At 52.5% G+C, this 142,601-nt stretch overlaps 2 protein-coding genes across 2 annotated transcripts; both read right to left on the minus strand.

The window, feature by feature from the left end:
- Window positions 1-10,939: 10,939 nt before the first annotated feature.
- TRAIP (TRAF interacting protein) lies at window positions 10,940-72,002 on the minus strand. Its single transcript, XM_065408133.1, has 16 exons — window positions 71,976-72,002; window positions 70,356-70,516; window positions 68,256-68,313; window positions 62,758-62,841; window positions 50,623-50,662; window positions 46,838-46,965; window positions 43,733-43,827; window positions 42,602-42,715; window positions 35,711-35,798; window positions 33,574-33,663; window positions 33,218-33,306; window positions 14,798-14,953; window positions 14,496-14,544; window positions 12,974-13,099; window positions 12,259-12,309; window positions 10,940-11,543 (listed from the first exon to the last, which is right to left on the minus strand). The coding sequence occupies exons 2-16, from the start codon at window positions 70,451-70,453 to the stop codon at window positions 11,412-11,414; spliced, it is 1,398 nt and encodes a 465-aa protein (XP_065264205.1). The 5' UTR covers window positions 70,454-70,516; window positions 71,976-72,002; the 3' UTR covers window positions 10,940-11,411.
- Window positions 72,003-79,793: 7,791 nt separating this feature from the next.
- On the minus strand, window positions 79,794-115,038 carry CAMKV (CaM kinase like vesicle associated). The gene is made up of 10 exons (XM_065408177.1): window positions 114,944-115,038; window positions 91,279-91,410; window positions 89,828-89,902; window positions 88,628-88,766; window positions 88,050-88,170; window positions 86,222-86,297; window positions 85,503-85,639; window positions 82,813-82,891; window positions 82,453-82,540; window positions 79,794-80,048 (listed from the first exon to the last, which is right to left on the minus strand). The coding sequence occupies exons 1-10, from the start codon at window positions 115,036-115,038 to the stop codon at window positions 79,794-79,796; spliced, it is 1,197 nt and encodes a 398-aa protein (XP_065264249.1).
- Between the last annotated feature and the right edge of the window lie 27,563 nt (window positions 115,039-142,601).

Raw genomic sequence — 142,601 nt, forward strand, 5'->3', positions numbered from 1 at the left:
CTACAGCCAGTTTTCCACCCCACTGACAAACCTAACCAGGAAAAAACAGCCAAATACAGTTCAGTGGACTGAGAAGTGTCAGAAAGCCTTTAATCAGCTTAAGGCGGCCCTTACTTCTGACCCTGTACTAAAGGCCCCGGATTTCGACCAACCTTTCGTCGTAACCACAGATGTGTCCGAGCGTGGTGTAGGAGCAGTTTTAATGCAGGAAGGACCAGATCAACAATTCCATCCAACATTACTCAAACTGTGGGTCCAGTTCCCTCTAATTTTTCCCACCCATGTGTGGAATGAATTTTTATATGTACACCAATATGGAGGTGATGTGGGTCAAGGGGTTTGGAGTGTGGGAGGGGGCTCAGGGCTGGGGCAGAGGGTTGGGGTGCAGGTGGGTGCAGGCTCTGGCTGGGGGGTGCAGGATCTGGGGTGGGGTCAGGGATGAGGAGATTGGGGTGTGGGAGGGGGCTCAGGCAGAGGGTTGGGGTGCGCTCTGTGGTGGGGCCCGGGATGAGGGGTTTGGGCTACAGCGGGGAGAGAGGACTCCCCCCAGCTCTCTCTCCCTGCAGCAGCACCTGGGCTGGGGGTGGGAGGGGCGCCTCTCCCTGCTGCGGCAGCTCTGGCGGGGCTGGGCTGGGCCGGGCCAGGCCGGAGGAAGGGCCCCTCTCCCTGGCCAACGGCTTCTAGCCCCAGCCATGGCACCTCTGGCGGGCCTGGCCCAGGCAAGGGGGCTCCTCTCCCCGGCAGCTCTGCAGGAGGCTGGGCCGTGCCATGCTGGGGGACCTGCGTGACCCTAAATAGCCTGCTGCGCAGCCGCACAGCTTACAGGAAACCTAGGTTCCAACCCAAAGGGGGGGGGCAAGCTTATTGTAAGTGGGCATGGTATATGGTACTGCCACCCTTACTTCTGGAGCTGCCTTCAGAGCTGGGCACCCAGCCAGCAACCATCACTCATTGGCTGCCCAGCTCTGAAGGCAGTACTGCTGCCAGCAGCAGCCCAGAAGTATGGGTGGCATGGTATGGGGTGCATGTCACTTTTTTGGGGTGAGGGTCATCAAAGCCTGAAATATTTTCATAGGGGGTCCCAGCAAAAACGAGAACTCCTCCACTAGGCCATATAGTTGTTAGTGGCTGCTGCTTTCTTTATCTCATTTCCAAGGTCCTTCCCACAAGAGAACTTAGAGCCAAAAATTCACACAATACAGCTGTCCCAGCACCTCCCTGTTCTTTGTAAGCTACCATCCCCACTGCCACCATGCTCAGTGCTTTTTCATGGAAAAGTAGATGAGAATCTGTCGTAGGGGGTACTGTGGAAAGAAAAGCAGCTGTCCAGCTCCACTGTGTTACCCACACAATTTAGTGCTCTCCCCCTCCCCCCCCCCGTCTTTTGGGTACTCAGGACGTAAGGGACCCAACTTTACCCCTCTGTGGGCTCCGGACTAAGACCCATTCCCAGTGGGCTCTGGGCTTTATGGGTCTGCAGGGCCTTTTACCAGTGAAAGAGCCTTACACAGTAATATCCTTAACCTCTACTTATTAACAGTTACCAAAACAGAATGCACACACTAAGCATACAATGTTCACCACTCCCAATAAGGCAGATGAACTTTTCCTGGTGGCCAATCAGGATCAGGTAGGTTTTGCATTATATGGCTGGCAGTGTGTTGAGGTCTGGCAGCTCTGATCTTGAGCTGTGTCCTGGAGTTAGGTTCCCAAGAACTTCCTTTTAGATCCCAGTTTAAATAGTTAAAATTTGGGTCCTACTTAGCTATACCTTAACTAATCATTTTAAACTAAAGTACTACAAAACAGTATTTTTCATCCATTAAGAAACAATTCTTTAACCAATTATACCACGCCACCTTAGTTGATTTAAATCTTGCAAAATTAGTTCTGCAACAGACAGAAACAATTAAAGAACCAGACAGAAACCATACAGATAAAAATTAGAGAAGTAGGGACCACAAAGGCAGAACAATAGCAACTGTTGATAAGTGGTTTCTTGCCAGACAGAATACTATCAAATAAAGTTTTCTTTAAACATCTTAAGATCTGTTTCTTTATCTGGTGATGGTGGATACTCTTAGGACAGGAGCGCCTTCTTAACAGCCCAATATTACATCGTTTTTGGTGCAATAGACAGAATGTAAGGATGTGAGTCTCTGCAACTTAGCTCATGGCTGCTGCTTTTACTGCAGAAAGAGGCCTCAGACCTTACAACTGGAGCATCAACAGCAGTTGGGGTTTGTTTGCGCATCTCTTCTTTTAACCATGTGTAAATGAAAACTGTCTTGGTTTAGGAATTTTGGTGGTGAAGTTTTGCCAGGAATGGCAGCAAGCAGGGATCACCTTGTGGTTGGCACAAACTTGCATCACAGGGAGAAGGCAGGCAGCGTCTGATCGCCCACAGTAGATCTGATAATGTGGACATGGCTGAAGCATGGAGGGTCTTGGAGGAGCCAACACTCTCTGACTCTTGGAATGGACCATTGTCAGCACAGAGGCCAAAGCCCTTCAAACACACGTGACCTGTAGCGGGAGGTCTGCAGCCCCCTTCATCCCCACCTCTCCTGGCAGGAAGATGGCAGACACAGCATGACAGCTAGCGCTATTGACCCATGAAGATTTGAGCATACTGAGAGCATCATTTCCATTCTGCCAGTGCTCAAGGCCGTAACTGAAAAACAGGGCTCCAGGCTGTGTGCGCACAGAGAAGATGCCAGCTCCTGCCCCACAGCATGTAGGCATGACTCTGGGACGTAGGACTGGGAGGGACCTCCTGGGTCCTTGAGTCCAGTCCTTGTTAGCACAGGCAGCTATGTCTCCTCAGCCTGTTCAGAACAAGGCAAGACTGTTAGCCCATTCTATGGCAGGGGGAGAAGCACAGAGAGGTTCAGCGACTTGTCCCAGATCACACAGGGAGGCTGTGGCAGGACTTGAACCCAGATTACTTGGGTCCCAGGCCAATGCCCTAGACACAAGTCCATCTACCCCTTCATAGGAGCAAGTGTTGCCTTGCCCTAGGTCACATAAGGAGGCTGCAACAGAGCCAGCAACTCCACCCAGTCCTCCAGAACCTAGTTCAGCTCCGTGCCCACCTGCCAGCCTCCCTTGTCCATGTCCTCCTGTACCTCCAGCCAGGTACCAATGATAGAATGGCAAGAATATCTCCAGGCTTATTCCCTGGTCTCTTTCCAAGAGGAATACAAAACTCCCAGGCATGAAACCAGCAGCAACAGAAGTGATGCCCAGATTGATGGCCTGCATGCCTCTCACATTCAGGTCACCACACACAGGACTAGCTGCATTGCCAGCAGGTCTGCACTGAGGAGAACTTGGAGGAGGATGGGCAGACAACTAGGGCTTGTGCCTAGCTGCTCCTACAAGCAGAGCAGGCTCTTCCTGGAAGAGGCGCTTGAAGGCCTGGAAGAGTAGCTGGGAATGAGGAGCTGCTGGAGAGGGAATAGGAGGTACTCCCTGGCATTGGAGCTGCCAGCCCCAGCTTGTGCAAAGAAGGATTTTCTTTTATCCCTTTGCATTGGCTGCCTTTCCATTCTTAACAGTGAATTTTCTTTCCCCTCTTCACGTGGCTCACTTACTCATCTGCATTTCCCATAGTGCCAGCTCCAGCAACTTAAAAACTCACAAGCCAGCCCCAAGACCACATGAGATTTTTAAAGTAACACATTTGGGTTCTTTTCATTTGCCTTCTGGTTTTTAAGGGTTCACGTTTTCAAGCATCTCGCAGTAATGATGAGCACTAAGTAATGCTCTTTTTAAAAAACCCTAAAACTGAGATTCTCATGCATTTACGTGACTCCGGAAGCTGGAGACTCATGCTCAAATCACGGTGCACTTCGCTCAGCTTGGATGATGAAAATGGAGCCATCAACTTCACTTCTTGGGTCTCATGAACTCAGCACAAGGGTTCAGTGATCTGGCTGCAAACACAGCAGGGGAATGTTTATTCATTTACTATTGTTATTTTCAAAGCCAGCTCTGTTGGAGCCTTTTAAAAGTGATCTTGGCCCTTGGGCTTTGTACAAGTTGGTTATTACAATCTTTAAACTCTGGGTCAAATCAGTGTTGACAGTTTCCTTTTAAGGAGCATGAATGAAGACTGAGAAAAACAACCAAAGCGGGAATTAAAGAGAACAGAATTTTATTGGAAGTGAAAACTGGGCCTGATCTTGTCTCTATAATTTCACCCAAATAGTAACGGCCCCTGCTATTTCATTAGGGAAAGTCTCAGGAAGAGCCTGCTTCTTTTGGCTTTTCATTGTATTTATGCCACGACATCTTCCTTTGGCCAATTGCAGGAGCACATAGAGCAGACACTGACCAGTGGGTTGCACAAAGGAGGGGGCAAAATGCACACAGATTTTGTCCAAAGGTGTCATTATTAATCATTGATTTGGACTGCAGTAGCACCAAGAGCCCCGCTTACGGAGCAGGACTCCACTGTGCTAGGCACTGTCCAAACATAGAACAAAGGAGATGGGCTCTGCTCTAAGGAGCTTTAAGCACAAAGAATCAGGTTGTTCTAAGCCTGTTCCAAAGCCCTCTAAAGTCAGCCCCCACTGACCTCCCTGGGTGTAAGAGCAGGCCCTTAGTGCACAGGGTGTTAAAGGCTTTCCCTTCACCCCTCTCCTGGTTCTTGTTACGCAGACAGAAAGCAGAAGACCAGAAGTCTGAAGTGCAGGCAATGCGATGTTTATTGGGGTTTATTCAAGCAAGCATATCCATAGCTCTGACGCTGGCAGAGCCTTTTCCCAGTGTTCGTTTCCCCTTCCTTAGCAGGCATGATTAAACCTGTAGTGCACACCCTTGGTCCCACCCCTTAAAATGTATGGTCATGTTCCATTTTGGAGGGTCTTGGGTCAGGGGGCTTTGGTACCACCTCTTTTGTATCCTATGGGGGGGTAAGGAGTGAGGTTGTGCTTTGGCCAGGGACAGGCATTTCTTTGACTTTTAGTATTTCTTATACCTTCCCCCCCCCCCCCAACTCCTCCCTCGCCCCTCACGACTGGTTGCTTGACCTTATCTCAGGAGAGGAGTTTGAAGCAGGACTGTCCTTCAAGTGTATGCTTGTATATTAAACTCCCACCTAGCCCAGCAACACTTTTGCTCTCTTATCTCCCCCCCGCCCACCATCTGCTTGTGGCAGATGTAACACACAGTGTTCACACATCCATACAGTGGATGTTCACACATCCACACAGTGTTCACACATATTAGTAAGAATATAAAAATATCAAAAAGTCAAATGGGCAAACAAGACCCAAAATTCTATCACAGGCAAAGATACAGGCCTGAATACTACATTGTCATCACTAATACTCCTAACACAGCGAATGAGAGTTTTCATCCTTAGCAGAGGCTGTGGCCCCTGCCTCAGATTCCAAGGCCAGAAAGGACCATTGTGATCATCTTGTCTGACCCCCTGGATGACACAAGCCCGAGACCTGCCACACAGTAATCCCCAGAGCAGAGCTTTGAATGTTTTCTTAAATCTTCATGTAAAAGTTGTCACTGATGGAGAATCCACCACAGCCCTCGGTAAATTGTTCTGATGGTTAATTCCCCTCACTGTTAAAAATCTACACCTTATTTGCAGTCTGAATTTGTCTAGGTTCAACTTCCAGCCATAGGATCATGTTAGACTTTTCTCTGCTAGACTGAAGAGCCCCTTATTAAGTATATGTTCCCTGTGTAGGGGCTCATAGACTAATAAAATCACGCTGACCTTCTCTTTGTTAAGCTAAATAGATTGAGCTCCTTGAGTCTATTGCTAAGAGGCAGTTTTTCCAATCCTTTAATGCTTCTCATGGCTCTTTGCTGACCCTTCTCCAATTTATCAACATCCTTCTTGAATTGTACACACCAAAACTGGACACAAGATTCCAGCAGCGGTTGCACCAGTGCCAAAATACAGCAGTAAAATAACCTCTCCTACTTGAGATTCATCTGTGTACACATCCCAGGATCATATTCTCTCTTTTGGCCAGAGCATCACACAGGGAGTTCACATTCAGCTGATTATCCATCCCCCCCCCCCCCGATCCTTTTCAGAGTCACTGCTTCCCAGGATAGAGTCCCCCACCTGTAAATATGACTTACGTTCTTTGTTTCTAGATATTTACACAGCCAGGGCTTAAATTCAGCCAGAGCCGAGCTCTGGTAAGTATTTTCAAACCACCAGCGCTGAAGCTGTGAGCCTCAGCACACCCCACAGAGCAGAAGCCCCGACGCACCCCACAGAGCAGAAGCCCCGAGCCCTGATGCACCCCACAGAGCAGAAGCCCCGAGCCCTGATGCACCCCACAGAGCAGAAGCTCTGAGCCCTGGTGCACCCCACGGGGCTGAAGTAGTCTCCTTGTGCAGATAGGAAGCTGAGACACAAAAAGACTAAAGTCACTTGCACACGGCCACACAGAAAGTCTGGGGTAGAGCTGGGAATTACTCCAGATCTACCCAATAGCAGGCTAGCATCCTAACCAGTTTAGCCAGAGGCCTGGTGGATTCTCCAGTCCAAGTCAGGACTGCATGTCTTGCCAAGAGAACTGCTCTAGCATAAACAGCGGTCATGGGTTTGATGGAGAAGTCTCTGGGTGCGGTTCTTGGGCCTGTGCTCTGCCAGTCAGAGTAGGTCACAATGGTCCCTTTTGGCTTTAAAAGCTATTAATGAAACCACTAGATCATCTGTCCTCTACAACACCTAACCAAAGTGGCCCTCCTTGGTCATCCAGGAGCCAATACCCACGTGCCTGTCCCAGACATTAGGCCAGGAACTGGCAGCCAGAGCAGCACTGTGCTGAAAAGGTTGGCGCAGAAGAACCTGACCTCCCCTTCCCATGCAAAGGCCTGGTCTAGGCTAGTTAGGTCAATGTAAGGCAGCTTACCTTGACCTAGCTCTGTCAGCGTCTATGCTACAGTGTGCCTCCTGCTGTGCTACACCAACCTAAAACTCCACTTCTGTGAGAGGCATAGCGATTAGGTCGGCGTAATTAGGTTGACTTAGTGTCCGTGTAGATGCTGTGTTGACCGTTCTGGCTGTCAGCCCCTAGCGGCTGAGAGCCCGAGCCCTGCCACTCCAGGGCTGACAGCACAAGCCCCACCGGGCTATGAGGTGGTGGTGGGGCTCCAGCTGTCAGCTCTTGGGTGGCAAGGCTCCTGCTGTTAGTGCTCCACCTCAGTTGGTGCAAGTGCTGTTGATGAGGACATTTACCACCGACAGAACAAGGGTAGTGTGGACATGAACAGCTGGTTTCATTACTGTGGTGGCAGTAGGTCGACCTACCCGACTTAATGTTGTGTAGACATGCCCACAGTAGCACCAACACAGGGTCAAGCTAACCTGCCCTCACCTGGCTTTAATCTACCTGTAATTCAGTGCTGAGCTAAGGGCCAGGTCTATCAAGCCTCCGAGGGCCTCCTTCCCAGCACCAGGAGCTGCTGCAAGCTGAGGAAAAGGGGATGGAGCTAGGCATCCTGACTCCCCTCAGGACCGTTTCCAAGCTGGTGCAGAGTCAGTTTCAATTCCTGGAATGCCTGGTTGTCGGGTGCCTGCTACTGTGGGGTGAGTGCCTCAGTGCCGGCTGCACTGCGCTAGAAAGCTTTAGTGTCGGGCCACCCAATCCCCCTGCCTTGTAGATAAACTCCTGTCCCAGACCTGCTCCCTGGCTCCATCCCTGTGCTCCCAGTAGCTGCTCATCCTCCTCCATAGCCAGACTCGAGAGAGCAGCTACTCAGCACCTGACTAGCCACCATCCTTCTCCAAAGAGAGCTGGTTTGCTCCCCACCTTGATACCCTGCAGCATTTAACCTCCATGTGCCCCCAGGCCTCCTCACACTTCTATGCGACCCCTAATGCGGGCTTGGGATGCATCAGGCGAGGTATTTCTAGTAGAGATAAGGAGGTGTTAGTACCGTTATACAAGGCACTGGTGAGACCTCATCTGGAATATTGTGTGCAGTTCTGGTCTCCCATGTTTAAGAAGGATGAATTCAAACTGGAACAAGTACAGAGAAGGGCTACTATGATGAGCCGAGGAATGGAAAACCTGTCTTATGAAAGGAAACTCAAAGAGCTTGGCTTGTTTAGCCTAACCAAAAGAAGGCTGAGGGGAGATATGATTGCTCTCTATAAATATATCAGAGGGATAAATACCAAGGAGGGAGAGGAATTATTTAAGATCAGTACCAATGTGGACACAAGAACAAATTGATATAAACTGGCCATCAGGAAGTTTAGTCTTGAAATTAGACGAAGGTTTCTAACCATCAGAGGAGTGAAGTTCTGGAACAGCCTTCCAAGAGGAGCAGTGGGGGCAAAAGACATATCTGGCTTCAAGACTAAGCTTGATAAGTTCATGGAGGGGATGGTATGATGGGATAGCCTAATTTTGGCAATTAATTGATCTTTGACTATTAGCGATAAATATGTCCAATGGCCTGTGATGGGATGGTAGATGCGGTGGGATCTGAGTTATTACAGAGAATCCTTTCCTGGGTGTCTGGCTGGCTTGTCCACATGCTCAGGGTTTAGCTGATCGCCAGGGCAGATTGGCAGAGGCCCTGGGGGTTTTTCGCCTTCCTCTGCAGCGTGGGGCACAGGTCACTTACTGGAGGATTCTCTGCATCTTGAAGTCTTTAAACCATGATTTGAGGACGTCAATAGCTCAAACATATGTTAGGGATTTATTGCGGGAGAGGGTGGGTGAGATTCTGTGGCCTGCGTTGTGCAAGTCAGACTAGACTATCATAAGGGTCCCTTCTGACCTTAAAGTCTATGACTCTATAATACTTTCCCACCCTCCCTCCAGCCAAACTCCCCCACTGGTCATCTCCCCCTCACTGCCCCAGTGATCCCCTCACTGAGGGCCCAGCCCATCGATCAGAGCTGCTGGAGGGAGGGAAAATTAGGGAGCCATCCAGGATTCCAGCCCAATGCTCCTGTGACAGCCAAGGGATTGATCACCTCCACGCCACATGTAGGGGTAGATGCTGGAAAGCCCCATGCAGAGCTCCAGCTCCACCCAAGGGTGCCAGCCCACACTCTGGAGATGGAACGACCGACAACTCTGAGCCTGGCCTCTGGCCATTTATCTACCATAGCTCCACCACTGCAGCTTCTCAGCTGCCAGCTTCATGCCCTGCCCAGTGTCCTTCTCCTGAGCAAGTCACTTCACCTTCTCCATGTCTGCCTCTAGTGGAGCTAATGCCCACCTCAGCGTTCATTGGGAACAGTGGCTGGTGTTCCATGGACGGTGGTGCTCCCCTTTCTCTGCTACCATAGATACCAGGGAGTAAGATACCAGGGCACAGCAGCTGCAATACTTTAATAGGCCCCACAGGACTTACCAGACTGGCTCAGAGCAGAGGCCCATATAACCCAGGTCCCTGCCTCCATCAGTGGCCTGCACCAGCTAGCTCAGAAGAATGTGCAAGAGTGTCTCAGCTACTTTCAAATTCTGTTCCCCAGTGAGAGCCTGGCTCCCTGAGTGCAATGGAAGAAGCGAGACCTTTGCTGAGAAGAGACAGCAGCAGCCACCTCAGGTTACAAATCAGCTGGCTCCATATTGTACACCACATTTATTTAATAAAGGCACACGTTCTCAGGGACATACAGGAATCAGGGCACCCACACAGCACGGGCTGGGCACTGACACAAACAGCTGCTGATGCTGAAATCAGTGGAGTTAGTGCTCTGCCTTTAATCCATTCATTTTGGTTTCCAGATAAGCCTGTACCAATGCTGGATCTGTCCGGCCAGCTCTCTAACAAGCCATGCTCACTAGCCAATTCATTATAAACAGCACAATTTGAAGAGGGCTCCATTGTATCAGGGCAAGATCTGGAACAGAACCACTTGGGAAATGTGAGACACCAGACTGAGCTTAAGGCCAATGACAGCAGAATAAACCCTCCTCTAGCAATCAGCAGCCCCATCATATTTCTTTCCCAGTAAGTGTAACTGGGCTGGTAATTTGTATTTAACACTCAAGCAGCAGTAGGGAGGGATCCGTCTCAGAGGAGCATTTGTAAACTCATCATATCATTTTAAAAAAATTGATTAAATATATAAAAATATAAGTTCCAAACCAAAGTTTGCAGAGCATCCAGAAAATCATAGACGCCTGCCCCTTTAAGAGCCTGGTACAGAGACGTGAAGTTCTCGATTCTGGAAAATAAAGCCCTACAGCAGTGGCGAGCTGGGAAAGGCCACCTGCTCCTGGTGCTGCTGAGCTAGAAACGCTAAGATCACCCCATTCCCCACTGCCTCATTACAGACCCGCCTCCTCATCAAACCTGTGCATGCCAAGCAGCTGCTTGGGGGTCAGATAAAACAGTACAGTGCCGATCGCATGCCCACTGTACAGCAACAAATCACACACAGTTTTGCTCTATGGATAATCGGCAGGCTGGCTACCCGCTGGGATGGCAGACACAGCAACACAGAATGGTTGTCTGCCATGGATTCCGGCCTTGTCCCTTCCAAAGCAGTCTCCTGCTAGGCTAAGTCCCCAGCTGCCATGACTAGGTGTAAGGTGTCAATGTGAGGTGTCTCCCCTGGCTCTCAGATTAAAAACCAGATTCGTGCCTGAGGCAGACTCCTCCTTTCAGGTGGGGTTGCACCAGGCATGCTCTGGCCCAAAGACTCCAGGATAGGGAGAGGATTGCCATGCCGCCCTACTAGCCAGGACAGTTGGAGATGAAACATCCAGCATAGGGAGACTGCCCATCCCTGCCGTGGAAATCAGCTCTGGATGCTACAGGCTAACAGACACTGGATCCCCTTCCTCATCTTCAGGGATACGATATTCCTGAAACCAAGCTAGAGTGCTTTGTCCCCCAAGGGGCCCGTCCCCACCAGAAGTGCCAAAGCCTCAGAGACCAGGGAAGCAGGGCGAGGAAATTCATTGTTTATTCTCTGCCAACAAAGGCTCCTGGGGGAAATGCAGCCTCGTAAGGCCAGGCCCGAACCAATCAGCAGCCAGGAGATTTCTAAGTCTGATTTGGCCCACACTTTACTGCATTGCCTAGGAGTGAGGCCGAGATGAGTCAAACCAAGCGGAGTTGAGGGATCCACACACCCCACCCACAGGGAGTCCTGAGCGCTTGAGCACAAACCAGTGACCTTGCACGTCAGGCAAAGGCAGGCAAGTTGCTCAGTGCCAGGAGCCCCATCTCCCAGGACAGCTGGCAGTACATGGCACATCCTGCCTCGCCATGCTTACGGTGTAGTCAGTCTGGACTGGATCAACAGCGAACTACGAAAGGGCAGTTTCAGCCCCTGGGAGAGTTCTGATTGACACTGTGTGTTGGTCCCAGCGCCTTGGTTCTGCAGAGATGTAGGTAAGCCCCAAGGCTTCTGCCCACGCATGCCTAAGTGACCAGGAAAGCCTTCAGCTTTACTGAAGGAAGCTGTCCAGTTTTGCCTGGCTGGTGCCAGAGGAGGAAGCTGCTGCAGTTGTGGATGCTGGCCTGGAGACGTTCCTCTTCCTGCTCTTTACAGCTAAGGGACGGATCTCCATTGGGTTTGTCTGAAGGGAAAACTGTCAGGGAAAACAAGTCTGAAAATGGGGAGCAGGGTGATTTATTACCAGCTTCAGGATAGGATAGGCTAACTTTTAAATCAGGACCATGTGGAAGGGTCTCAGACCTGCCCAGAGAACATGGCCACACAAGTGACAGTCCAAGAGCTGCCAATTATTACATAGTGATCAGATGACTCAGATCCCCCATTCCTTGTGAATGACATGATTCACATACAGGTCAAATACAGCCCCAGGACCTGTGCCCACGTACATACAAGACCCACAGCAGCACAGTATCTGAGCCACAAGTTCCCAGATTGATCAGAATCTTGTAAGTTTCCCTCAAGAGTTCCCATCAACCGATTTGTCTCCCTTCCTCCTCCCCCAGTGCCTGGAGGACAGAGCTGTGTAGTGGGACTACACACCAGAACAGTGTCTTTAATCAGACATGTAGTTAGATATTCTGCTCTCCCACCTGGGCCATGTTTGGTGTGCAGTTTAACTTGGTGCATAGAAAACAGATTAATTAAAATCAGTCTTTTCTGTGGGCAAAGTGCTCACTTAAACAAGTTCCACCAGGTTCTCCCTTAAAGAGTCCCTAGCCCATTCCCAAGTGAAGCCCATGCATTAATCACCCTACATACTCGCCCCAAATGAGAGGGAAGCAAAGCAGAGCTTCCTGCCCGCTTATTTCCACAGCGCAGATGGTGGGGAAGGATACGGGCTGTATGAACTTAGTTCTACCTCCTAAGCCATCATACCCCATTCTCACCTAGAAGAGAAGAGAGAAAAGATATAACACCACGCAAGGTCTGCCTCTTGGGTGATGCTAGGTACTTCACCCAAGCTGGAAGTTTGCAGTGTACTGGAAGGGAGGGACAGTTCCAGGCACCTTATCGTGTACAGAATGCTTTGGTCAAAGCAGACTAGCAACTAAGGTGCCTGACCTGAGACAATAAAGAAGCCAGAGTTTCAGGAAATGCTGAGCAACTGCCCTCTCACGATCAGGACCCTTTGAGGGTCTCCAAGTTGGGCGCCCAAAGTCACTTTTGAAGAACTTGGCCATATTCTGATGGAAGCTTACACAACAGACAGAACCTCCCTTAAAGAAATAGGACCTTTAGTGGGAAACGTGGGGGAGACACACAAGCTGCCGAGAGCTATAGCAATGATGGTGGACAGGATCTCAGTGAAGGGCTATGGCCATTTGACTAGCTTCACAGTGCATGAGGGAAGACAGAGGGCTCTAAAGGGAAGTCTCTAGCCACATTTCTCACATCCACAAACACATAGGGAAAGCAAGAGTCTCGTTTTCATTCACTCCCTCTTAGATCACTCAGGGGGCTAGGATGCCTATGACTGACCCTTGACAAGCCTCCACCACTGGAGGGCAGGGAGCAGCATCCTTGCTCTGATTGGCCAGGGCACATACTCACAGCTCCCGTGTTCTTGTGTGGCCCCAGCAGGCTGCCCACAGGTGGCTTCCTGGAAAGAACCGAGTTCCTGATGAATGCAGGAAAGAATTCTTCTAGAGGGTCATCCTCTGGCTCACCTGCCCAGTTCTGTCCCAGGAAAGAGAGGAAAGGCAGCATGAGCAGCTTTACTCCCTGAATTTCATTTACAGAAACAGATAGCACTGAAAACCTTACCAAGCAGCTTAGGAATTATTGCTCATGTACCCCATGGTTTACCCTTTTAACGTGGATCATGGAACTGCAGCTTCTCAGCTAGTGAGTATCAATGTCTATGGTTTCTTGCTATTAAGAACAAAGCTTGGGAGCAAGTGTTTGTGTTTCATGTGGCTAATAAGACCAGCTCTCTTCAAAGTGTTTGCCCCCAGGATCCTTAGAGTTTAACACCACTGGTGTCATTGGCAATAGCAATAGTGTGTGTGCCAGGTGAGTGCACTGTAGAAATGCCCAGAAACTATTAAGAACGGATGGCCTGCAAGCCTAGAATAGCCCTTGGACTTGGGCAGCTGTGTTAGAGCATTTGTATGAACACTGTCTAGGCCAATGGTTTTCAGACTTTTTTCCTCGTGACCCAGTTGAAGAAAATTGTTGATGCCCGTGACCCAACATAATTATATCTTTTAACTAGCGTTTTCATAAAATCATAATATTGCAATACATTCCAGCTTAACCCACTTTACATAACTAACACTAGACACTAGCCTTAGTAAGCCTATGGTAAGGAGTGTGGGAGGTGGCCCTGGGTAGGGTAGAGGGTGGGGTTTGGGGGTGAGGGCTCTAAGGTGGGGCCAGGGATGAGGAGTTTGGGGTGCAGGCAGGCTGCCCCAGGGCTGGGGCCAGAGGACTCCCCACAGCCCTCTTCCCATTGGCAGCAGCTAGCTCCAGGAGAAGTGCCTCTCTTCCTGCTGGCAGGCAGCAGCTAGCTCCGGGGGAAGGAGCCCCTCTCTCCACCTGCTAGCAGGCAGCAGGGAGTATGGAGTTTTGGGGGAAGGGCCTCCCTCTCCCCCTGCCAGCAGGCAGCACGGAGCACAGAGCACCAGGGGAAGGGCCTCTCTCTTCCTCTGCATGGAGCTCCATGGGAAGGGTCCCTCTCTCCTGGCTGGCAGCAGCGAGCTCCAGGGCTGGGGGAGAGGCCTGCAGCAGCCCTGCAAGACCCAACTTGCTCCTCTCCCCAGTTCCCACCCACCCCCTACCTCTTTCCTCTCCAGGTCCCTGCTGTGTGGCCCTTTGTTGCCGCGCAGCAGCTCTAATCATTATAATTTGAATCAGCAGTGCCTGACATTCTGCGACCCAATACTAGGTCGGGACCCGTACTTTGAAAAACACTGGTCTAGGCGATGCACCTTGGAGCATGTATTGCAGTACTAAGATCAGAGCATGATGGTTGTACAGCCCAAGCGGAGGGATATTCTGGTCAATTTCTTAAGTCTATTACCAGATTGAGAATAGCAGGGGGATCTAAGAGGCCAGCAATTGGTTACTTTACCTCCACTGTTTCCTTCAAAACTTTTTTTGCTAGGTTTGTCACAGGAGGCCTGTAAGAAATCAGATCAGTGAGTCGGACATCTATCTGCTGTAGGTTCACTGCTTCAGAGGATTGCAGCCATTAGCAGAGAGTTTGCAGGGGAGAGGAGCTGCTAGATGGAAGGCCAAACAAAGATTAATGTCTCCTGGTGCAATTAATCAAATGGGTAGAGATCCTGAAGCTCAGCAAAAACGTGAGCATTAGAGGGACTGAAGCTTGGTCCCCTTGGTCCCACCTAGGACTGGAGAAAGGGGAGAACTCACGGCTTTTTATCCAGCTTGGGTTTTTTTGCAGGGGTTGTGATTGATTTGTGAGGCTGATGCTCAGGCGTCTCGACATCAAAGATGGTGTCCAGGTCGATCTTGTGGTTATGGGCCGGGCGGTGGAGCTTTGGGCTCAGCAGTTCCACAGGAGCAGGGCTGCAAGGCCATTTCAGACACGTTAGCCATCACCATCAAGTTACATACCGTCCACCAGACAGACAAGAGAGAGACCTTAATGCTCCAAGCTACGCTGTCTCTCAGGAGCAGCGGTTGTAACTACTTATATCTTGTCATGGTGCCAGAACCCCTGCTCAGGATGGGTACCCCAGTGCACAAACACAGAAACTGAGGTCTCAGATGACAGCCCAGAGCTAGCATTCGTTGCACCACAGAACTGCACACATTCATGTAAGCTTCTTCCCTTCAATTTCAGCAGGCTTGGCAGAATTCCATTTTTTGTTATAATTTCAATAGATAATGTTTATTTTTATGCTTTTTAAAATTCTCAATTTAAATGTTCAGTTTCAGGAAATTATTGGGGGGGTGTGTGTCAGACAATTTAATGACAACAGATGCAGAGATTCAAAAAGTTAAAGATTTGTAACGGTTAAAAACACAAAACGGCCAACATCACATCAAAATCTACAAAGTAAACAGCCTTACATCAATCATTAGTTCTCAAGCAGCATTTTTCTTTGCCTAGCTGTAAATTACCATTACCATTGATGGAAATATGTTGGCATCAGTTTGTGTATGTACAGTGAAATGGATGTTCGTCGACATTTACTGATAAAAATCAAATCTTTCCAAGCCTAAATTGAAGGCACTTGGGTCAAGATTATTTACACCCAAAGCCTTTTCCATCCAGAGGGTCTGAGCCCTGTTTGAGGAAACTGTACCACATACTCCTTATAGGAGTGCACCTCGAATGCTGCTGCTCAATCTAGTTCACCCCACCTGCCATCCAGAGGTGGGGAAGTTACATTGTTTGGAAGGTACTGTAAGCTCAAAGGCATTCCAGCATCACCACATCACGTTCAAGCCTAATATACAAGCTAGCCTGCTGGGAACTCCTTTTCAGCACAGCCTTTCACCCCAATGTTCTTAACTAGGATCCCAAAGTTGATAGATCTAACAAATCCAGAGTAGTTACAATGACACTTCTCTAACGTTGGGTTATAACAGCAGCCACTAGGAACAAAACTGGAGTTTCACTTATAACCTACCCCTTCATTTTGTTCCCTCAGAGCTTTCCAAATCACACCTGAGTCCCTCTCCGAACACATGCTTCCAGATACCTACAAACCCCTGTCCTCCCATCAACCTAATATAAGTGAGAGGGGATGAGAAAGATACAAAAACAAAAACAACAAAACCAGAGTTCTTTGAGATGGTTCTGCACATTCACACTTATGGGGACTGCACCGCCTCCTTCTAGCAGGGTCAGCAGGGCTCTCCCACACCATCCCAACACACTGAGGGCAAGGCAGTAAAGGGGGTGGGGAGTCCTCATCACCTGTGTTCCTTCCACTGCAAAGCCAGAGACAGAACAAACAAGGACTCTGACAGGGAGGGGAAGGCAGGTGGGAAGGGTAAGCATGCAGAGCCATCTCGAGGGATGCCGGTTACAAGTAAGTTAAGTTCATTTTTTCGAGTGGCTCTGCATATTGCCACCTATGGGACAGACTGAGGAGCAGTGCTCAAACTCACCTGGAGATGGGAGCAGAGTCCTAACCGAACAGAGACTGAAGCACCGCTTTATCAAATCCAGCATCTGCCCTAGAGATCAAGTCCAAACCATAGTGCCTGGTTACAGTGTGCACCGAAGTGCAGGTTGAAGCTCTGCAAATTTCAACGACTGGCACCTGCCTATGACAAGCGAAGGGAATGTGATCACACTGAAGCAGGTACAGGAACTTTTGCTAGCGTGTAAATCAGCAATACACCGTTTAATCAAGGGAAAGGCTGGGAAAAAACAGTTACCTTTTCCATAACTGGTGTTCTTCGAGATGTGTTGCTCATGTCTATTCCACAGTAGGTGTGCATGCTCGCCACATGCACCGGTGCCAGAAGATTTTCCCCTAGCAGTACCTGTAGGGGGGGAGCGCCCCCCCGCGACCCCTGGAGTGGCGCCTGCCTGCTGCACGCTCCCTCCACCCTCAGTTCCTTCTTGCCAGACAACTCCGACAGAGGGGAAAGAGGGTGGGATGTGGAATAGACACGAGCAACACATCTCGAACACCTGTTATGGAAAAGGTAACTTTTTTCCCAGCCTCTCCCTTGATTAAACAGTGTATTGCTGATTGTTACATGCTAGCAAAAGTTCCTGTACCTGCTTCAGTGTGATCACGTTCCCTTCGCTTGCCACAGGCAGGTGCCAGTCGTTGAAATTTGCAGAGTTTCAACGTGTGCTTCGGTGCACACTGTAACCAGGCACTATGGTTTGGACTTGGTCTCTAGGGCAGATTCCACAATAGGTTATTCCAAGCTATATCTGTTGGAGGTGGGTAGGAGTTCACAAGTTCCCAGGATGGAGGACAGCCCTGCCAAACCTGGCATCATCCCTGGTTTGGGAGAAGATCGCATAGTGCAAAGTGAACATGTGAACCGAGGACCACGTGGCAGCCCTACAAACGTCCTGGATGGGGACGTGGGCCATGAAGGCAGCTGACGAGGCCTGCGCCTGGGTTGAGTGTGCCCTCACAACGGGCGGCGGGGGAACGCCTGCCAGCTCATAACAGGACTGGATGCATGAAGTGATCCAGTTGGAAAGCCTCTGGGTGGAGATCGGCTGGCTCCTCGCCGGCTCAGCCGAGGCGACAAACAGTTGCGAGGACTTTCTGAACGGCTTATTCCGCTCGAGGTAGAAAGCCAGAGCCAGCTGCAGGTCGACCGTGTGGAGGCGGTGTTCCTCACTGGATGCATGAGGCTTGGGGCAGAGGACTGGTAGAAAAATGTCCTGACTCATGTGGTATGCGGAGACCACCTTAGGGAGGAACACAAGGTGTGGGCGGAGCTGGACCTTGTCCTTGTGAAAAACCGTGTACGGGGGTTCAGAGGTCAGGGCCCTGAGCTCCGAGACTCGTCTAGCCAACGTAATAGCAACCAGAAATGCCACCTTCCATGAAAGGTGAGACCAGGAGCACATGGCCAACGGCTCAAATGGGGGCCCCCGTGAGACAAGCTAAGACCAGGTTTAAGTCCCACTGCGGAACCGGGGGTCTAGAGTATGGGAAGAGGCGACTGCAGAGATACCAGCGGCGGCTTGCCTCTGGAGTGCGGGGCCGACATGGGCGGGGCTCCGAGCACCGGCATGGACATGACCTCCTGGGCCGCCTGGAGGGTTTCGGGTGTGGAAGGCATCCGGACATCTGGAGAGGCCTGTTCCAAAGAGGCCGGGCTACTCCGCTCTACGTGAGTTGGAGGCCTGGGGCCCGATGGGGATCGAGGACTTCCCGACATGGGCCTAGCCTCTTTCCGAGACTTCCCTCGGTGCCGTTGCGAGGAGGGAGTCTTGGTCCTCTTGGCGTGTCCCTTGGATGGGAAGCGGTGCTGACTGGTCGAAGGCACCGGCTGATCGCCGCGTACCGACACCATGGTGCCCGGTACCGGCTCGTTGCGGTGTGCCGGGGTCAGGGTCAGTGCCGACTCCATCAGAATGGCCCGGAGCCTAATGTCTCTTTCCCTTTTGGTCCAGGGCTTAAACGATTTGTAAATTTTGCACCTTTCGCTGGTGTGGGTCTCTCCCAGACAGCTCAAACAGTCTGTGTGCAGGTCGCTCCTTGGCATAGAACGCCAACAAGAACCGCACGACTTAAATCCCGGGGCTCGGGGCATGCCCCGGCCCAGGCTCACTGACTAACCAAACTAACTAAACAGCTAACTAACTACAGGTACTAAACCAACGAACAGTTCTGGGGACGAGCTACAGCGAAGCTCCGACGCACCTTCACTGGCGGCAAGAAGGAACTGAGGGTGAGGGGAGCGTGCAGCTCCCCTTATACCGCGCCAGGCAGGCGCCACTCCAGGAGTTGCGGGGGCGCTCCCCCCCCATGGGTACTGCTAGGGGAAAAACTTCCAGCACCGGTGCACGTGGCGAGCACGCACACCTATTGTGGAATACACATGAGCAACCACTTGAAGAAGAAACCATATAACCCATGTGGTGTTTAGCATACAGCACAAACAATCTAGACGATTTATGACAATTTTTAGTTTTAAGTAGTAGGCGAGAGCCCGTCTGGCGCATACAGTGTGTAGGATGATTCCCCCTTATTAGAGTGCAGTTGGGGGGGGGGGGGGCAAATTACTTGTCTGACTGACATGAAAATCAGAGAGACAATGTCGGTGAGATAATACCTTCTATTGGACTGACTTCTGTTGGTGAGAGAGACAAGCTCATGCAGAGCTCTTTTGACCTGAAGAAGAGTTCTGTGTAAGCTTGAAAGCTTATCTCTCTCATCAGCAAAGTAAGTCTACAAAACATATTACCTCACCCAATTTGTGTCTCTAATATTCTAGCACCAACACTGCTACAATAACACTGCCTATGAAAATCAGACACCACCTTAGGTAAGAACCTGGGATCAGGTCTGAGACCTACCTTGTCCTTATGAAAAGGAGTGAAAGGTGGATCAGCCACAAGGCCATTCAATTCATTCACTTTCCTAGCTGACATGATGGCAATAACAAAAGCTGTTTTGATAGATAAATGCTAGAAAGAACACTCAGCCCAGGGTTCAAGGGGCATGGTCAACACCAAATTGAGATTCCAAGAACAGACAGCATACATTTAATAAACTTTTCATAAACCTTTTGACCGAACAAAGAAACAGCAATCCACTATTAAATAAAGTATGATACACAGAATTGGCTGCCAAAAGGACTTTTAACAATGAGTTAGATAAGCCCCAGACTTTAAGTACATTAAGTATTCCAGAACACAAGGAATGAAAGCAGATACAGATCAAGTTTTCTCATCTTCTGTCCTTAAAATCTGGTCCTCTTTAAACACTAATAGCTCTAGTGGGCTGTTTTCTACAGTTAATTAGCCTGCCCTGAACAGATGAAGAACATGACTGCTCAAGAGCAAAGTTCGAGCACCCATGCTGTCAAGTGAAGAGACGGTGGGTCTGGGTGAAAGATCTTGTCCTCCTGCTGAGATAGTAGGTCTGGAGACAGAGGAAGACACAGAAAGACTTTGCCAGACAAGTTGCAGAAGATAAGTAAACCACTATTGATGGTGTCAGGCTGGGGCAATGAGAATTATCCTTGCCCTGCCCTACCATCTTTTTCACTAACTTTCTGGATCAATGGCAAGGCACACATCAAACCCTTTCCCCGTGCAAAAGGAAAGCATATGACAAGGATAGACTGTCCCTGCTCACTCTGCAGTGGAAGAGGTGACTCTCTTTGTTGGAACTAATTGTGAACAGGTCCACCTCCAGTTAACCCCACTGGAGAAAAGACAGTTACCTTTTCCGTAACTGGTGTTCTTTGAGATGAGTTGCTTATGTCTATTCCACAATGGGTGTGCGTGCTCACCATGTGCACTGGTGCCGGAAGTTTTCCCCCTAGCAGTACCCATAGGGGAGCGCCCCTAGTGGCCCCTGGAGTGGCGCCTCTATGGCACGGTATAAGGGGCACTGCGCGCTCCCCCCACCCTCAGTTCCTTCTTGCCAGACAACTCTGACAGAGGGGAAGGAGGGTGGGATGTGGAATAGAAATGAGCAACACATCTCGAAGAACACCAGTTACAGAAAAGGTAACTGCCTTTTCTTCCTCAAGTGATTGCTCAAGTGTATTCCACAATAGGTGATTCCAAGCTATATCTGTTGGAGGTGGGTAGGAGTTCACAAACTCTCGGAACCGAGCACAGCCCTGCTGAACCCGGCATCTTCCCCGGTTTGGGAGACAATCGCATAATGCGAGGTGAACATGTGAACTGAAGACCATGTGGCAGCCCTGCAAATGTCCTGAATGGGGACATGGGCTAAAAAGGCAGCCGACGAGTCTTGCACCGTAGTAGAGTGTGCCCTCACAATTGACAGCCGGGGGGGGGGGGGGGGGGAGCTCAGAGGTCAGGGCCCTGAGTTCCGAGACCCGTCTAGCAGATGTGATCACCACCAGGAAGGCTACCTTCCATGAGAGGTGTGACCAGGAGCATGTAGCTAGTGGCTCAAAGGGGGGAACCTGTTAACTGGGCCAGCACCAAGTTCAGGTCCCACTGCGGGACTGGAGGCCTAACCTACGGGAAGAGATGATCCAAACCCTTAAGGAATCGGCCAGTCATAGCATGGGAGAATACTGTGTGCCCCTGCACCGGCAAGTGAAAAGCCGATATGGCCGCCAAGTGCACCTTGATGGATGAGGGCACCAGGCCCTGGGCTCTAAGGTGAAGGAGGTAGTCTAAAATGAGCTGGATTAGGGCAGCCAAGGGGGAGATGCCCTGCTCAGCCGCCCACCAGGAAAACCAAGACCACTTTGCCAAATAGGCTCGACGCATGGAGGGTTGCCTGCTTTCCAAGAGGACGCACTGAATGCCTTCCGAGCATGTCCTTTCCTCCAGGCCTAATCATTGAGTAGCCACGCCGTGAGGTGAAGTGCCACTAGATTGGGGTGGAGGAGATGGCCCTGGTCCTGGTCGAGCAGGTCCAGGCGGGACGGCAATGGCCACGGCGGGGAGGCCGCCAGGCTCATGAGGGTCCCGTACCAATGTTGCCTGGGCCATGCCGGGGCAATCAGAAGGATCCGGGCCCTGTCCGTCTTTATCTTTTCCAGGACTTTGCCGATCAGTGGGATTGGGGGGAAGGCACAGAGAAGCTGGCCTGACCAGGATAGAAGGAAGGCATCGGAGATAGCGCCCACACCCCTCCCCCCATGGAGCAGAACTGGGGATACCGGCAGTTCTGCCGGGTCACGAACAGGTCCACCTGGAGAGTTCCCCACTCTTGGAAAAGTCTGAGCATCACCTCTGGGTGTAGAGACCACTCGTGCTGATAGGAGAAGTCTTGGCTCAGGCAATCCGCCCGTGAGTTCTGGGTGCCCAGTACGATGGTAGGCCTGTAGGCAAATGTCATGGGCTATACAGAAGCCCCACAGCCTGAGGGCTTCCTGGCAGAGGAGCGGGCCCCGCCTTGCCTGTTGATGTAAAACATCGAGGCTGTGTTGTCCGTGAGAACCCTGACCTCCAGGTGCAAACGGAAGGCCACACACGCCAGCCGGACCGCCCTGAGCTCCTTGATGTTTATATGCAGGGCAAGGTCCTGCGCAGACCACAGACCTTGGATCTGAACGTCCCCCACATGGGCTCCCCACCCCAGGTCTGACAGTTGGAGAGTCGAGGCTGTGTTGTCCGTGAGAACCGTGACCTCCAGTTGCGAATGGAAGGCCACACACGCCAGCCGGACCGCCCTGAGCTCCTTGATGTTTATATGCAGGGCAAGGTCCTGCGCGGACCACAGACCTTGGATCTGAACGTCCTCCACATAGGCTCCCCACCCCAGGTCTGATGCGTCGGACATCAGCTCTACTGACAGGGGCCTGCCCCTGAACAAGACCCCGGGAAGCATGTTACCCAGGGAGGACTACCATTGTAGGGAGGCGATCACTGGCTTGGGCTCAGTGAGGACCTTGTCCATCCTGTCTCTGGCCTGGGAGAACACTGAGGCCAACCAGAGCTGGAGGGGCCGCATCCTGAGTCTGGGGTGGCGAACCACATATGTGCACGCCGACATGTGACCCAGGAGCTGGAGACACGCTCTGGCTGAGGTCACGGGGAACCTTGTGACTATCAATGAGCCCGTTCAGGGTCTTGAATCTGTCCGGTGGGAGGGAGGCCCTGGCCGATGTCGCGTCCAGGACTGCCACGATAAACTCTATGCACTGTACCGGGATTAACGTGGACATGGGTGTCATTCACGAACAGGCCCAGGGTGGCGCACGTGGATCGGAGGAGCGCCACGTGATCCCGCACCAGCCAGTGGTCCAGATAGGGGAAGATCTGGACCCCACGATGTCTAAGGTAGGCCGCCACCACCGACATGCACTTTGTGAATACCCTGGAAGCAGTAGACAGGCCAAATGGGAGGACCGTAAACTGGTAGTGCTCTTGCCCAACCGTGAAACAGAGGAAGCGCCTGTGCCCCTCAAATATATGAATGTGGAAGTATGCGTCCTGCAGATCGAGGGCAGCATACCAGTCCCTGGGATCCAGGGAGGGGATGATGGAGGCCAGAGAGACCATGTGAAACTTGAGCTTTACCATGTACTGGTTCAGGCCTCAGAGGTCCAGGATGGGCCTGAGTCCCCCTTTGGCTTTTGGGATAAGGAAATAGCGGGAATAGTACTGCTTGCATTTGAACTCCACTGGCACCACTTCGACTGCCTCTAAGCCAAGGAGCTGCCCCACCTCCTGCTCTAGCAGGGCCTCGTGAGAAGGGTCCCCCCAGGAGGGATGGGGGCGGAGGGTGGTTGGGTGGGGTGGAGGTAAACTGGAGGGTGTAGCCCAAGGAGACAGTGTTGGGGACCCAACGGCCCGAAGTCAGCCACGACCACTCCGGGAGAAAAGCCCACAACCGGTTGGAGAAGGGAAGCTTTATTGTGGGTGGATCCCTGGTGTGAACTGGTAGGTCACCCCCAGGCGTCCCGTCAAAACTGACGTTTCCCCGCCTGTTTACCCTTGGAGGACCCAGGCTGGGGGGCAGACCGGGACTGCCTCTGCGGACATTTCTTATAGTCCCAAGACTTTTTATAAGGGGGCTCGTATTTAGAGTGGGTGGCCTGGGTGGGAGCCTGCTGAGGCTTAAACTTGGACCTAGCCGGAGCCGGGACATAGAGGCTAAGTGTCTTAAACTTAGTGCGGGAGTCTTCCAGGCCATGAAACTTCACATCCGTCTGTTCCGCAAACAGGGCCTTGCCATTGAACCAGAGGTCCTGCAAGGAGTTCTGCGCCTCACTGGACAGCCCAGGCAGCAGGAGCCACGAAGCCCTTCTCATGGACACTGCAGAGGCCATGGACCTTGCAGCTGTATCCGCAGCATCTGACGCTGCCTGCAGGGTTGCCCTGGCAGCCACTGTACCCTTCTCCATCAGAGCTTTGAACTCCTTCTTGTCATGCTCCTGGAGGGAGTCCTCAAAATTGGGTAGAGAGCCCCACAAATTGAACTCATACGGACCCAGAAGAGCCTGATGGTTCGCCACCCTTACTGGAAACTTTCAGAATGAATAAACCTCTCCCCCAACTAAGTCCAGCCTCCTTGAGTCTTTATTTTTTGGAGTAGGGGCTAGTTGGCCCTGCCTCTCCCTGTGGTTGACCGACTCGACCACCAGGGAGTTGGAGGCAGGGTGGGTGTACAGGTATTCGTGCCCCTTGGCGGGCATAAAGTACTTCCGTTCTGCCCTCTTAGAGATGGGGGGCAAGAAAGCTGGGGTTTGCCACAAGGCATTTGAAATTTTTGCCACCCCTTCGTGGAATGGGAGGGCCACCCTGCCCAGTACCGAGGCGGATAGGACATTAAAGAGGGAGTTCGAGGGTTCCTCCACCTCCTCGGCCTGAAGGTTGAGACTTGATGCCACCCTTTTCAACAGTTCCTGGTGGGCCTTAGAGTCCTCCTGCGGAAGAGAGGGAGGAGGGGCTGTAAATCGCCTCATCAAGGGAGGGTGAGGATGCAGGCGCGGTACTCTGCGTACCCACCAGTACAGGAGGTCCCACCATTTGGTCGCCCTCCGGGCATGGAACCAAAGATGCATGCCCCACTGACTCCTTTCTGGGAGGCTGGGAAAGGGAGGCCAATGATCATTCCAAGGCTCCGGCCACCGAGCGAGCCCTCACCGGGTGCCATGGGGCCCATTGGTACCACGGTGGCGGCCAAGGAGCCCGATGTCACTGCACCTGCTGTGGCACTGGCGGAGCAGGCTGTTCAACCTGACTAGCTTGTCCCATCGACTGACGACTACGAAGGGAGGCCAGGCTGGCGTACGACCTGCCGCTGTCCCTGGACCGGGAGGAGTGGTGGCATTGGGAACGGTGCCGACCATGAGACCGTGATCCCGACGTGGAGGAACAGTACCGCCGGTAGCAGCTGCTCCGCGATCGGCTCCGGTGGGCAGATCTGCGACGGCGAGGTGCTGGCGATCGACACCCGGGACTGCGGGAGCGATGCCACGGCACGGTCCTGGAGCGAGACGAAGAACAGGAACGGCGTCAACGCCCGTATCGCAACGGGCTACGGTAGCCTCTCGGACATGAGGATTTCTGGTGCTGTTTGTCTCGGTCTCGACGGGGCCCGCTCCTTTCGCATGGTCTGCGGTCCCTCAAAGCGGAGCGGTGCCTGGAACCCCTGTCAGTTGGAACCCAGTCAGACAACCTGGTGGGGGGGTCGATGGTGACCGGCATGGACTACGCACGGGACGGTCGCTGGGTGGTGAACGGCATTGGGAACGTTCCCTCGACCGCGAATGGTACCGACCAGGAGGCGACTGCAGAGATCCAAGCGGTGGCTTGCCTCTGGACCGGGGAACCAATGGTGGCTGTACCCCTGGTACCAGCAGAGACATAACGTCCCGGGCCGCTTGCAGGGCCTCTGTCAAGTTGCAGTAGGGAAGGTCTAGGTTGGATATTAGGAAACACTATTTCACTAGGAGGGTGGTGAAGCACTGGAATGCGTTACCTAGGGAGGTGGTGGAGTCTCCTTCCTTGGAGGTTTTTAAGGCCCGGCTTGACAAAGCCCTGGCTGGGATGATTTAGTTGGGAATTGGTCCTGCTTTGAGCAGGGGGTTGGACTAGATGACCTCCTGAGGTCCCTTCCAACCCTGATATTCTACGATTCTATGGCATGGAAGGCACCCGGACATCCGGGGAAGCCTGCGCCAAATGCGCTGGGCTACTCGGCTCAACCTGAGTCGGAGGCCTGGAGGCCAACAGGGACTGAGAACTGCCCAATGTGGGTCTAGTCTCTCCTCCCGTCTTGCTCCGGTGTCTCAGTGGAGACGACCTCTTTTTAGCCTTCTTGGAGTGCCCCATGGACGGGGAGTGGTGCCGACCGGTGGAAGGCACCAAAGGGTTGCCATGCACTGCGGTACCCGGTGTCGACTCGGAGCAGTGCACCGGAGTCGGGGTCAACGCCCACTCCATCAGAATGGCTCGGACCTGAATGTTCCTTTCTTTCTTGGTCCAAGGCTTGAAAGATCTGGAAATCTTGCAGCGATCGCTGAGATGGGTTTCCCCCAGACAGCGTAAACAGTCCGCGTGCGGGTCACTCACTGGCATCGGCCACCTGCAAGTGTCGCACGACTTAAAGCCCGGGGCATTCCCTGACATGGGCGCACTAAACTAAACTAACACTAATCTAAACTACTTCACCTACAGGTACTACTACTATGAACGAACAAGAGTTCAAGAGGAAAGCTGCAGACAAGCTGGAGCAGAGCAGTTCCGATGCACCCTCACTGGCGACAAGAAGGAACTGAGGGCGAGGGGAGCGTGCAGAGCCCCTTATACCACGCCATAGAGGCGCCACTCCAGGGGTCGCTAGGGGCGCTCCCCTACGGGTACTACTAGGGGAAAAACTTCCGGCACCGATGCACGTGGCGAGCACGTACACCTATTGTGGAATACACGAGCAATCACTTGAAGAAGAATATGGTCCGAACCACCTGGTCCTTAGGGACTGTTCATGCATCTGAGAGCTGCCTCTGTTGAGACAGTCTGGGACTACATTGCTTTCCTCTGCCAGATGCAGGGCCACAGAATAGACATCGTGAAGGATACGCCAATCCCATACACTTATAGCCTCTACACACAAGAGAGCGGAGTGAGCACCCCCCTACTTGTTGATATTGCTGTATAGTCCATCACCATCTGTACAACCCTGCCCTGTAGGCAAGGGAGGAATGATGCGAGGACCAAGTCTCTCAATTCCAATATGTTGATTTGCAGACTTCTTTCCCGATAAGACCAGTCCCCTCTGTTGTCAGCTGGTTTCCGTGTGTGTTTTCTCTCCATTCACTGTCCCAGCTCTGTGCAGGTAGTTGATCCCGCAGACCTTGATAGAACTATACAGAAAGATCACAGACTCAGTCCGGCGGCAAAGGTACTTGGCCAGGTTTATTGTCAACGAAGCACGGTACAAGTGCCCCATAGATACTACAGGTACACACTAACGCACATACGCCCATTACAAGGGACCAGCTCAGTCAGCAATGTGACTTTCTGCTGTCCCCGATGCCAGACAAAGGGTTAAGGTGAGATTGTCTCAGCCTGACATTTATAGACTAACAACTGGGATACACAATTTATGTACCAACTTACAAGTTTCATGACATCCTTTTGTTACCTCCCCTGGTTCCTGATATTTCGGACAGAACATCCCTAATCATTAATTTGTCAAACCATTTTATCTTATACTAGATTGGGATGTATCTGTACTAGCTGGAATATATTTATGTAAATATCTAGTGCCTAGTACACTAGCAAAAGCTTTGCCAAGTTCACATACTGGACAGCAAACTTGTAACCATCTGTTTTAATACATGGCCTGACTTTGGTTCACAGCCTCTGGTTCAGGCCTCAGATCTTGCACCAAGCTCAGTGCTCCAGACTCTCTCTACTACACCCTCCAACTGTCAAATGATTCAGATGTGCCCCCTCAAACCATGTTTGATGCATCTGAAGTTCCCATCAAAGATGGATCCAGTCTACCACTGAGCACACGCATTCTGACTGACTACCATTCTAGAGCGACTACAATGTTCTGAGGCATGGAGATCCACATATGAAGTCTGTCCCAAGTTGGTCTGTAGACATTCAGTACTGCATAGGTCTCATTCTCAGATACACAAACGGAGTCACATAAGTAGTGGCTGCCACAAGACCAATGAGACCCCAAAAGAATTTTACTCTGAGTAGGACCCTGTTGAATTTTTAATAGATACTGGCTCATCTGAAGACATCTGTCCTCCAGTAGCAAGGCTCTTCCACAGAGTCTGGTATGGAGCTTATACAGAGCATAGAATTGACTTTGGGTGGTTGAGAAGGAGCCCAAGGTCTGAAAGGGGACTGGTTGTCAAAGCAATATGGCGTAACAGGTCCTCATACACAATAATCTTCAGTAGCTAATTGTCCAAGAAGGGGTAAACAAAAATACTCTGATTCCCAGGTGAACTGCTACCACAGAGAGGCTCTTTGTAAAATCTCTGGGCACTGTGGAGAGGCCAAATGGAAGCACCCAATGCCAGCAAGTTAAAGAAGTATGGGCTGGATAAATGGACTATAAGGTGGATAGAAAGCTGGCTAGATCATCAGGCTCAACAGCTAGTGATCAATGGCTCCATGTCTAGCTGGCAGCCCATATCAAGCGGAGTGCCCCAAGGGTCGGTCTTGTTCAATATCTTCATTAATGATCTGGAGGATGGCGTGGACTGCACCCTCAGCAAGTATGCAGATGACACTAAACTGGGAGGAGTGGTAGATACGCTGGAGGATAGGGATAGGATACAGAGGGACCTAGACAAATTAGAGGATTGGGCCAAAAGAAATCTAATGAGGTTCAACAATGTCAAGTGCAGAGTCCTGCACTTAGGATGGAAAAATCCCATGCACTGCTACAGACTAGGGACCAAGTGGCTAGGCAGCAGTTCTGCAGAAAAGGACCCAGGGGTTACAGTGGACGAGAAGCTGGATGAGAGTCAACAGTGTGCCCTTGTTGCCAAGAAGGCTAACGGCATTTTGGGCTGTATAAGTAGGAGCATTGCTAGCAGATCGAGGGACGTGATCATTCTCCTCTATTCGGCATTGGTGGGGCCTCATCTGGAGTACTGTGTCCAGTTTTGGGCCCCACACTACAAGGATGTGGAAAAATTGGAAAGAGTCCAGCAGAGGGCAACAAAAATGATTAGGGGGCTGGAGCACATGATTTACGAGGAGAGGCTGAGGGAACTGGGATTATTTAGTCTGCAGAAGAGAAGAATGAGGGCAGATTTGATAGCTGCTTTCAACTACCTGAAAGGGGGTTCCAAAGAGAATGGATCTAGATTGTTCTCAGTGGTACCAGATGACAGAACAAGGAGTAATGGTCTCAAGTTGCAGTGGGGGAGGTTTAGGTTGGATATTAGGAAAAACTTTTTCACTAGGAGGGTGGTGAAGCACTGGAATGGGTTACCTAGGGAGGTGGTGGAATCTCCTTCCTTAGAGGTTTTTAAGGTCAGGCTTGACAAAGCCCTGGCTGGGATGATTTAGTTGGGGATTGGTCCTTCTTTGAGCAGGGGGTTGGAGTAGATGACCTCCTGAGGTCCTTTCCAACCCTGATGTTCTATAATTCTATCACCTCATACTGGAAGTGGTGTCTGGCTACCACAAAACAAAAGTATTTGTGATGACTATTATGAATTAATATATGAAAACATGCATCCTTTAAGTCAAGAGCTGTGAACCAATCCATGACCTACAGAGACGGGATTATGGAGGCTGAAGTCAATATACAGAACTGAAGCTTCCAAAAATGTACTTGTTCAGATCCCTTCAGGGGAGTACTGGATGACCCCCCGACCCCCAATCCTTTTTTGTACCAGAAAGTAACAGGAATAAGAGCCCTGACCCCTCACACATACAGGGATCTCCTTGACTGCTCCTATCAGATGCAACTTTTCTACTTCTGCAAGAAGAATAGTCTCATGAGAGGTGACCCTTAAGAGGGAAATGTAGGGGAAAGGGGTGGGGGGAGGCAATTTTTCGAATTATATGGCATAGCCCCTTTCTGTTTTCTCTAGCACCCATTGGGGTCTGATGTAATTTGCCTCCATGCATTGAGAAAGTAGGGTAGCTTGCCTCCAAAAAAGGGGGTAGATTGGTTCTTAACTCTCAATCATCTCGTCAAAACTCAGACTTGTTCTGAGCTGAAGACATGGATGAGGAAGCAGGTTGGTTAGAGCTAGACCTTGGTTTGAAAGGCCTCTTTCTAGGCTGACTCTGGAAGGCTGCCGGCTGTTGCCATGGTTGACGTATCTGATTTGATGAAAAATACGGTTGGCATGGGACTGTGTCCTGTTGGGATATGTAAGGGTTAAGCAGAAAACTGGGAAACTGCTGGTGAACAGAAATGGTATTAAGGAATAAAGGCACGGGCAAGCACCGCTTCTGCGCTTGATAGATGAAGTGCAGGCATCTTTCTGTGCTTGATCGATTTAGGGCTACCACTCTCCCTTCCCTTCTCCTTGTTAAGGGTTTGATAAGTCACAGCTGCCTGAGGAATGTGGGGATCTAAAGAATACCTTTTGGGTAAAGTAGTGTTATCTCCCCCTCCCTTCCTTTCCCAGCTACACAGGCGAATTCGGGGTTATGGCCCCTTGCTCCCTGCCCTACAAACTGCTGATCCAGGGAGTTCATGACTGCAATTATAGCAAAGAAGTGTATCTTCAAAGTAAAAATTATCTATAGAATATGCTAATGCTGTAAACAGTAATCAGGGGCAGGGATAATTATATTCAGTATAGAGTTATCAATATTCATTGTATGGGTGTTCATATTACTCCATAAGGGTTTTGGGGGTGTTGTAGTAAATGTAGGAATTTACATACTAATGTAGATAAAAAGAGTGTGCTGTAACTAATCCAGTGCTTACTCTACAATTGGGTCAAGGGGAACAAGTACCGCAATACAGAAGCCCGTCTGCTCAATCCGCCTGTTCTTTTAACATGTCCCATACTGGAAAGAAGGCCCAGAAGGGAATCAAACCCAGAAAACGGCTGTCAGTCTCGCATCCTTTAGATTTCCAGCAGTTCAGCTGACTTTTCTCTGAAAAGACCCTCCTCTTTGAAGGGGAGATCCTCCAGCTTACTCCTCGTGTCCAGAGCTAGAGGAGACGAACGAAGCCATGCATGCCTCCTAATGACCCCAGGAGAAGCCAGTACTCTGGGAGCAGAATTTGAAGAGTCAAAGGAGGCCCAGAGGGAGTGCGTGGCTACATTTTGGCCCTCCATTAAAATGGCATTTGCTAACCTTATTCTGTCATCAGGTAAGACTTGTAAAAACAGTGTCATCTTCTCCTGTAAGTGGGCCATGACTGCCTGATAATTTGCCGCCCTAATACTGAGGGACGATGGACAGAACTTTTCTCCCCAATGACTCAATCCTTTCCCCTTCCTTGTTGGCTGCGGTGGAGTGTGGCTGTCCAGATCTTGCCGTGCGACTGGCAGCAGTCACCACCAGTGAATTAGGGCTTGTCTCCACTTACTGGGAGATCGATGTGCAGTTGATTTAGCGGGTCTAGTGAAGACCTGCTAAGTCAATTGCCGATTGCTCTCCCGTCAACCCACTGCAATAAGTTGACCTACGGTATGTAAATAGCTGGAGTTGCGTAACTTAGGTTGACTTAGCCCTGCCCTTAGGGATAGGATGGGTATGGAAGTAGGAGCTCCCCTCAGAGGGTATCTGATACAACTTGTCAGCTTTCTCAGAAACAGGCTGACAAGCAGCAGACAAAGTCCACATGGATTTAGCCAGCTGTAGCAAACCATCTAAGATAGGTAGGGATATTCTACTCCTTGAAGTAGCATTAAAGGATATCAAACACAAGGTGAGAAGTCTCTTCCACATTCACTGCAGGAAAATTTACAGTGGATACCATACAATCCATTAAATTGTGGAACTGTGTAGCATCCTCAGGAGAGGAGGCTGAAGCCACCCCCACATTCATCTGGTGATAAATCAGGTTCATAATCTGTTTCCAAATGCTACTACTCAAAGAAGGGAGCTACCTCTTCATCTTCCTCCTCAGACAGCATTTCCAGCCTCACCATCTGTAGTGTCAGTCTGAGGATCTCTGGACTCTCAGATCCTTTGCAGAAGAAAAATTACTTCTCTGCCTACACAGATGATAATAGCAAAAGTCCTGAGGTAGCCCCCCATAAGGCGATGGGCCACAGGACAACCAGTTCCCCCAGCAACTAGGGTTCAGGAACATGCCTGCTGGAGGTGGACTATAGGATATGAATTAAGCCACAGGTGTCTGCATTCTTCCTCTATTTCCCTCCTGGTAAAGATCCAGACATATCAGACATAGAATGTACCAGGGATAACTGCTGATCTGGAGGAGAGTATGGAGATCCAGTTCTTTGTGGTGACCCTATAAGGGTCCTAGGAGGAGGAAGCATAAGGTGTTCACAGGAAGAACCAGCAGCGCCCTCTGATCTCTTCTTCCTATCACAAGACTGAAGCCACAGCTTTGGAACTGTAGTGGTCTTGGGAGAATCAGATGGATCCGAAAGTTTGATGCAGTGGCCATTTTGTCCCTATGCCTCTTTTCCTTCGGTGATGGGACAGATGGAAATGAAAGCATCAATGGCCCCGATTCTGACACACCAATCGAATCCATCTTCCTGGATCTGAAAGTGGAGTTCAGAACTGACCCTGGTCTTGCAGCAGGAGGAGTGCCATGGGGGTTGGGTATCTACAAGGCACTAGGTACGGGACCAGTGAGGATGGCCGAACTGTCTCTCGAACTCTCTTCCAGAATTAGGGCAGTTGGATCTGACTGTGTGGTCTTCGGTATGGACATGCATAGCCTCGGAGGCTTGACTGAGGGAGCTGCAGGAACCCAATCTGGCCCCGACGGTCTGTGGCCTCTTGGAAATCTTCGATCACTGGGAGCCACTGAAAGTGAGAGGAGCAAAAACCGGTTTTTTAGACTCTGGATCTGAGGAGTGATGGGATCCAAAGGGTCTAGCATGGAGAGCTTCCTTGACAAGGAGGAGCTACAAACAAGTCTCCCTGTCCTTGAGGGCTCTGAGAGCGAAGGTCTGACAAGTCAAACACCCAGAAAGCGAGCACCCTTCTCCCAGGGAACACATGTGATTGTCAGATGCTGAGAAGCCAGCTGGGCAGGAAATGCACCTCCTAAATCCCAACCACCTCTGCTTCTTTGAGTCCACCAGACCTGTGAAACACACTCACTATAGTACAAAGCTAACATTAGCTCTCTAAAAGAGAATGACTCAGGTTCCAAAGAGCCAGGCCAGGTTCACATCCATGCAGGCCCAGAGTTGGAAGGAAGTGAGGTGGTGAGTGCACTCCACCCCATCCAGTCTTGCCGTCAGGATGTCAGTGACACAGAGGATGGACGAGATGCGGGAGAGCTCTAGATGACCCTGCTAGAAGAAGGTTCCAAGGTCAGGCATCACAGACAGTGCAGTACGGAATGTGAATGTGCAGAGCCACCTGAAGGGAACGAAGGTTAAGCTACCACAATGCCTGCCCCACTTCACCCTCAGCTACTGCTTTCTGCTACATCCCACGCCCAAGCTTTCTGTTCCGATTTAGGCGGAAGGCTCTTTGGAGCCAAGATCTCATCCCTATCCTTGTCTGTAGAGCACCCAGTATGCCTCTATGTGCACTATACTGATTCCCAGGGAATACATCCATCTAACCTTTCGAAGACCAGTCGGCTGAGCGTTTCGCTGGTTACAGACGGCACCTTCAGGGTCTCCTGCAGGATTCCAATCTTCTTCTTCAAACTCTGAAGAAAAGAAAAAACAACAACACAGCACAGATGAGGAAATGGGAAGTCTGTGCCAGAGAGAGTTTGCATCCTCCTGCCCAGGAAAGCACACAGGCTGCAACACAGGGGAGAGACAGAGTCTCAAACAGGATCAGGAGAGAGGCAACAGAATAGGTATGGACAGTGAGCTAGGTGTCCAGCTAGAGCTGGCACAAGTCCTGGCTCTGCAGCTGTAGGCCATGGACTGCTACCAGCTACTGTAGGCTGAGGAGTGGAGGATCTCACCATAATCTCCTTGTCTGCATTACTCAGATCCTTCTGGGTGCTTTTTAACTCCTCCTTCATCTTCTCCAACTCCAAGAATGTTTTCTGCAGCTGCAGAGTAAGAACAGTTCAATAGTGCAATGGTAGGCAAAGATCCCAACCACATATCAGGTATACAGTAAGCACAAGCTATCTTTCCCAGTCAACTTTCAGGCCCTACTGTTTGAGAATTGAACTCGCCATAGTGGAGACACAGGGCAGCCACTCTAGATCGCCTAGATCAGTGTTTTTCAAAGTACAGGTCGCGAACTAGTACTGGGTTGTGGAATGTCAGGCACTGCTGATTTAAATTATAACGATCGTTGCCACGCAGCAGCTCTAAAGGGCCCCGCAGCAGGGACCTGGAGAGGAGAAAGGTAGGGTGTGGGGGGAACTGGGGAGGGGAGCAAGTTGGGGCTTGCAGGGCTGCTGCGGGCCTCTCCCCTGGTCCTGGAGCTCCATGCCAGGCCAGGAGACGGGCCCCTTCCCCCGGAGCTCTGTGCTGCCGGCCGAGAGACAGAGAGAGAGAGGGGCAGGTCCCTCCCCCGGAGCTAACTGCCTGCACCCCAAACTCCTCATCCCTGGCCGAAGAGCCTGCACCCCCAACCAGAGCCCTCACCACCCCGCATCCCAACCCTCTGCCCCAACCCTGAGCCCCCTCCTGCACCTTGAACCCCTCATCCCCAGCTCCACCCTAAACCCCTCACCCCCGCATCCCACCCTCTGCCCTACCCTGGGCCACCTCCCACACTCCTTACAATAGGCTTACTAAGGCTAGTGTCTAGTGTTAGTTATGTAAAGTGGGTTAAGCTGGAATGTATTGAAATATTATGATTTTATGAAAACGCTAGTTAAAAGATATAATTATGTTTGGTCATGGGTATCAATTTTTCTTCAACTGGGTCACGAGGAAAAAAGTTTGAAAACCACTGGCCTAGATCGCTGGCGTACTCCTGAGTAAGCAAGCCATGCCTGTTCATTCCCTCAAGCTGCCTGCATTGGGAATCCCATGGTGGTTTATCTCAGACCCAGCCTCCAGCAGAGAAGTTTCACAGGTGATTTCCTGAGGTTTCAGGCCCAATGGTGACAGCTTTTCCATGGTTTAACACATGGGTGGCAGCAGCTGCACTTTGGTTCAATCATTTGAGTTTCCACAGGATTTGAGACACATCAGATCAAAGGGAATCAGGACTGCCACCTTGGAGGACGGTGATGATGGGGCCTCACCACTCCCACAGGGACAGCAGCTTTGCTGCATCAGCATTAGTACAACACAAACATGCCAGTCACTGCAACTTCACTAATTCAGGAAAGTAGTTCTGTTCTAGGACCTTGGACTACGACATTATGGGACTTCAGTGGTATGTGACTATACCCCTGGCTACTCCTAGGCAAGGGCAGCTTGTATTCAATCCCTGCCACTCAAAATCACAATACATCTGCTCTGCTGCCATTGGAGGGCTGAGGGATTCCTATTTGGCAATGCACTCCCCCCTGTGCCTCTTCATCAGTCGGGTACAAGTTTCAAGTTGCTACTCAATCCCACCTCCAGTCTGGGTCAGCAGCTACAGACCTCAACCAAATTATCAAGGGATGCCACTGGCCAGGACAGGACCTGCCAGATCACCAGGGCTGGGAAGGCCACGGCTGCTTGGATACCCAACAGCAAATTAACATTACCAATGTCACTTTAGCCCCCAAGCACACCTTGCAACAGCACCTATTTCAGACAGTGAGCTATATAGGGAAGGGATGGTAGCTTGCTGCAGGGCACAAATGCCCTATACACAAGAGGGCAGAACATTCCATCAGAGGTTAGTTATAGCACTTGTTCTGTTACAAGCTCTGGACTTGTAAAGAAGAGAGAGATTTACCTGGTTCTTTAACAGCTTAGGATAACAGATTGACCAATCAGTGGGGCTCTTCAAACACGTGCTCCAAGCACAAGGAAGCACCAGACAAATTTTTCAGTTTACCAAGCAGTGGCTAGAGTAACTGATACAGCTGGCTGGCAGGAGCAGCACTTACTGTGAGCGAAGGGCAGAGGCTATGGTTGGACACGTACAGAACAGAGACCACCCAGACACCTTTGATGTGCAACTCCCTGCACTTTCCTTACCTTATTATTGGCAGAAAACAGCTCCTTTTTCAGCTTCTCAGTCAACTCACTAGACGCCTTCCGAGCCTCTTTCAAATTTTCATATTCCCTGGAAAGAGCCCAAACTACAATCACTCTGGGCTTTTGAGATAGAGTTCTTAACTGGAGTCAGTGATCAAATGCTGCCTGCAGATACCCGATTCACAGCTCCACGGCTGTAGAAAAGAGAGTTACCTTTTCCGTAACTGGTGTTCAAGATGTGTTGCTCATGTCTATTCCACAATAGGTGTGCACCGGTACCAGAAGTTTTCCCCCTAGCAGTACCTGTAGGGGAGCGCCCCTAGCAACCCCTTGAGTGGCACCTCTATGCTGCGCGCTCCCCCCACCCTCAGTTCTTTCTTGCCAGACAACTCCGACAGAGGGGAAGAAGGGTGGGATGTGGAATAGACATGAGCAACACATCTCGAAGAACACCAGTTACGGAAAAGGTAACTGTCTTTTCTTCTGCGACTGATTGCTCATGGGTATTCCACAATAGGTGATTCCAAGCTATATCTGTTGGAGGTGGGTAGGAGTTCACAAACTCTCGGGACAGAGCCCAGCCCTGCCGAACTCGGCATCTTCCCTGGTTTGGGAGACGATCGCATACTGCGAGGTGAACGTGTGAACTGAAGACCATGTGACAGCCCTGCAAATGTCCTGAATGGGGACATGGGCTAAAAAGGCAGCCGACGAAGCTTGCGCCCTAGTTGAGTGCCCTCACAATAGATGGCGGAGGGATTCCCGTAAGGTCATAACAGGTATGGATTCACGAGGTGATCCAGTTGGAGAGCCTCTGAGTGGAGATCGGTCAACCAAACCCCTCATGCGTTCAGCCAAGGCGATGAACAGCTGCGAAGACTTCCTGAAAGGCTAAGTCCGTTCCAGGTAAAAGGCCAGAGCCCGTCTCATGTGAAGTGCGTGGAGGCGGCGTTCCTCACTGGACGCATGGGGTTTGGGGCAGAGGACTGGCAGGAAAATGTCCTGACCCATGTGGTAGGTGGAGACCACCTTCAGGAGTAATGAAGGATGTGGGCGGAGCTGGACCTTATCCATATGAAACACTGTGTACGGGGGCTCGGAGGTCAGGGCCCTGAGTTCTGAGACCCGTCTAGCAGACGTGATCGCCACCAGGAAGGCTACCTTCCATGAGAAGTGCGACCAGGAGCATGTAGCTAACGGCTCAAAGGGATGACTAATGTACGGGAAGAGACGATCCAATCCCTTAAGGAATCGGCCAGTCATAGCATGGGAGAATACCGTGTGCCCCTGTGGGTGGAAGGCCGATATGGTTGCCAAGTGCACCTTGAAGGACGAGGGCACCAGGCCCTGGGCTCTAAGGTGAAGGAGGTAGTCTAAAATGAGCTGGATCGGGGCAGCCACGGGGGAAACGCCTCGTTCAGACGCCCATCGGGAAAACCAAGACCACTTTGCCAAGTAGGCGCGACGCGTGGAGGGTCGCCTGCTTTCCAAGAGGATGCCTGAACCCCTTCTGAGCACGTCCTTTTCTCCTGGCCTAACCATTGAGCAGCTATGCTGTGAGGTGGAGTGCCGCTAGGTTGGGGTGGAGGAGAGCAGGTCCTGGGAGAGCAGGTCTGGGCAGGTCGGCAACGGCGGGGCGACCGCCAGGCTCATGAGGGTCCCGTACCAATGTTGCCTGGGCCACACCGGGGCAATCAGGAGGACCCAGGCCCTGTCTGTCTTTAATTTTTCCAGGACCTGACCGATCAGTGGGATCGGGGGGAAGACATAGAGAAGCTGGCCTGACCAGGATAGTAGGAAGGCATCGGAGATAGCGCCCACTCCCAGCCCCCGCTTGGACAGAACCGGGGACACCGGCGGTTCTGCCGGGTCGTGAACAGGTCCACCTGAGGAGTTCCCCACTCTTGGAAAAGTCTGTGCACTACCTCTGGGTGTAGAGACCACTTGTGCTGAGAGGAGAAGTCTCGGCTCAGGCGATCCGCCCATGAGTTCTGGGCGTCCGGTAGGTGGTAGGCCTGTAGGCAAATATCATGGGCTATACAGAAGTCACACAGCCTGAGGGCTTCCTGGCAGAGGAGCAGGCCCTGCCTTCCCTTTCGATGCAAAACATCGAGGCCGTGTTGTCTGTGAGAACCCTGACCACTCTGCCCTCCAGGTGCGAGCGGAAGGCCATGCACGCCAGCCGGACAGCCCTGAGCTCCTTGACGTTTATATACAGGGCAAGGTCCTGCGCAGACCACAGACCTTGGGTCTGATCGTCCCGCACATGGGCTCCCCACCCCAGGTCTGATGCGTCAGACACCAGCTCCACCGTCGGTGGCCTACCCCTGAATGGGACCCCGGGGAGCATGTTCTCCAGGGAGGACCACAATTGTAGGGAGGTGATCATCGGCTCAAGCACAGTGAGGACCTTGTCCATCCTGTCTCTGGCCTGGGAGAACACCGAGACCAACCAGAGCTGGAGAGGCCTCATCCTGAGTCTGGCATTGCGAACCACATATGTGCACGCCGACATGTGACCCAGGAGCTGGAAACACGCTCTGGCTGTCGTCATAGGAAACTTTGTGACTGTGTCAATGAGCCCTTTCAGGGTCTCGAATTTGTCCGGTGGGAGGGAGGCACTGGCCAACGTCGCGTCCAGGACTGCCCCAATAAACTCTATGCGCTGTACCGGGACTAACATGGCCCTGGTGTCGTTCACCAACAGGCCCAGTGTGGCGCACGTGAACAGGAGCGCCACGTGATCCCACACCTGCGAACAGGAGATGCCCTTGACCAGTCAGTCATCCAAACAGGGGAAGATCTGGACCCCACGATGTCTGAGGTAGGCCGCCACAACAGACATGCACTTTCTGAATACCCTGGGAGCAGTGGACAGGCCAAACGGGAGGACCGTAAATTGGTAGTGCTCCTGCCCAACTGTGAAACGGAGGAAGCGCCTGTGCCCCTCAAATATATGAATGTGGAAGTCATGTCCTGCAGATCGAGGGCGGCGTACCAGTCCCTGGGATCCAGGGAAGGGATGATTGAGGCCAGAGAGACCATGTGAAACTTGAGCTTTACCATGTACTGGTTCAGGCCTCGGAGATCCGGGATGGGCCTGAGTGCCCCTTTCGCTTTCGGGATAAGGAAATAGCGGGAGTAGTACCCCTTGCGTTTGAACTCCGCTGGCACCACTTCCACCGCTCCTAAGCCAAGGAGCCGCCCGACCTCCTGCTCTAGCAGGGCCTGGTGAGAGGGGTCCCCCAGAAGAGATGGGGGCAGAGGGTGGTTGAGTGGGGTAGAGGAAAACTGGAGGGTGTAGCCCTGGGATACAGTGTTGAGCACCCAACGGTATGAAGTCAGCCGCGACCACTCCGGGAGAAAAGCACACAACTGGTTGGAGAAGGGAAGCTTTATTGTGGGTGGATCCCTGGTGTGAACTGGTAGGTCACCTCCGGGTGTCCCGTCAAAACTGACGTTTCCCCGCCTGTTTACCCTTGGAGGACCCGGGGGGGGGGGGGGGGGGAAGGGGGGCAGACCGGGACTGCCTCTGTGGGCATTTCTTATAGTCCCGTGACTTTTTATAAAGGGGCTCGTATTTAGATTGGGTGGCCTGGGTGAGAGCCTGCTGAGGGTTAAACTTGGGCCTAGCCGGAGCTGGGACATAGAGGCCAAGTGTCTTGAGCGTAGTGTGGGAATCTTTCAGGCCATGCAACTTCATGTTTGTCTGTTCCACAAACAGGCCTTGCCATCGAACGGGAGGTCCTGCAAGGAGTTCTGCGCCTCACTGGACAGCCCAGACAGCAGGAGCCACCATGCCCTTCGCATGGACACCGCGGAGGCCATGTACCTTGCAGCCGTATCCACAGCATCTGACGCTGCCTGCAGGGTTGCCCTGGCAGCCGCTGTACCCTCCTCCATCAGAGCTTTGAACTCCTTCTTGTCATGCTCCTGGAGGGAGTCCTCGAATTTGGGTAGAGAGCCCCACAAATTGAACTCATACCGACTCAGGAGAGCCTGATGGTTCACCACCCTTAACTGGAAACTCGAGGACGAATAAACCTCTCCCCCAAATAAGTCCAGCCTCCTTGAGTGTTTATTTTTCAGAGTAGGGGCTGGTTGGCCCTGCCTCTCCCTGTGGTTGATCGACTCGACCACCAGGGAGTTGGGGGCAGGGTGGGTGTACAGGTATTCATGCCCCTTGGCGGGCACAAAGTACTTCCGTTCTGTCCTCTTAGAGATGGGGGGCAAGAAAGCTGGGGTTTGCCACCTCTTCGTGGAGTGGAAGGGCCACCCTGCCCGGTACCGAGGCCGATAGGACATTGAAGAGGGAGTCTGAGGGTTCCTCCACCTCTTCAGCCTGAAGGTTGAGGCTTGATGCCACCCTTTTCAATAGTTCCTGGTGGGCCTTAGAGTCCTCCTGCGGAACAGAGGGAGGAGAGGCCGTAATCGCCTCATCAGGGGAGGGTGAGGATGCAGGCGCGGTACTCTTCGTACCCACTGGTACCGGAGGTCCTACCACTTGGTCACCCTCCGGGCACGGAACCGAAGATGCACGTCCCACCGACTCCTTTCTGGGAGACTGGGAAAGGGAGGCTGATGGTCGTTCTGAGGCTCCGGCCACTGAGCGAGCCCCTACCGGGAGCTGCGTCGGGGGCCACGGGGCCCATTGGTACTATGGTGCCGGCCAAGGAGCTCAGTGCCACTGCACTTGCTGTGGCACCAGCAGAGCAGGCTGTTCAGCCTGACTAGCCTGTCCCATCAACTGACAACTACGAAGGGGGGCCGCTGTCCCTGGACTGGGAGAAGCGGTGGTGTCGGGAATGGTGCCGACCATGAGACCGTAATCCCGACATAGAGGAACGGTACCGCCAGTAGCAGCTGCTTTGCGATCAGCTCTGGCAGGCGGATCCGCGCTGGTGAGGCGCCGGCGATCGACACTTGGGACTGAGGGAGCGGTGCCGCGGTGGTGTCCTGGAGCGAGATGAAGAATGGAAACGGCGTCGACACCTGCATTGCGACGGGCTACGGTAGCCTCTCGGAGATGAGGACCTCCAGTGCAGTCTGTCTTGGTCTTGACAGGGCCTGCTCCTTTCGCAAGGTCTACGGTCCCTCAAGGTGGAGCGGTGCCTGGAACCCGTCAGTCGGAACCCAGCCAGACAACCTGGTGGGGGTCGACGGTGACCGGCGTGGACTACGCACGGGATGGTCGCTGAGCAGCAAACGGCGTCAGGAACATTCCCTTGACCGCAAATGGTACCGACCAGGAGGCGACTGCGGCGATCCAAGCGGTGGCTTGCCTCTGGACCAGGGAGCCAACAGTGGCGGAGTCGGAGGCCTGGAGGCCAACAGGGACCGAGAACTGCCCAACATGGGTCTACTCTCTCCCCCAGTCTTGCTCCGGTGCCTCGGCAGAGAAGACCTCTTCTTAGCCTTCTTGGCGTGCCCTGCAGGCGGGGAGCGGTGCTGACTCGTGGAAGGGGTCGCCACGCACCGACGCCGCTGTACCCAGTGCCAACTCGGAGCAGCGCACCGGAGTCGGGGTCAACACAGACTCCATCAGAATGGCTCGGAGCCGAATGTCTCTTTCTTTCTTGGTCCGAGGCTTGAAAGATCTGCAAATCTTGCCGCGATCACTGAGATGGGTTTCCCCCAGACAGCGTAAACAGTCCATGTGCGGGTCACTCACTGGCATCGGCCGCCTGCAAGTGTCGCACGACTTAAAGCACACTAAACTAAACTAACACTAATCTGAACTACTTCACCTACAGGTATTACTACTACGAACGAACAAGAGTTCTAGAGGAAAGCTGCAGACAAGCTGGAGCAGAGCAGTTCTGATGCACCTTCACTGGCGGCAAGAAGGAACTGAGGGTGAGGGGAGCACGTAGCGCTCCTTATACCGCGCCATAGAGGCGCCACTCCAGGGGTTGCTAGGGGCGCTCTCCTACGGGTACTGCTAGGGGAAAAACTTCCGGCACTGGTGCATGTGGTGAGCACGCACACCTATTGTGGCATACACATGAGCAATCACTCGAAGAACTACTTTAGGTGCAAGGCTGTTTATACAAGAGACCCCACTGGGGAGAAGCCAACGCTGGATAAACAAACGCTAAACTGCAGCATGGCAACCACCAGCACAGCACTGGGCAGGTCAGAGAACAGGCTTAGATGGAGACTGCGCTCAAGTGACTGGAAGGGGCAAAAACGAAAGTCCCTGACTGCAAAATGGAAAGGGGATGTGATCTGGGGGGCCATGCAGCCTCCTTTCTGAAGGGGCGCATGTAGTACTGGTTAAGAAGTGAAGTTCAGAGGCACTTAGGGATATTTGCCATGCAAGCTCATTACCGATTACAATGCAGGTGCAATCATTCTGCCTGGCAGCGCCATATAAAATCGCGATCACTGAATTGCCATTAGATTGGAGCTGGCGAAGATGCGGCGAAGACGCATGAGCAGAAGGATCTCTGTGTAGGAGCTGGAGCCAGCGCAGAGAAGTATGGCAAAAACTTGGAAGCTGAACAATCGGAGCCATAGCAGCACTGCTATCAAGTACTATGTGCCACATAAATGAGAAATTCAGGGATTGTGCCACCATCCCCAGGAGTATGTCAATGGTTTGTTCCCTCAACTGATATCCAATAATCACCACCTAGGTGCACTGAACTGCTCTGAAAGCTGTTCCTATAGCAATGCATATGTCCACAGTATCAGTGGAAGAATTTCCGAGTGGCAGCCTCCAATCTAAGTCGCCTTGATTCTGTCAGTCAAAGCCCAGTGTAGTAACAAGCAGGCAGTCACAGCAGCTAAACCATTGTACTTTTCTCCAGTACCCTGCAGGGGGAGCTCTATATATACATATCAAAGAGATGGAACAAACAAGTCTACTGCCAAGTTTTCAGCACCTACTTTTTCAGTGAGACGCAGTAGACTGCAAGCTGTTCCACTGCTGCCTGCCCTATTCCCATATCACGGATCATCTCCTCCACTTCCGGGCGCTGGCTCTGCAGGAGCATCTCAATCCTGAAACAGACACGTCCTGTCAGGTTCCCACGCAGCCATGAAGAGTGGAGCTGGGAAAGGAGCTGGAGTGCTGGGTCATTACCTGGGCCACTAGTGTGCTGATCCCCTACTGCAGTGACACACTGGGATGGAAGCTACAGCTGCCCACTAGCTGCCCCTCAGTGAGCTGGGCTATTTGGGAGGAACAGTGGGGCAGCAATGGCTTAGCAATTAGCGGGGGGGGGGGGGGGGGGGCAGTTGTGCTATATTGGATTGAGCACCAGGCTGGGAGTCAGAACTCCTGTGCTCTATTCCTTGTCATTGTCCCTGGGCAATTCACATCAATATCTACATGCCTTGGTTACCCCACCTGTAAGCCAAGCTCCCAGTGCTAGGGATGAAAAGCTCTAGCTAAGTGCCAAATTTTATTGTTTAGGGAGCAAATAACTGCCTGGAGGTGCTGGGGTGGGAAGAGGTGGTGATGAGTTCGGACAGGTCAGGACCAATGAGGACACACCGGCACTGATGCAAGAGGTTCCCAAACCCCAGCTCAACAATGCAACAGCAGTGACATTTCCATCTGCACCACGAACTGAGGCTGAACCCAAGTAGCTCTGCATTGGTAGCATTCAGAACTATTGCGCAAGACCTCTAAGGCTAGGTCTACACTACAGCGGGGGTCCGACCTAAGATACGCAACTTCAGCTACGTGAATACCGTAGCTGAAGTTGCGTATTTTAGGTTGGCTTACCTGGCGGTGAGGACGCGGGAAAGTCGACCGCTGCCGCGCTGCCGCCGACTCCGCTGCCGCCTCCTGCCGAGGTGGATTTCCGGAGTCGACGGCAGAGCGATCAGGGATCGATTTTACCGCGTCTTCACTAGACGCGGTAAGTCGATCCCCGATAGACCGATTGCTACCCGCCGGATCGGCGGGTAGTGAAGACAAAGCCTAAGAAAGTAAGTGAGTGTCTCGGACCACTGAACAGCATGCTTGCCCTAGCCCACATATACATACACAGCAGAGGCCCTGTATCTAACCTCTCCATGGTTTTCAGTTTATTTCTCAGCCTTCGGGCCTCCTCTTTTGCACCTTTGGTTTCTTCCTGCTGCTGCTCCAGGTACGTCATTTGTTTCTGAGACAGAGATAGGCACATTTGTGCAGTTAGAATGGGAGATAGGGACTCCTATGGAGACATATAGCTAGCACGTGTGCATTGAAATACCTGCACAACCTGCTCAGCAGTCAGGCTCCTCAAAGCTCTCACCATCTTTAACAGCCCAGGAGCAAGGTGCCCATAGGTTCCCACTCAGCTCCCAACACATGGCAAATTCTCAGTGCTGGCCATCAGATACTTCAGTCCATGAACTGCCCAATTCCATTGCTCCCACTAGGATTATTTGTGGAGAGTCATATGTGACCCTCTCCTTCCGTGTTCAGAAGTGACAAAGCCCCACAGGAAAGAGTCTCCAGTTACTGCAGCCTTCTCCCCATTCAGACACTCCCTGTTCCCTCTGCACTAACCCTCCCATTTTGCTGAACTGCCATCTGTTACCAGATGTGAGAAGTAATCCTGCATGGGGCTTCGCTGGGAGTTCTCAGACACTTTACCAAGACAAACCCAACATAGTCCATCTCCATCAGATTACACTGGAGGGGCATCTGGAGCTGTCTGAAGGTGCTGCCTGGTTTTCTGGTATTCTCAAAATGACTGGCAGTAGGACATGGCCTGTGCAGGATCAACTGAATATTACTATGTATAAGGGGCTCCCATGGGGATCAGATGGTTTTTTAACAACCTTTCAGTTCACCTGTATTCATTCCCTAAGCTTTGATCTGCCTGGACAGTTTAACGTATCAGCTCCAAAGGTTCCTGACTGCTTTCCTGCTTTTCAATGAGACACTGTTTGATTTGACTCCAGAGAGAAGATTGGCCAAAGACAGTATCCTCTCCTCTCGGCAGAAGCTGGAGGGGTTTAATATGCATTCAGTCTCAGACCCTCCCACTGGCTCACCACGTTACTACATAAAAAAGGAGGCCTGAGATGCCGCTGTCCCTCTGCAAGGTCTCACCTTGCCTGGCTAGGATGGTTACCTTTCTCATACCAGTGCCACCTTTTGCCGCTCCTGGCCAGCTCTCTCCACCACATTTGCACTAGTGTTTCCACTTCCCTCGCACTGCTCTAAACTGGCATGATACACGGTTCTCAGACTCCCTGGCCAGAACTGCCAACGCGACCACATTTGCCCCTCTGGCATCCAACTGTGGTCCCGAGGCACCAAGCAGGTTCATCAGTAACTGATGCGGTGCTAGCGGAAGAAAGGTCCGGCTTGAAGCTGGTGAATTTGGCCTCTGCCATGGCTAGAAAGGCCTGCAACAGCATAGCAGAGGCTCCAAGCCTTATGCTTTAAACAGTCTGAGGAGAAACAGTGCACAGAACTCTGCTGGGAGATCTCAGACACTTTCAAGAGGAGAAAACGCAATGAGCATGATGCCTTTTCTTCCAACGTTCCCAGATTACACTGGAGGGGCTTTCACACGTGTCAGAGAGCAATTACAGTCAGAGGAAAGATAGGTTATGAGTCTCCCCTTGAATCTGGGGTAGGGAAAGCCCAGGAGAAGGGGTGTGTGGAAACCTAGCAGCAAACCCAATCACCTAAAGCAAAATCATCTTGGGAAGGGCTCATTTGTATCAGCTGCAACAGCACACCCCGATTTAGAGTTTTACAGCAACTGAAGTGTTTGCATGACCAGGAAATGCTAATAAGCCTCACAGAGAAATTCTGTTCATTGGGACACCCCAGTGACCTATAAAACTACTGAAAAACATGAAAGTCAGGGGAAAAGGGACAAGGTACCCTTGGGGTGAAGAGTGATTTTCACAGTTTCACCTTTTTTCTTCTGTTTAACCTAGGTGCATTAAGAATGCAGCTCCGCACTCACAGTTGGTGAAGCACATCTTACTCGGTGGCAGACAAAGTGCACCCCCAATACGTGGAATTTATGGCACTATCATCTCAATTAAGCAGCAGCTAAGACCAATCACTATGGTTAAGTTAGACCAGTTTCCCTGGGGGGCATCACAGGGAAGTGGCCATCCCATATCTGTCCTAGTTTATTCACTCATGAGTTATGACTATATACATATAGACACACTCATACATATACACACACACAAACAGATTATTTCCTGTTAGTGGCTTGACAGCAGCACAATGGTTGGTCCAACCCAGCAACTTTCTCTCTGTACATTTCAATTAACTTGCCTGGGTGGAGGCAGAAATCACTAATTAACATTAACTAATTCACACTGAACCCCACCAGGCCTACAGAAAGATTTAATGCAGGGCACTAGTGTCAGTCCTCAACAGAAGCTAGGGTCTCGCTCCCTAAGAGAGCATTCACACTGATGCGATGGAAGAGCAATACTGACACTGCATCAACAAGCCAGACCCTCATTCCCTGGCCTTGAGCGGAATGCTGTTTTTAAGCAGGATTCTAACAAGCCACCCCAGCCACAAATCGCTTAGGCTAAGCACAGAGAAGACCCAATGTCATAACATGTCAAGTACTCCAACTGCTTTAGATTCATTCAATAAGTGTATTGTTTCCCCAATATCTCACCTCTTCCAAGGTGCACGGGTCCAAGGGAGGTACCTCAGGAAATTACTGTCCCAGGGTGATGTGTGTTAGAACTGAAAGACATCGCCTTGAAATAGCACTGCTACCCTAGAGAACCTTACCCCTTTGCCCCCTTGGCTCTTCTATAGCACCACCTCCTCAAGGAGCTCAGACAAGGTTAAAGGAGTGTCTTAAATGGGAACGCAGCCCCATTGCTCTTATAGATTCATAGATTCTAGGACTGGAAGGGACCTCGAGAGGTCATCGAGTCCAGTCCCCTGCCCGCATGGCAGGACCAAATACTGTCTAGACCATCTTCTTCCACTTCACATCTGGAGAGATGGGGCCCACACAGGAAGCTGGTTTCAGAGCCAGGAACAGAACTTAGACCTCCGAGCGCAGAGCCACCTGTCCTTTCTGCACAGGCCTGAGGACAGTGTGACCCAGAGGAAGAGCCAGTGAGACTGTAACCCTAGCCAGAAATGGGGAAGATCAGATGTACGCTGCCCATGGAGGAAGGTACCTTGAGAGTGGAACACAGCATCTCTGTCTCACACAGGGCTTTCTGGAGCGACTCGATGGTGGCGTTGTGAACATCCACAGTCTCCCTCAGTGTGTCTATGATAGACTGGCAGTCTCGCTTCTCCTTCTCTGAAAGGAAATGCTCACATAGCACTTGGAATGCCTTGCCCTGGGCAGCCCTGAGACCCATGGGTCTGAGGGCAGATATGCAGCCAGAGTGACAGACAGGATACATAAATTCAGATTGAGAAACTCTCAGAGATGTAGTCATTTCCCATCAGACCCCCTCCCCACTGAATGCAATGTGTCAGAGAGGACCTGTGCTAAGCAATCCCTGCACCAGTAGACTTCAAACATTTCTTTACCAATCAAGAAATGGCCCGGTCCTAGCTTGCCCAGTCAATGTGGACTGAGATAACTATCATGCGCTATCCCCCAGCTGCTACCAAAGGCAAGCTTGGGTGCAAGGAGCTTGCATCCTTGCAGGCCGAACAAAACATTTATAAAACTAAAAAGCTCTGGTGAGCTGCCTCGACGTTGCTCTCCCAGCGAGAAGTCGTGTGTGCAGGGTACATGCTTAGATAGGCTTGACAGCCGCTGCTGTGCACAGGAACACAGTGCCTACGTGCAGAGCAATTACACTGCTGTGCAGTTATGCTGCTGTCACTCACCCTCACCACAGTCTGTGTGTCTCAGGGTGCGAGATCACAAACACACAAGCGAAGCAGCATTAAAGCACAGCTCTGCAGAACGCACTGGGGCTCTGAAAGGCCACGTGATACTTGATTAATGCAGATTTATCACTCTGGAACGTTTCCAGTCCTTGCACATCACAAGGCCTTAAAATCCTGTTGTTCTGATCGCCCCTCCCCCACACTAATATCCCCAATTCTGATGCCTTGGCTGCCAGCAATAAAGCCCTTTGGGCTGGAAGGTGTATTAATGCCTGTGTAGCAGCGCCCTTTCCTGGCCCCTCCACAAACGCAGTCAGAGACCAACTGAAGTGCAGCACCCGTGTCCTTTTATTGTTTGTGTCCGTTCCCACCACCGTTTATTTACAGATATTTACAGGGACCAACACTCTGGGAGACTACTAGCTTCCCAGCCAGCAGGGATCTAGAGCCCATGCTCCTCCCTCTCCTGTCTCCCCCCTGCTTCCTGTCTCTTAGCCAGCTTTACAGGGCAGGCTGGCTACCCAGACCTGCAGGTGGATCCACTCTGGTAATTAGGGCATGGCCCTTCAGCCAGCCCAACTAATACCCTTCTTCCTCTGGAACAGGGCTAACAGGGGCCTGGTTTATTTCTCCTAGCCAGCACCCTGTTACAGCCTGCCTTCAGCCACATGAGATACAGAGGTGCACAGATCCTGCTGGAACTGAAGTGTGTTCTGGAGGGAGGCAGGAAAGCCAGCTGGTGGTCAGACTGACCAGTATCATGAGCTGACAGAGCCAGCAGAGAACATTTTACATCACTGGAAAGCTCCTGTTTTGCAGCTGTATAAGGCAGTGGTCCCCACCTCTCGCAGTGCGACTATAGTCAGTCATGGACAGCAAAGCAGCACTATTTTTGAGCACTGTTTAAATCCACTCATCCTCCCGGTTTCCATCAGCTCTCTGGTAGTAGCTGACCATTACTGGAGAGGGGCTCAAGGGCTTGCTCACCTTGGCAGCCCTGCAGCTTCAATCCCTGCCAAGGCCTGAGGCATTGCTGGCTTTGTGACATTGCCGCCATCCCAAAAAAACAACTGAGCTGGCAAACAGGATTATGGCCTCCCTGGGAAAGGAGGCAAAAGATGCCCAGCTGGGACCAGGGGAAAGAGAGGGAGAAACTGGTGTGCGTGTGCGCACCCTCACACAAACAAATCAGTGATAGCCACAAGATGGCCATAGGAAGTGGCTGGGTAAGTAGGTTGGTTTGTAAGTAAAGTGTTTTCCCACACTTGTTTGGGTGGTCATACCTATCCAGGAGCAGCATACTTTGGGGAGTGAGGGGGATGCATCCCACTGCACACACTTTCAGGCAGGACTTCCCCTGGTGCGGTGGCAGGAGTCTAGCTCTGCAGGACTGAAGCTTTCAGGACCAACAAATGTTTCATTTCTGGTATTTGTGATGTGAAGAAAATGTTCCAATGTGACCAGGGTGCAGCAATGCCTCCTGGGCTCTGCAGACAGATCCAGCACCTCAGCTACTGGTCTCAGGTCTGTACAAGACTCTTCTCAGGTACACATCTGCTCTTTAGAACCCCCTGTGGCAGCTGTGAAACTGACAAGGCTACTTTCATTCTGCTGCTGGGGAAAGCTACGGAGGCAGATTCTTGAAAAAGGAGGAATCAAAGCTGGAGGCACTGCAGGCAGAGTCCCTGAGGCTAGCAGGGCAGGAGGAATAGACTACACGCAGTCAGGACACGGGACAGAAGAAAGCTTCTCCTTCCCAGCAGGGAGACCTTAAAGTCCAGGACCTCCTAGCTAACATAAAAAAGCAAATCTGCAAAGCAATTCCTTTGGAGAGCATTCTGGTAGGAGTCCCAGCACTCTTCCCCAGAAGGCGGGGCTCAGTTACTCACTATGTCACTGCCCCGGACTGCTTGCAAGGAGGGGTCTTGATATAGGCATCTGATAGATTTTCTAACTTTTATCAGGCTAATAAATAGATCTAGTCAACTATTTCTGTCTGCCTTGCACACGTGAGAGGGCAGAGGACCCAATAGGAAAGCGGGCTCTTTGGAAATGGCTGAAACTCTCTCCACTCCAAGCTCCCTTTAAAGGTTTTTTTTTGCTTATTGCAAACTCATGTCTCAGGATTTCTGTCACTCAGACTGACTGACATTTTCCTTTGGCTGCTCATGACTCATGTTCTGATGACAGGCTGCCTACAGACAATGCTTAAAACACATTGACAACATCCCCAGGGTTTTCGCTTTCCTGCCTCCATCAAACAGGCTCTAAAATTAAAGAGCCCGAGCTCTTTAAAGCAATGGGAAAATAGAAATGCACACATCAAATTGTGCCTGCTCTTTTGGGGATGCAGCATCGCAGTAGCTGAATAAGTGCCAAAGTTCTCCCATTTCCGTTTGGGCCCCAATTATACGCCCTCTTCTGCCACTTTACACTTGAAGAAATGAGCTAGTGACATTTGGCAGCTGTGGGTCTCCTGATAAACAGGCCTAACTCAATGAAACAATCTTTGTTTGCCGCTGATTCCCACCTGGAATAAGCGCTACACTGAGCCGTCAGTAGTATGTCAGCTGGGACAATCTTGCAAGGGACATAATTACAGTACGGGGGGGAGGGATAGCTCAGTGGTTTGAGCACTGGCCTGCTAAACCCAGGGTTGTGAGTTTAATCCTTGAGGGGGCCATTTAGGGACCTAGGGCAAAAATCTGTCTGGGGATTGGTCCTGCTTTGAGCAGGGGGTTGGACTAAATGACCTCCTGAGGTCCATTCCAACCCTGATATTCTATGATTCTGTCTCACATAAGAGCCCTAGCATTGAACAAAGTCTACAGGTCTCTCTACTCTACTTACTGGCCCAGCAAGCTTAAGACTCATGATCCCCAGTTTGCTCTGTCCGACCGGTTTCATAGAGGCAGACCCCACTTGTATTGTAGGCTCAGAGAGCACCCTCATATATAAATGCCTCAACTTTTCTGCTGCAAACTGACCTGAAAGCCTCAGCACAAAACAAAACAGTAGCTTGAGAAAGCCCAGAGCCTGCCAATCCCATGTTCCTTCTCTCTGCGCCCTTACTGCTGGGCAGAACACTCTTCTGTTTCCTTTCTGAACTCACCTTTCATGGAGAGCTGTGCTTTCACCTTGTCCAGTTCATTCTGAAATGCAACACAAAGAACCAGATGAGGAGCAGCACCATGCAGTAACCTTCACCTAATCTTAGAGGAGAGTTCTAGGATTCCTAAATGCTTTCTCCTGGTGAGTTACATGACCAGGTGCTGAGAGCAGAACAAAATAGTGAGGAATGCCCTTGTTATATGCAACATTCCCAAGTGCTACTGCAGGACACACGGGGAGCACCTCAAACTGGTAGTGCTTCAGGGGAAGAACAAGACTGCCACAGAGAACATCCCAGTCTTATCTTATCCTCGTCACTCTCTCGTTTCTCACAGTGTCAGTCATTTTTACTGGGTTGAACAACTCTGGAAAGCCTCTCAGGGAAAACATTTGAAGTCAGAGAAAGAATTTTCATAACATCTTAACTAAACAAGGCAATAAGGCAAGGATCTTGACAGACAGAACTAGATTGGTGATTATTTTTAACTAGAATTATGAGTTCAGTGGTTGAAGGGAATGCAATAGATGTAATGAAATTGGGCCGTAGACACAGAACAATGGGTAGATTTGAACATGCCCAGCTAGACAGAAAATGAAGTGGGTGAGCAAGTGTTTAACAAAACCATATTCAGTGTTCATTCATATCAGCTTGGATATGGATGCTTATGTGAACTGACAATTGGCTTGCAGCACCCTAAATAAAGGGCAACCATAAACGGATCAGTATCAAGTCAGGGGAGGTGGTGTCTGGCAAGTACCATAGGGATCCGGGGAAGATCACATCTTATTAAATACCTTCATTAGCAATCTGGAGAAGGGAGAAAATAGCATGTTAATTGAATTAAATACTAAATTGGTAGATGCTGTAAACCCAGTGAGGATACAATGGGGACCTAACAAGGTGTTGGAAAAGTGGGCAGAGAATAATTAAGTGAAGCCAATACATCTGGGGAAAAATCTGAAACATACTTAATGGGAGAAAGAAACCTGAAAAGCAGTAATATTGAGAGACCTGCAGGGGACAGTAGACAGCAAGCTGGACAGGAGTTGCAATATAACTAGACAGCAAGAAATGCCAACACAATGCAGAAGGTGCATACGCAGAGGCATCCTGTCAGAGGTAATAGCCTCTCTCTCTACATGGTACCTGGAATATTGTGTTCAATTCTCTCATCTGTTTGCCAAAAAGATATTGACAAATGGAGGAATTCAGAGAACAGCAACAAAAATGATCAGGGAGCTGGAGGGACGAGACTGACATTTGGCTAAGTGACAGCTAAGGGACAGGGGAGCAGAAGCCACAGGATTTACAGTATATACCTATTTGAAAGGCGTAAATACCCTGGATGGAAAGAGGCTAGTTACTGTGAGGCACATGGCTATAATTAAGGGCTTGTCTGCACAGGGAAATTGACCAGAATTAACTATTGCAGAATAGCTCCCCATGTGGGCCTTATTTTGGAATAAGTGTGCTCAAATAGTGCACTAATTATTCCAGAATAAAGTGACTTATTCTAAAATAGAATGTCCACTTGGGGAACTATTCTGGTCAATTTCCCCATAAAGACAAGACCTAAGAATAATGGGATAAGACTAGGAAAATTTAGGCTGAACAACAGGATAAATGAGATATGTTGGGCTTTAGAATAGTCTCCAAAGGAAAAAGGAAACCCTGCTATCTTGGCTCCTCCTGCATTGACACAAAGATGAAACTGCGTAACCAAGAAGGCTTTTTCCATCACCCAGTACCGACGGTTTACGATTCTGTACATGATAGTCATACACCAGGGTTATCAAACGGGGGGTCGGGACCCCTCGGGGGTCACAAGGTTATTACATGGGGGGTCGTGTGCTGTCAGCCTCCACCCCAAACCCCGATTTGCATCCAGCATTTATAATGGTGTTAAATATATATAAAAAAAGTGTTTTTAATGTATAAGGGGGGTTACACTCAGAGGCTTGCTATGTGAACGGGGTCACCAGTACAAAAGTTTGAAAACTACTGGTCATACACATAAGCACTGTAAGCTAACCTTCCTCCAGAAGATCAACATTACACATTTAAACTATTTTGAAAACATCGCAGGGCAACAGGAAGCATTCAATGTGATGGTATTGCTCAGCTTGCCCCTGTGCCCTGTTAATATAAACAGTAAACTGAGTTTAAACACTATGTGAACAAATTCAACTATTTGCATACAAAGACATGCAGTTCTCTCCTGGTACTAAAGGGCCTTGCTTCCTGCTAATTAGCAAAGATGCATGCTGGGAAGCCAAGGACTTGCTCCTGTAGTTGCAAGATTCATTCTGTATGGGCATAGCACATTCATCTCAAGTATCTGTGTCTAGGGCAGAAAGAGTGCCCTCACATCAATACCTAGAAGCACAGGAGCAAGACTTCACTGAAGAATCAAGCAGGAAGAGAAAACTAGGTGGAAAGAGAATGCGACCCCAGAAAGAGCTGCAAAAGTGTTTAAGAAACATGAAAGAGAAAAAACAGTCAGTGGCAAGAAAAATTGCTTTTCTAGAGAGATCTTTTTTCTAGCCAGCCCACAGCGAGAGTGCCACTCATCTATTTAGCATGCATTCAAACCAGTTCTTGCAAGCATAAAGGCAGAATTTATCTGCTCCAAGTCATAGTTTTAGGTAGCTATGGGTAATTAGACATGTTTTATAGGCCGTCTTCATCTTTTCTGCACATGCATTATAGCCCACAATATATGTTAGCTGTTTCTGAAGATGACACTTACCTATGTTATGTCTTGCATTCCTCCCCCACCCCACACACATGAAATACACAGCAGTTGCCATGACGATGTTAATTATGGTAATCACTGCACATGCTGATTTTAAACACAAGAGGGTATAAGAATCCCATTATACCAAGGTCAAGGCGATTTTCTTCTTTTTAAACAGTTGACTCAGACATGCAGAAGTAGGACTTTGCCAATGCTAAACGACTGACTTGAAGACAGAGCACCATAATATCCTGATTTAACTCTTTGCATTCAGAGTTTTCCAAAGCTAAACACCATACACACTGCTATCATCAAGAGATTAGTTTACATACATCCCTAATCAAAGCAGTTTTCCTGCAGTTACCAGTGTTACTCTGATACTCAGTTTAAGAGAGAAAGCATAAAGGTACAGATTTCCCTATGCTGCTTTGTTTAAAGGCATTTCTGGTCAATTTCAATGAGTTAAAAGTAGGTTGGCATACCAGACCTGCTCCCATGTCAAATGTGGGGTTCTGAGAAAAAAAATCAGATGAGGTAGTCATACCATTTGATAACGCTCTTTCCATTCCACTAGAATCTCAGGAGGATGTTAAATAGCTACTAAAGTTAGACATTTTTAAATCAGCAGGCACAGATAATTTGCATCCAAGAGTTTTGAAAGAGTTGGCTGAGGAGCTCACTGAACTGTTAATGTTGATTTTCAATAAGTCTCGGAACTCTAGGGAAATTCCAGAAGACTGGAAGAAAGCTAATGTGCCAATTTTTTAAAAGGGTAAATGGGATGGCCTGGGTAATTATACAGCTGTCAGTCTGACATTGTTCCTGGACAACATAACAGAGCAGCTGATAACGGGATTAGATTAATAAGGAATTAAAGGAGGGAAGTATAATTAAATGCCAATCAACCTCAGTTTATGGAAAACAGATCCTGTCAAACTAACTTGATTTTTTTTTTATGAGATTATAAATTTGGTTGATAAAGGTAACAGCATTGATGGAAACAACTTCTGTAAGTCATTTGACTTTGTATTGCATGACATTTTGATGAACTAGAACATAAAATTAACATGGCACACATTAAATGGATTAAAAACTGGTTAACTGATAGGTCTCCAAATGTAACTGTAAACAGGGTATCATCATCTAACAGGTGTGTTTCCAGGAGAGTCTTGCAAGGATTGGATCTTGGCACTATGTTATTTAACATTTTTATTAACGACCTAGAAGAAAACATAAAATCGTCACTGAAAATGGTTACAGATGACACAAAAATTGGGGGAGTGGTAAATAGTGATGAGGACAGATCACTGACACAGAGTGATCTGGATTGCTTGGTAAACAGTGTGCATTTTAATATGGCTAAATGTAAATGTATACATCTAGGAACAAAGAATGTAGGCCATGCTTGCAGGATGGGGGACTCTATCCTGGGAAGCAGTGACTCTAAAAAAAGATTTGGGGGTAGTGGTGATAATCAGCTGAACATGAGCTCCCAGTACAACACAGTGGTCAAAAGGGCTAATGTGATTCTTGGATGCATAAAACAGAAGAATCTCAAGTAGGAGCAGAGAGGTTATTTTATTTCTGTATTTGGCACTGGTGCAACTGCTGCTACGGTTCTGGATTCAAGAAGGATGTTGATAAATTGGAGAGGGCCCGGAGAAGAGACATGAAAAGGATTAAAGGATTAGAAAACTTGCCTTATATAGATGCAAGGAGCTCCATCTCTTTAGCTTAACAAAGAAAAGATTAAGGGGTAACTTGATCAGTCTATCAGTACTTACACAGGGAACAAATATTTAATAATGGGCCCTTCAATCTAGTAAAGGTCTAACACGATCCAATGGCTGGAAGTTGAAGCTCAACAGATTCTGACTGGAAATAAGGTGTAAATTTTTAATGGTGAAAATAATTAACCATTTCAACAATTTACCCAAGGCCATGGTGGAGTCAGTGACAAGTTTTAAATCAAGATTGGATGTTTTTCTCAAAGATCTGCTCTAAGAATTATTCTGGGGAAGTTCTCTGGTCTCTGAGACACAGGAAGTCCCACTAGATGATCACAATGGTCTTTTCTGACCTTGGAACCTTTGAATCACTCCACCCTCCTTTATGGGTCTTGCACAGTAACAGGGAAAAAATGCCTGAGTATACATGGAAACTGTGACTCACTGTGACGAAGTGGGGGGTTTTCTTGTTTTTTTCAATGGTTTGCATGTCGAGGGGGTGGGACACAGTTTCCTTGGGTGTTACTGGTTTAACGAGGTGATGGGAGAGGGAGTTTGTTGTTACAGCGGACCAGTGAGAGAACTTGGGACCCCAGCCAATGGCCTGGAGAATTGATACCCCAATGACTGGTGACCTGGAGGCCCAGCTTGGGAGTCACAACCGGTTCTGGCCAGTGGGAGGACAATGGGCTGCGAAGAGAAGACCCCAGTGATCTGACCAGCCAATTCCAGCCAGAGGGGAAGAAAGGATGACTGAGAGTAGAGGCGGCTCAGGTGACCCAGTTTACCTGGACAGAAGACAATGGACAGAGGCAGGGCTTGGGGGAGGTGATATCAGATGCCCAGCTGGAAAGCACAGGGGCTCGGGACTGGAGAGAGAGAGCAGACAGAGCCCACCTGGATGCAGGAGAGACTTGGATGTACTGTGCTGAGGGAGGCCATGCCTGAGGGCCCTGAGAGTTTCCTATGCTATGTTCAGACACTCAATAAACTCTCCTGTTTTACACTGGCTGAGAGTCACTCCGATCTAGAGAACAGGATTGCATTATTCCCTCTGGGAGTGGAGGCCCCGGGGGTCCAGAGCGAGTGGACTCCCTGCGGGGGCCCACGGCGAGAGACAGGCGTGCTAAGGCTCAGAGAGGTGCGGTTCCAGGAAGCGGAGGGGCTTAACGCCTGAGAGAGAGTGGACCCCCAAGAAGGGCTGTCACACTGAAGGGAGCCCCCCCAGGGACCATACGGGGCCAAGAGTGGGCACAACCTGTGAATCCGTGGTAGCAGAGGACGGTTTGTGGACGCACCCTGTAGACTGTTGGCTTTGCAGTGAGTGGCTGCCAGCGATAAAATGAGAGAATTGAAGGAACCAGTGCGGAAATGGCCTATAAGCAGCTCCGTAAGAGGGAGCTGGCACGTCTGTGCAGAGAGAGAGGGCTGAGCGTGGGGAGGCTCACTAAAGAGCAGCTGATGGCTCAGCTTGTAGAGAATGACCAGTCTCAGGAACAGGCTCCAGATCCCAGGGGCGCTCCTCGGATGCCTGGAGAGCCGGGGAATAGCCATGGGGGCAGTCCGTGTAGCAGTCAGGAGTCTATCAGACCTGACTCCCCAGTCAGCACAGGGGGGGCCCCAGTCAGGTTTCTCCCTGGAGGAGCTGCCGAGGCTGGAACTGAAAACAAAGGAGCTGGAGGAGTGGAGGCTGGCGGGCCGTGCAGAACAGCAAAAGCACGAGTTGGAGTTGGAGGAGAAGTGGGCCAAGAGGGCCTGCCGGGGGGGTAAGTGGGAAAGGGCCCCGAGACACCAGTTTTGTGGGGAATCTAGACACCAGCCTCAGTTTAAGGATGGGGGGATACTGATGCCTACCTCATAGCCTTTGAGAAGGCTTGTGATCTGATCTAGATTGACCCCACAGGCTCCACTGTCTAACCCCCCTGCTGGGTCTGAAGGCCATAGAGGCATTCAGCCAAATGGATGGTATTGAGACAGGGGTGTGATGCTCTGTACCTTGGGGGAACACCCTACACCCCCATGTTCATCTTTATAAAATGATTGTGTGGTATCCAATGCAAAGTTTGTCATGTTTGGTGTCTTCGGAAAGCTCATAATGCACTGAGCATGGTTGTTATAGTGATTTTATAGTAATTGTTATAATAAGGTTTATAGTCATGAGGCTGAAAATGCATCCTCATGGCTTAGAACAACCCCATGCAAAAACTCTCTAAGACCAGAGAGGCAGTTCACACCTCATCAAGACATGGATGGGACAAACCCAGCCTAGCCTCACAGGAACAATGGACACTGGCTTAGGCAGCAATAAAAGAATCTGTTAGACCCTCAAGGGAGTCACCCCCTTCCTTTGGTCAGTTTGGGATTGCGATGAGGTAATGCTCACCTGACTCTGAAGGGGGGGTGGGGAGGGTACGCAAAGCCAAGAGGAAAGAAAGGACATGATAAAAGGGAGAGAGACATTTTGCCATGCTTCCTCTCTCGTCCACCTACATGTACAGACACCTCCACCACCATGCGACTGAAACGCTGATCAAAGGGGAAAGCCTGACTGAAAAGTAACCAGCCAGCCTCTGGCAAGAAGCATTTAAGTTTTTAAGGACATTGAAAGCCTGGCTCCCAGAGTCAAGGATTGGAGAGGCCTAGTAGATCACTGGTCCAAACAACACCAGAGGGGACTGTGACCTGTTCAAACAGGCTTTGCTGATGAAGTCTGAACTGACCCCCGAGGCGTACAGGAAACGATTCCGGGGTGTACGCAAGACCCCAGGTGTCACTTACAAGGAGGTAGCCAATCTGCTGAGGGAATATTTCCGTAAGTGCGGGAAGGGCACAGGGGCCATTACCGCAGAGGACGTGTATAACCTGGGGGAGTTGGAGCAGCTGTATGACATCCGCCCTCCAGACCTTAAGATGTGGTTAGTGGACCGGAAGCGTAAAGATCTGCACAGTGTAGGTGCACTGGTGAATGAGTTTGTGGACAGCAAATTGGGGGCAGGAGGGAGACCCACATCGGGGACTCAGAAGGGGAGTCACTCAGAGACCTCTCAAAGGTGGGACTCCAGGAAGCCCAACTCAGGGGTGCCCATGAATGCCGGGGTGGGCCGACACCCCTCATGCGACTCGAGGGACCTAAAATGTAATTACTGTGGCCAAAAAGGATACAGAGGGCACAATGCCTGAAGATGATGGAAATGGCAGCCAAGCAGAACCCATGGGTGTCAACTGGGTGGAAGCCCACCGAGAGGAGGCACTGGCAGTCCAGGGGGCCGCAGTCGATAGGGTTGTGCCAGGGGGAGGGGACCGCCAGGCCAGGCCAGCAGGGGAAGGCGGGGCTCCAGTCCAGAGTGCCTGTACTCAATACGCCAGGTGAGTGTGGGACAGGCCCCGGGGGACAATCGCTACATCATCCCCATTGAGGTGGGGGGAAGGAGCGTCCAGGGGTTCTGGGACACTGGCGTGGCCCAAGGAGGTGGACCCAGACAGCTAGTGTCCGATGCATACATGACCCTGAGGGGAGTTTTCAGGCTCCCCGTCAAGGTGCCTGTAGCGAAGATACACCTGAAATGGGGAGCTAAGGAGGGACCCAAAGAGTTTGGGGTGCACGATCACCTGCCTACCAAGGTGCTACTGGGTAATGACTTGGAGAACTGGCCAGATGGCACTCAAAGCACCCTGGTCCTTACCCAGAGCGGGATGCGGGACCTCTGGAAGTGGGGGACTGAAGCACCCAGGGTAGGGCTTGACCGGAGCTGCCGTCCCAAGTTGAGGAAACTAAGGCACCCCCAACCAGGGCTGTACCCTCAAACCCAGCAGCTGAATTCCAGATGGAGCTGCAGGAGCATCCCTCCTTTGAGAAGCTGAGGGCCCTTGCTGGCCACAGCGATCCAGGATCCCAGTGGGAGGACCGCCGGGAGAGATTCCTGTGGGAGAAGGGATTCCTGGGCTGGCTGGGTACAAACTGAACCTTGGAAAGCCAGGAGGCAGTTGGTGGTTCCCCAGAGGTACCACCACAGACTGTTGTTCTTGGCCCACAATATTCCCCTTGAAGGGCATCAGGGCATCAGCAGGGTAACCTGGTTGGAGAAGAAATACACTCTGGTGGTGGTAGATTTAGCTATGTGCTACCCCGAGTCGGTGGCCTTGTCCTCGACAGAGGCAGACGCGCTGCTTACCATTACCAGAGTGTGGTTCCCCAATGAGGTCCTTACAGACCAGGGGTCCAACTTCATGTCAACCCTGCCCCAGTGCTTGTGAGAGAAGTGTGGGGTCCGACACACTGGGGCCTCGGCATATCACCCTCAGTCCAACGGGCTGGTGGAGAAGTTCAATGGGACCCTAAAGATGATGCTGAAAACATTTATGGAACAGCACCCGCAGGACTGGGACAAGTATTTACCCCACCTGCTGTTCGCATACAGGGAAGTGCCCCAGGAATCCACAGGGAGGAGAGTGAGGGGACCCCTAGACTTTATGAGGGATGAGTGGGAGGGGAAGGCCTCTCCCGATGGAGAATCAGTGTGGAGTATGTACTGACCTTCTGGGAAAAACTCACGGAGCTCATGGGCTTGGCCAAGGGAAACCTAGCCAGGGCATAGAGGAAACAGAAGGTCTGGTACGACCGCTCAGCACATGCCCGCTCCTATGCTACCGGGGAGTAGGTGATGCTTCTCATCCCCGTGAGGAAGAACAAGCTGCAAGCTGCCTGGGATGACCCCTTCAAGGTCATCAGACAGGTAAATGAGGTGAACTATTTAGTGGAACTGTCCAACTTGGCGCACAGCCACCAGGTGTACCATGTCAACATGATGAAGCCATACTGGGACAGGGAGAAGTTGGTGCTGGTTGTGTGTGGGCAGTGGGAGAAGGGAGAGGATCCCCTGGTGGGACTCCTCCCTGAGGCAGGGGCTGACCCCTCGCTGGAATTAATTCCCCTCTCAATCCAGCTAACCCCTGCCCAGCAGGCTGAGATCAGAGATGTGCTGCATTCATACCGGCAGCTGTTCTCTGACCGGCCTGGGCTCACTAACCTGGCTGTTCACCAGGTGGAAATGGGAGCCAACCTTCCCATCAGGTGTTCACCATTCAGGTTCACTGGGAAAACAGCCCAGGACCTGGAGAGAGAGATTGGAGACATGCTGGCTTTAGGGGTGATCCAGCCATCCTCCAGCCCCTGGCCTCTCCCATGGTGCTGGTCCCCAAGACGGATGGATTGATCTGATAGTCCACACAGAACCAGAAGCTCAATGCCATCACCGTGTCTGATGCCTAACCCATGCCTAGGACCGATGAGATCCTAGAGACGTTGTGGGGTGCCCGGAACCTCGCTACCATGGATCTCACCAAAGGCTACTGATAGGTTCCTTTGGACCCAGAGGCCAGGGTTAAGTCTGCCTTCACTATCCCAATAGGGCTCTTTGAGTTACTGGTCCTGCCTTCTGGCCTCAAGGGGGACCTGCCACCTTCCAGCGCCTGGTGGACCAGTTACTAAGGGGATGGAGGACTTTGCTATAGCGTATATTGATGATATCTGTGTCTTTAGCCAGACCTGGGAAGAACATGTGGTCCCAAGTGAAGAGGGTGCTGGGTCACCTCCAGGATGCAGGACTGACCATAAAAGCTGGAAAGTGCAAGGTGGGGACTGCAGAGGTGTCATACCTGGGCCACAAGGTGGGGAGCGGCCAGACTAAGAAGCAGGTCCAGGCTTTCATTGGCATGGCGGGGTACAACTAGAGGTTTGTGCGACACTTTAGCAACCTGGCAGCTCCCCTCATGGAGCTTTGTAGGAAGGGAAAGCCGGACAAGGTGGTCTGGATCGGGCAGTGCCAGAGGGCTCTCTGTGCGCTAAAGGGGGCACTCATCCAAAGCCTGGTGCTGGTAAACCCAGATTTTAACAAACCCTTCCTGGTGTTCACTGATGCCTCAGACACCGGACTGGGTGCAGTGCTGATGCAAACTGATACTAAGGAGGAGAGACATCCCACTGTGTACCTGAGCAAGAAGTTGCTGCGCTGGGAGCAGCACTTTGCGGCCATAGAGAAGGAATGCCTGGCTATGGTGTGGGCCCTTAAAAAGCTGCAGCCATATCTATTTAGGTGGCGCTTCACTGTGTACACTGACCATTCGCCTCTGACGTGGCTGCACCAAATGAAAGGGGCTAATGGCAAGCTGCTGAGATGGAGCCTGCTCCTCCAGGTTTATGACATGGAGGTGGTCCATGTGAGGGGGAGTGCCAACATTATAGCCGATGCTTTATCACAGGACAGGGGCCCTGAACTTGAGCTGAAGCAGGGAGGGGGGAGATGTTACAAAGTGGGGGGGGTTTCTTGTTTTTTTCAATACCATGGGGGTGGGACGCAGTTTCCCTGGGTGTTACTGGTTTAACAAGGTGATGGGAGAGGGAGTTTGTTGTTACAGAGGACCAGCGATGGAACTTGGGACCCCAGCCAATGGCCTGGAGAATGGATACCCCAGCGACTGGTCACCAGGAGGCCCAGCTTGGGAGTCACAGCCAGTTTTGGCCAGTGGGAGGACAATGGGCTGCGAAGAGAGGACCCCAGTGACCTGGCCAGCCGATTCCAGACAGAGGGGAACAAAGGACGGCTGAAAGGAGAGGAGGCCCAGGCGACCCTGTTTATCTGGATAGAAGAAAATAGACAGAGGTGGGGCTTGGGGGAGGTGATATCAGACGCCCAGGTGGAAAGCATGGGGGCTCGGGACTGGAGAGAACGAACAGGCAGAGCCCACCTGGATGCAGGAGAGACTTAGATGTACTGTGCTGAGGAAGGTCAGCCTGAGGGCCCTGAGAATTTCCTATGCTGTGTTCAGACGCTCAATAAACCCTTCTGTTTTACGCTGGCTGAGAGTCACTCCGGTCTAGAGAACAGGGTTGCATTATTCCCTCTGGGAGTGGAGGCCCCTGGGGTCCAGAGTGAGTGGACTCCCTGAGGGGGCCCACAGCGAGAGACAGGCATGCTAAGGCTCAGAGAGGTGTGGTTCCAGGAGGCGGAGGGGCTTAACCACCGAGAGAGAGTGGACCCCCGAGAAGGGCTGTCACACTGACGGGGGTTTCCCCCCCGCAGGGACCGTATGTGGCCAAGAGTGGGCACGACCTGTGAGTCCGTGACACTCACCTAAACACAGAGGGCTGTTAAATGGATAAAGTGAACAAATTGAGTGTACCTTTAATAGGCCCTTCCCCAAGAGAGTTAGAGGATCATCCTCCTATGCCCAGGTTCTCTAGGGTTTGCCGATTGGCTCGATAGAACTTGGGACTCTCTCCACCCCAGGCTGCAGGAAAGCTTTGTATCCCAGCCTTCCCGACAATCAAGGGGCCTCAAGAACAAAAAGAGTTTGAACAGTTATAACATATGGGAAGGGCTTCAGGGAAGATGAGAAGTGAGGGGGAAGGAGCGAAGGGGTGGAGATGGCTTCCTCATTTGAGAGAAAAGCAGGGACCATTGTGAAGCACCACGTGAAGGTGTTCTGCAGGAAGAGCTGAGCTGAGCTCAGTGGCGAGGACAGGGACAGAAAGCAGAGAGGCAAACAGGAGAAAGAACAGCAACATCCAACTTTGAAGCCCAGGACTTTTTAGAGACCCCACCAGTGACTGAAAGAAGCTGTTGTGACAGACTGTGGCTCCTGGCTGCTGTTAAGAGAACTGAGTCAGAATACCTGTATGCTTTCTGCATCCAGTGACGTCTGCTCCTCCAGGGCAACATCAAAGAACAGCTTATTGATGATGTGTCTTTTGCTGACCTAGATGAGACATGGAACAGGAGTGTGAAAATGCAGAGAGAGCCTTTTCTGCTAGGCAGACAGCTACAATGGGAGAAGGTTACTGTCCCATCACAAGATAGTAATGTGTGGTATAGCTAGTGGGAGTCAGTTCACACGGTTGATATCTCTATGGTGAGATCCTGGATCTGTCACCCAAGCAACAAACTTGAAATTTACAGTTGTCACTCCAGGCAAGATCCTGGAATTTTGACAGAAAGATTCAGGCATTTCTGAGTCAAGAGCAGCTTGTTCTCTGGCAGCTCAGGCCCAGCAGCTGATGCTGAGCTCACCCAGTGCCAAATCCAAACACAGAAGTATGTGCTGCTCTCTGTATGCAGAGGGTGCTGTAATTGAGTGCAATAGCTCTCCCCACCTCCCCCATGCCGTTACAGCTTTGTGTTTTAAGTATTATATGCAGTCATGACACCAGCTAATTGCATAGTTACTGCTACATAAGATGTTATTTCGCGAGAACTCCATGGTAACCCAGAGATGTAAGAGGTGGTGAAGAATACAGGGAATCAACAAGGGCCAAGACCTTGAAAGGAAAGAAAAAGACAGGAGCACACCTATAAAATTAACATGCTGGCTGCAAACTGATGCCTCCGTGTAACTCAGCTCAGAGTATAGCCAATAAAGCCTAGCACAGGCCAAGACCCCCAACCTTGACTATTACTGTAACGTGAGGCACAAGAACTAGACTAACGTAAGAAATATGGTCTTGGGGTTCAGGCACTGGACTGGGTGGGACTCAGAAGAGCTGGGTTCAGTTCCTGCTTCTGCCCAGACTCCCTGGGTGAACTTTGAGTGAGTCACTGAATCTCTGTGCCTTGGTTCCTAATCTGTAGAAGGGAGAAACTCCTTCCTGTCTCCCACCCGCTGTCTTTTTCCCCTATTTAGGCTGAGTGCTCCAGAGCAGGGACGGTCTCTCACTATGTGTATGTGCAGTGTCCTGATCTCAGCTGGGGAAGCTAGGAAGTACTGACCCCAGATGTACAGTACCTTCCCTCTTAACTTGTGTATATTTAATTTTAAACATTAACTTTAATAAAAGTTTTAAATCTCAGGCCTAGATTATTTCCTAGCTCCCCCCACCTCTTCTTTTTCAGGAGGACAATTTAGCGCTAGTGAAGTTTTGCCACAGTAAAAGCCCTGAAGGTCTGGCAGTAGCAAAACATGCTTCCCCAATGTGCCCCAATCTGGCCTGGAGAGGCTTAGAGGGAGGATTTCAGTCTCCATGGCCCATTCACTCCTTAGGCCTTGGCTACACTTGCGAGTTACAGCGCTGTAACTCACTTCCCGTCCACACTGGCAAGGCATTTGCAGCGCTGTATCTCCGTGGTTGCAGCGCCGCATGTACTCCACCTCCCCGAGAGGAATAGCAAGTATTGCGCTGCCGCTGCAGCGCTGCGGCGCCAGTTTGCCCGCCCAATGCGCTGTGAATGGCCTCCAGAATTATTCGGCAGTATCCCACAATGCCTGTTCTAGCCACTCTGGTCATCAGTTCAAACTCTACTGCCCTGGCCTCAGGTAACCAACCATGTGACCCACCCTTTACATTCCCCGGGAATTTTAAAAATCCCCTTCCTGTTTGCTCAGCCCGGCGTGGTGTGCTATCAGCAAATCTTTCCAGGTGACCATGCCTCCACGCGCCAAGCGAGCCCCAGCATGGAGCAATGGCGAGTTGCTGGACCTCATCAGTGTTTGGGGGGAGGAAGCTGTCCAGTCCCAGCTGCGCTCCAGCCGTAGGAATTACGATACCTTCGGGAAGGTATCAAAGGACATGATGGAAAGGGGCCATGACCGGGACGCCCTGCAGTGCAGGATTAAAGTGAAGGAGCTGTGGAGTGCCTACCGCAAAGCCCGCGACGCAAACGGCCGCTCGGGTGCTCCCCCCGCAACCTGCCGACTCTACAAATAGCTGGATGCGATACTTGGGGTTAACCCCACCTCCACTCCGAGCACCACCACGGACACTTCAGAGACGGGGGGGGAGGGGGGGGAAGGGGAGAGGGAGGAGGAGGAGGAAAACGGGAGTGATGGTGGTGGGCCGGATGGAGACACCCCGGAATCCCTGGAGCCATGCAGCCAGGAGCTCTTCTCGAGCCAGGAGAAAGGTAGCCAGTCGCAGCGGCCGGTACTTGGTGGAGGACAAACAGAAGAGCAGGTTCCCGGTAAGCGTTTTTTTTTTTTCGGGAAGGAATTTTTTCGGTGTGGGCTCTTTGGGAGAGGAGGGTTAGGCATGCATGCCTAGATGTGGAATAGTGCATTGATGTGGTTTATCACATCGCAGTAATCGGCCTCGGTAATCTCCTCGAATGTCTCATCCAGAACGTGTGCAATGCGCTTGCGCAGGTTTATCGGGAGAGCCACCATGGTCCTTGTCCCAGCCAGGCTAACGTGTCCGCGCCACTGTGCCGCGAGGGGCGGGGGGACCATTGCTGCACACAGGCAAGCTGCATATGGGCCAGGGCGGAAGCCGCACTGCAATAGAAGACCCTCCCTTGCTTCCCAGGTCACCCTCAGCAGCGAGATATCGTCCAGGACGAACTCCTGTGGAAAATGTTGGGACAGTGTTCAGTGTAGGTGCCCCCTGAAGCTGTTGGCTCTCCCCAAGGCACAGAAACCCAGAGGACAGCGCAGCCCTGAAACAATCAGTCCCCCTTACTCACCATTTTGAGGCTCCCGTGGGATATGTGTGCTGTTTCGGATGGGAAAATTATGCTATTGTGTAGACCCTGTGTGTTTTCTACTCCTTAAGTGCGGTGGGAATCATTACTCTGTCTGGTATAAACAATGCTGCCTCTGTTAAATGTTGCATTTTGCCTATACAGCAGCATCAACCTTGAGACCTCAGCCGTCCCTCTTATCGCCTGCTCAGAGACTGCAAAGACTCAGGAAGAGACCATGAAAAAGCAAAGACGACATGCTGCAAGAAGTGATGCGGCAATCTATTAAAGAGAATGAGAAAGCACAGAACTGGAGAGAGAGAGAAAGCAGGATCCGCCAGGAAAACGCAGTGCACCGGCGGCAAAGCACGGAGCACCGGCAGCAAAGCACGGATCGGCTCATAAGCATCATGGAGCGCCAAGCAGACGCTATCCAGGAGCTCGTAGCCATGCAGAAAGAGGAGCAGTACCGCAAACGCCGCCACCTCCCCCCTACAGCCCTTGTCCCAAACCTCTTTCCGTTGTGCCCCACTGTCACCTCCAACCCACTTTCCCCAACTTCCGTGTTCTTCACGCCACCCGCTGCCTCCAACACCAGTATCTTCACCACCCAGCCCTGAAAACCACAACCCTTACCCTCTGCACTCAACCCCCATCACCATACAGTATAGCTGTCCTGAAGTGCAGCACTCACTGCACAGCACACCAGACAGGACATACGCAAATCTGTGATTGTACCGTTCCCCACTCCACCCCCTTGTTTCTTTTCAATAAATGGATTTTTTGGCTTTGAAAACATTCTTTATTATTGCATAAAGTAAAAGACTCCTTAGCCCAGGAAATAAACAGGCACTGCAAGTCTGCTTAGCAGACACTGATTCCTAAAGATTGGAACTACTGCACTTCACTCCCATGCAGGGCACCAGATATCACTGCTGGTTTTCAGCCTCAAATTGCTCCCTCAAGGCATCCCTAATCCTTGCAGCCCCGCGCTGGGCCCCTGTAATAGCCCTGCTCTCTGGCTGTGCAAATTCAGCCTCCAGGTGTTGAACCGCGGAGGTCCATGCCTGAGTGAAGCTTTCACCCTTCCCTTCACAAATATTATGGAGGGCACAGCACGCGGATATAACCGCGGGGATGCTGTTTTCGGCCAAGTCCAGCTTCCCATACAGAGATCGCCAGTGGCCCTTTAAACGGCCAAAGGCACACTCCACAGTCATTTGGCACCGGCTCAGCCTGTAGTTGAACCGTTCCTTGCTGCTGTCAAGGCTCCCTGTGTAGGGTTTCATGAGCCACGGCATTAACGGGTAAGCGGGATTTCCAAGGATCACAATGGGCATTTCAACTTCCCCTACCGTGATCTTCCGCTCTGGGAAAAAAGTCCCGGCCTGCATCTTCCTGAACAGCCAAGTGTTCCAAAAGATGCGTGCGTCATGCACCTTTCCAGGCCAGCCTGTGTTAATGTCAATGAAACGCCCACGGTGATCCACAAGCGCCTGGAGAACCATAGAGAAATACCCCTTCCGATTAACGTACTCGGATCCTAGCATGTCTGGTGCCAGAATAGGAATGTGCGTCCCATCTATTGCCCCTCCACAGTTAGGGAACCCCATTTGTGCAAAGCCATCCACTATTTCCTGCACGTTACCCAGAGTCACGGTTCTTCTGAGTAGGATGCGATTAATGGCCTTGCAAACTTGCATCAACACGATTCTAACGGTCGACTTTCCCACTCCAAACTGGTTTGCGACCGACCGGTAGCTGTCTAGAGTTGCCAGCTTCCAGATTGCAATAGCCACCCGCTTCTCCACTGGCAGGGCAGCTCGCAATCTCGTGTCCTTGCACCGCAGGGTGGGGGCGAGCTCCTCACACAGTCCCACGAAAGTGGCTTTTCTCATCCGAAAGTTCTGCAGCCACTGCTCGTCATCCCAGACTTCCATGACGATGTGATCCCACCACTCGGTGCTTGTTTCCCGAGCCCAAAAGCGGCGTTCCACGGTGCTGAGCATGTCCGTGAATGCCACAAGCAATTTTGTGTCGTACGCGTTACGCGGCTCGATAGCATCGTCGGACTCCTCACTCTCACTTTGGATCTTAAGGAATAGTTCGACAGCCAAACGTGACGTGCTGGCGACATAAGCCAGCATACACCTCAGCAGTTCGGGCTCCATTTCCCGCAGACAGATCGCGCTGCACAGAAACCGTTGAAAGATGGCGCCAAAGGTGAACGGAAACAAAGGGATTTCTGGGATGCGAAGCGATGCAGCACGGGGCATTGGGACAGGACCCAGAATGCCCCGCACCCACGCCCCCTTCCCACAACCCACGGCGCCAGAATGGGAAGAGGTGCTCTGTGGGATAGCTGCCCATAATGCACCGCTCCCAATAGCGCTGCAATTGCCGCAAATGTGGCCACAACAGTGCGCTGGGCAGCTGTCAGTGTGGACAGACTGTAGCGCTTTCCCTACTCAGCTGCACGAAGTCAGGTTTAACTCACAGCGCTGTACATCTGCAAGTGTAGCCAAGGCCTTAGCCTCTCTGCTAGAATGTAAGTAGTGACGCCCAGCACAGTCTGATAGTCTGATAGAGACTGAGAGGTGACAGCCAATCTCTGTATGCCATCAATGCCTCTGTGAGCCACCACTGTGCCCTCAGGCCTGAGCTCTGACAGTGCTGGTAGACAGCATTGGGATGTAGAAATACAGTTCAGGATTAAGGATTTACCTGAATTCTACACTGCGGACAAGTCCGACTCGGTGCAGTATCAAACCACTGGATGAGACTGAGGGAGAAAGAGAAAAAAATATACGATGAATGTTCCTTTCATTGAAGTCAGTGACCATCCCCAGGGTGATTCATTTTGGTGTGGATGAGTGCACCCTGGTATACACATGTCCCCTCTGCCCCCCTTCCCCCACACACTCAGTTGATCCCATAGGAAGAGCACATGCCTCCAGCTCAAATACACTTGCAAAGGAACTCCAGCAAAAGCGTGGAATTGATTAGAAACATAGAATGACAGGGTTGGAAGGGACCTCAGGAGGTTATCTAGTCCAACCCCCTTCTCAAAGCAGGACCAATCCCCAGACAGATTTTTGCCCCAGATCCCTAAATGGCCCCCTCAAGGATTGAACTCACAACCCTGGGTTTAGCAGGCCAATGCTCAAACCACTGAGCTACGTTTCATCTTTAGCTTGCTCCTGCTGGAGCACATGGACAAGCACTTTGTGCAGGAGCAACACAATGGCGTCATTTCTGATGGAGAGGGCAAGGAAACCAAGACCACAGATGGGGAAGGGAGAAGCATGAAGGGGGAGGGAGCAGCACTGCATCAGAGTTCAAGAGCATTGCAAGTTGCAGCCCCATTTCACACTAGCACATTCCTCCAACGAAGTGAAAAATCAACAGAGGAAGCCCAAGCACCACACCCTTAGCCAGAAGAAGGGTCACTGTGACAAGGACGTTTAGGGGAGAGAGTGGGAATCGTGGAAGACAGAGGGGACAGACAAAACATGAAAAGGTGGAAGGAAGGAAGGAAGGAGACACGAAAGACTTGAACAGCAGAGGTGTTTTCTACAAGGGAAGGAAGCTGCTAAGAGGAAAGAGGATATTCAGTTACCAGAGTTATTTGTCTGGCAGTCAAGAGAAACTCAGAAATAAGACTTCCCAGGGAGAATCATATGAGCCAGCAAGTGACACTAGGCCCTGGTACAGAATCTTAGTTTGGGTCACCACGAAAAAAGCTCCTTTAACACATGGCTCGAAAGGGGAGAGCCTGTGGCATACAGACACATTTAGTGTGTTTGGCATTTCTCCATTTTAATGAAAAAATGAGTTTCAATTTAACACCTAAGAATCAAGACCGGCAAAAAAAAGTATCTTGAAGTCTGTATATTGACGGGCCTAATCCCCATTTCCTTTAGTCTCAGAGTGTTAAAAGCACAGGACTAGGATTTGATTCCTATTCCCAAATCTGATACTGGCTTACTGTGAGCTTGGACAAGTTAACTTTTGCTCTGCCTCAGTTTCCTAATCACTAAAATGGGGAGGTGAGATATCTACCCACCTCACAGTGGCATTGTGTGACTTTAATATTCAAAAAACACTCAGAGAGCCTTCAATCAAAGACACCATGTTACGAAATACAACAACATACATTAAGACAAATTAAGTACTTTTTACTGCTTTTGAGTATAAGGCACTCAATCTGCCTAGCTCCAATTAGCACTAACTAGTCAAGAACTGTGCAGGATTTCCCACATTGCTCAGTTTTGCATTGCATTGGCAGAACTGCACCCCCTTCCCCTACTACAGTCCTCAGCCCCACTACAACTCTGCCAAGGCACTTCAATGCTGATCGGCAGCCCCCCTGCCCAGTGCTCCCAACACACAACTATACCATGCAGCTCAATGCCAACCCACAGAACCTCCTGTTATTTTAGTTCTGCATCTCTCCAAAACAGGAAAAGCCCAACTTTTAGAAGCCTGCATTACAATGATGGCCAACTAACAATCTGTCAACCCACCCCCTCAAAACGCAAGAAGGGTCAGCCAGGCACAAGGTGCATGGTTTTTAATGTCTGTCTTCATCCTTATCCCCCTTAACTATAATATTTGCAAACAGCAGGATTAGAGAAGAGGAGGCTGAAGAGTTCAGAGACTGAAATGCAAAAAGACAAGACATTATCACAACAACAAAACACTGGAGATGCACTTCCTCTGTTTCTCCAGAGACACTGACATCATCATAAGACATATCAACTCAGCAGTTAAAGGAGATGCATGTTTTTACCACTACCTGTCATGCTGTTCATGTCTACTCACCACTCCTGATGGAAGGTGTGCCCGCAGTGGATAGCTGCCACATCCTTGTGATTGTCAAAGAAATCTGAGCAGATGGTACAGTGGGCACGGATAGGCATCCTCTATGGTTCCGACATCCAGGAGGCTGCCACAGCACAACCAGGGAAGCACCTCTCCTTGGCCTATGCAAGGGGAGATGAACACACCAGCCTCAGGGGGGCTGTCTCCCGAACAAACACCAAACACAGCCTCACAAGTTTGGATCGTTGCCTGGCATAGGGGCCAGGATGCTGTACACAGGGCATAACCCAACATTTAGGATAGCACGGGGGGACCCACTATGAGCTGCAGGCAGGCCAGAGGGAAGGTACAGAGGGCACTGTAGGGTATAATACACAGGGCATGCATGGCACGTTGCTATTCAGTGTACTCATGGCTGGGCATGGGTGGGGATTAAGAAGGTGTTGCACGGGTGTCAAACATAAGGTCCCCGGGATGCATCCAGCCCACACGACGTGTTTGTGCCCAACCTGATACACCAGAGGTGGGCAAACTACATCCCGCGGACCACATCCAGCCTACGGAACCGTCCTGCCCGGCCCAAGAGGCTAGCCCCTGGCCACTTCCCCGCAGCCTCAGCTCGCTCACTCTGCAGCGGACGCAATGCTCTGGGCGGCGGGACTGTGAGCTCCTGGGGCATCCTGACCCAGTGCTCTGAGCTGTGTGCTGGCGGCAGCGTGGCCCAGCTGTAGCGGCGCCAGCCACCAGTGCTCCAGGCAGCATGCTAAGGGGGCGGGGGGGGGCTGGATAGAGGGCAGGGGAGTTCGGGGTGGTGGTCAGGGGGCAGGGGTGTGGATAGGGGGGTGAATGGGGGCATGGGTCCCAGGGGGGCAGTCAGGAAGGGGGGAGGGGTTGGATGGGGTAGCAGGGGGCAGTCAGGGGCAGGGATTCCAGGGGCAGTTAGGGGACAGGGAGAAGGGGTGGTTGGATGGGGCAGGGGTCCTAGAGGGGCCATCAGGGAACAGGGGGGTTGGATAGGGCAGGAGTCCCAGGGGGGAGGCAGATAGGAGATGGGGGGCCGGGGCACAACCACCTCCCCTAACCGGCCCTCCATACAATTTCCAAAACCCAATACAGCCCCCAGGCCAAAAAGTTTGCCCACCCCTGCGATACACCGATGGGGCAGAATCTCGACTTTGTGGTGGCTGTAGGGACTTGTCCCACCGGGAGCTACGTGCCCCCCTCCCTCGCGGACTGCAGCCAGCCTGGAGGGCGACGCTAGCTCCCAGCGCGAGCCGGGGTCCGATCCCAGCGTCCCTTCGGGGTCACAGCAGCTGTCACGCTGAGGGCCACAGCAGGGAACAAGCCGGGGACTCGCGCCGAGCACAGGCTGGGGGCTGCCCGGGCCGGGGCCCGCCTGGCTGGGCGGATACGCGGGTTATAGGCGGCGGGCAGCCCGGGGGCGGGGGGGGGGGGCGACATTCGGGCCAGCTCCCGCCCCGCCCCCGGCTCTGCCCCAGCCTCCCTCGGTGCGAGAGGGACCACCATCAGGGGGCGGGGACTGGGCTCGGTCCGGGGGCGGGTCCGTCCCGGGGGGCTCGGTCCCGGAGCAGGAGGTCAGTGCGGTTTGCATCGCGTTACCCGTTCAAATTTAGTTCCTTCCGAGGCGGCTTCCGGCATGAGCCGGAAATGACGAACCTGGGAAAGGCGGGGGACCAGACCCGCCGCGCTACATGGCGGAGGAGGAGGGGGCGGGGCCAGCTTCCCCGAGTTTCTCCTCCGCCTGGCCCCAGTGGGCTCTCTTGGGCGGGGCTAATGGGAGCACGGGCTCCTAGCGCCGCCCCAGTCTGACCGGCCGGAGCGCACAGTTGACGGGTGGACCGGGGTCCGCACACTCAGGGGCACAATGTGTAAGGCAGGGCCTGTATGCTCGTGGGGTGGGGCGGGGCCAGAAGGCTTATGGTGTGGGGCATGTGGGTTGGGCGGGGCCTGCAGGCTCATGGGGTGGAGCATGTGGGTTGGGGCAGGGCCTGCAGACTCAAGGGGTGGGGCCTGGAGGATAAAGCAGGGCTTGTCTCCTGTTAGGGGAATGGGTGCAGAGTCTCACCTTCCATTAAACAATCCTGTTTCCAGCCCACCACCTTGTGAGGAAAACCTGGCAAACGTGGCCCGAGTGTCATTGACACTGCTATGTGTGCCCAGGGCTGCAGAAAGCCCAGCACCATAGTTCTGGGACGTGTGAGCTGCTCCATCCATTTTTGTGGAAGTGTTAGATCTGGAAACCTAATGATGGTGATTTAGCAACAGAGGGTCCTTTGGCACCTTTAAGACTAACAGAAGTATTGGAGCATAAGCTTTCGTGGGTGAATGCCCACTTCATCAGATGCAAGTAATGGAAATTTCCAGAGGCAGGTATAAATCAGTATGGAGATAACGAGGTTAGTTCAATCAGGGAGGGTGAGGTGCTCTGCTAGCAGTTGAGGTGTGAACACCAAGGGAGGAGAAACTGCTTCTGTAGTTGGCTAGCCATCTGATGAAGTGGGCATTCACCCATGAAAGCTTATGCTCCAATACTTCTGTTAGTCTTAAAGGTGCCACAGGACCCTCTGTTGCTGTTTATAGATTCAGACTAACACAGCTACCCCTCTGATGGTGATTTAGTTATCAACTCCAACTGTCCCACTGCCAATCGTTATAGCATATAATCATGTGCTCACAAGGACTCGCCTCGCTTTGTGGGCACCTTAAATCCCAGCTGACCCTTACTCACCCACCAAAATCTTACATTTGTAATGATGTACCATTTGTTTAACAGCCCCATATGTGTGCAGGCCCTAACTTGCTGACCTAACAGCCTAAAGCATCAGTCCTGCAGTTGGATCTGCTAACATGGACCCCAGTTCATTGGCCCATGGGTCTGCACGAGTGGAGCTGATTGAAGGATCAGGGGCACAAGGCAAAGAGGACAGGGCCGGAACCCAAATAGCATGAGTTATGCAGAGAGTAATGGATGTCTCAGCATGGGCTGTTGAGTGTGCTATTTTGTCTTCACTTTCATGAAGACAGCAAGGCAGAGAGAAAACAAAGTGCAATAGCCAGGGAGGTTGAGGCTGGTCATCCAGGCACAGCAAGGAGGCAAGCAGAATCCCAGACTTTGAGCCACTTTATTACATCATAACGCCACTGCAGCAAAGACAGCGTTAGCGGACCTTACTGTGGGAGGGGGATCAGTGTGGCAGGGGGCTCTGGGATGGGCTACCAAGGGAGGAAAGCAGAGAAGATGCTTGCAGGAGAGGGGATGCATTGGTGAGCAGAATGCTGGTGAAGCCATTAGACCTGCATGCTAAATGCAATGTATCACATGCGTATGGAGCCCGCTGAGGCTACGTTTGGCCCTGGTTAGCCTCAGGGGCTGAACTGAACCAGTATGGGCTGCTGCACACTCCTGCCACTTCTCTGGCTTCTCCAGCAATTACTGGGCAACTTCATCTTAATTTGTCAAGTTTATGGCCTTTCTGGCTGGGAAGAAAAGCTTCCAATGTGACTTGGTGCAGAACTGGCTGCATGGGTCTGTTCTAGGGGCTCTTACATCACTGTCATCTGTGGTGTCATTATTAAGTTTCAGAGTTAATGGTTTAATTACTTAACATTTTAGCAGGAACAGCTAGCTACTCCAGAACCATGGATGGAACTTGAGTATGGTGAATGGAATATGCAGGAATCACTTCACCTAGTACTGGAATGCAGCCATCTTGGGTGGAACACAGCTGTTGTTGAACAGCACACAGCAAAACTATAAAACAGTGAGACAGGAAGAGCAGAATACCGTATCCCATTGAAACTCGGGGGGGGAGGGGCGGGGGAGTTTGTGGGAGGTAGAATGAAGCTACCTAATTGGAAGTTTGCCAGCACAGCACTGTTTATATCCTTCTTCCTGTGAACAGTGCTGTGGGATCTATAATGACCGCAGATGACTAGGACTTTAGCTTTACATCTCTAACAGAGGTCACTGCCTGAATGTGGTTCTATTAGGTACTGAAGTGGGGCTTGGTAGGAACTCCCTACTGAGCCACCCCGCACTAGTTCCTGGGATTTTCTCAGAAGTCATCCATCCATGTTCCAATCATACTCTCATAATCAACTGCTTCGCCAGGCAGAGCCCAGTTTTGGCTCAAAGGGCAGCAGACTATGAATGTGCCCTTACCTGAACCTGGCAGCCAGGTGTGCCTTGTCCTCTGAAGAGCACATGTACAAATGGACATGCTTACAGGCACGATGCAGTGAATGGCAATTCCAGTGGACCCGGGGGGAGTTATACTGGGCTTTGCATGGAGCAGAAGGATGGGGTCATGGGATTAGGAGAGCTTCAGAGGTCGGCCTCCTTCCGTCCATGTGTCATCTCAACCGCTTGCCCTGTGCAGAATCAGGCATTACTTGCCATATTAGCATTCTCCCAAAGACAGGGCTTAAAAGGTATACTTGCCCTGCCTGTGCGGGGCTCGCCCTATCCATCGATGGGACCTCAGCTGTCAGCTTTTCCAAGTCTTCCAGCATCACCTGAGCGCCTCCCCGCAATCTGTCCACAGTCGGCTCCTGCTGTAGTATGCCGTCTCAATCATTGCAGGCCATTGTCTCCTTAGATGCCAGGAGAACCCAACAAACCATCCTGCTTCCCACAGACTTTCCAATGAAGCATCGTGGGGACCAGTGCAAAGGATTCTGCGAAACATCTGAACCATCAGCTTGCGAGTGGCTGATGATTGGATCACGATCCTCCTTTTTGATCCCATTTCCTTGCCCATTCACAAGGACTGTGGGCCCCATTGCATGAGATCAGTGATGGGTAGGGGATCTGCTCCCTGGAGCATGCAGTGGCTAGTAGATGGGATCCCCTCTCCAGGCCATGCCCTGGCCTAGGGCTGTGGGAAGAATGTCTGGGGAGTTGCTGCCATGCCAGACATGCTGTTGCTCTGAGGCTTGCTCCCAGCAATTTCCCAACCCCTTTTGGAGCAGACTGTGCTGCAGCCAGACAAGTTTAGGGCCATAGCAACCAGAGGGAGTGCTGTACCTGCCCACAGGACAGCAGAGATCAGATGAGCTGGATTTTAGAGGGGGGGAGATCCCCAAGACTCGGTGATTAACCTCCTCTTAGCTGCACGTCTACCTACTCCACCCCTTGTTCCTTCCAGCCCCCAGAGAATGTGTGTCCCACCCAGTCTTTCCCCAGCTCACCTCTGAGGCACAGAGGCATGCATGGCAGCTGGCTGGGGGATCTGCTCCTGACACCAGCCTGGTGGGTGAACTGGCCTCTAGAAGGGCAGAGCTCATCGGCAGGGCAGATAAAGAGACAGAGCAGGTGTGGCTGGTGCTTTCTCGGTTTGTCCTCAGAAGGTCTTTATTTGCCAGTAGTACAGTGCAGCGATCACACAGGAACTTCCGGGTGGTCGTGGTGGAAATAAAAGTTTCATAGATGGAACTCAACCCTACAAACATGCAGCTGGGAATCAAGGAGAAGGGGAAAGTAAAGCTAGAGTGGTGGACCATAGCCCAGAAAGCCGCAGGCTGGGAGGGCCCTGGGGCAGGCAGCTGTGGAGAAGGCCCCATTGATGGCAGGTCAACCCCGCAGGCCCTTCACAGCGTTTAGTTTGGGGCCAGGGGAAGGGGGCACAGGGGGCTGATGGGCCAGGCCTGACCCTGGGGGGTAGCTGAGGGGCTCTGGTCACGTGAGCAGACCTCACATCTGGACTGCTCGCCCCTACCCTCCGAAGAACTGATAGCCAGTGCTGCAAGCACCCTGCACCTAGGAACAGGCAGGCAAACGCCTCCAAAAGTCTACTTCTAGGCCTTGAGCTAGGGGAGGGGTTGTTCAGGCTCCCACTGTTGTGACCACATGGTGGAGGGGCATCTAACCAGCACCCAATGGCTCATTCACTAGAGCACTAGATCAGTCTGCACCCTAAACTGGGGACGGGGGGGGGGGGAGGGGGAGATCCTGATCCAAGCTCTAGCCTGTGCATTCCACCAGAATGTAATATTTCTGGAGCACTCTATAGCCCCTATGAGGTTTCACATTGGATACTCTGGAACCTCAACAGGGTGGTGGTAATCTGGACCACTTATTGGCAAGCATGTGGTGTGATCTAGGACAAGACCTTCACAAGCTGGATGCCTGAGATGCCCTAGAGCTGCCAAGAGCTCTCCTTGAGGTTGATCTAGAACCTTCACAAATGCAGAGTGCTCTAGAACGTTTGGCTGTAAAACACATTTTTGTCAATGGGAAATGACTCAGGAAACAAGGAAAATCTTCTCTTCTGCTAGAGTAGGACCCCGGACTCAGCCTACCAGCAGCTAAAACCAATCAATTTCCACTGTCATATCCCCAAACAGCCCAGCACAAAGCAAACCCAGAGCAAGTCTCCTTGGGCTGGGCTGGGCACTATCATGGGGCTGGAGACTGGAGCGGACCATGTGCCCCAAAGCCCCCTGCAGCTACAGTTCTGCACAGGGCCAGCATTATGGGTGGGTGCTGTGGGTAAGAGGCAAGGAGTGGGGCAGGGCTGGGGTGCGAGGCCACAGAAGGGAGCTTGAAGCAATGAGGGAGAAGCGCAATTGGGGGTGGGAGTAGAAGAGTGGCTCAATCAGGGCCGGCTCCAGCCACCAGCGAAGAAAGCCGGTGCTTGGGGTGGCCAATTGAAAGGGGCGGCACGTCCGGGTCTTTGGCGGCAATTCAGCGGCGGGTCCCTCGCTCTCTCTTGGAGCGAAGGACCCGCTGCCGAATTGCTGCCGAAGAATGAAGCGGCGCGGTAGAGCTGCCGCCGAAGTGCCGCCGATCGTGGCATTCCCCCCCCCCCCCCACTTCGCCACTTGGGGTGGCAAAAAAGCTGGAGCCAGGCACCGAACATCTCATCGCCTTGGATCCACTCTGTTTCAGAGGCCACATTCGTATCAGGCCATCCTGATTGACAACCTTACTGTTCAATCAGTGCTCATCCCCACCCTAAAATGGTAAAATGTGCTCTGCTAGTGGCTGATCCAGGGGTGATGGGGGAGGGAGCGGAGGCCAGGGAGGATGGGTTAGGGGCCCAGAGGAGGCAGGAGAGACCAGGGTGCCAAAATACAAGTTCGCCAGGGCGCCATTTTCCCTAAGGCCGGCCCTAGTTCTGCAAACTGTCAGCTCAGGGTTGGGGCAAGGGAACACAACTCTGCAAGGGGCCACCGTCCAGAGCTACAGTCAAGAAAGCCCCGCTTGGACTGGATGGGCCCATGCTTAAGCCTCCACAGTACAGAGTCTCTATGTGCCCCAGGTTTAGCCTCTGGGAGGAAACAAGACTACATAGTGCTGAACATCTAGGGCACATCCACACAGTGAGAGTATATATGTACATACACCACTCCCACCCCCAGATCCTCCATAAATACACCCAGCAGGGGCTGGATCTCACACGGCCAAAGCCTGGACCAGAACTCTGCCGTGTAAGTCTCATGCATACACCATACTGCTCCCATAGACATGCTGCGTGCTGTCACATGTGGGCTGCAAACACTACAATCAGCCTGGACAACGGCAAAACTATTGTTGTAGGAAGAGGCATAGGACAGTGCTTTGGCGATGAGTCAACCCCCAACCCCTCCCTGCTCCCCCTTGTTCCGACAGGCCAACCCAGGGCTCCCGCACCCCTTTGGATCAGCACACACAGGGACTGGGGGGCCAGCTCTCAGCAGGGCTGCGGTTCTAGCCCCCGGCCATGCGGGGTTTGTGATGGCCACTGGACAGTTAGAGAGGCACCTCTTGTGAGGGGTCTGCAGCCCCTTGGACGTTCCCAGCAGCCCCCTTGTTCCTCCCAGGGCTGCTCCAGCGGGGACTGTGATGCACAAATGCTGGGCTCCTCCACACACTGAGCCACCACAGGCATCCCTGATGCCCACAGCTCCTGGCAGCAGGGCCATTGCTGTCAGTGACACCAGTGAGCCTGCAGGAGCAGCAGTGAGACCAAAACTGTCACGCTGGGAGGATGCTACTGTGAGTGAGTGGAGTCTGGTCTGTATCTGCCTTGGGTTCAGGCTCTAAAGCAGCAGAGCAGAGTGCAGGAGGGGCTGGATCCACCCCCACGTGGATCCAGCCCCTCCTGGAGCCTGCTGTGGATGCAGACTAGGGAGATACAGGACATCCCTAGTGCCTACTGGCCAGGGTGAGGCAGCACTGGTGCTCAGGCATCTCCCTTACCCACAGGGAGGAAGGCAGGTCTGTAGTCCACGGGGCCAGATGCCACCGTTACAGCAGGGAGGAGGGACACCCAGGCTACTTGCTCTCTGCACATCTCCCAAAGCTCCAAGCAAGCCAATGAGGGTGGTGAAGCACTGGAATGGGTTACCTAGGGAGGTGGTGGAATCTCCATCCTTAGAGGTTTTTAAGGCCCGGCTTGACAAAGCCCTAGCTGTGATGATTTAGCTGGGGTTGGTCCTGCTTTGAGCCGGGGGTTGGATTAGATGACCTCCTGAGGTCTCTTCCAACTCTAATCTTCTATGATTCAACAGGAACCTGTGGGCATGGGAGGGGGAGTCCCACCAGTGCCAGCAATTGCATGGGAAGCTTTATCTGGGATCTAAGTGCAGCTTCCCTGCCCTAGGCCATTTGAATCTCTAGCCCTTCTCACCTCCCTGTCACCCCATCCCTCCAGCCGGCTCAGCTCAGCTGCTGCTCTCCAAACTGGTGCTCAAATCCTTCTCTAAATGGCTCGAGATTGCTTCTCTCCCCACTCCCAGGTGAATGCACCCAATACACGCACACTTGTTCACCCATGGATACACATATGGACATACCCACCCACCCAGAGACCCATACACACACACACCGATGCATAATCACAGACACCCAGACACGCACTAATTCATATGGACACCCACACAAACGCCCCATGTCTGGAGACACATACACTGCAATAGACACACAGCACATACATGCAGCTGTATGTAAACACACACACACACACACACACACACACACACACACACACAAGTGCTGGGTATGGAAACAATTGGATCTGGAACTCCGGAGGGTGGTTGTATTTGATCCTGATGTGCCAGCTTCCCCTCGCTTGGCCCAGCGATGGGGGATCAGGTGGGTGAGTGAGTGGGCAGACAGAGAGCAGCCTCCAGTGAGGAAAGGAAACCAACAAAGCCACCAAAGGAGACAGAGAAAAGAAAAGCAAAGGAGAGAGAGAAAACTCCATGCAAGGGGCTCTGCTTCTGCCTCTGTCTCTCCACCTGGGCCTATCGGGTCGCTCCAGGCTCAGGAACATAGAAAATAGAAGCTCTCTGCAGCGGCCCAGCTGGGGGTAGACAGAGTCAGACAGATAGGCACACAGCAGGGACAGATAGAGAGCCAGGGGAGATTTGGATACCATGCCAGCAACTATGTACAATGAGAGATCCAGTGCTTCCCCACCCCGTCCCTCCTGCTCAGCCGGTCTCCTCGGTCCAGGCCTCGGGGGTAGCACTGGGGGCAGTGGCTTCTTCTCCATTACACGTAGCCGGAGCTCCCACCGTCGGGGCGGTGTTGTCAGGTGCGGCAGCGGCCGTAGGCTGCGGGGTGGCGGTGGGGGCCGGCGAGGCGGCACTGTCCGGCGTGGCGGCAGCTGGCAGGGTTGGCTTTGCCAGCTCAGCCTGCTCGGGTGCACGGAGTCGCTTCATGAGTGTGGTCACTCGCACGGCTTTCTGCGGGGACGGGAGGAATCCCGTCGGTCACTACGGCATGGGTGGCCTTTCACCATCGCAACAGCCCTCTGCCCTCGCACTGAGCTCCCATCTTCCCCTCCATCCTGCCCACTGCTCCGTGCCCCTCTGCCTGTCCCCGGCCTTCCCAGCCCTGCATCTCCCCAAACAAGTGCAGCGTGCAGGGGTGAGAGCCAAGCTATATGATCAGTTACTCAGGGGATACACCACGAATGCTCCAGCTGCAGCACTGCTGCTGATTGCCCTAGTGTAGACACTTCCTCCATCGCTGGAAAGGGTTTTACCCCTGCTGCAGGGAACCTGCCTCCCCAGCCAGTGGTAGCCAGATTAAACGAAGGGTCTACTCTGGGGGTTGGGTTGGCTTAGCTACAGCCCTTGGGGGTGAATTTTTTCACACCTCTGAGCACTGCTACATTTTAAGTGTAGACCAGGCCTCAAAGGGAACAGACATTATGGGGATGCTGCAGTTACCCCAGAATCATATGGTGTCATACTGCCTGTTTGCCTTGGGCTTGCATACCACACCCATCACCACAGTATCAGGGCTCCAACCATGCAAATCAATAGCAACAGTGAAGCCCTTAGGGGACTTTGAGGGTCAATGCTCTGGTTGGGGAGGTGTCCTAGGGTGAGCTGGCCCTTTAAGGAGGCTGGGGCTCAGCTGGGCCAAACCCGGCTCTCCCTCCCAGGTGGAGGAGAGGTGCAGGCCTGTGGTCCAGGCAGACTGGAGAAGATCCCAAGGACAGCAGCCCTGGCCGGCCAGGGGTGGGTGGGAGCATAGGGAGAGGTTCTGAGATGGACACAGGGCAGTTTGGACTAAGGGATCTGACAGCCCAGTTGTTAGGGCCCTGCGTACGCTCAGCAGGGAGTGCACACAGATTCTCCGTAGGCTGCCGCCCTGTTAAGGGGCAATGGACAGACTCTGATTACCCTGGAAGTGGTGGCTCTTTCAGACTTCTCCAGAGGGCTAGGTCACCGCAATGACACTCTAGGGAAACTGAAGCAGTGTCCAATGCTGGCTATTACAGGACCTTGCTATCGGAGGGTTTGTGTGAGACCTGAGCATTACAAAGCCAGGAAATACAGAGTGACGGTTAAACAAGAAAGAAACCCAGTGGCAACTAGGTCTGGAAACGCCCAGTTCAAGCCCCCTCTGGGCATACTAATCCCCTGCCTTCCTCTGGGGCCCTTCACCTGATGGATCCCTTCCTGGCAGCTCCCTGGACAGCCACAGCAGTGGGGCTGGGGCCTCAGCGGAAGCAGCTTTGCCTGCTGACAGGCTGGTTCCTTAGCCCTGCCTGAGAGCGGGACACCAGAGATCTCTCTGTCTCGGTACTCACCTGGCCCTCCTGTCTTCTCTGCACCCGTCGTTGCAAGATCCTCTCACCACACCAAACCCTCTGGTCCAGAGCGGGACTGAGACTGAGACCCAGGGTAGGTTCAGTGACTGGCCCAGGGAATCGGTGGCTTAGCTGGGAACTGACCGCTGATCTATGCAATCCCAGGCCAATTCCCTATCCCCATATCACCCTTCCTATCCTGACTGGGGAGAATACAGTGCAGGGAGAGGCTGAGCAGGGCTGGTGCAAGGAAGTTTCGCGCCCTAGGCGAAACTTCCACCTTGCGCTCCTCCCGCCACGCCCCAGTCCTGCGGCAACTCCCCGCCCCCCTCCCCCCCCCCGCCGCCCTGAGGCACCCCCCCGCGGCAGCTCCTCCTCCTGCCCTAAGGCGCCCCCCCCGGGGAGCCGTGCGGCAGCTCCCCACCCCAGCTCACCTCTGCTCCACCTCCTCCCCGAGCACGTCGCCCCTGCTGTAATTCTCCTCCCCTCCCAGGCTTGTGGCGCCAAACAGCTGATTGGCACCGCAAGCCTTGGAGGAGGGAGAAGTGGAGCAGTGACGGCGTGCTCGGGGAGGGGGCGTAGCAGAGGTGAGCTGGGGTGGGGAGCCCTGCGGCAGCTCCCCCCCCCCCCGCCCTGAGGCACCCCCGCGGCAGCTCCCCACCCCCCCGGCCCGGGGAGCCGTGCGGCACCTCCCTACCCCAGCTCACCTCTGCTCCACCTCCTCCCCAGCACGCCGCTCCCACTCTAATTCTCCTCCCAGGCTTGTGGCACCAAACAGTTGATTGGCACTGCAAGCCTGGGAGGCGGGAGAAGTGGAGCGGCGACCGCGCGCTCGGGGAGGAACGCTGTAAAAAAAAAATTGGGGGCACCGCTTTTTGGCGCCCCCAAATCTTGGCGCCCTAGGCAACCGCCTAGTTCACCTTAATGGTAGCACCGGCCCTGAGGCTGAGATCTCCTCTCTGCTCTGCTCAGGGCTCCCCATGGGTGGGAGGGACTCTGCTCCGGTGGAGCACCTGAGCCGCAGCACAGGGTGAGGGCCCATGTACCTTCCACTTCGCTCTGGCAAAGTTCTTCTCGATCTGAGCGCAGACACCATCTTTGATGTTCTTATCTGAGGCAGCGTTGCCAGAAATCCTGGAAGTGGAAACAGACGTCAATGACCAGCTTCCTGCAGCTGCCCTCCTGGCACCATGCACCCGCACTCTGCTTCCACCTCTAAGCCAGGGTGCCCATGGGGTGCTCCACCCACCCAGCCTGCACCCGGCCCTTCCCCTGGCACCAGTAAGTGGAGCTGGGCTCTCATGTCCCTCCCAACTCCCACGATACTAGCCAGTGTCCCCTCCATCCCTCCAGGGTCCTCCTGCCAGGAGAAGGCCCCTCGCTTGGAGTCACCAGCACTGCCTTACCACTCGTGGGAGATGGCTTCTTCAGCTGTGATCCTCTGGTCCTGGTCCACCTCCATCAGACGGGTCACCAGCTCCTTAGCTGCGGAGACAGCAAGTGGGAAGAAGGCGCTTAGCGCTCAGGCTGGCCATGCACCGGGGCACGGCCTGAAAGGGGATGGTGGTGGGTAGTGGACGCTCAAGCTCCCTGTTCTCATCCCCAGAGGAGCTGGGGCTGGCGTGGAATGGAGGGGAACGAAAGCCCCCCCACAGCTGGCTGCTCTGCTGGAGGAAGGGGTGACGTGGGGCTCTACTGACCGGTCGCCAGGAAAGGTCTGTGCAGGGCAGGGAGCATGCGCCCACCACGGCTGGTCACTGCTCTCCCCAGGGGCCAGGCTCACACAGACTGCTCAGACAGCTCTTATCCGACTCCTCTCCCCCAGGGCAGCCGGGATGAGGACTGGGCCTTCACTCCTGGCCCCGTCCCACCGTGCCCTGCCTCCCACACGCCCACCACTCCAGGGACAGCACTCCCTGGACAGCCACCAACCCCCAGGGGATTGGCTGAGAAGGGGGAGGGGATGGCGTCCACGTAGAACAGGACTGGCAGGGATGGGAAGAGGATGGGGTTAGGACCCCGTAGAACAGGGCTGGTGGGGACGAGGACGGGATTGGGGCCCCATAGAACAGGCCTGGGCGGGGGGGGGAGAGAACGAGGACAGGGTTGGGATCCCATACAATAGGACTGGCGGAGGCGGAACGATGATGGGGCTGGGGTCATGTACAACAGGAATGGCAGAGGCCCAGGGCCTTTAAATATTGAAGGCCCCCACCTCCTCTGGTTGAGGCCATGCCTCTTCCGGTTGAGGCCACGCCCCCGCTCAGGACTCCAGCGTACTGGTAAGTCCTTTAAGTTACTTTCACCCCTGGTCCCTGAGAACAGGACTGGTGAGGGCGGGACGAGGATGGGGTTGGGGTCCCACAGAACAGAGCTGGTGGGGGCGGTATGAGGACAGGGCTGGGTTCCCGTAGAACGTGACTGGTGGGGGTGGGATGAGGATGGGGTTGGCCGATGTCCCAGAGAACAGGACTGGTGGGGGGGACGAGGACGGAGTTGGGGCTTGGTAGGACATAACTGGTGGGGGTGGGACGAGGATGGGGCTGGAACCCTGTAGAAAAGGCCTGGCGGTCGGGGGAGGACGGGGTTGGGGTCCCATAGAACAGGGCTGGCGGGGGCAGGACGAGGCAGAGTTGGAGCCCCGTCCAACAGGACTGGCGTGGGGTGGGGGGAGGGGAAGAGGATAAGGTTGGGATCATGTAGAACAGGGCTGGCAGGGGCAGGATGAGGATGGGGTTGGGATCCCGTAGAGTGGCACTGGCGGGGTGGGATGAGGACAGGTTGGGGTCCCATAGAACAGGGCTGGTGGGGGCAGGACGAGGATGGGGTTGGAAACCTGTAGAAAAGGCTTGGCGGTCAGGGGAGGACGGGGTTGGGATCCCAAAGAACTGGGCTGTCGGGGGGTGGGGGAGGGGATGAGGATGGGGTTGGGATCCTGTAGAGCGGGACTGGCGGGGGCAGGATGAGAACAGGGTTGGGGCCCCGTAGAACATGACTGGTGGTGGTGGGATGAAGATGGGGTTGGCTGGGGTCCCACAGAACAGCACCGGCGGGGGGGCGGAACGAGGATGGTGTTGGGGGTCCCATATAACAGGGATGGCGGGGGTGGGATGAGGATGGGGTTGGCCGGCGTCCCACAGAACAGGACTGGCGGGGGGGCTGGGGGGGGAAGAGTTATGAGGATGGGGTTAGGATCCTGTAGAAGAGCACTGGCCGGGGTGGGACGAGGACAGGGTCGGGGTCCCACAGAACATGACTGGCGGGTCAGGATGAGGATGGAGTTGGGGTCCCATAGAACAGGGCTGCTGGGGGGAGGGGACGAGGCCGGAGTAGGGGCCCCATAGAACAGGGCTGGTGGAGGCAGGACAAGGACAGGTTGGGGTCCCTGTACAACAGGGGTGGTGGGGGCGGGACAAGGATGCGGATGAGGACAGGGCTGGGGTCCCATAGAACATGACTGGTGGTGCTGGTGGGATGAAGATGGGTTTGGCCAGGGTCCCACATAACAGGACTGGTGGGGTGGTGGGACAAGGATGGAGTTGGGGTCCTGTGGAGCGGGGCTGCTGGGGGGAGGGGACGAGGATGGAGTTGGGGTCCTATAGAACGGGACTGGCGGAGGCAGAATGAGGACAGGGTTGGGATCCCATACAACAGGGCTGGCGGGGATGGGACGAGGACTAGGTTGGGATCCTGTACAACAGGGCGGTGGCGGGGCGAGGGGGAGGGAGACAGGGTTGGGGTCCCACAGAACAGGGCTGGCAGGGGAGGGATGAGGACAGTTTGGGATTAAGTAGAACAGGGCAGGAGGGGCGGGGGGGGAGGTGACGAGGACTGGGTTGGGGTTGCCATAGAGCAGGACTGGCAGGAACTATTGTTTTTGTCTCTCCCACTGAGCGGTCTCTCAAGGGAGGGTGGGAGTGTGTGGGGTCCGTGCAGCGGGGGCTCTGCAGGGGCTGCGTGAGGGTGAGTCTCGCCCACATGGGCTCCTCCGTTCCATTGGCTCTCAGGGGTGGGTTTGTGAGTGGGACTTTGAGCGAGCATCGTGCTGGTTCTGGAGCCAGGTGCCCAGCGGTGCCCCCAGGCGAGCGAGCCTCACCCGCCTGGGAGATGTCATCCCAGTAAGGCGGGTCGAATTCGTAGTCGCCGGCCAGGATCTTGCGGAAGAGATTCTTGTCGTGGTTCTCATAGTCGTCCTCTTCCACCTCCTCATAAAAGGGTGGGTTCCCCGACAGCCTGCATGGGGTGAGAACGTCAGGGCAGTGAGCACGCCTGGCCTGGCCCGGCCCAGCACTGACAACACCGTGGCTCCACTTACCCCATCACTGCCGCCTTGTGGGCAGGCTGGGCTGCTGCGTAAGGGACACGGGGACCAGGGCACTGAGTGTCTGGCCCCCTTCCCCGGGGCCCCTCTGGCTGCCTTCCCTGGGGTCTGGGAACCCTTGGTCTCCGGCCCTCTTCCCCAGGGCCCCCTTGGTCTCCGGCCCTCTTCCCCAGAGTCCAGGCCCAGGCCCTGGTTGTTGGCTCACTCTCTCAGCTAGTTTCCTGGATGTGGCCTCTGGCTGTCACCCTTCCACCATGTCCTTGACTCTACAGCCCAGTCTGTGTCCATTGTCCCTGTCCCCCCCAATATCAGCTTCCTGGCCCAGCCTCTGGCTCCACCCCATACTCATCTCTCCAACCACAATCCCCCCACAAGCCCATCTTCTGCTCCCTGGCCCAGTCTCTGGCCGGCCCCATCCTCAGCCAGCCCCCAACCCCTGCAAGCCAGGCTCAGAATTCCAGGACCCCACTCTGCATTCCCCTCCCCATACTTACAAGATGTACATGATGACACCGATAGCCCAGCAGTCCACAGGCCGTCCATACCGCTGGCGTCCCACCACCTCCGGAGCTGCAACGGCCCAACAGCAAGGTGAGCCCCACGCCCAGGCAGTGGCAGGAGCTCCGTCTTGGGCTCTCCACAGGTCCTGGTGCCCTGTGCAGTGCTGCCAGCGGGTGCCCAGCCCATTACGCACAGCAGCCCCCACCTTGGACGTTCCCATGGCAGCAGTGGTACAAGTGCCAGTTAGGATCTGGCTTGCTAGGGCTATGTCTCATTTCCCTGCTCCCTTCTGCCTGCCATTTTGGGCCTCACCTTGGGCATGTCCGCACTGCAGCTGGTAGCGAACCTCCTGGCCTGGGAAGAGTCTCTCTGGCCACAAGACTGTGCCTGGACTCCCCCTCTGTGGGCTAGCACGGGCACCCAGCCTCAGCTCCTGGCTCCCCCAGCCGTCGCCTCTCTTGGGCGGAGACCCACGTCTCTCCCTTCTCACTGGGGTATTTCCAAGCTGTTCGGCTCTCTGCCTACATGGTGACTTCCCCAGCAAGAGACAGGCTGCCTCAGCAGGCCTGCCTCACTCCTCTCCCCAAGCTGGTACACAGTATAACTGCCACGGTGACGTTACCACCTGGCCCTTGTGAAGCAAGCCCATTGATTCTTGAGGGAAAAGCATCACAGAGAGGAAAAGAACCTACACTGGAGCTACTAAGTTTACCAGCGGTCCCCAAGCTCCAGCATGGGCTTGGGCAGGTGAGCGGCCCTTGGAACACCATCATGGGATTTTCTTGTGCTTCCCAGTTCATAACACCCTTTGCTCAGAACAAGCCCACAGTCGTATGGGGCCTCAGTGAGCCAAAGTCCTTCCAGCCCTAGCTAAGGATCAGGGTCTGCCATAGACCAGAGGTCCTGCCCGATAGTGGAGTCAGGAGGAAGGCTCTGGGTCCAGTGTAACTCAGGCTATTTAACCAAAAACCCTCCTGTGTCTCTTGGTCCCTGGAGAATCCGGCGTGAGCCTCTCTCCCAGTGGGGGAAGCTCTCTGCAGGTGTTACAACCTGAGTGAATTTGCCTGATCACCCCCAGTGCTCTTAGCTCCTGGAGGGCTCTGGCCTTGCTCCTCTTTGTGGGCAGCTGCCCCATTTCTGAGCTGCCCATCAGTGCTCCCGGGTTACTGTGCCCACGCTCTCTGTGGACTGTGGGAACCTCTTCTGTCGAGGAGAGGGAGCTCAGATCTTTGCAGGGAGAAAGCCCCTGCCAGCGCCATGCCCAGAAGGGCCCTGTGTGCATGCAGAGCCAGTGACTTCTCCCCTGGAGGAGGGTGAAGGGACCAGAACAGCTGCAGAGGAAACAGGATGGCGTGTGAAAGGAGGCCTGGCTGGAGCAATCCTGGGCTGAGCACGCTGGTAGGAGGGTTGTGGAGAAGGAAGGGGGCAGGCAGGTGAGGAAGAGCTCAGGAGAATGTGCATGGATCCCATTTAGCCACCAGTCCCAGGTCAGAAATTCTGCTCTTAGGTGGGAGAAGCAAAAGGCTGGAAGGGATCTCTGCCCTCATGCTTCAGGGCACAATCCAGCCTTTAACTATTCCTGAGCCCCTGGAATGGGCTCTGGGGGCAGCCCCTGGGCCGGGGGGGTGAGGGAGGATGGGGGGAGGGGGACCGGCTTGGATTACTGAGCCCCTAGAATGGGCTCTGGGGGCAGCTTCTCACTCTGTGGCTCACCCTTAGTTTTTGAGAAAAAATATTTAATTTTTGTGCCCTCTTTTGCCTAGCCTGTCCCTTGCTGCCCCTTGCCAAATGCCCCCTGATGCCCACCTCACTGTTTCTTACCTAGATACTCTGGGGTGCCACAGGGCTCCTTGATGAGGCCGTTCTCTAGCTTTGCCAGGTGGAAGTCACTGATCACAATCTTGGAGTTCTTCAGGCGGTTGTAATACACCAGGTTCTCCAGCTGCAGATCCGCATGCCAAGAGAAGGGCAGGAGTGGAAGGAGAGAGCACAACCCATCCCAGGGATGGGCACACTGCTGTGTGTGTGGGTGTCAATGATCCCTGGGCACCAAGGGGGTGTCTCTCCCGCAGGGCTCTGTGGGTCAGCCAGCACCCCGTCCTGCCCCAGGGGAGAATGGCTCAGACAAGAGGCCATTTGCCATATAGAGAAGCTACACCAGGCTGGGGAGCCACCAACCAGCCTGCAGGAGGGAGCCAGGCTATGGGGCCAAGCAGCACCTACTGGGGAGCACAGTGAGGTGCGCCCCCAGAGCTGCATCCCCTGGAGAGGAATGAGAGTGGGGACCCCCGTTAGAGCTCGATTGCTCGTGATGGCTGGGGACTGCGAGGGCAGATGGGGCCTGCAGGTAACAGACCATCCCGGGGCATGCAGGCCAGTGGGGGAGCCGGATGACTGACCTTGAGGTTCCTGTGCACAATCTTGAGTGAATGCAGGTAAGCGACGGCCTCCAGCACTTGTCGGATGACATTGCTGGTGTCCCGTTCAGAGTAATAACCCTGATCCAGGATCCAGTCAAACACCTCCCGGCCTGTGGCCCTGCAGTGGGGGAAAAAGCCCATACCTGAGAGAGCAGCAGGGTCAGGCCTTTGCCCTGAGGGACAGGCCTTGTACCCAACACCCCCCAAGCTATGGCTAGAGCACCCCAAGACCCGCATGAGCACCCCAGATGCTGCAGGGTCTCAGAACCTTCCCCATCCATCAATAGCAGCTGCCCCAGGCTGCAGAGGCAGCTGGGTCCCGGGCTTGGTTAGGAAAGGCAGGAGGCATGGCAAGGGAAGAGGAGCTGTCCAGGGGTCCAGCCCAGCCAGAGGCAGGACACAGCACGTGTCTCATCAGAGTGCCAGATCTTAGCGCTACAGGTAATGCTATGGAGCAGCCCTTGCATTTCTGGGTGCTCAGCTGAAAGGCCCAAGTGCCTGCTGTCAAGAGTTTCAGTAAAGTTGGCCAATCCTCGCCCACCCAAGAAGCACGCTCACAGCAGGGACTTGACCATTCCTGACAGCTCCCCACGGCAGGCTGCAGCTGAATCTGGCGAGGAGCACGAATCAGCCTCCAGAGTGAGTCACCACAGATCCTCTGACCTTCCCAGCATGGTTCTTTCTCCTGTATTGCCCGTGGGATAATGAAGGATCCCAGACCTGGATTAATTGAGGGCTCCCGCCCTCTGTACATGGAGATCAGCAAGTCCTGTGCTGCCGGCCATAAGCTGCCCTGGCTGTGGCACATGGCCAATCCTTGGCCCAGAGCTGAGCTGCAGTTCTAAGCAGGAGCTGCCTCTAGACTGACCTGCTAACGAGTGAAGCATCTGGCCATGAGGCAAGAGCAGGCCCAGAAGGGGAGACAGGCCAGCTTTGTGGGGCAGGTCTGCATGGAGACAGCCTCCCAGAAGGAGAAAGGGGCTTCTGGGAATTACCCAGGGGGCGTCTGGTGTGGCTGCCCCAGACACGTGCCTGGGGAGCAGCAGTGGAGGGGTTACAGCCATAGCAAGCTCCCTCTGGGACCCCAGAGTCCGGGTCTCTCTGGCTCTGACAGGGGCGCTGTCAGAGCCAGCTGGGGCCAATCTTGCAGCTGCCAGGTACCAGGCAGAACTGACTTACAGTTCAAGGAAGATGAAGTACTCTTTGCGGGTGACATACACATCCACCAGCTGCAGGATGTTGGGGTGCTTCACCCTGGGGGCACAGAGCGAGAGAACACGGGGTTAGCGGACTCTGCCCAGCGCAGCACCACATCCCTGGGGTACTTGCCTGTGCCAGGACACATAGACTCTGCTCCCACTAGGGCAGGGCAGGCGCTGGAGGCTCTTGGGGGAGCCGTGCAGGTCAGAAGGGAGGCTGAGCCACGGGAGAGCTGGGTACGACAGTGGACAGGGCAGGGAGCGCGCCTAGCACCGCACAGGCTGGGCAAGATCCCTCACTCATCTGTGGCTGGCTCCCTCTGCCAGCTGCTCAGCACCCCTTCCTCTGGCTCCCCCCACAGTCCCTCAGGGTCTCCCATTGGAGGAGGGGGAGGAGCTGGAGGCACAGAGGCTGCCTGATTGGTTGAAGGTGTCAACAACTGGCCCCACCCACCCAGCAGCAGGACAGAGACTGGTGGGTGGGGACCAGGGATCCCGCCGCAACCCCAAGCTCTGCCAGGACCCCCTGGTGCCCCCACCTCGGAGCCAGGCTGGCCTGGGGGCTGTCGCACCAGCTGGACTCTGCCTCGAACTGGCCAGAGGCCTAGGCCAGACCCTCCCCTCTGTGCCCACCTTAACCCAACCCAGAGCCTGGCACCATGCCTGCTGGGGAGCTGGGGCTGGGCAACATGCATTGCATGTCCAGAAGAAGGGGGCGTGAGGATGAAGCTGACTGCCAGCACCTAAGGGAGGGGGACATTGGATACGCCTGGCCACATAGCCACATGGGCAGGGCTGTGGGGATAGGGGAAACTCAGGCTACCCTCTGTGTCTAGCCTCATCTCCCCGCTGTAGCACACATCCTGTCTCCCCTCTCAGTCCCCACTATACTGCCTGCAGTGGGGGAGGCAAAGAGTACCCATTGACTGGCAAAGGGTACTGTGGGCATGTCCCAAGAAGGAAGGGCTCTTCTATAAGTTGGCACTGGTCACACATAGAGGTCAGCTTGTGAGTGAGATGCAGTGCTAGGTCAGCCTAGCCCAAGGGATCAGAGGCACAACAAAAGGTGTCATGGGGCTGCCCTACCCAGCCTTCCCAGCATCAAAGCAGGTGACATTGGGGGCCCACAGACGGAAAAATGCAGTTACATGTAGAAAAGGCCTGTTGTCAGCAGGAATGCCCTGAGCAGGGGGCCTGTTAGGAGGAGACCAGGTTAGCAGAGCCTGGTCAGGTCATGTCATGGCTTCAGCAGACCTAGCTCCCACTGGTACATTTGTCCCCCTCTGTTGGCTGGTCCGCAGAAGAGGATAAGAGTCTACTACAGCTGCTAGCTAACAGAGTTACTCCTGTAGTATACACAGCAGGGACTCATGCCATTAATGCTGAGAACTTCAGGCTCAAACCCCGGGATGGGAAGGTACAGTGACTCACATTTTCAGGATGATGATCTCATTCTTGGCCGCCTTCCGCACCTTCCGTCCATCTCTCTTCAGGAACTTCTTGCACGTGTAGAGCTTTCCCGTCGTCTTCTCTTTGGCCCTGAATATTTCACAGAATTCCTCCCTGAGGAACGAATCAGCATGGGCCCTGTTAGGACTGTCCCAGATTGCCCCAAGTGGGGCTAGTGCTGGCAAGAAGCCCTATGTGTTACCTTCTGGGAGGGAGATGCAAGGATCGGCTTCCCTAACTGCTACCTTGATGTCCAAATCATGCTGTCAGAGCACAGGTCAGTGTGGTAGCATGCATCAAACCTAGCATCAAAGAGCTATCCGTGTGCCACCAGCTACCCAACCAATGCTGCAAGGGGCATACACTACGGGATGCAGGGCAGGTAGGAGGATGCACTTGGGGGAGGGTGGGGAAGAGTTAAGGTTGCTTGGGTGCCACCTCCACGTTGCTTGGGTGCTACCTCCACGTTGCACCTGCGGTTGTCGTGGCTCTCGGCAGCACAATTGCCCCGCCGTGGTGGGAGGAGCCTCCTTGCACTTGGGGAAATTCCAGCACCAGACAGAATTGCTGCAATGTGAAAGTGAGGCTGCGACTCCTCCATCCAGCACAGGAGCCCCCACCTGGGCTGAGGCTCCCATAGGACACTGCCTTTCTTACGGGGAAGGAGCTCTGGACCTCAGTCCTGCTTCTCCAGGCTTTGCCATTATCTTCTGGGCAGGAGGGCTTTTTTTACAACTGAAACTCACATGTTACATTGGAAGTGCCGTCTCCCCTGCACCCCCGGAAAGCCAGCTAAGGGCAGCAAGGAAATGGGTGTCTAATGCCATTAACTCCTCTCCTCTGCTTGGAATGGACTTTGCCTAGCATCATGCTTGCAGCACACCCACCACTACTCCCAGGACTGACTGCTCCAGTTCCACCCACTCCCAGGACTCAACCAGGCCTTAGCACCAAAAGGTATCCAACCACCCCAGCAAGTCAGACCACCTCTCCTCCACTTGGAGTGTCCCATGGCACAGCCCGATACTTCACCTATCCCAGCCCATGTTGGGAGGAACTGTCCCAGGAACCAGCAGAGCAGACCTAAGAAATCAGATTCCAGCCATCTACCACCTCTCCACTGCCTGGGAACATTAGCTAGGCATGGGCCCAAAGCAGGCACACAGAGCTACCTGAATTAATATTGACACCAATCAATGCAAGCTCCATCTCCAACACCCATGACCTTGCCAGTGATGAATGCCCTGATCTAGCCTGCATCTCCAAGGCTGGATGATGCCGGGAGCCCTGTGCTAGCCCACCTAACCCCACAGGACAGAACACACCCCTGAATTTAATCTTCATACAAAGGAAGCCTTTTAAGGTATCATTTGAAAAGTCATAATTGCTGGGCAGTATTGTCCTGGTAAAATATGTGTGGCAACATTGTATGTGAAGTTATAACAAAACCATACAGTAGAATGTTAACACAGGTTCCAATCCCCATAGCCCTGCGCCAAGAGAAGTCTGCAAACAGGCCTGTCCTAAACAAATAAATGTGTGCTCTACTTAATTTGCATTGAACCAGTAAACAGAGCCATCAAGCAGGAAGGTAAGACAAAGAAGTTCAAACAGGTGCAAAAACCATAAGAAGGAGGGACAAACACTCCTTTCCTATCACATTCTCTACACCTGAAGAGCCAAAGGAAGCAGGCTTTGGACTCTAGGGAGGGGTCCTGACCTGAGAGTTTGGTCAGTAAGATAGCTGGAGCATGTGGTGAGAAACTTTGCTTGAATCTATGATAGTTTGTTAAATTAGGCATTAGTAAATGTCTTATCTTTATTTTTTTTTGTAACCATTTCTGACTTTTATGCCTCATTACTTGTACTCACTTAAAATGTCTCTCTTTGTAATTAATCACCTTGTTTTACTGTTTTATCTAATCCAGTGTGTTTAAATTGAAGTGTCTGAATAACTATTTGAGATAATAAGATGGCATATTATTCCCTTAAAGGAATCATAAACTTAAAATATCTGTACTGTCCAGGAGAGGGCTGGGCGGTACAGGACATATATTTCTGGGGGAAATCCGGGACTGGGGGTATGTTGGGGTCACTCTGCAATATAACCCAGGATGGTAAGAGCTGGAATATAACCCAAGTGTGGCTGGTGGGCTGCAATTACATACAGACACTCAGGGTGTGGCTTGCATGCTGTTAGGCTGTTTGTGAGCAGTCCAGATTCCTACTTCAGCAAGGCATTGTGAGGCGCCCAAAGTTGCAGGGCAGGGGTGACACAGCCCCCAACTCATCTGCACTGTACCCTGGTATGTCACCCTCACACCCCCAGAAGACTTGGTACATCACAGACCCAGACAGGACAAGAAGGCAAACAGCACTGCATCCATCTCCTCTGCAAACATCAAATCCAAGAAAGGTGCCTCAGATAAGACAAGGTCATTCAAATTCATTAATCTAACACTAGAAACAAGAGCCAAAGCTAACACAGATGTTATGCTCATTTACAGACCAAAGACGAAAGGATTCACGAAGGAACTCACTGACAATGGTGGTCATTCTGGGAGATTTCAACATTCATGTCAAAAGGCTGCAAAGACAAACCCCCCACAAACGCCTGTCCTCATCTCTGGTGAGCCCACCCAGCTGGGCACAGCCTGGACCTGCTCTTTTGTCTAGATGTCAATATTAAGGACATGACAACCCAGCCACTGCTTTGGGCAGATCATCAGCTCATTAAGGCAGTGAACAGCACTCTTCCAGGACCCAGCATCAGAAAGACTCATGGACTCTGCCAAGTTCAGCAGGACTCCACAGGACAAGGAGTCCAGGACCCAGTGACTCATCATCATTCTACACTTGCCTCGGCCATTGGCCCCAAGTGGGCCCTTGCTCCCGATCACCCAAACAGGTCTCTGTGGTTTTGACACCCTGCACTGGATGGAGAGAGAGAGAGAGAGAGAGAGAGAGAGAGAGAGAGAGAGAGAGAGAGTCAGAAACTTGTGCGCTGATAGCAGAAAACAAAGGCTGATACAGGCAGGATGAAACAGAATGAATTCCTCCATGCCTATGCTAAGGCTTTAGTAATCACCAGGAGAATCTTCCTATCAGCCTGCACTGAAATGGCCAGCTAGATCCTGTCCCAAGGAGTTACCTGGGTGGTAGATCACTTCATCAGTCCTGAGCCCACACCCTGCATCTGAGCCAAGCCCAAAGTGCTGGGAAGAACTATCATCCTACGGTGCTGAAAAGATCGCGTGCATTCGGGGAGGTTTCTCACACAGGCTAGATCTGCTCTGTTTGTACCGGACAACGAAGAGCCTACCTGCATTCCCAGAGGCAGTACTCATCACGAAGTACTGGACACCCTAAAGGAGTCTGGACCCAAGACCCGAGACTCTGACTCGCCCCTTTCCTGGCTGGTGCCAGATAGCATGGAGCAATGGGTGCTGCTTTGGCCAGGACTAGCCAACATCTCTGTCAGAGGAGGAATCTTCCCTCCCTCCTTCCAACCTGCAATAGTGCTACCAACACTGAAGAAACCTGCTCAGAATGCTTCAGTTCTAGCCCACTGCCACCTGGTATCAAACCGTCTGCTCCTAAGCAAGCTCACAGAAAAGCAGACAACAGCCAACTACAGACTCACCGAATTTAAGCTAATATCCTAGACCCAGCAGAGTCAGGATCCAGGCCAGTCAATGGGACAGAAATGATAGTAATTGCACAGATGAATGACTCCTAGTGTCTACAAATGGAGGGCACATATCCATTCTAATCCTATGAGACCTCTCTGCAGCACTGGACACTGCCAACCAGGAGAGAATGCTGACCTCCCTAAAGGAGGTAGCAGGAGTGCTAGAATGGCTTAAGTCCATCCTGGAGGGATGCACCATGGGGCAAAGAGAAGAGTTTCAGAGGGCTTAGCTGTGGACTCCGTGCTAAGAAGGTAAATAACTGTCATTGGTGACTCCCTAGTAAGACCAGTGGGCAGAGAATTCAGCAAAGGACACACAGATAACAGTGCAGTGTGCCCTGAGAATGAAAATGCAAGATGTTACTGCAAGATTGGGCAGGTTATTTGACTAATAACACAGCATCACATGGAACTACACAGGGCACAGAAGATGTCAGGGACCTTTGAAGGGAGCTGATGAAGAGGAAAGTCCCAGTGATCTCAGAAGTTCTTCCGGTCCCATAAGTGAGAGAAGGCAGAAAATACTGGAGGTGAACCACTGGCTGCATGACTGGTGTGAAGCAGAAGGGTTTAGTTTTGTGGAACATTGCATAGCACCCTCTCTCCATGGAATGTGGCCCAAATTGGACAGCCTGCATCTCATAAGTGGGAGAGATGCTAATCTTCTCAGCTGGAGGCTAGCTGGAGCAGCCAGGAGAGTGTTACACTAGCAATGCCAGGGGAGAGTGCTTCAGGGGCAAATACAGTACCTGCTCAAAATCAGCGTATCACAAACAAACTGAACCAATGGGACGAAGAATGTGCAGAGAAGAAATTTTTCCATTGCTTCTGTACCAAAGCTGGCAGTCTGAGTAACAAGCAAGAAAAATTGGAAATTCTCATTGATGAGAAGAAATTTGATATAATTGGCATTGCTGAAACTGGGCGGGATGAGTGGCATGTTCAAATCCCTGGTTCTAACCTGTTCCGGAAGGATAGCGTGGGTAAAAGAGGTGAGGGGGTGGCACTCTACATTAAAGATGCCGTTACCTGGTTTAGAGATATCAGAAGCCGAATACAATAGACAGGCCAAGCTCTTGTGTGGAATGAAAAACTGTGGCCGCAGACACTGCAGTTGTGATGAGCCTGCTGATCATCGCTGTCGCTCACCATGGGGCACCTCAGCTGACGCTGTCTCTACGTTCGTTCTGTTACAGTCTGTTTCTGTTCCCATGGCGCTGCTCCCTGTGATTGGATAGCGCTGTTGCCAGTCCCACTGGGTCACCAACACAGGCTGTGCAAAACCATTGCCAATTGCACCATCACTCGTCGAGCCAGGAAAGTGCTCCAGGGCAGGGTTCCTGCCAGTGGAAGGTGGCTCCGCTGGGCCGCTGCTCAGCCTCCTCCGCCTTCTGGGAAGGTGTGTGCCAAGGGCATTCACTGACAGTGTTCCGGATCCTCGTGCTAACACATTCCCAAGAGCTCCTGCTGGGAGGGGCTAGCGGACATCGTGGGAGAGCCGTGCAGGCTTGAAAAATCTCTAGTCAGGGAGCAGAAGCAGTCTCCCCTGACACAGGTCACCAAAGACACAGCACAATGGACAGAGACTTTCCACAGTGGCAACGGACATCATTTGGGAGCCATCTCACTGTGATACAGTCACGAACACCAGCCAGCTGAGAGCAACCAGCTAAGGGAACTCAAAGCCTGGTGACTCCCATGGGGGTGTCAAACTGGAGCAGGGGTCCTTAGAGACTCCTGGGATATTCTGCCCAGCTTCCACCAGTAGCCATCCCTGGTGTCAGTCAGCACCAGTGGCAACCACACCACTACCATTAACATCACTGCCACATTGTTACCAATCTCCCCTCTGCACTGGCACCGTCACCCAGTCAACCCCTGCACTAGCACCAACGTTACTACGGCCCTGCTCCTGCTCCCAGCACTACAGCCAGGTCCACGCTATCACCCCTTTGCCCTCTGGGCAGGCTCCACTGCTTCGGTGTCCCTGCTCCCGCCCCATGCTCTGGATCACACCGACTGGCGGGCGGGGCACACAGAAAGAGGAGAATGTTGTCTCTTTTACATGTCACACAATGACTGTAACATGCAGGAACCGCATGGGCACAGTGGGGTCCAAATAACCATGGTTACCAACCACACACAATATAGGCCTAGCCACACACTCACACTACAGCTCTGGCAGGGGGCACGTGGGCTCAAACACAGAAGACAGTGAGGGCCATTACAGGGCTTGCCAGCTATTTAAAGGGATACTGTGCACAGGCGCGGAGTTTTGTTTTTGTCAGTGGGTGCTTGCTTCTCTCTGACCCCACCCACTCCGTAGGATCAGTGGGTGGGGTCTCAGAGGGAAGAGGCTGAGTGGGGCAGGGCCTCAGGGCAGGCTCAGGTGGGGCCTCGGGAACAAAGAGGCCAAGCGGGGGCAGGGCCTCAGGGTGGAGTGGCAGGCGGGGATTAATCCGGCCCTGCAGGTGCTGAGCACCCCCTATTTTTTCCATCCATGGAGTCAGTGCCTACGATACCATGGTATTACTGCCCAATATACTCTATATATCTCTCCCCCTTCAGTCTGAAAAAGGACATAACGTAGTTACTAATGCAGGACTATCAAAGCTACTCTCATTCCATAGACAGCATGCTGCACGTCCAGTCTGAGTGGAGGATGACGACTTCTCTCTAGCTAGCAGCTCACAGGCAGCACAGCAGGATCTGGAACAGCAACCGTATTTCTTGTGCAGCTGTCTCAGCAACATCTCCCTGCTCTGTAGAGCCAGGGTCACCTGCAGGCTCACTGGTGCGATCACAAGTCACTGTCTGTGGTTGTATTGTAGGCTCAGTATTTTCAACAGGTGTCACGGGTGTAAAACATCCTGCTGAACCTGTGCTCAAAAGCGTTTGTGTCTTCTCCAGGACATGTTTGGTGTCACTTCTACCCGTTAAGGCAGGGGACCAGTTTGTGACACAATCACTCCAGTTTTCCACCAATTATCTTGATCGTCTCTTACTACTACTTTTTTTCCCACGTGAAAGCTGTGCAGTCAGGTGTGACCATCTGATCACACTGTTTCTTGTGAACTCACTCTATAGATCAGGCTTTAAGAAGTCCAGGTGTTATCTTAAATTATGTCCCCAAAACATCCTCGTTGGTGTCTGATTTGTAGCAGCATGAGGTGCATTCCTATAGGCAAATAGAAAATTTGCAGTCTTGTGTTGTAAGCTACCCTTACGGATCATAGCCAGGGGTGAAAGTGAGCCGGTACAGCGTACCAGTAAGAACCCGCACCAGCCCATACCCAGCCCACAATGTCCCTGCCCCTTTTGCTTCCCCTGTCGGCGGCCCTGCTTGTGGGGAGAAAAGAGGCAGCAAACTTAAAGCGCTACCCTTTGCTGCAGCAGTGCTTAAGGATCCTCAAACTGCTGCCATGGCAAAGGACCGTCCTTAAAGCGCTGCTACTTTAAGAGGCAACGCTTTAACGTCACTGCCCCTTCCCCCTGTCGGCGGCCCTGCTGGTAGGGTCCATGCTGGCAGGTCCGCTGACAGGGGAGGCAAAAGGGGCAGGTACGTTAAAGCGCTGCTGCGGCAATGCTTTAATGTTCCTGGGGGGGGAGGGGCAGCAACAGTAAAGCGCTGCCGCAGCAAAGGACCCTGCAGCGCTTTAATGTCCCTGCCCCTTTTGCCCCCCACGCAACCGCCAACGGGCGGGGGGGGGGTGCAAAGGGAGCAATTGCCCTGGGGCTGGTGATTTAAAAGGGCCCGGGGCTCCGGACGCTGCTGCCGCTAGCACAGTAGCAGCGTCCGGAGCCCTAGGCCCTTTAAATCAACACGGGAGCCCGGAGCAGCGCAGGCCAGGTGGCCTGGAAGGGCTGGTTGGGGGATGCTGACTCCCCCAGCCCCACCCCTTCTGCCACGGCCCCGCCCCTTCCGGGGGGCCAGAGGCCCCCCCGGTCCCATACCGGTAAGTGTCCTGACTTACTTTCACCCCTAGTCATAGCATGGGTCACTTGCTAGAATGTCTAGACAAACCTTTCCACTAATCCATCTGTGGCAGGCTGGGAAGGAGCTAATGTGGCATGTTTGTTCTTTTGACAAACAACTGAAACTCTTTGGATGTTGTCATAACTAAAAGGGAAGGGTAACAGCCCTCCTGTGTACAATACTATAATCCCTCCTGGCCAGAGACACCAAAATCCTTTTACCCGTAAAGGGTTAAGAAGCTCAGGTAACCTGGCTGACACCTGACCCAAAGGACCAATAAGGGGATAAGATACTTTCAAATCTTGGTGGGGGGAAGGCTTTTGTTTGTGCTCTTTGTTTTGGGGGTTGTTCGCTCTTGGGACTAAGAGGGACCAGACATCAATCCATGCTCTCCAAATCTTTCTGAACAAGTCTCTCATATTTCAAACTTGTAAGTAACAGCCAGGCAAGGCATGTTAGTTTTATCTTTGTTTTCTCAACTTGTAAATGTTCCTTTTGCTAGAGTGTTTATCTCTGTTTGCTGTAACTTTGAACCTAAGGCTAGAGGGGGTTCCTCTGGGATCCTTGAATTTGATTACCCTGTAAAGTTATTTTCAATCCTGATTTTACAGAGACGATCTTTACCTTTTTTTTAATTAAAAGCCTTCTTTTTAAGAACCTGATTGATTTTTCCTTGTTTTAAGATCCAAGGTGTTGGATCTGGACTCACCAGGAACTGGTGGGGGAAAGGAGGGGGGATGGTTAAATTCTCCTTGTGTTAAGATCCAAGGGTTTGGATCGGTGTTCACCAGGAAAGTGGTGAAGAAGTCTCTCAAGGCTACCCAGGGAAGGGAATTAGCACATTGGGAGTGGTGGCAGCAAAAGCAGATCTAAGCTGGTAGAGAAGCTTAGAGGTTTTCATGCAGGTCCCTACATCTGTACCCTAAAGTTCAGAGTGGGGAAGGAACCTTGACAGATATGAACTGAGTTCTGTTGTCACTCACAATCTCCCAGCCTTGACAAAAAGCTGGGTCATCATCCGAGACTGCTATAACATGAAATATATGGCAGAATGCAGGTAAAACAGAGCAGGGGACATACAAATTCTTCCCCAAGGACTTCAGTCACAAATTTAATTAACGCATTTTTTTTTAATGAGCGTCATCAGTATGGAACATGTCCTCTGGAATGGTGGCTGAAGCATAAAGAGGCATCCAAATGTTTAACATATCTGACACGTAAATGCCGGCTACAAAAGTGCCATGCAAATGCCTATTCTCACTTTCTGGTGACACTGTAAATAAGAAGAGAGCAGCATTATCCCCCATAAATGTAAACAAACTTGCTTGTCTTAGCGATTGGCTGAAAGAGAAGTAGAGCTGAGTGGATTTGTAGGCTCTGAAGGTTTACATTGTTTGTTACATAACTGCACTCAAAACAAAACAAAAACAAAAAAAATCTACATTCGTAAGTTGCACTTTCACGACAAAGAGATTGCACTACAGTACTTGAATGAGGTGAATTGAAAAATACTACACCTCTACCCCGATATAATGCTGCCCTCGGAAGCCAAAAAATCTTACTCCGTTATAGGTGAAACCGCGTTATATCGAACTTGCTTTGATCCGCCGGAGTGCGCAGCCCCGCCCACCCCGGAGCGCTGCTTTACCACGTTATATCCGAATTCATGTTATATCGGGGTAGAGGTGTATTTATTTTATCATTTTTACAGTGCAAATATTTATAATAAAAAATATACACTTGTATTCTGCGTTGTAATTGAAATCAAATATATATGAAAATGTAGAAAAATATCCAAAATATTTAATAAATTTTAATTGGTATTCTACTGTTTAACAGTGCTATTAAAACTGTGATTAATCACGATTCTTTTTTTTAAATCGCGGTTAATTTTATTGAGTTTATTGCGTGAGTTAACTGCAATTAATCAACAGCCCTACTTAAGACTTGTCTTGTGATTTATGCAAACCAGCTTTGTCCATGTCAGTGTAAGGATCATGCCCAGGACGTGGGTGATTGGGCCTTATGGTCAGAGCCATAGGGGTGGCCAGGCCTGGAGGTTAGAGCGGAGATGGGCTGGCATGAAGAATTAGGACCACAGGATGCTCGGGGACATAGTTGAAAGTAGAGACATAGGTTGGAGCCAGGGTCCAGAAGCCAAAAAACAAAGCTGATGGGCGAGCTGGAGATGTGGCCAGGGAGAGGAGCTGGAGGCCAGAGCCAGGGGTGTCAAATACAGAGAAGGGCAGGACAGGGCTGGCCTTACCATGAGGCGAACGGAGCTCAGGTGCCAGACTGTGGGGGGGTGCTCCTAGAACCCAGAGTGTAGAAAATTGTGTCTGCTGCTGGTGCATATATATTCTCTCTGCTCTAGCTGCACAGATATGGTGGAGTGCTTTGCTGGAGGAAGGAGGGCACAAGAGATACAACAGGCAGGCAGAAGAAAAGGTGAGAGGGAATAACAGAAAGCAGCAGGAGCTGCAGGGAGGGAGAGAGAGAGGAGGAGCCTCTTATGTACCTCTCTAGCACCCCCAGGAGCCTGGACTGATTAACACCAGCTTCTCAGGGAGCTTCTGGTTTCCTGCTGCTTCCCTGAACCCACTTGAGAAGAACAGGCAGTCAACTGAAGTAGTAGGAGCCAGTTAGGCCCTTAAGATGCTGATATCTTCCCTCACTCAGGCCCTGCTACCAGCCTGCTTATTTGTCCCCTTCAACTGAGTGTGGAGAGCCACTATAGCTGGCACAGAACACACCCCTCTGGGGCAGCATTCAGAAAAAGAAAGGAAGCAAAGGAAGCTTTTCTATCTAAGCAGGAAGGAGCTCTCCTGAGATACATAGACACAAATGTTCACGGTGAGCCTTCCGGCCCCAGTGAGGATGTGAGTGGTGAGGAGTTGCCTGATCTTCCAGTTAGTCAGAGTGCAGGTGACCTGGCAGCTACTGCAGCATCCATATCTCCATCTCAGAAAGGATGTAACCATGCACATTCCAGAAGAAAAGAGTGTGGTGGAGGCGCAAGAAACAGCTGCTGCTGAGTTTAGTTCCTTACGTCTAGATGATCCAGGACTGTGGACCCACTTGAGCAGTAGCCTGAGGGACTTCCTTGTATTGTATAGGCCACAGGAAGTGAAAAAACTTCTATTTTCATTGTCTTTGAGGAACATGAAGTTTCCGTCCAACACATTATTGGCATGAAATCCCCAATGGTGACAAGGCACCATCTCGGGTTCACCAGCCTCGTCTGCTTTTTGCCTTGGTGAGACAGGCTTGGGTAAAATAGTCCCTCTTCGTGGCACAGGGGAAGTCCGTTCCTTCTCTCCACCAGTCTTTTTAGCTTGTTTTTCTCCCTTATGGGAGGGAATGCAGCCTCCCCTCCTGGAGAAGTTCGCTGTCTTGCTGCTCCTGACCTACTGGCAGCAGGACTCCTTCTCTCTCCCCTCTCCTCCCAACAGGGGAGGGTTTAAAAAGGTCTCAGGTAGCCCTTAGTTGGAATCAGCTGATCCTGATTTACCTCAGGTAACTCCCTCTCAGCTGATCCTAATTGATTCTCTGGTAGCCCCTTCTCAGCTGAACCTGATTGACCTGTAGTTACCCCTCCTCAGTTGATAGGGAGGAAGGCCTTTTAACCCTCTGAGACTGTTTTCTACCCACCCCCCTTGCAGCTGTCTGTCCTGAGTTTATCTCCCCCCGCCCCCCCCCGCCCTGCTCAACACTACGGGGTTGGGCTACTTAGGTCGGCAAACAAACAGTGTACCCTTGAAAGGCCATCCGCATTGATTCCAGACCTATGTTGTACTCTGAAGTGGAAGGGTTGTAGCGACAGCAACCACCTTGTTACTCTTGCATTTCTCTCTTTGTTTTGGTGCATCCACTTCAGAGGGGCATGGTCCGTGACGAGGATAAACCTCCGCCCGAGTAGGTAGTAGCGAAGGCTTTCTACGGACCACTTTACCGCCAGGCATTCCTTTTCTACTACGGCATATTTACGTTCCCTGGGCAGGAGTTTCCTACTGAGGAACAGGACTGGATGTTCTTCTTCTCCGACCATTTGTGAAAGAACTGCTCCCAACCCAACCTCAGAGGCATTGGTTTGTAAGATAAACTCTTTCTTCCAGGCTGGAGCTACCAGCACTGGGTCGGTGCAGAGGGCGGTCTGCAGATCTGCAAAAGCCTCCTCAGCTACGCTAGACCATCTTACTATGTCTGGGCCACGGGCGTTTGTGAGGTCTGTTCAGGGCCGGCTTTAGGAAGTGCGGGGCCCAATTCAAACATTTTTGGCGGGGCCCAGGGCCGGCTCCAGGCACCAGGCAACCAAGCACATGCTTGGGGCGGCACCTGGTAAGGAGCGGCCAATGGGATGGCGGGGGGCAGCGCGGGGTGGCGATCCGCGGGGGGGGAAGGCGCGACGCTCAGCGGGGGGGCGGGCTCCGGCGGCGCAGCGCTCGGGGGGGGGTGGCGGGCTCCGGTGGCGCGGCGCTTGGGGGGGGTTCTGGTGGCGCGGCGCTCGGCGGGGGGGGGGGGGCGGCGCGGGGCGCGGCGCTCGGGGGGGGGGGTTCCCAGCGGCGCGGCGCTCGGCGGGGGGGGCTCGGCGGGGGTGGCGCTTTTTTTTGCTGCTTGGGGCAGCAAAAAAGTTAGAGCCGGCCCTGGCGGGGCCCCGGCAGGGATGACTAAAATAAATAAATAAATAAATAAATAAAAATAAAAATAAAAAAAACCACACACCACGTAAAAAAAACCCTTTAATTTCTTCCATGTATTATTTACTTTCCATAACTATGGAATTATATATTACGTACATTGCTGGCTGGAGGCAGGGCAGGGGCTGACTGGAGGTAGGTCTGGCTGGAGGCAGGGCAAGGGGTGCGGGGCTGGCTGCGGGCAGGGCAGGGGGTGCGGGGCTGGCTGGAGACGGGCTGGCTGCAGGCAGGGCAGGAGGTGCGGGGCTGGCTGCGGGCAGGGGGTGCGGGGCTGGCTGGAGATGGGCTGGCTGAGGGCAGGCCGGGGGTGCGGGGCTGGTGCGGGCAGGGGGTGCAGCAGGGGCTGGCTATGGGCAGGGGCTGGCTGCAGGCAGGGCAGGGGGTGCAGGGCTGGTGCAGGCAGGGCAGGGGGTGCAGCAGGGGCTCCCCTGCTTCTACCGCCCTGGCCCTTTAAATAGCTGCCGGAGCCCTGGCGAAGCAGCGGGGCTCCAGCGGCTATTTAAAGGGCTGGGGCGGTAGAAGCAACGGGAGCCCCGGACTTTTTAAATAGCCCCCAGAGCCCCGCAGCCCTACCCCAGGGCTCCAGAAGTGGGGCTCTGGTGGCAATTTAAAGGGCCTGGGTCTCCAGCCCCTGCTGGGAGCCCCAGGCCCTTTAAATTGCCCCCTGGGGAAGCCGGGCCGCCCCCGGTACGGCGTACCGGCGGCGGCAAGGGTGCGGGGCCCGATTCAGGGGAATCGGCTGAATCGGCCTAAAGCCTGCCCTGGGTCTGTTAAGGGCCATGCCCTGGTGGCAAAGTAGGGGGATGAACTGCCTGTAGTATTCAACCAGTCCCAGGAATGCTCTGACCTGTTTCTTCCGGACTGGTCGGGGCCAATTCTGTATTGCTTCTAACTTGTTGAGTTGGGGCTTCACCACGCCCCTCCCCACTATATACCCGAGGTATTTGGCTTCTGCTAGCCCAATTGCGCATTTGGAGGGATTTGCAGTCAGCCCTGCCTTCCTCAGGGTGTCCAGGACTGCTTCCACCTTCCCAAAGTGCGTCTCCCAGTCTGGGCTACATATAATGAGGTCGTCGAGATAGGCAGCTGCATACTTGCCATGTAGACGCAACAGTTTGTCCATGAGTCGTTGGAAAGTTGCAGGCACCCCATGTAAACCAAAAGGGAGGACAATGTACTGATACAGTCCCTCTGGTGTTGAAAAGGCGGTCTTCTCTTTGTCGGCCTTGGCCAAGGGAATTTGCCAATAACCCTTGGTCAGGTCAAGGGTGGACAAAAATCGTGCTTTTCCCAATCGGTCAATTAGCTCATCTATCTGGGGTATAGGGTACGCATCAAATTGGGACACTTCATTCAGTTTCCGGAAGTCATTGCAGAATCTCATACTGCCATCCGGCTTAGGTACTAGGACCATTGGCTATGAGACTCTTCAATGACTCTTAAGTTCAGCATTTTCCCGACTTCTCTCTTGATCTCTTTTCTTTTCGCCTCCGGGATCCGGTATGGCTTGACATTCACCTACACTCCAGGCTCTGTGAGACTGTGATGGTGAACTTCGGTAGTCCTGCCTGGCTTTTCTGAGAATACATCCTGGTTGCGTTTGATCATGTTGATCACTTCAATTTGTTGGTCGGGGGTCAATTCCGGGGATATTCCCACTTGGCCAGGACGGTTGCTTTCGGGGGGAGGTGATCCTAAACTGACCACATGAGCTTCTCTGTCTTGCCAAGGTTTCAACAGGTTTAGATGATAGATTTGTTCCAGCTTCCGGCGACCAGGCTGTCGGACCTTGGCTTCTTATCTCGTATGGCCCCTGCCATCTGGCCAGGACCTTGCTCTCCGCTGTGGGTACGAGCACCATTACCCGATCTCCCACCTGGAATTTTCGGATCGTTGCTTGGCAATTGTAGCATGTCTCTTGGGCCCCTTGCGCCCTCTCCATGTATTCCCGCACTATGGGGGCGACTTGGGCTATCCTGTCTTTCATCTGCAACACATGCTCGATGATGTTTCTCCCTGGGTTTGGCTGTTCTTCCCAACCCTTTTTGGCAACGTCCAGTATGCCACGGGGGTGGCGACCATATAACAGCTCGAATGGGGAAAATCCAGTGGAAGTCTGAGGAACCTCCCTTATAGCGAACATTAGGTAAGGCAGCAGGGCGTCCCAGTTCTTCCCGTCCTGGCTCACCACCTTTCGAATCATGTTCTTTAATGTTCTATTAAAACGTTCGACAAGGCCATCAGCCTGCGGATGATAGACTGATGTCCTTATGGTCCGTATGTGGAGCATTGCACATAAATCCTTCATTAATTTAGATACAAAGAGGGTTCCTTGATCTGTCAGGATCTCTTTGGGTATTCCCACTCTTGCAAAAATTTGGATTAATTCCTTAGCTATGGTCTTGGACATAGTGTTCCATAGGGGAACAGCCTCGGGGTATCGGGTGGCATAATCTAGCACAACCAGTATGTGCTGATGGCCTCAGGCTGATTTCTCTAGCGGCCCTACTAGGTCCATAGCTATTCGCTCAAATGGGACTTCAATAATCGGCAGAGGTACCAAAAGGTGCCCTTAAGTGTGGTCGGGGGCCATGTAATTGGCATTCTGGACAGGAGGCACAATATTGTCGGACCGCCGCATAAATTCCGGGCCAAAAAAACCTCTTCAGAATTCGATCAAGGGTTTTATCTACCCCTAGATGTGCCCCGAACAGATGGCTGTGGGCTAGCTCCATCACGCCCCTCTGATGCTTCTGCGGTACTAAGAGCTGTTCCACAACTTGCTCTTGGACCCAGACTACTCTGTATAGCAGATCCTTCTTTATCATATAATATGGCCCTGGGCTCTCCCTTCCACAGGGATCCCATTCACCTCAACTACTTCGAGAATATTGTTGTATATTGGATCATTGGCCTGATTCTGTCCAAAATTCTCCAGTGAAGGCCCAATTTGCCCAAACTCAGGGGGTTCTATTTCCCTCTCCAGGGAGGTCCCCGGGGAAATGGGTCCGGCTGCTGGTTCATTGACCCCCTGTATAGTCCCCTTGTCAGTTGGGCCAACTCTTTCCCCTACTAGTATAGGCTTCTGGTTCTGGGCCAAGATTCTCGTTCCCCTCCTCTTATCTGCCCTCCTTTCTCTTCTAGTCTTCCTGGTCTTCCCAGAGGGAGAGAATAAATCCGGGGCAAATTCATGGAAGACTGGGGGGGTGCTAACTATCGAGGTCATCCCATTGCTCTCAGGGTTATTACTTTCGTCTGACTCCTCTCCGGGAAGTAGACCGCCAAACCCTGGGAAGTCTCGTCTTATGAGGACTGGGTAGGGGAATTTCAGGACCACCCCCACCGTCACCTTAGTGGGGTTTCCCAGGACTGCTATTTTTACCGGGATGGTCGGGTAATAATTGACATCCCCATGTACACAGGATATTCCTGTGCGCTTGGCCCGGGATAGCTGGTCTTGCCCAACCAACTTTCCCGAGACCACCGTGACAGCACTTCCTGAGTCAACTAACGGGGTGGTCTCTATACCATTCATTTTAACTGGCCTAATATATCTATGAGGGACCATCACAACCCCTACTAGATTTATGAGGTCGCATGGTCCTTCTAGATCTCCCAGGTCGCATTACATGGGCTCTTCTAGGTTCAGGCATTGGGCAGCTATATGTCCTATTTCTCCACATGCATAACATCGGTACCCTGCTCGGGGCAGCCCCCTATTTTTCGGGCTGTTAGGCCTTACCCCCCCGAGTCTCTCCCCCCCCAGTCCCCAAGTCCCTCCGAGATCTCCGGCCACCCTTCAGCCTCTTTCCTCCCCCCCATAGTTCTGCCTGGGGCTACGGCAACTTGGGCCCTCAGCACAGAGACTTGCCTCCTGTTCTGGCGCCTTCCTTCCCCGGTGGTCCGAGAAAGTTCTTGGGCTGCTAGGTGTCTCGCTACGAGGGCAACTAGCTCATCATAGGAGGAGGGATCATTTTGACTGACCCATTCTCGTATGTCCGGTGATAGCCCTCTCATGTACCTGTCCAAAACTATGATTTCCACAATTTTCTCCGGGCAATGGGTCTCGGGGCGCAGCCACTTCCTGGCTAGGTGAATCAGGTCAAACAGCTGGGACCTCGGCGCGTTGCTGTCTCGGTATTTCCACTCGTGGAACAGCTGTGCCCTTATAGCGGTCATCACACCAGACCTCGCCAGGATCTCCGCCTTTAGCTGGGAGTAATCTCTAGCTGCTTCTGTTGTCATGTCAAAATATGCTTTCTGTGCCTCCCCACACAGAAAAGGAGCCAGAATACTGGCCCACTGATTTTGGGGCCAGGCCTCCCGCAGGGCCGTTCTCTCGAACGCAAGGAGATATGCCTCTACGTCATCGTCTTCTGTAAGTAGCTGCTCACCCGCAGGGGCTGGGTCCCATGGGGGCCGTGCGTCAGAGTGGTCAGGGCCTTTAGCTGGTTCACAACCTCATGCAGGGTGGCTCAATCCTGAGCCGCCTGGCTCATCAGTAGTTGATTTGTCTCCTGCTGTATTCGCACTGACTCCTGCTGGGTAGCTATCTGCACCCAGGTAGCCTCTTGTTGGGCCGCGGAGGCCTGCACCAAAGCCTTCACTACATCCTCCATTTTTTTTGTCTTTTTTAATGGGGGGTGATTTACCCTGCCCTGAGATGGTTTTCCACAAAGTCTCACTCACACATCCCACCCGACACCACGTGTGACAAGGTACCTTCTCGGGCTCACCAGCCTCGTCTGCTTTTTGCCTTGGCAAGACAGGCTTGGGTAAAATAGTCCCTCTTGGTGGCACAGGGGAAGTCCGTTCCTTCTCTCCACCAGTCTTTTTAGCTTGTTTTTCTCCCTCTGGAGACGCTCGCTGTCTTGCTGCTCCTGACCTATTGGCAGCAGGACTCCTTCTCTCTCCCCTCTCCTCCCAACAGGGTTTAAAAAGGACTCAGGCAGCACTTAGTTGGAATGAGCTGATCCTAATTACCTCAGGGAACTCCCTCTCAGCTGATCCTAATTGATTCTCTGGTAGCCCCTTCTCAGCTGAATCTGATTGACCTGTAGTTACTCCTCCTCAGTTGATAGGAAGGAGGGCCTTTTAATCCTCCGAGACTGTTTTCTACCCACCCCCCTTGCAGCTGTCTGTCCTGAGTTTATCACAGTACTCAAAAACCCAGAATACTGCATACTCTTTTTGTTGCAAACTCTTCCAGTCTAATGTTTCAGCCACATTGGGTTCTACAGGAACAAAGGACTGGAAAAATCTGGCTAGAAATCTGGCATGCCATGAGAAGGCAACAAATCACCAGAGAGCATTCCATAGGTGGAAAGAGCTTGAGATGAGACTAAGGTTAAAAGCCATCATAGATGATCAGCATCAAGAGAAGATTGCATCAGAGTCTATTTACTGGCAAAATGTTCTGAAAAGGCTCATTGCCATTAGAATCATAGCATTGTGAGAATGCTTGCTACCCAAAACCTAGCACTGCGTGGCACTTCAGATCAGCTGTATGTGCCAAACAATGGAAACTTCCTTAAAATTGTGGAGCTGATGGCGGAGTTTGATGCTGTACTCCAGGAGCATCTAAGAAGAGTCACCACCCAAGAAATGTACACACACCACTACCTTGGAAAAACAATTCAAAATGAGATCATACAGTTAATGGCAACAAAAGTCAAACAGAAGATTGTGGCAGATCTAAAGTCAGCAAGCTATTACTCTGTTATTCTGGACTGCACACCTGACATCAGCCATACGGAACAAATGACTTTAATTGGTGCGTTTTGTAACAACAGAACCTAGTGAAAGTGTCCCTGCAATGGTGACTGTCAGAGAGCATTTTCTAGAATTTATTGACATTGATGATACTACAGGAACTGGTATGACAAATGTGCTTCTTAAAAAGCTGGAAGATACGGGAATTGCGATAGCGGACATGAGAGGTCAGGGTTACGATAATGGTCCAACATGAGAGGAAAGAACAGAGGAGTGCAGACACGGATCCGAGAGTTAAACCCTCGAGCTTTTTTTATCCCATGCAGTTCTCATTCATTGAACTTGGTGGTCAGTGATGCAGCATCAGCTTCTTGTGAGGCTGCTGAATTTTTTAATGTAATTTCAAAGCATCTATGTATTTTTCTCTGCATCAACTCATTGATGGCAAATTTTGAAGCAACATCTGAGAACATCCTCTCTGACTCTGAAACCACTGAGTACCACATGCTGGGAAAGTCAAGTGGAGGCGATAAAGCCTATCAAACACCAAACTGGGAAGATAGATGATGCCATAGTTGCCATTATGGAGGATAATGCTATGACAGGAACTGTTCGTGGGAGAACAGTGGCAGAGGGAAATGGAATCACCAGAAATATACATAACTTCAAATTTCTGTGTGGCTTAGCGTTGTGGCATGACATACTGTTTGAAATAAATTGTTGTAAGCAAGAGACTTCAAGGTGTTGACCTTGATATATCTGGAGCAATGTAACAACTGGACAAAGCAAAGTCATACCTACAGTCTTACCGGTCAGATGAGGGATTTCAAAACGTTCTGAAGAGTGCACAGAAGTTGGCAGAGGAACTTCACACTGAAGCTATTTTCCCACCCATTCAAGAGTCACCGAAGAAGACATTTTGATTATGAGGCACGGGATAATCCCATAAGAGACTCCAAACAACAATTCAAAGTTGAATTCTTTAACCAGGTGCTAGATTGTGCAATAGAGTCAGTTGAAGAATCTTTCATGCAGCTCAAGGAACTGAGCAGTATATTTGGGATGTTGTATGATATTCCAAAACTCCTCACTATACCTGAAGACGACCTACACCAGCAATGCAGGGCACTAGAGACAGTGTTGACACATGATGACATGCACGGTATTGATGCAAGTGATTTAGGTGATGAACTGAAAGCCCTTTCAAAATACATTTCAGCAGGATCAACTCCAAAGGCTGTTCTGGAATATATGTGTGCACAAATAAGATGACCACCCTCTTTCCAAATGCTTTTGTTGCACTGCGCATACTTCTAACACTTCCTGTAACAGTTGCCAGTGGAGAACGCAGCTTCTCCAAGCTGAAGTTAATAAAAAACACATCTACACTCCACAATGACACGGGAGAGGCTGGTCGGCCTTGCAACCATCTCAATAGAGCATAAGCTGGCCCAGACTGTGGACCTTCAGGAAGCAGTTCAAATCTTTGCAACCAAGAAGGCACGGAAAGCACCACTTTGATTATTCAAACAGATAAAAATGCCAGTGTTTACTATGCAGACAAGAAAAATTAACTTTCAAATGCCTGAACAGCAAATGTAAGTGTTACTTAAAATTTTTGAACACAGCATTTTAAGTTGTTAGTTCTGCTTTATTGGGGTAGGTAGCAGAGCAGTACCATGAGAGGAGTAGAACAGGAAGAAGGCAGAATTGAGACCTTTCAGAGTTTTGGCCCAAGCAAGGGGGTGTCATTTGAGCTCCCCACCTCAGGTGCCAAAATGTTGTGGGCCGGCCCTGGGGCAGGACCCAAACGCAGTTGCAGGCAGGGAAGGCGCTGAGCAACCACGAGCACTGGCTGCAGCGGGGTCAAGCAGTAGCTAGCTCCACCCAACCACCAGTCGGGAAGGGCCGTCAACTGGTCAGCCCCTGCTAGGGTTTGCCGTGTCCAATGTCTTGACTGACTCTGCTGCAGCTGGCTCCCTGTCAGATGTGTCCACGCCGTGCAGCTGAATCTTGGAAAGGTTCCATTTCTCTCCGCCTCTGCTCAGCCAGCATCACACGGAGCTTTGGGGGGCCCCCCACGTTCTCATCCTCATGAGACGGAGTGCCAGCCGTGTCCTGTGGCACCTGCTCCAGGGCTCCCTGCCAAACAGCAGGTGGGCGGCCATTATTGCAAACACCAGCCGGTTAGACTGAAATAAGCCCTTGTGTGTGATAATTAATTGTGAGGTTCTTCTCGGCACTGCCTCCAGCCTCCATTTGTAGGCAGGCTTGAACGAGGTCGGTCCTGAAGAAATGCTTCTCATTGGCTAACGAGGCAAAGACTGCCTCCATTCGAGGCCAAGGACACTGATCTGCATGCAGCGATGGTGAAGGATAATCTTGAAATCACACCGGTTCTAGACACCCTATTTATTTCACTGCTGGCTCTCTCGGGGGCTCCTTGGCTGGAACTCCAGCGCCCTCAAAGAGTGGAAATTCTGCCTCTCCCTTTGGCCATGTCGCCAAAGATACTGGGTGAGCTTTGCACAACTTCCAAATCACTCGCTCTCTTCCAGCATCCTCATTTGTTTCCCGATGCCATCAGCTTCCTTGTCCCAAAGTTCCACTCGTTTCCGTATCAGTCCGGAGCTCCGCAGTTCTTTAACGCTGCAGGGGTGTGTGTATTGCCATGGCAGGCCAGCTGAATCTCTCAAACAATGCAGGACCCTCACACTTCACAACATAGAGATTTAGCAGCTGCTGGTTACAGTTAGATGTTACCTTCCCTGTAATAATGCCCAGGGGAGAGAGGGTTTCTCCTTATATTTTCTAGTAACACAGAGACCTTGTGCTCTCTGATAACCACCCTGTGAAATCCCAGTCACAGCAGTCACAGCAGAGCCTCGATCCAGTTCCATTTTATATCTTACCCTTCCCATTGGAAAGAAATCCAAATAACCCTTCATTTATTATCTTCTCAGGGCCGGCTCTAGGTTTTTTGCCGCCCCAAGCAAAAAAAATTTTGGCTGCCCCCCTGTCCCAGCCCTGGGCTCCTCGCCGCACCCCCCTGCCGCCCAAACCCTGGGCTCTCATCCCCCCAGCCGCACCCCCCTGCCGTCCCAGCCCTGGGCTCCCCCTACCTCCCCACCATTGCCCCCCCCACACACCTCCTGCCGCCCCAGCCCTGGGCTCTCCCCCGCCCCCCCCCCACCTGCACCCTCCTTCCGCCGCAGCCCTGGGTCACTGGTAACTCGCTCCCAGGGCAGGTCATTCAGCAGGAATTTTAGATGTGCACAGAACACAGACAGGATTGGTTCCCATATGGTTACAGAACTGCAGTAAAGTAAAACAATTTTCAGCTTGTGTGATTGGAGGATATCTGGATGCATATTATAAGACTGTCCTCCATAAATGAGGAAAAGTTGAGGTGCCTTTATTATTCTTTTGTTCCACTCTTTCTTTCTATGGGGAATTTGCCAATGCCATATCACTGTCTTCCTTTTAAACAAACAAACAAACAAAAAAGGCAATGGCTGTTGAAAATAGCAATTCCAGTCCTAATAACCACTGGGAAGCATTTCTTGCTCAATTTTATCCTACTTTTTCTACAGCAAGTTACAGTGGATCAGTATATTTGATTTGGGAGAAATGAAGTAACAGCTGCCCAAACTGAGCTTGAGCACTCCTGAATTTTGAGGTGTTCAAATCTGGAAGGCAGGTGCTGGGGGGAGGAGGCTGTGGCTCCGCAGGGGAGCACGGCAGCATGTATGCAGCAGCGTGTCTGGCACTGCGCGAAGCCAGACACGCTGGTCTGAGTGGCACGGTAATGGGGCTGGGAGGTTGGAGAAGGGGTAGGGGGTTCCGGGGGGGCAGTCAAGGGACAGGGAGAAGGGGGTGTAGATGGGTCAGGGGTTCGGGGGGCACTCAGGGGACAGGAGCAGTTGGATAGGCATGGGAGTCCCAGGCGGTTGTCAGGGGACAGGTAGGGGGTGGGGTCCTAGGGGGGAACTTGGGGGGGTCCTCAGGAGGGGGCAGTTGGGGACAAGGAGAGGGGAGGCTTAGATAGGGGGTGGGGTCCCGGAAGGGGGCAATCAGGGGACAAGGACCAGTGGGGCTTAGCTAGGGGGTGGGGTCCTGGGGGGCAGTTGGGGCAGGGGTCCCGGGAGGGGGTGATCAGGGAGCAGGGGGGTTGGATGGGTTGGGGTTTCTGTGGGGGGCAGTCGAAGGGAGTGGATGGTGGCAGGGTGGGGCTACCCTCCCTCCCCGTGGAATGTCCTATTTTTTGAATGTTAAAATATGGTATCCCTACCCTTCCCAGTGTAGCTCTCCATTCAAAGCAGGCTGTAGCACGAGGTCTCAGCTTCCTCGCTCCCTCCCCCCCCTTTCCTGTTGGTAGTGGCCAAGGGAATGCTGGGAAATGTAGTTCTTTCCCTGCTCCAGGGCTGGCTCTATAGGCAGGGAGCTAACCAAGGAACTACAGCTCCCAGGGCCCCCTGTTGGTTCTCAGCTCCCATGCTGGATCCCTGCTGCCCCTGAAAATGGGCTGCCCCAAGCACGTGCTTGCTTTGCTGGTGCCTAGAGCCGCCCCTGTATCTTCTAAATGTAAGTAACTGTAGAGATGCTGCAGTGGTTGTCATATTGTGGGTCGGGACCCCAAAGTGGGTCCTGACCCCATTTTAATGGGGTCACCAGAGCCAGCATTAGACTCACTGCAGCCTAAGTCCAAGGGCTTCAGCCTGGGGCGGCAGGGCTGGGGCTTTGTCCCCCCATGCTGGGGTGGCGGGGCTCAGGCTTGGGCTCCAGCCCCACTCCATCCAGAGTGATGGGGCTTGGGCTCTGGCCCCCACCCAGGGTCATGCAGTAATTTTTGTTGTCAGAAGGGGATCGTGGTGCAATGAAGGTTAATACAGCATTCTCCACAGACTCCCTGTTGTCATCTGCAATGCTGAACTCCTTGGGGATGGCCCTTAAAGCAGCGGTTCCCAAACTGCGGTTCGTGAACCCCGGGGGGGTTCGTGAAATGTTACAAGGGGTTCTTGGGAAAAAATTCCCTAATGGCAGACAGAGCTGTCCCTAGGGAGCATGAGGCCAGCAGCCCGGAGCCCCTGGACTTCAAGAGCTAAGCAAATCAAAGCAAGCATATCTGTTACACTGAGGAGATTTAAACTTCAAGACTCCTTATAAGAAATGGAAAGGGAGGTGGATTTTTTTTTTTTTTTTTTTTTTTGCTGTTTAAAATTAAATAGGCAGCTAGTATTGTTTTTAAAGTTATTATGAAGAACAAGTTTAAGCTTTGTTGCAACGTGCGTTCTTTGCCTGGACTTTCTCTATGGGGTTAGTAGGGGCTGGTAAGCTGCACAGCCGGTCCTACATTTTAGCCCCCTTTACACTTAGTAAATCCGCCACCTCTGTCTCTCCAGTGATACTGTTATAGATGATCTACTATTCCAGTCTCTCAATCTAGGTGAGCCATAAAGGAACACCACCCACTTCCCACACATTGCAGAAAGGATGGGAGAGTGTAAACGACAGAGAGAGCACAGCAGGAGGTGTGGGGGAGAGGGCGGGTAGCATCCAGTCCAGACTCACGTTTTGATGACCTGTCCCAGGTCATATCTGTCAGTCACCTCAGATGGCTGGTTGTAATCTTTCTTGTCTCCCAGGGTGACGCAGCCAAACGGCATTGCCAGGTCCGGTGCTGGAAGGCAAAGAGGCAGAGTTAGATTTCTGTATTTTGAGGGAGTTTTGTGTGAACCTGCCACTTGGCCCTGTTGCTTTACTCCTTGCCTTCCTGATTCTAGACATACTCAGGGACACACATGGTTGCAAGGATGGAGTCTCAGGTTTTTTAAGTAGCATTCATGCCACCGCTAAGGATTTACTCCCTTTGCATTAGCCTCCTTATTTCATTGACATTTCCCTTTCTGAAGCTCAGCGTCAAGGTCACCTTTTGGTGTCCTCCCCACCCCTTAGGGTGTCAAATCTAATTCTGTTGTGTGGTCACTGTAATTTAGTGGCTCTGCTACTGTCACTTCTTGAATTAACTCCTCTGTGTTAGCGAGATCAGCCACTCTCTGTGTGTGCTTTAGCTAGTCCATGAAGCGACTACTTAACACGTTGAGAAATGGTTTTCCTAATCTTGGTTCCATTTCCCCAGTTGCTAAGTGGGTACCTGAGATCCTCTTTGTTCCCATTTTGTCAGACTTCGCTGCCTTGTTGATCTCTCTCAGCACTGTGCACTCAATTTCCTGTTCTTGGTGCTAGCACCATTACAATTAAGGCTCAGACTAAACTTACTGCGTAACAACTGATTTTTTTGAATGCTCAAAAATCCATATCCAAACTCCGATTGCCTAGAAATGTGCTGTGCCTCAGCAACGCTCGTGGCAGGTGGTCCAAATCCAGGTTAAAGTTGAGCCCGGGGTTTCTAAGACACGCCTGAAATTATCACATTACAGCAAAGTGTTTATGGTTTTTATAACATTTTTTGCACCCACCTGGGGCTCAAACTATTGCCCTGATCCTGCCTCCTATTGATCACAGCTGGCATCTGGCACCTCCTGCCCCTTGGGAAAGCAACATTTCCAATGTGCTGTGGGGTGAGAGTTAGATTCCCCCAGGCAGCTCACACCTGGGGAACAAGCCAAGGAGAGTGGTTGGAGTGTGGGCAGGAGGACTGCTGGTCGGCAGGGGGCAAAGGACACAGCTGCCTTAGAGTCACAGAGCAGCTCATGGCAACAGGCGACAGCCATGCTCAGCCCCTACATGTTGGCAGGAAGTTCAAGTCCTGCCCTCTGCAGATTTCTGAGCTTGTCAGCTGTGCCAGTTCCATCTGTGTGTGTATGGGGGTGGGGGGGGGGGGGGTGTCACAGGGCTTCTTTCGCTCAGGAGCAAAGCTTTTTCATTAAGGACTGATCTTTCCCAGCGCTCTAAAATCCACACACAGAGTCAGATTGTTCTGAAAGCTGCCTCCTCAGGGCCGGAGGTGGAGCAAGTGCTGCCAAGTGAGGGCTGGCCTGGCCTGGCCTGGAGCTGGTTTTGAGGCTGGCTGCACTCAGCAATCTAGAAGGGCGCTGTACACTGCCACCCCCCGTGAGTGGGCATTAATGCAGCTTTGGGGCAGTGGCTGTAGTTCCATTCTCAGCCCTGGGACTCGTGTCCCAGGCAGATCCAGCAACATGAGCCTCTGCTCTCTGAATGTTGGTCACGCAAGCTTCTATGGCACCCTTTAAGCACAGTGCTGCTCCCCCACACTCCGGCCTCTCAGCTTCCCACCCATACCACACCCCTGAAGTACCCCCGGTCCCATGCTCTCTGGCTTCGCTACCCTCTGCGGCCCTCACCCTCCATCCCCCAGCTGCCCTGGATTAGAATTTTGGCCTCCCGAGCATGCCAGGCCCCACTACCAGTGCTGTCAAGGGGCCCCAGCCCAGTGGATTCAGCACCCCCTAACACCGTTTTTTGGCCCTGCCTGCCCTCCCATCACTGATCCTGCCTGGCACTACACAGACAGGGCCTGCAGGAATCCCACTGAAGCAACTGGCAGCATTTGTGCCACCTTCAACTGCTGCTGGCCACCCCCCACACGTGGCATTTCTCTAGTCGAGTCCCAGATCCCCCCCAAATCCTGCAGCAGAGAGGGGTGCTGGGCAGGGAGAGGGGCTATAGATGGAGGCTGTGCCGTGTGAACCCCACCAGGCCCTGCCAGATCCCAGCAGGTGATGCCATGCAGTCATTTGAACGAGCTTTATATCCTCCCACTGGGATGAGCAGCATGCCCCTGCAGACCCACAGCAAGATCGCCCCCCTGACCTACAGCGAGATCCTCCAGCCCCCAGGCACCAGCAAGATCCCTCCACAGACCCACAGTGAGATCCTCCAGCTCCCAGCAGCCCCACAGTGAGATCCCCCTCCCCCCCACAGATCCACAGCGAGATCCTCCCAGTCCCCATGCACCAGTGAGATCCCCCTCCGCAGACACACAGTGAGATCCCCCCTCCCCTCCAGACTCACGAGTTCTCACAGGGAACAGCCACCAGGGCAACCAAAAGGGAAGCTATGCTGTGTCTAGGTGCATGGTCACAACTGTGCACCCCCCCCCCCCATCAGTGTTATGGGGTCCCCCTCTGGGCCTGGTCTATGAAGCCAGGACTCTGTCAAGCCCCAGCTCCCTTCTCTGGAGGGCCCCCATTCAATCACCTGTGTTGCCCAGATGGCAGATGGCCTATCAGCAGGGGCCAAGTCCCCACTTACGTGATGGGCTCCACCTTAGGGGATCAAACAAGGGTTCTCTGGAGCTCCCAACCAGAGCTGAAGAGCCAGGGGCTGTACCCAACTCTCATCCTCTGGGGCTGAGGCGCAGAGGGGGATGCGTCACCCACACAGACCCCCAGGGGGCCGATGCACCCCAGGCTCTATTCTAAGGCCTATGGTGACTGCAGCCCCTCTGGGATTGCAGCTGAAGGAGCAGCTGGCCGTGTGTCTTTGCTCACCGTGCGCCAACAGCCCCACATAGGAGTCTGTGTAGGTAACTCAGCATACAGCGGGCACCCTCCCACAATGCTGTTCCCTGAGTGCCCTGCGGAGAATGTGGGATTAAAACCAGCAACACCCTGGCTAACGAGGGACAGACGAGGCGGGAAGGCCCAGAAGGGGCAGGACTGAAACTTATCCAAATCAGTTCTTCTCCCCAGGAGCTCCACAGCCTCTGGATCTCCAGGCCACTCCCTCTGGTCCCTAGGGTGAAACCAAAGCACAGTGCCCTGCTGCTGGGCTGTGCCGTTGTGCCCCATGGCAGGGCCCCACAGCAGGGCCGTGTCACTGTGCCCCATGGCAGGGCAGGGCTGGGTTGTGTCGCAGAGGGCCCAGGAGCTGCTGCTGGGCTGGGATCAGAGCTGCAGGGGGATTGGGACGCACGCACTAGCTACAGCTCTCGCTGTGTCACATGCTGTCATGAATATAGAGGGAAGGGTAGCAACCTTTATGTATGCAGTAGCATAAAATACCTCCTTGGCCGCTGTACTGGACTGCCTTACCTGTAAGGGGTTAAGGAGTTCAAATAACCTAGTTGGCACCTGACCAGAAGGACCAATGAGGAAAGAAGATATCTTTCTCCCCCAGATTTGAAAGTGTGTTCTTGTTCTCTCTCCAGAGGGAGAAGCCAAGCAGGTACAACATCTCTTGAAAATATACCTAGAATAATCCATCTAAAACCACAGAAACTGAGTAGGGCAAGGAAATGCTTTAGGTTATCTTTTGTTTTGGCTTGTATGAATTTTCCTATGCTACAGGGGTAGTTTTATTCCTTTTTTTGTAACTGTGAAGCTGAGCCCAGAGGGGAATCTTCTGTGTTTTAATCTTTTTATTACCCTGTAAAGTTACCTTCCATCCTGATTTTGCAGGTGTGGTTCTTTTATTTATTTTCTTTATAAATAAAGTTATTCTTTTAAGGACCTGATTGATTTCAGTGTCCTGAAGACAAAGGATCTGGTCTGTGCTCACATTGCTAAGGCAATTGGTTGGTATATTATTCTCAAGCTTCCCCAGGAAATGGGGTGAAGGGGCTTAGGGGTATATTTAGGGGGAATAGGGATTCCAAGTGACCCTTCCGTGAATATTTTGTGTAAATCACTTGGTGGTGGCAGCAATACCAGTCCAAGGACAAGGAAAGGGATTTGTGCCTTGGAAAAGTTTTAACCTAAGCTGTTAAGATATCAGCTTAGGTGGGGTCTTTCATGTGGGTCCTCACATCTGTACCCCAGAGTTCAGAGTCGGGGGGGGGGACCCTTACACATGCACATTGCAGGAGTGACCAGAGCCCTGCCAGGATCCAGGCCCCACGGTGCCAGGTGCTGCACAGACACCAGGAGACCCAGCCTGGCCCTGCAGTGCTCCCAATCCAAGTGACATGCTAAGGATGTAGGGAGAGGGACTAGCCTCCAGCCCCACCATGGGGCAGGCAGGGCGAGGGACAGAGAGCTACATAAAGAACTCAGGAGTGAGGCTGCAGTCCAGAGGGACTCTGAAATCCAGGCCATGGTTTCCCTCTGACTGTCCAGCTCCAGCAACTAGTCATTTAAAATATGGATAATACAAACTGAACCTGGATTCATGAGCCCCTGGATTGGGCACAGGGGGGCAGCCCCAGGGGGGGAAGGACAGGCCTAGATTCTTGAGCCCCTGGAATGGGCACTGGGTACTCTACGGTGAGCACTGGCTCAAGGATGGGCAGAGTGGCCTGCACTGGGTGAGGCGGCTGTTCCATTAGCTGTTCCCAGGCTGTGTCGGGACCATGGAACTGGCACATTGGACGGGGACTGCACTCCAGGGAAGTGACCAACAGTGCAGTACAGACGCAATGAGATTTCAGGCATCATGGGTCTCTGGAGGTGCTGGGGGAGGGGGAGGGCAGGGACGGCCCTGCAGGCTGGCTGGTTGTAAGGCTCCTGGCGCAGTGATTCCCAGCCCAGAGCCCCAGGAGGGGGCACTGCTCACCTGGGGGCCCAGAGCCCTGGACGCATTGGTGGCAGGGGGCCCTTGCCCTGTGGGCCTGAGGCACAAGCTGGGGGTTGCTGCAGTTACTGCTGGACTGCAGCTGCCCCAGGGCTGCCTCCAGCCATGGTCAACCTGATCCCCTCCCCCCAGTCTATCATCTACCTCACACCACTGGAGCGAGGAGGGGGATGGGGCCCCAGGCTTGGGCTGCCTCCTACTTCTATTGAAACCAACAGCAAAGCCCAGCAGATCAGCAAGGGGGCTGGACTGAGCCTCTCTGTACAAGCAAAATAACAGGAGTACTTGTGGCACCTTAGAGAGAACCACTTTGCCTGCTGCAGAAATGCAGCCACTGCTGGGGCGGGACATACCACTGTCAGCAGCCACACAGCACAGCAGCTCAGGCCAGGAAGGGCAGGGGAGCCCATATCCAATGGGCAGGGGGAATTCAGGATTCACGCCATCACCCAGATTGAATGTGGCCTGGACACCACAGCTTTGGAAAACAGCAACCCCCTGCTGCTCAGCAACAGGGTCAGCCCCACCTGAGGGGAGAGCGCCACCCAGCAGAGCCCCCTGCCCCCTCCCTGCAGCACTGCTCCCCCCAATGCGGTGCAATGGGATCAGTGCCGACACGAGCCCCCCAGTTCTCTGCTGCCCCTCAACACACTGTGGTTCCACCCTGCTCCCCGCACGGCGAGAGGGCTGCCAGCCGACACCTACATGCAGAGCCATTGCAACGGCCCACAGTGCGGCAGGATCATATGCCCAGGGTTAGGTGGGCATTTTGCCCTGCCCTGTGGACGGCCATGCCCAGTATGAACCCCAGGGGCAACGTGCTCAATCCCTCCCCTGGTCTTGGAATGGACATGCCCAATGTGAGCCCCAGGGGCAGCGTGCCCAAACCCTGCCCTGGGGATGGCCATGCGGCGCCCCAGAGGGCTACATGCACAAAGTCCAGAGGCAGCGCCCACCCCACACCCTGCACAATCTGAGTGCCCCTGGGGACAGGGACTCTCACTGGGAACAGCTCCTAATCAAGGGGATGGGGTCCCTTGTGCTCTCGCTTCCCCCTCTCCTGCACACAGCAGGCCCAAGAACTGAGAGAAGCAGAGGAGCTGGGCTGAGGTCTTTACACCTATTCGCTGGAGGCATGGGGGGGGGGGGGGCGGGGAGTGCAGAGCTCGCTGCTCTGGATACCAGGCGCTGAGCCTATTGCTATGGAAATGGGAGTTGTACAAGCAGGATAAAGGCAAGTCTGTGAGGAAGGGGCAAGGCCAGTCTGAAACACCCTGTTAAGGTGGGGGGGGGGAGGAGTCTGAGATGCTCTGTTGGCAGGAGAGGGGCAGGAGGAGGGTCTGAGACACTGCATTAGTAGGGGAGAGGGTGGGGGGTGGTCTCTGGGCTGCAGGATTCATTACAGAGGCTGCTGGACACAGACAGATCCTGTGGTTCTCTCAAGGGCTCTGGTTCCCAGCCTGTGTTGCCCTGTGTCATGGCTAGGAGGCTCCCCACCGCCCAGCTGGGCTGCAGGGGGTAGAGGCACAGCTGCAGGCACTGCTGTGGCAGTCGACCCAGATCAGTGCCCCCCATGAGGCCAAGCCAGTGGTTGCCCCATGCTGTGGCAGGGCACCTGGGCTACCCGGTGCTGGGGCAAGGGAGTAGGGTGGCATGGTTAAAGCAGCCTCCTCGCTGCCCTGGGAAGACAGGGCATGGAGAAGTGGCCAGGCAGAGAGGTGCCTATGTCAGGGCTCCAGGAGAGGCCCCGGGGCCTTTCCCTGCAGCAGGATGGGCTTGGTGGCAGAGAGCCCTGGTCATAATGTGCAAGATAGTCTCCAAGTCCATTGCGCCCCACCCTGCCCATGGAGGGCCCCAGGCACAGATCCCTGCTGCCTGGAAGCCTTACACCCCTCGGCTGCCGCTACCCAGAATCCTGGGCTGAGCGGGGCAGTGCGAGCATCTCAGTGCCCAGACGGGGCATCTGGGTGGCGCAGGGAGTGGCACCAAGGCACCAGAGGGCACTGCAAGACAGATTCCCACCAACTTCGTCTAGCTAGAGCCAGGCGCCACAGGGAATGAGGTGGGACAGGGTGGGGCACTGGTCCCCATCTATGCCGAGAGCCAGGGGCTGACTCAGAGCACAAAGGGCCTGGCCAGCCAGCCTGCTGTAGAGGCAGTGCAGCTGGGTCTCACCCCTAGACGCTGTTGGGGGGGAGCAGCGTTGTGGGCCACCAGAGACTCAAAGCCATGGGGGGGGAGCCAGCAAGACTGCAGGGGAGGGGATTGGGCACATGCATGACTGGCCCAAGGAGCTGCGACTCCCGCAGCGGTACAGGAGAGGGAAGGTGAGGGCTGCTAGATGGGGAGGGGTTGAAAAGGGAGGACAGAGAGGAGGGCTGGCAGGGAGGCTCCAATTCCCCAGGTGGGGCTGTCTGCAGTATCCAGGCAACGCCAGGCAGCCCCCTCTCCCACGGGACAGGGCTTTGTGCCTTCACCCCGGCTCCTCGTGCTGAGGGAGAGCAGCAGCAGAGAGAGGCCAGAGCCCCCCACTCAGAGGGCCAGGCTGGGCTGCAGCAGGCCCAGCAGGGATGGGGTTGGGTTTGCAGGGCTCAGGGCTGGGCCAAGCCTCCTCACCCGTCCCAGCCCCAGCACAGATTTAAGGAAGTCGGGGCACCGAGAGCTTGTCTGGGTTTGCAGGTGCCCACATCACCACCCCACAGGCAGCTGGCTGGGAGGGCATGTGCAGTGGCCCCCCTCTCAGCCCTCGGGGGCACCCAAAGGGCACTGGGGTAGCTAGCCTGGCTCACCCAGACTCACAGGGCATAACCCCCTCTGCTGGGGCTCCCCGACTTGTGGGAATCCAACTGCAATTCCAGCTCCTGGAAGGATCCAGGGCAGGATCTAGCTAGGGCAGGATCCAAGCTCCCCAGTAAGGCTCCCACTCTCTGGGGCAGGTGGGGAATCCAGGGGAAGATCTGACCAATGTGGAGCGAGGAGGCTGGGACTGAATGGAAGGTGCGGCCACGTGAACCAGCCACAGGTTCCTCTCTGGGGTAGCTGAGTCCCTTCGGTTCCTCTCTGTTCCTGCTGTGATGAAGTGGGGGGGTTTCTTGGCTTTTTCAATGGTTTGCATGCAGAGGAGGTGGGACGCAGTTTCCCTGGGTGTTACTGCTTTAACGAGGGGATGGGAGAGGGAGTTTATTGTTACAGAGGACCGGCAACAGAACTTGGGACCCCAGCCAAAGGCTGGGAGAATGGATATCCCAGTGACTGGTGACCTGGTGACCAGGAGGCCCGCTTGGGAGGCACAGCTGGTTCTGCCAGTGGGAGGACAATGGGCTGCTAAGAGAGGACCCCAGTGACCTGGCTGGAACCAGCTGGTCAGAGGGGTACAAAGGATGGCTGAGGGGAGAGGAGGCCCAGGCAACCCTGTTTACCTGGATAGAAGACAGTGGACAGAGGCAAGGCTTGGGGGAAGTGATATCAGATGCCCAGCTAGAAAGCACAGGGCTCGGGACTGGAGAGAGAGAGCGGGCAGAGCCCACCTGGATGCAGGACAGACCTAGATGTACTGTGCTGAGGGATGCTAGGCCTGAGGGCCCAGAGAGTTTCCTGTGCTGGGTTCAGATGCTCAATAAACCCTCCTGTTTTACACTGGCTGAGAGTTGCTCCAGTCTAGAGAACAGGGTTGCATTATTCCCTCTGGGCGTTGAGGCCCCAGGGGTCCAGAGCAAGTGGACTCCCTGAGGGGGCCCATGGCAAAAAACAGGCATGCTGAGGGCTCAGAGAGATGTATTTCCAGGAGGCAGAGGAGCCTACAGCTTAACCCCCCAAGAAAGAGTGGTCCCCTGAGAAGGGCGGTCACACTGAAGGGGGTTCCTCCCAGGGACCGCACGGGGCCAAGAGAGCACGAGTCCTGTGAATCCGTGACAGGCCACAGGGAGGAATGTGGTGCTGGGGGAGCAGGGGCCACGGCCTCACTCATTCCTGTCCTGGGGAGAAAAGGGGGCTCAAGGAGGTCTCGCTGTTCCATCTCGGCACATCCCAAACCAGGGCACAATTGACAGGGTGTACACCAGGGAGCCCAGGCCTCAGATAACAGGGAAGCTGCTAGTCAGGAATGAAGGGCATCAGCAGAGCTCAGGGACGAGCCCAGGGCTGGGCCAGCAGGTGGCTGCAGGGCAGGAGTGAGGGGCACTGGCAGAACCGTGCAGGAGGAGCTTTCCTTTTCCTTTGCTTTGTCAGTGACTAAGAAGTACCAGATTCGCGCCCATTAAACAGTTTAAACTCCATCTCGGTGCCCCGTTCTTAGCGGGTGCTGGGGGAGGTGGGGTACAGACAGCATGCAATGGAAAAGCAGGGATGCCAGGGGTTGACTGGTTGGGGGAGGGGCGCAGACAGCTTGTGGGCAGGAGGGGAAAGGACACATGGTGACAGGCTGGCAGGGAGCTGCACCTCACAGACAGGCTCAGAAGCAGCAGGACAAGCCCCAGCACAGCTGCAAGGCCTGGAATTCACATGCATCCTGCCCTGCCCTCCCCTGCTGGAGGGAGCTGCCATGGGGAAGGCTGTGCCCAGCACTGGGGGAAGCTATGGTATGCAGGGGCCCTGCCCCACGCCAGAAGCAGGAGGCACTTGCCCTGCACCCTGCCCAGGATGGGGGGCTGGGTCCCCTGGAAGCCTGCCGGCCTGGCACCTTGCGATCTGCCCAGACTGCCCAGCCCCTGCCTATACCCTCAGCTGGCTTCCCCAGGAAGGGACAGCGGGTTTCACTGGCCGATGAATGGGGAGGGGAGGTTGCACGTCATGCAGGAAGTGGGGCTGTTACAGAGTCTGGCTCTAGCACAAGCCATAAAGACTCAGGTGTTCAGCCCTCAAATTCCCTGGTGTTGGCCATGTTGGCAGCCGATGCGCCAGCAAAAGCTGGACCCAGGATGGGCCCCCTCAGCCTGGGCCAATTGCTTTTCTCTTTCCCCCCATTCTTCTCAGCCTGCCCCAAGCCCTCTCAGGATCTTCCTGCTCCGTAAGTACAAGACGCCCATCCTGGCTTCTGCCTGCTACATTCAGCATCCCATGGACCCCTCTCATCCTTTCTGGGGAATCAGGGCCTGCCTGGCATTCACCTGTCCACCCTCAGGAACGAAGAGAAGAGCAAGGTGGCAGAGCCCTGAGCTGCCTGCGTGTGGAAGGCACTGGAGCCCTGTGTCCTGGGGGGGGGGGGGGGGGGGGGAAATTCTTTTCTCCCTGCCACATTCCATGGGGGTTATGTGGATGTGCCTCATTAACACCCCTGGAGAGCAGGGATGGCATTAGGCACGGAGGTGGGGTCCCAGGGGCTTGGGCACAGTGGCACACATGGCAGGGTGTGTGCGAGATGCAGCGTGTTGGAATGGCACCGGAGGGAGCCGTGCATGGTAGCGCTCGCTCGCATTGCCTGCCGCTCGCAGGCCCGTAATGAAATGCTTTGCTACTTTATGGGTCTAATAAGGAGTAGGGAAGCCAGAGTTAGCGACTCAGCCTCGTGCCCTGGCAGGGGAGCGCAGCACCAGTCCACTTTCAAGGCACTCTGGTGGGCTGAGCCGGCACACAGAGCCTGCCTTCTCTGGTTAGTCACAGGGGCAGTGCCAGCAGCGGCCCAGATTCGGCAACCATCTGCTTGCCAGGGCCCAAGCTCCAGGAGCCAGGCAGTGGGGCAGCGACCTTCCAGGGCAACACCAAGGGAGCCCCACCCAGGCACGGGAGGACGCAGGCCATGAGCCAGAAGAGAACAGGTGTGTGTGGGAGTATCTGGACTGGACAAGAGCAGGACAGGACAGAACTGAGCTGGGCCAGGGTGCTGAATGCTGAAAGACACAAGTCTAGTGAGAGGGGGACAGCAGTGGGAGCAAGACAATGCAGCCTGGTAATCCTCATCTGGCTTAGGGACTTCTCTGGCCTCCATCACTCTAGTAGGTGGGCACCTCACCGTCCGTCTCATCTGTATCGCCACAGTCCCCTGGGCAGCCAGGCAGGGCTGTTGTCCCCATGGGAGAGAGACGACACAACTGGCCCAAGCTCACACAGAGAGAGTCTGCAGTGGACACAGGAACTAAACCCAGGTCTTAAGTCCCAGTGAGCACCCTAACCACTGGGCTATCCTTCCCCATGAGTACAAGCCCCCACCATTCCTCTGGAGCCCACGTGGGTCCAGCAGGGGCTACTCAGAGCTGGGGCTAGATGCTAGAACCAGGCCAGGAGCTGAGATGGAACCCAGAATCAGCTGAGGTGGCATAGCGAAGAGACAAGGACAAACAAAACCCAAGGGGGCCCAGGGAATGAAAGGAACTTTTCCAGAGAGATAACATGACTCTGGGAGCTGGGGCTATAAGGAAAACAAATAACATGGGACATACAATAAAATTCACAAGAACTGGTGACTGAAATATTTTTGACTCCTGAGTAATCTGACCTTTTAAAACGGTCATTGACAACGAAAATGAAGGAGGGGGGAGGAATCACTGGGAAATCTGAACCTAGTTTTCAGGGCCCTGTGCATCCCCAGGCCACAGAATTTGCTCTGGAAGCCACTCTTTGCAACCATAGGCGCTGACTTCACCTCTGCCCCATGGGTGCTCAACCCCACCCCCGGCCCTGCCCCTACCCCGCCTCTTTACTGCCTCCTCCCCCGAGCGTGCCACGTCCCCACTCCTCCCCCTCCCTCCCAGAAAGTCCTAAGCACTGCCAAACAGCTGTTAGGTGGCAGGCAGGAAGTGATGGGAGGGGGAGGAGCAGGGATGCGGCACGGTGGGTGCAGAGCACCTGCTAATTTTTCCCTGTGGGTGCTCCAGTCCCACAGCACCCACAGAGTCAGCACCTAGGTTTGCAACTGAATCATGTTCCAGAATTGATTAATTTTGCTTTTTAAAAAATCCTTATCCTTATAGTCACAAAGAAAACCCTTAAAACACGACCCAGCCTTATGGTGTCTGCCAGAGTTTGCAGAGAGCCCCAAGTGATAGCTGTTTGCATATGCCCCTTTGGCTCACCAGATATTAACTCTGAAACATAATGTCTACTAGTTCACACGTTCAGCAGAAACGGCCAACTAATGTGCTTATCCCAAAATCTCAAATTCCCCTCCACCTTCACACCACCACTGTTCTCCGTATGCACATACCCTAACAATTTTGTTGCTGCAGGTGGATATTGTCAACACAATCTGCACCATATTAAAAAGGTGGGGGACGTGTAAAATTCAAGAGAATAGTGAAAACAACATCTGTATCTGATGAAGTGGGTTCTAGCCCACGAAAGCTTATGCCCAAATAAAATTGTTAGTCTCTAAGGTGCCTCGTTGTTTTTGCTGATACAGGCTAACACGGCTACCACTCAGAGAATAGTGAGACACACCAGCAGTATTTCCTGGCTGTATCGGTCATTGTACTACTAGAATTCAAAAGCAATAAAGCGAAGACCTCAAGTTTTTAATATCAGAGGGGTAGCCGTGTTAGTCTGAATCTGTAAAAAGCAACAGAGGGTCCTGTGGCACCTTTAAGACTAACAGAAGTATTGGGAGCATAAGCTTTCGTGGGTAAGAACCTCACTTCTTCAGATGCAAGTAATGGAAATTTCCAGAGGCAGGTATAAATCAGTATGGAGATAACGAGGTTAGTTCAATCAGGGAGGGTGAGGTGCTCTGCTAGCAGTTGAGGTGTGAACACCAAGGGAGGAGAAACTGCTTCTGTAGTTGGATAGCCATTCACAGTCTTTGTTTAATCCTGATCTGATGGTGTCAAATTTGCAAATGAACTGGAGCTCAGCAGTTTCTCTTTGGAGTCTGGTCCTGAAGTTTTTTTGCTGTAAGATGGCTACCTTTACATCTGCTATTGTGTGGCCAGGGAGGTTGAAGTGTTCTCCTACAGGTTTTTGTATATTGCCATTCCTGATATCTGACTTGTGTCCATTGTCACTACGCAAGAGGATAAATGGACACAAGTCAGATATCAGGAATGGCAATATACAAAAACCTGTAGGAGAACACTTCAACCTCCCTGGCCACACAATAGCAGATGTAAAGGTAGCCATCTTACAGCAAAAAAACTTCAGGACCAGACTCCAAAGAGAAACTGCTGAGCTCCAGTTCATTTGCAAATTTGACACCATCAGATCAGGATTAAACAAAGACTGTGAATGGCTATCCAACTACAGAAGCAGTTTCTCCTCCCTTGGTGTTCACACCTCAACTGCTAGCAGAGCACCTCACCCTCCCTGATTGAACTAACCTCGTTATCTCCATACTGATTTATACCTGCCTCTGGAAATTTCCATTACTTGCATCTGAAGAAGTGAGGTTCTTACCCACGAAAGCTTATGCTCCCAATACTTCTGTTAGTCTTAAAGGTGCCACAGGACCCTCTGTTAAGTTTTTAATATTACTTAAGTGGATGCTGCATTTCCAGTCTGCTCCACCAGGGGGCAGTGTCATTCACATTAGGTTGGGCTTGCACAGCCACAGATCAGGTGGCATTCCCATGCACTTGGATATGGAGGGAATTGGCACAGAGTCACTGCCCCACCAATGGCAGCTTTAGGGACGGGGGCAGGGGGGAGGAAGAGAGGCAGAAGCCAGGAGACGAGTGAATGTAGAGCCAGGCCCTCACACAGCAAAGGAGAGCGTCGCCAGCTAGGTCTGACTGTCTCAGCCAGGCAGAACGGGCACTAACCAGGAAAGAACCTGGCAGCTGTTCGAGGAGAATGGAACCAGGAACAATAGGCAGCACTTGGCGTTCTAAAGGAAGAGGCCGTGCCAAGGAAACATGACAGCTTTTGGGTTTCTATAATCACAGGCTCAGGGGAGCCAGGGCAGGGTAACTCGGATATTACAGCAGCATTCCAGAGCATCCAGCGACACCTCACGTGGCTTGGCTGGGCCTGATTCTGCACATCCTGAGCACCCCCTAAAAGGGGTCACATGCTCTCCACTTCCATTGACTTCAGTGAGCACGACCAGGCCCCATGGATGGCCTGGGGCAGCAACCCACATCCATGTGCCTAGCTGGGGAAAAGGGGCCATGTGGGGATTGGGCGCAGGTCCAGTTTTGCTAACATCCTTGTTAAGGCTCTGTGGGAAGCTCACTGTGTGAACGCACAGATAAGACCACACAGGGCAGTGTCACGGAGAGCAGGGGAGGCAGAGCTAATTCAAAGGAGCCAGGGGATTCGCCATGGGGCAGCTGCAGCCAACACCGCAGGAGCATAATTCTGGTCACAGGGGCTGAGTGGCAGAGATCTGCACCCTGGTGATGCCAGCAGAGTCCTGGGGGTGGCAAGGGGAGCAGGCAAGTTAGGAGTTTGTTGATGTTCTTCTGTCTTTTACAGCAGACCCCCAACCAGACTGGGGAAGGGATGCTATGCACACACACACGCACAAAGCCCCTGCCCCCAATCGCTTAGCATCTAATTTAAGACAAGACGCAACAGCATAAGACAATAGCTGGGGAAGTGGGAGGCAGGGCGTGGATGGCATGAGGAGATGACGCAGCTTTCACAAGCCAAGGAGCCCGATTCAACATAAACATCCCTGCTGCTGTACTGCAGCTTTAAATTAGCTTCCCAGCCCTCACCTGTCCTCAGCCCATACACATAGCCCCGGCCCGTTAGGCTCTTACCCCCATCCGACTCGTTTTGCACCTTCCAGCCCGCCATCACAGTCTGAGCCCAACCTTGGAGGTAAACAAGCAGCCGCCTCTGCCTAGAGCTTTCTGGAGCTCTGCTTCCATTTCCAACTAGGCGAGTGGCTGCCAGAGAACGGAGCAGCAAGCAGGGCAATTTTGCTCACTCAAGGGCACATGTACCCGGGAGGCAACAGCTCGCTCCGGGCGGCACTTGGGCTACCTCTCCAGAAATAGTGGCTTCTCTTCTGACACTGTCTGACTAGAGAGGGACTGAACCCAGAGGGAAGAGCAACAGCCACTGATCAGGCCCCCGAGATGGACCTAAATAATGGGGCTGTGATATCAGCCCCCAAAACAGCCTAAAAGGGATTATTCATGGCGGTGCAAGGAGTAACAGACGGAGACCACAGGGGTGCTAAGTTGGGATTGAGTGGCACTGGCAGAGCTGGGATGGGATAGAAGCACAGGGCTGGCATAGCAGGGGGCTGCAGGTTGGGACTAAAGGGGCACTGGCAGAGCTTCATGCAGGGGACCCATCAGAGCTCTCCCAACCAAGTATCAAGCAGGGACCAACCCTACTTAGCTTGTGAGATCTGAGGAGAACAGAGCTCAAGTGAGACGGCTGCAGATCATAAAGAAACCCCAGGAAAGAGCCTTTATTGAATCTAATAGCCTCAACATCAATCACGGCAGCAGAAAAAAGGAAAGTCGGCTGCTGGGCTGTATTAAAAGAATGGGGAAGGGGAAATGCTGTTTTATAAATCAGTGGTTTGTTCACACTTCAAACCCTGCACTCGCATCCTTTCCTTGTAGAGGTGAACGTTGAGAACAGATCAGGAAAAGGCAGTGGGGATGGGGGGGGGGGGGAAATCAGGGTGATAGAGGGGAGGGGACATTACATACAAAAGAGTTGGGGGTTGCTGGGGTCAGTGCATCTGGAACTGCAAATTATTCCAAGTGGACTTGGCTGAGGTTTGCAAGGATCCCAAAGGATCTAGTGGAAATGACATGGTTCTTCCCTAACCCATAACAGGAGAATAGGAGGGAGGCTCAGCTGATAACCTATAGAACTCACTGCCACATGACACTCATGAGTCACATGCTGGAAAAGGAGTTAAAGGGACAGAGACATTTTGGGAATCTGAGTAACACTGCGGAGCCTCCTAGGTGCATTAGGAGGCATTTTAAGGGGGCCAAGGATGCTTTTAGTCACAACAAATCCTGCATCTTGGCAGGGGGGTAGACGAGATGATCCTTGCGGTCCCGTCTAAGCCCATGGGTCTGTGATTGGCTGAAGCACAGAGGCTGGGGCCCAGCCTGTAGGCACTGATGGCTCTTCAGCAAGGTAGCAGGGAGTCTGACTCCTGCTCTCACACCTGAAGCCAACTGCCTTTGCACATGGAGCTCTGCAAACCCCTCCAGCAGCTGTCCCAAACCACGGCAAGGCCTGTGCTGATTAACAGACCAGCCCCAGCCAGCCAGCCTCTGACTTCAGTGAGCACTCCCGCTCCTTGCAGTCTAGCACAGTGCTGGGGCTACTGGAAGGGAAAACCCAGCCCATGAACTCTGACAGGAACAATACATCCAAACCATTGCTGGCTCCCAACAACAACCACTCACAATACTCCGAGAGAATTCACAAGCCCCACCCACCAGTTGCTCCCAGTGAGAGACGAGCTGGGACACGGTGCCCCAGGAAGCAAGAGGGGAGACTAGCACTGGCTCTGCAGCATCCTGGGCAGCTCAGACATGCCCCCCAAAGTCCCAGGTAGCATTAGGTCCTCCACGAGCCAAGTGGCAATGGGAGATTATTACTTGGCCTGATTCCCCCTCTCTGTACGTTTTCCATTCCTTAATTCCAGCCCCAGGTGATGGTGAGTTCTGGCCTCGAGACAGACCCCACTTCAGTGCAAGCCCCGGGCTTGCCACTTGGTTCAGGGGCTACAGCAGGGAGCTCAGGCCAAGGGAAGGCATCAGGATGCAGGAGGGATCTGAGGCAGCGGGGGTCAGGGAGGCCAGAGCCCATTGGAGGTAGAGAGGTCAGACAGACTGTGTTAAAGGCTAGGGGGGAGGGAGTGGGGGGAGGACCACAGGGTTGCCCCGGCCCTACCCTCCAGCCTTTGCCCAGATGACCCTGCAGAAGGCCAGAGCCCAGCCAGAGCCACATGCAGAGGGCAGGATGGAACACTCTCACCCCAACCCCACTGAGGGTTGGAGGCAGGAGCCAGGGCCTGACACCCTACGAATGAAGGTCAAGGAAGGGGTGAGGGCATCTGGCTTTGTGAGATAGCTCCAGCTAGGGAGTCACGGGGAGAAAGGGGGATGCAGTACTCCAACCCCTCCCCCTTCTTACATACATAGCCATCACATGTGCATCCCCACCCAGGAGCCAAACACAGCACACGTGGCTAACGTCACAGCCCTGAGCATGTGCAAGGCTCTGCTAGAGTGGATGGAAACCACCTATGGGCAGCCAGCGCTGGGGGGCCTGGCTCAGCCCTCACCCCCTGTCGCTGCACCTGCTGGAGGTCAGCATCCCTCGGAGGGCGGGGGGGAAGAGAATCTACTTGCTATACTTATAACATACTCCCCTCCTGCCCAGCAATGGCTCCACGCCGTTCCCCCCCCTCCCCCTCCAGCTCTGCATGCTCTGCCAGCGGCACGATCCCCCAGGAGGGCTGCCTGCGAGCCCCCTGCCCGCGCAGGCTGAGCAAGGCAGACGCACCCCTGCAGGCGCAGGCGGGCATGGCCCCAGATGCAGGCATGCTGCACCCACCCCCACACCGGCGCTGGCACAGCACGCGGCCCACGCACACAGGCCCCTCGCCCAGGGCGTGCCCCCCCCCATTCTGCCTGGCAAAACTTGAACACCCGCTGAAGCCCAGCCCCCCCCCCCCGCGCCTTCCCTTTATTTGTGACATTAGCGGTTGTCATGGAAATTAGCGCCACGTCTCTCGCAAGGGGGTGAGCTGGGGGGAGGGGATGGAAGGCAAAACAGCCCGAGCTGGGCGCAGATCAGTCCTCAGCCCCCCGGATCCTGGCCAGGTGGACTCCGCCGCTCCGGCTGCGGGGTAGCCCCGCCTGACTGCCCGGGGTGCTGGCCTGTGGGCACCATTCCCCGATGGCTCCCGCCCGGTGCCAGCTCCCGGCCAGAACGGAGCAGAACAGAGCATTCCCCCTCCTCCGCACATGCTGCACCGGGCGCCTGCAGTGAGCTGCATGGGAAGGAGCCGCTAGCGACTTGGGGGGGCGCAGCGGCAGCTCTCCTGCAAAGTGCTCAGACACCGCCGCAGGCTCCTTCCCCGGGTAACTTTGTCCGGGCACCCCCTGTGCTCGGCTCCAGCCGCCTCCAGCTCCTCGTCTCTGCCCCGCCGTCCCCCGGGAGGCGCAGCGAGCCTCTTGCAGCCTTCCTGCCTCCCGCGCCGTGGGCGCTGCTGTCCCCTTGCCGGGGGGAGGGAAAGACTCATACCAGAGTCACTCTCTCAGCGCGAAGGACCGGCAGCCGACCACCTGTCCGAATTACAGCCCCCGGCTCTACACAGCGCTGACTGCGGGGAGGGGGGCACACAGCATGCACGACGCGCCCCCTCCCTCCAAATCGGGCGAGTTCGCCGCCCGAGCCTGGCCCCGCGCCCGCGGCCCCTCGGGCTCACCTGCAAGCCTGCTCCAGCCGCGGGAAGGTACCGGGTCCCTCAGCACTGCCCCAGACGCTCAGGGCTCCCGTGCCGCCCGCCCCGCCGTGCCTGTGCTGGGGGAGCCGGACGTCACTTGGCGGCGGGCTCCTGAGGGGGCCGGGCAGGGCAGACAGAGCCAAGCGCACTCCCGGCTCCGGGCACCTGGAGCATCTCCCTAGAGTTCGGCGTGGGAAAGTTACAGGGACTGGACTGATAGGGGCCCGCCCCGGGGCGGGGCCAAGACCCGCTGACGTCACCGGCAAACTTTAGGCTCCTCCCACTGATGTGGGAGCGGGTGCTGCCTGGACAGGGGCCCCCCAGCTCCCTCTGGGCAGCCACGGGTCAGCTGGCTGGGGAGGGCAGCGTGGGGGCGTCACTGGCCTGCCAGCGCCTGTAATGGGGAGGGAGGTGCGGACCATGGAGAAGAGCCCTCCCAGGGTGCAGAACTCCACTGGGGGGTCCACAGACACTGCAGGTTACCCAAGGTGCTCCATAGGGTCAGAAAGGACTACGCTGATCATCCAGTTTGACCTGTAGCAGGTGAGCTTTGGGGGCAGCCTACACCTGCAGTGCCAGCCTACCTTCAGTGTCACTAGGGAACTAGTTCTGGTGCTGAAACATTCACCAGCCCTTCATAGCGGCAAAGTGCCTTACAAATGTGATCTGACTCACACCCCAGGAGGCAGATTAGTTTTACAGAAAGAGAAACTGAGGCACTGAGCAGTGAAGGCTGGACCTTACCTCACTGCCAGAGCTGGGATTGGAATCTCGAAGTCATCCCTGGGGTCTAATCACTAGTTTATGCTGAATAGCTCCCTGTTGTTAAATTAGGGCCTGTATTTAATCATCCTTAGGCCTTGTTTGTTATTTATGTCAGTAGTGTCCCGGGATCCCAGTCAGGACTACAGCCCCATTGTGCTTTTTATGTTATGTGGAAAGAGCCAAGGTTCCCCCAAATGGATGCCTGTTGCAGGAATAAAGTTGTGTGAATAACAGACTCTGGGCTCTGCAGCAGACTGAAATCCACACAGCGGTACCAAGCCTGCTTTAAACTGAGGTACTAGTTATGAGGAGGGGAAATCCATCTTCACACAGCATTTTCTAGGCAGCAAACCTGCTCTCATTTGTACTGCGAGACGTGGAATAGTGTAGGCTAGTGGTGGCTCATGGACACCTACAATAGCAGCCTGGGGCTAGGGTTCCTATGGGCTCTCAGGGAGGAAGGCTGTGTTACCCGTCAGCCCATGGATGCTGCCCCTGTGTCCATAGGTGGTCGCCTCACTGTCTCACAGCCTAGAGAAACCACCCTCGCATTTGTCTTGCCTTCTGCCTGGAAACGCCCCATTCCAAAGCCCTTGTCTCAAACAGCTCTGCCCTAGCTCCTCAAAAACCACCAAAACCCAAAGCAAAATGGGCCCAGGTGGCCTGCAGCCTACCCTGGTGCTTCAGAGGGAACTCCCCTGGGTTCTAGCTTCCCCCCATCTTCCATGTCAGCCCCAAGGCTAGAAGATTTAGAGGAATGGAACTCTCTGCTCCTCCTGTAGGTGAGATGGGGAAAACCTAGCTCTGTCTAGACTCATTGACATAAATTAGAATATTGTTTCCCCAGAATTCCACTTTCTGAATTTTGTTGCTTTAGCTGGCCTTTGTTTATGTTTGGATTGTATACAGTGGAGTCGCATCTTACGTGGGGGTTAGGTTCTAAAGTCAGCGCGTAAGGCGAAAATCGCATATAGTCAAAATTACCCTTGAAAATCACTTAAATCGCCCATAAAGTACAGTATACTGTACATGGTTTTGTGTATACAACCCTGTACAGTAACATGTATAAATGTATAATGTATACAGTAATGTACAGTATATAATAAAGAGTACATATGCAAAATATAATTTTACAGTACTGTATTTTTAATTACAGGGGGTCGTCAGGGCTTGATGTCGATCCAGGAAACGGAGCTTGGGTGATGGAGAGCGAGTCACAGACAAAGTGGTTGGCTCTGGTTCAGCTCAAGAAGTTGATTGCGTAGGCTCATCTGCTGCTGGCTGTTTTTCTTTGAAAAACATGGTGATCGGCAACTGTCGCTGTTGTCTCTTGAGCTGCTCAAACATTTCTTGATACAGTCTCAAATCGTCCGTAATACTACGTGTGATTTTGAGGCTTCGTTCCATAGAGGGATCGTATTCAGAAATTAAATCATTCAAGTGTTTCGCTGCTTGGAACACTTCAGCAAATTTATGAAGATTCCAACTTCCTGGCTCTTCCTGTTCGTCATCATCATCTTTGTCTTCTGTAGACGATTTTATCAGTTCCTCTAACTCTTCATTAGTCAATGTTTCTCTATGGCTCTCAATTAATTCTTCAATTTCTTCCTCAAGGATGTCAACGAAGCCATCACCACCCACTTGCCTGGCCACCTAAACAATGCGTTTCACTTCTTTGTCAATGGTCGGGAAACCCTTAAAATCATTCACACATTCTTTCCATAGGTTTCGCCAACATGCATTGACTGTTTCAGGCTTGATTGTATCCATTGCCTGTTTAATATAAGTGATGCAATTGGCAATGTTGAAGGACTTCCAACACTCCATCACATTAAGATTGGGATCAGCATCCATAGTGCTACGTATCCGTGAGAACGTAAGCCTCGTGTACGTGGCCTTGAAACAGCAAATCATGCCTTGGTCGAGAGGTTGGAGGATGGAGGTGGTATTGGGGGGGAGAAAGACGACTTCAACGTCGTTATGTGCAAACCGGAGTGCCGCAGGGTGGCCAGGAACATTGTCTACAATCAGCAACCCTTTAAAGTCAAGTCCTTTCTCTTCGAGGTACCGCTTGACCTCCGGAATGAAACACTTGTGGAACCAATCCAGAAATAATGCTGCCGTCACCCAAGCCTTTTTATTTGATTGCCAGAACACAGGCAGGATATTTTTGTTCTTACCTTTTAGTGCATGGGGATTTGCAGCCCTGTAGAGCAAGCCCGGCTTTATTAAATGCCCAGCTGCATTGCCACAAAACAACACAGTCACACGGTCTTTAGCTGCTTTGAAGCCAGGGGCTTGTTTTTCTGATTTCGAAATGTAAGTGCGGTTGGGCATTTTTTTCCAGAAGAGCCCAGTCTTGTCAGCATTAAAAACTTGTTCCGGAAGATAACCCTTTTCTTCTATGATTTTCTTTAATTGTTCGGGGTAGGCTTTTGCTGCCTCTTCATTGGCAGATGCAGCTTCACCAGTAGTCTGCACGTTTTTGAGGTTGAAGCGGTTCCTAAAACTGTTAAGCCAACCTTGGCTGGCTTTGAATTCCTTCTCATCAGAAGGCTGTCCCTCTTCAGCAGGAGGTTTGAACAGCGCGTAGAGGCTAAGAGCCTTTTCTCGCAACGTGTTGCCATCGATAGGCACACGTTTACGATTCATGTCTTCCAGCCATAAGTTTAATGCCTTTTCAGTCTTCACTAAAGTCTTATCACGCACCTGGCTCGTCACCTTAGCAGTTATTGGAGCACTTGATGCCACGGCTTGACGAATTTCTCTCTCTCAAATCTTGATGGCACGGATGCTAGATTCGTTGCGGCCATATTTACGTGCCACGTTGGAGACCGACGTACCGTCTCTCAATAAGTCCAACACAGCCAGTTTTTCCTCCAGCATTGGAACAGATCGCTGTTTCTTCGGTTGAGCACCAGATGAAGTAGTTGGCTTGCGTTTAGGGGCCATGTTGTATGAAAAATACGTATCTTTAAACACTAGAATCACACTCAGCGCGGCGAGATGCTGACACTATGAGAGGCACGCGGGAACTGAGACCGACCGAGGGAACAGCAGATTCACGTCTCCCATCTCACGCTCACCCCGGGGCATACACTCATTGTGTGGAATCACCCGCACTATTTACAGGTATCTTGTTGTTTTTCTTATTTTTGCCGAGCACGTATAGTTGAATTCGCGTAAGTTAAATGCGCGTATGATGCGACTCGCCTGTACATCAGAAAAGATGATTATCATTACTGTAGTCATGCAAGGCCTAAGGGTTGTGCTGGGCATGCCCTGGTGTGAGTAGGTCATGCTGATGTAACGAGTAGTGAACTTTGGTTCGGTGATGAAATGCAAGCTCAGCAGTTACTATGGTTTAGTTGTGGGGCTTAGAGTTTAAGGTATTGTCCACATTTTAGGTTAATTTAGCTACACTCTAGAGAGGTGCAGTCAAGCTGATCTGGGTCCTGGTATAGATGCTGCTAGGCTGATGGGAGAATTCTTCTGTCAATATCTTTCCGTAGGGGTGAGTTTATTATAGTGCTAGAAAACCCCCTTCTGTTGCTCTAGCAGGTACATATGCTACCCTGGTGTACCTGTAATACTGTAGCTGTGCTACTGTAGTGCTTGTAATGTAGACATACCTTAAGAAGTGGGGATTTGAGTGTTTCCTCATCTGGGCAGTCTATGCACAGTGAGTTCCTGTGTTCTAGGTTCCCGTTGTCCATACAGATGTAGCCTTCCTTTGTTTGGGATATTGGATGCCATCACCACGAGTGCCTGAAGGGCCTGTCCCACTTGTTCTATGCTCCCTGTCCCCAAGTATGTACTTCTAACAGGGAGAGATGAAAGAACAGACAGGAGGCCTCTTTGGCCCCAGTCATGTCACACTAACTTCCCCCCATGCAGACTGCCTTGTTATGCCTCAGAGCTAGCGCCTTATGCAAAGTCTGATCCTGCCTTGGGAGCAGAGATTTCAACAGGGCTAAAGAAAGAAGAGGGTAAGCAAACAAGCAGTGCCAGTATGGAGGCAAAGACAGCCAGGGGATAGGGCACCAGGCTGCGAGTCAGGGAACCGGCTTCTATTCTTGGCTCTTATCATGTCTTGCAATGGGACCTTGAGGATGCCACCTCCTCTTTCTGTGTGGCAGCCCCCGCCTCAAGCAGTGCTTATCCACTGAGCAGAAAGTGCACGGAGCGAGAGAAGACAAGCACTAAATATGATTAGTAATAATCCCAGGGACTATCAGATCACATTAACTCATTCCTGCCTTCAGAGCCAGGCTTGATTTGTTTTGCACAGCGATTGTGAATACGCTTATAAGGGCCGATGGATGGGGGATGGGGAGGTGTAAGGGATTTGGGGTGGCTGCATTACTCCCCAAGTGGCAATGCAATATATGTGTGAAACTATATGTTCTGATCTTATAGGATAGGAGAGCACATGCTATTCCTTAAATAACACAGTAGCCTACATTTTCTTCTACAGCCTTATCATTGGAAACACAGAGGGATGGATTCTCCTCTCGCTTAAACCAGGAGTAAATCCTGTAAAGTCAGTGGAGAGACATTGGTGTGAAACAGCAGTGAGAGAAAAAATCAGGGCCAGCAATATGTTTGTGTGTGCGTGTGCGCATTGTGTGCTGTGAATTTAAACATCCAGTTTCGATAGCTAGCTTTGAAAATCTCAGACACAGGGTTTGCCTCATATATATATATATATATATATATATACACACACATAGACTTGGCAGAATTTGTGGGTTTTTTTAATATAATTTCACCAGATAATATCAATGTTTATTTTTAAGCTTTTTTAGGTTTTAATTGATTTACATTTTCACAGTTGTGCACAAGTATGGGTTTAAAGCATTTTTACAGTTGCGGGAAATTATGTGGCGGTGGTCAGCCAAAGAGGGGAGGTCAGACAATAATTATCTAATGACAGTAGATATTGAGATCCCAAATGTTAAAGCTTTTACAACCCGTAAAACACAAACTGTCGACATCACAGGCTAAAATAAACAAAATAAATCTCCTTAAATCAAACTGTAACAAGTTCTGGAGAGCCTGTTTCTTACTTTGCCTATCTGTAAATTTCAGTTATTATAGATGGAAATATTTTTCATCAGTTTATGAGTGCAGTGTGAAATTGACCTTTACCGACATTTACAGATAAAAATCTTATCCTTCCAAGCCTATATATACACATACACACCCACCATACAGTACATATGTAATGGTGAAAAGTGAAATCCTAGTTGTAGCCTCACTGCATTCACTAAGGGAGGGGGTCATAATTCACAAGGGGTAGAGTCTTGATGTAACAGGAATACAGGGGGTTCCGAGATGGGCAGTGAAAATGCTCCAAGGCTGGAACCATGCCCATGTTAAGAGAGGCAGGAAAGACTGGGATGGCTCCGTTTAGAAGAGAGGAATGAGAGCAGACACGACAAAGAGCTACACACTGACAAATGGAACTGAACAGGCACTCCTCTTCTGCCTGCCTCCTAACTGACTGCTGTTGTGTTCCAAGGAAAGTCAGCACATTTAAAAAGGGGAAAAGGACAGTTTTTCCACACAACACACAATTAACCTGTGCAACTCACTGCCACAAGATGTCTCTGAGGCCAAGAGCTTAGCAGGATGCTTAAAAAGGCCTGGTCATTTCAATGGATAATGAGAACATCTAGAGTTATAATAGCAAGGATTAAAAAATCCAATCTCCCCCCCATCTCAATCCCTAAAGTTTGGCTGCTTCATGGGGCAAACCAACCTTGGACTCACAAAGGCTGGAAACAGGTTTCAGAGTGGTAGCCGTGTTAGTCTGTATCAGCAAAAAGAATGAGGAGTACTTGTGGCACCTTAGAGACTAACAAATTTATTTGAGCATAAGCTTTCATCGGCTAAAACCCACTTCATTGGATGCATGTAGTGGAAAATACAGTAGGAAGATATATATACACAGAGAACATGAAAAAATGGGTGTTGCCATACCAACTCTAACGAGACTAATCAATTAAGGTGGGCTATTATCAGCAGGAGAAAAAAAACTTTTATAGTGATAATCAGGATGGCCCATTTCCAACAGTTGACAGGAAGGTGTGAGTAACAGTAGGGGAAAAGAAATTAGCATGGGGAAATAGTTTTTACTTTGTGTAATGACCCATCCACTCCCAGTCTTTATTCAAGCCTAATTTAATGGTGTCCAGTTTGCAGATAATTCCAATTCTGCAGTTTCTCATTGGAGTCTGTTTCTGAAGTTTTTTTGTTGGAGTATTGCAACTTTGAGGTCTGTAATTGAGTGACCAGGGAGGTTGAAGTGTTCTCCGACTGGTTTTTGAATGTTATAATTCTTGACGTCTGATTTGTGTCCATTTATTCTTTTGCGTAGAGACTGTCCGGTTTGGCCAATGTACATGGCAGAGGGGCATTTCTGGCACATGATGGCATATATCACGTTGGTAGATGTGCAGGTGAATGAGCCTCTGATAGTGTGGCTGATGTGATTAGGTCCTATGATGGTGTCCCATGAATAGATATGTGGACAGAGTTGGCAACAGGCTTTGTTGCAAGGATAGGTTCCTGGGTTAGTGTTTTTGTTGTGTGGTGTGTGGTTGCTGGTGAGTATTTGCTTCAGGTTGGGGGGCTGTCTGTAAGCGAGGACTGGCCTGTCTCCCAAGATCTGTGAGAGTGAGGGATCATCCTTCAGGATAGGTTGTAGATCCTTGATGATGCGCTGGAGAGGTTTTAGTTGGGGGCTGAAGGTGATGGCTAGTGGCATTCTGTTACTTTCTTTGTTGGGCCTGTCCTGTAGTAGGTGACTTCTTCTGGCTCTGTCGATCTGTTTCTTCACTTCAGCAGATGGGTATTGTAGTTGAAAGAATGTTTGATAGAGATCTTGTAGGTGTTTGTCTCTGTCTGAGGGGTTGGAGCAAATGCGGTTGTATCTTAGAGCTTGGCAGTAGACAATGGATCGTGTGGTGTGGTGTGGTCTGGATGAAAGCTGGAGGCATGTAGGTAAGTACAGCGGTCAGTAGGTTTCCGGTATAGGGTGGTGTTTATGTGATCATCACTTATTAGCACTGTAGTGTCCAGGAAGTGGATCTCTTGTGTGGACTGGTCCAGGCTGAAGTTGATGGTAGGATGGAAATTGTTGAAATCATGGAGGAATTCCTCAAGGACTTATTTTCCATCGGTCCAGATGATGAAGATGTCATCAATGTAGTGCAAGTAGAGTAGGGGCGTTAGGGGACGAGAGCTGAGGAAGCATTGTTCTAAGTCAGCCATAAAAATGTTGGCATACTGTTGTTATACCAATAGAATAAAAACCAGCAGGATCTTATTAAGAGGGATAAGGCAAAGATGCCACATTTATTGTAAATATACTGATAAAGCAAAAGATAAAAGTAAACAACGTTGTTTGACTACTTATTTCTTATACACACACACACACACATATATATATATATAGAGAGAGAGAGAGAGAGAGAGAGAGAGAGAGAGAGAGAGGTTCATTCACACAATCATTCATTCAAGTTCTGTATAGGTGTTATAGTTACCAGCCTAGAAGTTGCTCATGCCAAGTTACTGGCCAGGTATCTTGGTCATGAGGATGGAGCCGAGTCTGTGTCAGGTGCACCTGATGCTCCTGGAGGTTGGCAGCAGAACCAGAGACTCAAAGTCATCAGTCTTTAGAGTCCATTCTTATAGGAATTAATTCCTATGTTAGTCTATGGGAACTGTTTCATCCTGCTGTTGCTGACTCAATCAGCAGATGGCACATTCCTGTCCAAAGTGGCACATTCCTGGTGGCTCCACACTGTCCAAAGTTTGTGTTTCTCATCCTTCCAGGTGATGGGGTGGATCCCAGTTTACCCTCCGGGGGGTTTTCTGGTCATCCACTTGACACATTCTTCGGCCGATGGATACTCCCTTTCTAGGCTGGCACCTCCCTAACCATTCATGTATATCAAGCATTCATCAGCATACATTCCATATCTTAACCATATTTTAATTTACTGTCTCCACCACTTTCAGGGTGTGTGCTAATTCATTTGAGACTCCCGGCCCTTTAATCACAGAGGGAGGGGGTCTGTCCTAGGAGCCGTTGAATGAAGTGAAAGTCACTTAACGGCTTATAGTGTTTGTTTGCATTGTATCAATTACTTCAAGAACAAAGTCAGTTAACTTGTTTGTAAGTTTTACATAGTAGTAAAGTATCTTTCACAGGATAGATATAATCAATGGTTTCTACAGACAGTAGCTTACAAGTTTTAACAGAAGACCCAAGAGATTTTTGTACTTGGTGAAACTGTTGGTGAAACTGTTGGATTTTAAAGTGTGGGGGACAAATTATGAGGGGGTCACTGTCACTTGGGGGAATCACTGTTAGTACCTTCTTTAATATCCCTACACTGTGCGGCCATGTGCGTACCCATAGCAGTGCCGCTGAAAGAAAGACTGGAAAGAAAGTTTATCCACCATGGGATACTGTGAGGGGTCTTGCACCTTTGTCTGGCAGCGACTGGTGTGAGAGCTGATGTAAAGAGCTGCACACAAGAACCCATTTACAGTGCACAATGACAAGAGTTAATGCTCCTGCAAAACCCATGATCTACACTGAGTGCCATCCGCTGGCACCTTATCTACTAACCAACTATTTACATCTACCGG

This window comes from Emys orbicularis, chromosome 7, assembly GCF_028017835.1.
Source record: "Emys orbicularis isolate rEmyOrb1 chromosome 7, rEmyOrb1.hap1, whole genome shotgun sequence".
NCBI classification, from domain to species: Eukaryota; Metazoa; Chordata; order Testudines; family Emydidae; genus Emys; species Emys orbicularis.

Excerpts from the sequence above, each read along its gene's own strand:
- TRAIP (XM_065408133.1), bottom strand. The coding sequence starts at position 70,453 with ATGCCTATCCGTGCCCACTGTACCATCTGCTCAGATTTCTTTGACAAT. Across the intron at positions 13,100-14,495 it reads TTTTGAAGGAAACAGTGGAG|AACTGGGCAGGTGAGCCAGA; the intron begins GTAAAGTAACCA and ends TTCCTGGGACAG. Across the intron at positions 11,544-12,258 it reads GAACTAAGTTCATACAGCCC|ACAAACCCAATGGAGATCCG; the intron begins GTATCCTTCCCC and ends TTTTCCCTTCAG.
- CAMKV (XM_065408177.1), bottom strand. The coding sequence starts at position 115,038 with ATGCCGTTTGGCTGCGTCACCCTGGGAGACAAGAAAGATTACAACCAG. Across the intron at positions 89,903-91,278 it reads GAGATCATCATCCTGAAAAT|GGTGAAGCACCCCAACATCC; the intron begins GTGAGTCACTGT and ends CTGTGCCCCCAG. Across the intron at positions 88,171-88,627 it reads TTGTGCACAGGAACCTCAAG|CTGGAGAACCTGGTGTATTA; the intron begins GTCAGTCATCCG and ends GCGGATCTGCAG.